At 39.9% G+C, this 138,759-nt stretch overlaps 5 protein-coding genes across 11 annotated transcripts; 2 read left to right on the top strand and 3 right to left on the bottom strand.

Moving 5' to 3' along the window:
* The first annotated feature begins 18,502 nt into the window (after positions 1-18,502).
* Positions 18,503-37,935, top strand: LOC137271632 (probable glutamate receptor). Its single transcript, XM_067804069.1, has 10 exons — positions 18,503-18,569; positions 22,812-22,993; positions 24,122-24,277; positions 24,869-25,030; positions 32,480-32,580; positions 33,084-33,171; positions 34,929-35,292; positions 36,063-36,280; positions 36,389-36,651; positions 37,710-37,935. Exons 1-10 carry the CDS (start codon positions 18,503-18,505, stop codon positions 37,933-37,935), a joined length of 1,827 nt encoding a protein of 608 aa, XP_067660170.1.
* Positions 37,936-41,752: 3,817 nt separating this feature from the next.
* On the bottom strand, positions 41,753-45,354 carry LOC137271630 (O-methyltransferase MdmC-like). The gene is made up of 5 exons (XM_067804068.1): positions 45,033-45,354; positions 44,031-44,240; positions 43,018-43,118; positions 42,629-42,772; positions 41,753-41,821 (listed from the first exon to the last, which is right to left on the bottom strand). The coding sequence occupies exons 1-5, from the start codon at positions 45,352-45,354 to the stop codon at positions 41,753-41,755; spliced, it is 846 nt and encodes a 281-aa protein (XP_067660169.1).
* Positions 45,355-52,732: 7,378 nt separating this feature from the next.
* Positions 52,733-56,331, bottom strand: LOC137273377 (uncharacterized). Of its 2 annotated transcripts, none has more exons than XM_067805999.1 (6): positions 56,219-56,331; positions 55,367-55,679; positions 54,763-54,972; positions 54,069-54,169; positions 53,756-53,899; positions 52,733-52,978 (listed from the first exon to the last, which is right to left on the bottom strand). In XM_067805999.1, exons 2-6 carry the CDS (start codon positions 55,671-55,673, stop codon positions 52,916-52,918), a joined length of 825 nt encoding a protein of 274 aa, XP_067662100.1. In that variant the 5' UTR covers positions 55,674-55,679; positions 56,219-56,331; the 3' UTR covers positions 52,733-52,915. The 2 variants fall into 2 exon arrangements, with proteins under 2 accessions (XP_067662100.1, XP_067662099.1); XM_067805998.1 differs by having other exon boundaries at positions 55,367-55,675; positions 56,219-56,307.
* Positions 56,332-61,951: 5,620 nt separating this feature from the next.
* On the bottom strand, positions 61,952-76,068 carry LOC137273378 (O-methyltransferase MdmC-like). 6 transcript variants are annotated; one of them, XM_067806000.1, is made up of 6 exons: positions 75,962-76,068; positions 65,207-65,517; positions 63,820-64,029; positions 63,404-63,504; positions 63,090-63,233; positions 61,952-62,495 (listed from the first exon to the last, which is right to left on the bottom strand). In XM_067806000.1, exons 1-6 carry the CDS (start codon positions 75,973-75,975, stop codon positions 62,433-62,435), a joined length of 843 nt encoding a protein of 280 aa, XP_067662101.1. In that variant the 5' UTR covers positions 75,976-76,068; the 3' UTR covers positions 61,952-62,432. The 6 variants fall into 6 exon arrangements, with proteins under 6 accessions (XP_067662101.1, XP_067662102.1, XP_067662106.1 ...); XM_067806001.1 differs by having other exon boundaries at positions 75,930-76,018; XM_067806005.1 differs by lacking the exon at positions 75,962-76,068 and adding an exon at positions 75,388-75,701.
* A 25,445-nt stretch (positions 76,069-101,513) lies between these two features.
* Positions 101,514-128,520, top strand: LOC137271629 (uncharacterized). Its single transcript, XM_067804067.1, has 4 exons — positions 101,514-101,801; positions 123,928-124,030; positions 124,883-125,539; positions 128,294-128,520. The coding sequence occupies exons 1-4, from the start codon at positions 101,514-101,516 to the stop codon at positions 128,518-128,520; spliced, it is 1,275 nt and encodes a 424-aa protein (XP_067660168.1).
* The last annotated feature ends 10,239 nt before the right edge of the window (positions 128,521-138,759 follow it).

The following is a 138,759-nucleotide window of genomic DNA, read 5'->3' as shown; positions in this document are numbered from 1 at the left end:
CATACTGATTGTGGAAAATATTTGGTACAAGATGAAACATTCGAGATCAACACCGATTATCAACTGAGCGGGAGTCTTGTCGTTATTGCCACACGTTAGTGGCAAGAATGGTATTCTATTTGATATTTACGTACAGGGAAGCAGTGCATACTCTCGCTATCACATTTATATAGTGTTAAATGGAATCGTATATATAGTAAATCATATGGTTCATTGGTCAAATGTAAGGTTTACTATTGACATCCGTCTGCTCGTGATTATGTTTATGTGCATAACACAAACAATCATGATATAGGCCTTTCTAATTTCCCCTGAGGAGCATCACGACGCAGACTCTATAAAAGGAGTCTTTGGTAATTTCATTGTGTATTGCATACCTGCAATGCCATCATTGGGTATATGACTACATGCACGTGGTAGATTGAAAATGTACATGCTAATATGTAATATAGTTCCTGAATCGTCGTTTGTTAATTATCACGTCAAATAAAAATGCTTCTGTATGTAATATACCCATGGAATATGGGAACGCTTGAAAGTTCAAATGTTCCTTTATTTATTTAATTTCAACACAATAAATGCTTTGTGAAGAAACCTGGAAAAGAATACTTGTACGTTCATGTGTTCCCTTATTCTTTTCCATGATTATACAATCTGGGGCACTCTAGGAAATATTTTCAACATTTATTAAGGGGAATGCACGTTTACAATTGTATACAGGTTATGCCCTGTATATTTGTTAAAATAAGTTCCTTCGTGTGATTTTGACGCAGTGTCCATTCACCGAGCACGATGTAACGTTTGAAAATGTCTGGAAGAGATTTAGCCACTCGTTGAACGTGAATTGAGATTACTTTATGAAAGAAAGGAGTAGATTATAGGTTATCATTATTGTATGTCACCTTTCTGACAAGTAAGTAAGTGAGTTTAGTTTTACGCCGCACTCAGCAATATTCCAGCTATATGGCGGTGGTCTGTAAATAATCGAGTCTGGACCAGAGAATCCAGTGATCAACACAACAGACTAAATATCTCATTCAAGCACAACATAGTTTAGGTATCCAAGCATTTTAAATCACTATTTCAGATTACTGATGACTACTGATGGCAATTGTGCTGCGACAAGGCCATCGCGTATGGCGTTTGTGGTGTTGAACACATGACATTTGTAAATGTTCGGACAAATAAAAGTTGTAAAAATTCTTAAAATGTGTTTTGTCATCTTGTTATCTATAGGTAGCTGTAATATTTCACCACATCAGTATAGGATGAGCTCCAACATTTTAGTGCACAAGTTATACATATACAATGTTAAATGTATTTGTAATTAATAACGCCTGTAATAACGCCTGTTAAATGTGCTTTCACGCTAAATGTATTTGTAAACAATGCTTTTCACAACACCAATGTGTTGGAGCTCCTTGCATACCGCCAACAATGTGAGTGAAAGAAAGACAACACAGCGTTTATTCAATTATATGATCATATGTCAATTTCTAAGATACCACGATACATATCTTCGGTTGGGCTACATTACATAACATCATGGGAGGATATGAGTACGTCTCCTAAATCTTCTTGCTCAGTGTTAGTGTCCAACTCAGAATCAAACTCAGAATCAAAGGTCAGAGGCTGTGCCGAAGAGGTACAACCTGAAGGAAATATAAAACAAAGAACACAAAATAAGCAGCCTGTAGTGCTTACAAGAAATAAACTACATACAAGAAATAAATACATACTTACATACTTGCATAAAAAAAACCCTTAAAACTACATACTTGTATAAAACTAACTCAAACTACATATTTGCACAAACTACATACTTGTATAAAACCGCAAACTACATACTTGTATAAAACTAACTCAAACTACATATCTGCACAAACTACATACTTGTATAAAACTAACTCAAACTACATATTTGCACAAACTACATACTTGTATAAAACTAACTCAAACTACATATTTGCACAAACTACATACTTGTATAAAACCGCAAACTACATACTTGTATAAAACTAACTCAAACTACATATTTGCACAAACTACATACTTGTATAAAACTAACTCAAACTACATATTTGCACAAACTACATACTTGTATAAAACCGCAAACTACATACTTGTATAAAACTAACTCAAACTACATATTTGCACAAACTACATACTTGTATAAAACTAACTCAAACTACATATTTGCACAAACTACATACTTGTATAAAACTAACTCAAACTACATATTTGCACAAACTACATACTTGTATAAAACTAACTCAAACTACATATTTGCACAAACTACATACTTGTATAAAACTAACTCAAACTACATATTTGCACAAACTACATACTTGTATAAAACTAACTCAAACTACGTATTTGCACAAACTACATACTTGTATAAAACCGCAAACTACATACTTGTATAAAACTAACTCAAACTACATACTTGTATAAAACTAACTCAAACTACATATTTGCACAAACTACATACTTGTATAAAACCGCAAACTACATACTTGTATAAAACTAACTCAATTCAATATGATCCTTGTATTCGACATTCATACGTTTATACAGTTGTCTTTTTGATTTCCTAGTTCTTGATTTCCATCTTTCATCATATTACTGATGATGTCCTTCACATCATCACTGATGTCCTCATCGGAATCAATGTGAAACGTAACAGTTTTTGAAGCAGAAGTAGAGGTTGTATGGATCTGAGCTGCTGTTGTTGCGGTAGTTGGATTTCCGGTATCACCCTCGTCACCCTCACCCTTTGTAAATTAAAAAATAAAAAAACAAAAACAATAATCAAGAAAAAAAACCCTGAAATATATGATTATTCTTTTAGTGAACATATGAACTGAGTCAAGTTGCGTTGTACCTACTAACTGTGTCAATCGCTGCAGCTTTAACAGTCTCAACACCATAATCATCATCATCGTCATCATCATCATCATCATCGTCATCATCATCGGTGAGATCACCATCCCTGTTCGTGTGAGAGTGCGTGGGTGGGCCTGTGCACGGACAGGAGAGTGATGGGTTCAGCATCATTTTTCAGGAACGGCATCATATTTTTCAAAAATTGTGTTCTTCTCATCGTCATTAACACGATTGTTATCAATTGGAGCAAGAACGAATTGGGAGGCGATATTTAATTGTGCACTTGATCTTTTTTATAGATTACAATAAGAATACAACACGGAATCAAATATAACAGAATAACAGTAGCAACAACAATACCTGTTATGGTTAGCTTGTCTGTACCCGTTGGCGAGGCAGTGGTTGAGTTAGTGAGTGCGTCGGGGAGAGTGGTGATAGGAACTGGAGTACTTGTTGGCGTACGTGATGTAGCAGGTGACGTAACGGATGAGATAAAAAGTAGTATGTGATGTACTTGTCGTAGTGAGTGACGTTGTCGGTGCGGAAGACGTAGCATGCGTATTTAAAGTATAATGAGTTGAATTAACTGCAAAAAAAAATTGTAAATAAAATAGTTTAGGAACAGAAACAAACATGAAACTAATCATAGTATAATAATGGATTAGGTAACATAACAGGGATAATCATATGAATAAGACATTACAACAAATCATTTGAAATTAAAGCCTCTCTATTCCATGAGATTTTAGCTCTCGGCATTTTGAACAGATTAAGCAAAATATTTGAAGAGGTGTTTCATATCCCTGCAGAAACTATATATTGAGTGTATGCTTCTCCGAGCTGAAACGGGTAATTGCAAAATGAATTTGCACAGACATATTAAGAACAGATACAGAAAAGATCAGTACATGCTTCTTTTAAGAAATAAAAACACATTGGAACACATTGGAACAGGTAAATGATTTTTAAAATGGAAATAAATTTGTACAAACATAATAAGAACAGACACGATGAGTAAAGCTATACCTCTGAACCTAAGCGAGGATAAAATATACAAACCTTGAAAAGACTGACACGTTTTGAATCCATTTAAAATATACAAACCTTGAAAAGATTGACACGGTTTGAATCCGTTTAAAATATACAAACCTTGAAAAGATTGACACGGTTTGAATTCGTTTAAAATATACAAACACTTGTTGAAACCGACACGAGTTGATTCATGAACATTATTAAATTAAACAAGATGTTTCGTTCCTACCGTTAGTATGTAGCTTTACCCGTCATAGATTAAAGCAGAAAGAGAAATGGGAAAGAGGCGTTCGTAAAATACTTACAATAGCACTGTTTTCCGTTCACTATTACGAGACGAGCCGCATTATGTGAGGATGAGAAACTGCCACACGTGGCAAGCCCACCAACAACTTTCCCTTCACTATTCCGAGACGAGCCGCATTATGTGAGGATGTGAGACTGCCACACGTGGCAAGCCCACCAACAACTTTCCCTTCACTATTCCGAGACGAGCCGCATTATGTGAGGATGTGAGACTGCCACACGTGACAAGCCCACCAACAACTTTCCCTTCACTATTACGAGACGAGCCGCATTATGTGAGCATGAGGGACTGTCACACGTGGCAAGCCCACCAACAACTTTCCGTTCACTATTACGAGACGAGCCGCATTATGTGAGGATGTGAGACTGCCACACGTGGCAAGCCCACCAACAACTTTCTGTAAATATAAGCGTTAAAGTTATTCCAATGGAGGGGCTGTGTATTATAGGTATCAACAATCATGGATTTTTTTTAAATGATCTATTGAATTAAGGCTGTATAATTTTAATGATAATGGTCAGCAACAACAAAATTAAAGTGGCGATAGAAACACAATCGGTACAAGAATGAAGAAATAAGTTAATTACCTCAAGAGCGGGAAAATAGTGCAGATCGATGTGTAATCAATTTGCCACTCCTTTTAGCTTGAGGGTATCTGTTGAGTTGTAAATTTTGCCACTGCTGTGATCCAGCAATTGCTTATTTACTGTGGCACATGACAGAGAATGGGTGGTTGCTTTACATTTCGATGAAAAAAGTGGTGCTGCTTCACCTGCACTGCAGGTGAAAGCTTCACACATCAGTATTGCTATAATCATCCTTAGCACATTATAAATTGATTTAATCATCACACATTTATATATACCCCTCCAACCTGACTGACGATATGGTTGAGATATTGCCGATGTGACGTTAAAATATTAACTCACTCACTCACTCACCCCAAACATGATTGACAAATTCGATATTAACCAGTGAAAAAAAGCACACGTATACAGTTTCGTTGTTGTGAGAATCACGTGCTTAAATCAAAGATCAAAGATCAGAAGATCGGCAAAGGTGGGTCAGAGTGTCGGTAAAGTTCAAAGGTGGTTCATAGCGTCGTCCCCTACACGCTCGCGCACCGTGCACGTGCAATGTCTGAGGTAGAGTTCGTCAGACAGGAACTATGTTTCACTGTTTTGTTTCAAAATGACAGGAATGGTCTCATGATATTAAAAATAACTTTGTGAAGTTGACTCTGTAAACACTATATACGTCGCTCATATGAGCAAACAATGAGATTAATTTGACCTCGATCGTTCACCTCTCGTAACACGCTGACAAGATAAATGATAGTATGGCATTAAGCTGGACGACAGAATATGATAACAATTAAACTGAGTGACACAATTCTATTTCGCAAGGTAACAATGAACAAAATTGTAATAACAATTTTAGACATATGAAAAGAAAACCAATATGGGGTTAGAATAGAAACTTTGAACAAACAGAATAAAGATTGGATCGGATGATAAAATTGTATCTGTGATTAAAGTTCACTTACCATAGAAAGTGATTGTTAAACCTTCTGATCTCTGACTCCTCCTCTTCACGAATCCTTGTCTCCACCATGCGCTTTATATCAGTTTTACTAAAAGAAAAGTGTTTACCACTTTTTAAATGCCTAATTAAAAGAACACTAATATCAACGTCGAATCTGAACTCTAATTCACAAAGTTTGCCGTGACAGGTATTTAAATCGTATGATGCTCCAGCAATATTTAAATCTGGAGTTTGAAACTGAACTAAAGTTTTGAGTATTCCTAAAAAATGTACTAATAAGTTTTTGAATTCCCTCTTAACTGTTTCGCAAAGTCGAACTTTTTCTGAAGGGGAATTCGTTAAATGAAAGTCGTAATTAGAATCAATATGAAAGCTGCTAGCCATGGTACAAGTGGTGAATTTTGGTTTGAATTTCTTTATATAGCATTAAGTGAATTTGCAAAATCTATTGTGAACCAGAGCGCGTGAAGATAATTTCAATCAAAATTTACAAGTCGTGCTAACTGCTTTACTGCAATTTCAAAACATTTTGATCAGTCACTGTTTACTGATGTCATTCACTCATATGTTTAAAAAACATCACTAGTCATAGATAAATAAATGTAAAAAGTTTTCGTCCGTCACGTTTTTAGTTGTGTTATTTAAAAATCGTGATATGATATTTTTTACCTGCTTTGAAAAAGTTTAATCAGTCATGTTTTAGTGATAAAAATCGTGATACACTGCTATGAATACTGTTATTCAACCTCAAATATCAAATACATGCATCAACTGAAATAAATTTAGCCATTATTTATGCAAGACTAGGTCAACCAGACTAGGACAACTGAGTATATATAGGTCATGGCAAAGGTGAACGAACTGTATGATATATGTTATGAAAGCATGTGATGACAGCATCGGGTGTGAATGCACTTGGCTGTGTTAAATAAGCACGACTAGGAGTGTAAAACAAACTGAATGATTAAAGCTGAATTCACCTAACTGTTCTAGTAAACAATTCTAAGTATGAGTATGCAAGACAAGACATCCTACATTAGGACTTGAATTCAACTCACTGTTCTAGTACGCTTTGTGTTTGAATTTTATGCACTACTAGGGAGGTAGATTATAACTATAGTGTGTATGAAACGCGAACCGTGATGAGGCGACCTACATTTTATCGTTATGTAAACATGGTGTTCGAGTGTACTCGGGAGAGTTTGTCGCATGTGGTGAATGTACGGTTAACCCTTTAACCGCATAGTCACGTCTCTCTTGTATACATGTAAAACTGTTTTAAAGTGAGCATGATTAAATGGAGTGTAAAACAACTTGAATAGTTTATTTTTACATAAAACAAAGAAAAACAATAATATAAAAACTTTAATATTGTATAGAAGGAATGTGTATTGACTAAATGCCGTATCTATGGAATGTGAGTTAGCGAACCTGTATGCACCTGAGTGCACCTGCAGGAATGTCGGAAGGAATGTGTATTGTCTAAATGTTGCACCTAAGGTGTGTGTTTTGCATGAGTTACCGAACCTGTATGCACTTGTAGGAATGTCTTTTGTTCTGACAAGGAATGTCTTTGTTCTGGTAAGGAATGTCAACAACTCCTATTCATAGCTAATACCAATCTATTGTTGTGTGTGAGTGGGTAATTTCTCCCTACTGCCAGAAACCTTAACTCACTCACTCACTATGGCTGTGTGGAAATGTAGAATTTATAATGCTCTTTTTTTCGGGTTCGAACCAGACCATTTACGGTATTTACAGCATACTAGGTATAAAAGCCATCTCACCCCTTCATTTAATGAGCACCTCGACGTACATGTGTACACTGCCCTGTAGACTCTTCTACATGTTATCATATTCATACAGGTTTTACGACCATTTCATCGCATGACTCCGAAGGGATCTTGATTGCGGGATGGTGGATATTTACGACTATTTTCTCTGCTGTCTACTGCGGGCCGAGGATGGCGGCATTCGCTGTAAAGGCTGAAGATCCGCCATTTCCTGGCATGGCGGAATTGGTGTCGCGAGGGGATATTGCAATAGGATATGATTCATCTAGCATTACAGAAAACATCATTCAGGTGAAAATAAAAGCCTAAAATTTTGCTTTACATCATGCTGATGCAATGAGTAACTACCAAAAGAAACTTTGTTTTCTGAACTGAATAGCCGTGAATGCATTGTTATTTTCAGAATTCCAATTTATCATATGTAGTGGAAATCACCATTGACGTGAAAAGAATTTTGCTTTACATCATGCTGATGCAATGAGTAACTACACAAAAAAAGCTTTCCTAGTTTGTGAACTAAATTGAATAGCCGTGATTACATTATTTTCAGAATTCCAATTTATCATATGTGGTGGAATTCAAACACCGAATCCGTGACCAAGCCATCAAGCCATCAACGATCCTGACCTTCTCGGCAGCAACATCACCAAGCATTTGCAAAGGGTCCAAGAGGGGATCGGAAATACGCTTTCATCACAGGCATGGCAATTCTGCCTTTGGCGCATTCTATGTGTCACTTAAAAGTGATCGACTCAAACCTTGGCAGTAGTGCCTTTACAGCGTTCCATGTACCAAAGGCGTCTCCTTTCAAAGACGAGCTGCAAAAAGCGTACGTATAAATGTGTACCGTTTAACGATGTCTTGCCTGCATGTGTCATATAACATAACTTTTTATATGTTTAGATTGAGTGAGTTTAGTTTTACGCCACACTCAGCATTGTTCCAGCTATATGTTGGAACGGCGGTTTGTAAATAACCGGGTTTGGACCAGATAATCAGGGATCAACATCATGAGCATCGATCTACGCAATTGGGATACGATAACATGTGTCAACCAAGTCAGCGAACCTGACCACCCGATCCCGTTAGTCGTCGCTTACGGCAAGCATGAGTTACTGAAGATTAATTCCAACTGGGACCTTCACGGATATCTTGTTTTAGACACTTGACGATATTTAATTAGGTACAATACGTATTAATATGAACATTGATACATAATGAAACTGTTTCTTTTATATATACCTACTTCGGGAAGAAATGAGAACTGAATTTTCGATTTGGTTTCGTTTCTTTCTGTAAAGTGATTGACCTTGTACTGTTTTAAATTTGAGCTTAGTTTACAACGCGTAGCGTTCTGATGGTCAGTTGTAAAGGAATGGTAGAACTCTTCAGTTTATCAAACACTTTCGATTTAAAATCATGAACGTTTTTGTCACCAACAGCATGTATCTCCTCCACGACAGTGGGATCCTGCGGCGCACCTTTCAAGAATGCATTCAGTCTATCCCCAAAGAAACATGTCGCACAGAAGAATTTCATAAGGCTGTATCTCTAATCAAGATACACAGTGTTTTCTTTGCTGTGGGCATGGGACTAGGGTGCAGTGCGTTCATACTGATTGTGGAAAATATTTGGTACAAGATGAAACATTCGAGATCAACACCGATTATCAACTGAGCGGGAGTATTGTCGTTATTGCCATACGTTAGTGGCAAGAATGGTATTCTATTTGATATTTACGTACAGGGAAGCAGTGCATACTCTCTCTATCACATTTATATAGTGTTAAAAGGAATCATATATATAGTAAATCATATGGTTCATTGGTCAAATGTAAGGTTTACTATTGACATCCGTCTGCTCGTGATTATGTTTATGTGCATAACACAAACAATCATGATATAGGCCTTTCTAATTTCCCCTGAGGAGCATCACGACGCAGACTCTATAAAAGGAGTCTTTGGCAATTTCATTCTGTATTGCATACCTGCAATGCCATCATTGGGTATATGACTACATGCACTTGGTAGATTGAAAATGTACATGCTAATATGTAATATAGTTCCTGAATCGTCGTTTGTTAATTATCACGTCAAATATAAATGCTTCTTTATGTAATGTACCCATGGAATATTGGAACGCTTGAAAGTTCAAATGTTCCTTTATTTATTTAATTTCAACACAATAAATGCTTTGTGAAGAAACTTGGAAAAGAATACTTGTACGTTCATGTGTTCCCTTATTCTTTTCCATGATTATACAATCTGGGGCACTCTAGGAAATATTTTCAACATTTATTAAGGGGAATGCACGTTTACAATTGTATACAGGTTATGCCCTGTATATTTGTTAAAATAAGTTCCTTCGTGTGATGTTGACGCAGTGTCCATTCACCGAGCACGATGTAACGTTTGAAAATGTCTGGAAGAGATTTAGCTACTCGTTCAACGTGAATTGAGATTACTTTATGAAAGAAAGGATTAGATTATAGGTTATCATTATTGCATGTCACCAGTCTGACAAGTTTTAAGAAGATGAGAAGTAATTGATAGTTTTAATATCATCACATCTTGTCTTTCAGCGATATATCATCTTTAATATTGATGCAACGAAGAATGATTGCTGGTTTGTGAATACATACCTTGCAAAACAGATATCTCTTTTAGTTGCCAACTCGCTACAGCGAACTGAGGCTAGCGAGATATCCTCTGATCATTTGTGTTAACTGACTGACTAGGTGCCATCGAACGCAAGTGTGCAAGCCAAATTACCAGTCAAGCGCAACACATGCACCGCTTCCGCTTTATAATGATATTAATAAATGTCGTTGTAAGAGTTGCATTTTGTTACGGTGGATTAGACACTTATAATATATGTAGGTGAATATAGGTATTCCATAACTGATTCTATTTGTCACTTTTATCTATTTCCCTTGTTGATTGTGTTGTGTTCATCGGTCATGCTAACGTTTCACTTCAAGCAAGACACCCGAGCGTGTTCTCACACATTATACGTACATACAATAATAAGTAAAATTATAATATGTAATCTTAAAAACTTCCGCCCCATCACGTGTTTAAATACTCAATATAAATTATTCACAGGGTGTTTGACAAACCTCCTGTCATCTTACTGCTCGTCCAATGAGATAATTTACAGAGAGCAGAAGGGGGCGAGAAAGGGATGTTGGGGGTGCAAGGATCAACTTCCTGTACAGAAAATGATGAGGCTAAAACATACCACCGCAACCTCTCCATGTGCCGGATAGACTACAAAAAGGCATACGACTCTGTCCCTCACGAATGGATTCTGAAGTCTCTTCAGTGTATTGACCTCCCTGAGCGACTACTTGATTTACTCAAGTCTTTAATGAGTTGCTGGTCGACTCAACTTGAGATGTACTCGCAAGGGCAGGTGCAGACTTCGGAATCTATTCCAATCAGAAGGGGAATTCTCCAGGTGGACTCCTTCAGTCCTTTGCTTTTTTTGTCTGTCTCTAAATCCTTTGAGTTTCCTGCTCAATAGGGAGGAAGGTTACCATCCCGGACCTCCTCAGCACAGATCCCCAACACCTCTTACTCATCTCTTCTGCATGGATGACATCGAGCTCCTTGCCAAATGAGATACCAATTTGAAAGAACAGGTTCTCCTTGTCGAGTCCATCTCTATTGATATTGGCATGACTTTTGGGCTCGACAAATGTAATACTCTTCATTTGAAACGTGGCAAGGTAACTAATTATGGATCAGTCAAATTACAAGGGGGAGGAGTTATTGAGCATCTCGTGGAAGATCAGGCCTACACCTATCTTGGAATGCAAGTTCGAGACAAGCTCCAGTATGCCCAGATTCAAGATAAACTTCGAGCCGAGTATAAATCTCGTTTAAAGAAAATCTGGAGCTCAGAGTTAAATGCTCGAAACAAGATCAAAGCCACCAATACCTTTGCTGTGCCAGTCCTTTCCTATTCCTTTGGAATAGTTGATTGGACAAAACAAGACATCCAGAGTCTTGACCGCCTGACCAGAAGGATCATGTCTGATAACAGAGCACACCACCCTCGTTCCTCTCTTAATCGTTTATACATGCCAATCAATTCTGGAGGTCGAGGTTTGATTAATGTGGTAGCTCTTCATGATGATGATGATCCTCTGGTGATGTACATCAAGACTCATGATGAAAGCAAGGAATTCCACAGCTATTTTAAGCGTGCCAAGGTTGTTGGACACAATCTGAAATTTGAAGTTGATTTTGCTCATGGTGATGTACTGCTGGACGGTACAGTGATGGTAGTAAACCAGGTGAAGTCCTTCACCAAGTCTGCCCAGAGTCGGTCCTTTGTGGAGAAGCTTTCTGAGAAGCCACTGCATCGAGTGTACATGCAGTGTGTGGAACAGAACATCAATCCAAGCGACTCCTTCGCCTGGATGAAGTCGGCTGGTCTCAAATGTGAAACTGAGGGCTTCCTTTTTGCTGCTCAGGACCAGTCACTTCCCACTCGCAATCGTCAGAACGTGATTCTTTAAGAAAATATCAATATGAAATGTCGTCTTTGCAATGAATTTACAGAGACTGTCCAACACCTTGTCAGTGGATGCCCTTCCTTGGCACAAACAGCTTATCTTAAAAGACATGATGGCATGGCTCGCTGCTTTTACTATCGTCTCTGCCATGCCTGTGGCTCTGACCCCGAGGTCCATCCATGGTACGACCCTGAACATGTCCAGGGCGTCCTGGAAAATGATGCTTTGAAACTTCTCTGGAATAGGCCAATATACAGCCCGAGACGAATTCCAGCTAACAAACCTGATCTTGTCCTTTTTGATAAAACCAATGAAATTATTTATATCATTGAATTTTTGACAGCAATGTGATTGGCAAGATTCAGGAAAAGCATGATAAATTTGCGGACCTCGCCTTTGAAATGTCTCGCTTGCATCCCAAGTACACAGTCGTCAGACTCCCCATTGTTCTCGGTGCCCTTGGTTTGGTACCTCCTGATCTCTTGGCGCAGATCAGGAGAGTGCCCGGGTTCTCCAACGGGAGCACAGCCCTTCTGACAATCTGAGTAATGCAGAAGGCTGCAGTGTTGGGGAGCCTCCATATTCTCTGAAAAGTTCTTGGTGGGTTTGACTAGGCAGTGTTTCCTGGGAGAAGTCCCATTCGCTGTCTGGGCTGCGTGTAGAGGGGGTGAGGGCCCTGAGCTGATGATGAGCTTGACCAGCCTGACTGTGCCAGGATCACCCAAACCCTCTCTGCTGCATTTCTATCTTAATCTGTAAATAATAATAATGAGTAATAAAGTAATAATGAGTGAAGACATGCTGTGTCCTCCAGTCTTCTTGCTGTTAAAATATTATCAGTGTGCTGTAAATGCTTTAACAAAGTCATATATAATATCTCATTTAGGACTGTTATTTTTCCTCTCGTGTTGTTACAATATTTTTCATCTGTGGTTGTTGTTTGACTAAGTCATACATAGGTCCGTTAGATTTCACCCCTTGCTTTCTGTGCTGATACAGTATTGCCATTCTGCTGTTCCAGTATATTGTTTCAACGTCAAAGGTATCTCTCTCAGGACTCTTTTGTTGCCACCCTGTTATAACCATATTTTCCTTCCATTGTTGAAACAAAGTGTCATGCATACACACAGGAACGCACGCACGCACATACATACATACATACACATATAGGGTTTGTTCCGTTTATCGCTGTTGTCGTATAATAAGGAAATTGTTGTCCAGAAATACGTCGACATTATGTTGTTTTTGTTTAATTACCAGTTGCCATGTTACGAGTTGAAATGAAAGCATGTTGTCTCAAATATGAATTATAACTTTCATACACCAGTGATCAACATTCCGTCCGTTTAGACGTACTTCCGACACCAGGCTTAGTATACGAGTATATGGATGGTAACGTCTTCTATACTGTTTGTTTGTTTGTATATTGTATGACATACCGTTTGTTGGGTAATTCTTGTCCATCTGTCAGGTGATTAAAGCCAGATGTAGAAAACGCATTTACCAGAGATATAAATACAATCAATCCGTAAGGACATATCATATAGACATTATACAAACAATGGTATTGCGACAAGTTAAAACCAGTTGACACAAACAATGAGGATAAGGAGATAGCGACATACATCTGATTAACTGACAGTAGCTTCTAAACGGCTCTCAGGAATTTCAGGATCACTTGTCTAGGAATCGAACAAAGACGTGGCTAGCTATTCTCGAAACGTTCGTAGCTCTACGAAGTTCTTAAGCCCATTCTTAACACATTGGCTGCGACCAGAGTTAAGATTTCTTAGGGCTACGAACGTTTCGAGAATATAGACCTAGTCAAGTACACGATATGAACCTAATAGATCTCCCAAGAAAGTTAATTTGTGTATACTGTCTCTTTTCTGACACAAGAAGAGGAAAGGAATACAGTAAGAATTCGTTGTCACGTTTGTGTATTCTATCCGATATTGGCCAGTCAAATTAGCAAGGTCGGTAATAACGATAAAGAAATGAAACTTGGCATATCAATTATGTTCTATAAATCTTTTATTCCTCACCCGAGGAAGATAACACTGTTTAATAATGTTACAAAGTTATTACATATTGTGTAATAAGATAGCGTGATGCCATATTTGTGACGTCAAACATGACGTCACAATGCTAATACATGTACCTTTCTCACAATAGTATTAGACTTTGCTGAGTGTCACCACACTCGTTGAATTCTAAGGAAAGGTGCTCGATATTATTATGATGGGTGAGTAATAAATAAAATACTAAACTCTGTCCAGTGTGACACCATATTTATGAAACTAGTGAATAGTATCGGTATTTAACTCGCTTTCGCTCGTTAGATACCTTATTTATGAAACTAGTGAATGGTATCGGTATTTAACTCGCTTTCGCTCGTTAGACACCAGACCATTCACTTGTTTCATAATTATGGTATTACACGAGACATAGTTTAGTATTCTCGGTATACATAACTTACTAAAGGTCCTCTAAAATACCACCTGAGCTAAATCCGTAGTGTACGTGCAAACATGGCTTCCTTGTGCAATCTTTTCCTAACCTAGACCATTTTTGTTTGAAAAAATAGTCAAAACTTCTGTATTTCTGTACATACGTACATAAATGTTTAACACTTGGATGAATATATCTCAACATTGTTGGCTTTTATTTCAGAAAGAAAAAATCTCATTTCGGAGTCGTGGCCCTTTTTATGCTAAAATATATTTGTATATGTTTTTACTCTTTGGTGACACAAAGATTTATAGGTATAACGATAAAGTTAGATATGTCCAAAAACCTTGAAGTGTGTTGTTCAATGTCTTTTTCACCACAATATAACTTAATAAAATCATATTTTTACAAATTTGGCTGAAACTGAAATATAAATGGTCAAACAGTTGCCATAATGTGATTTTTTACTCCCCCAGATTAAACAAGTGGAATTTTATAATTTCATGAAAACACATTTATGTACCCATGTCCATGCATTAAAAAGAGTTATCGTCTTTGGATACTCACACTTTCAAGAAAATATAACTCAGACTGGCAGTGCCTGAAAGTAACTGATACTCAACAGAATACCATGAATATCAAACACTGGTCAGAGATTATGTAACAGGTCATCTTCAAGCACGTATGATTGAAGATCTGCAATGATGATTTACTTTTCCATGTCAGTCTGGAGGAATTTAACGGTTGTGGCTCATCTTCAACTTCCCTCTCGTCAGCGTCGCTGGAAGACAGTTCATGAGATATTTCATCTGATGGTAGTTAATGATCTTCTTCATCCTTCGCTTCAAGGTATACTGTTCAGTTGCTACCGTGACGATAACCCGCCCTATTTTGCAATTGCATATCTGATCATGAAGATCAACGTCTCTGATCCTGGTGGTCAGGGGTTGTTATTGGTTTGAACCGGTCACAAACACTTTGGCATCCCCATTCATTTGGTGGGAGACTTCTACCCAAACCATTGTTGCAAATACCGATCCCAACAGAACAGTGTGTTTTTAATACTGGTTGAAATAAAGTCATTTTTGCTTCAATTAATGAATTTGTTCGGTATTTGAACGAAACACAAGCTAATTCTGGCTTCTCAATAATCCCTTTTCAACAATTAGAGACACAAAAAATTGTATGGAAGGCTTTGTCTTAAGGAAAATTGGATTAATCTATACTATAAACATTACTTCATAAACCGTGATCACAGAACGAAATCAGTGCTAATATTGTCTTCTCAGTAATCCCTGTTAACAATCAGTTAGTCTATAAAATTATTGGGCAATTTAATGAGCCAGTGTACACGATGACTGAGTGAATCAGTCAGTATACACACTGACTGGTTATTTCAGTCCTTGTACACATTGCCGGATTGTAGACATTGACTGTAACATATACACAATCAGCAGGCTTTCCGCTTCCAGTTTTAAGACAGAAGTAAAATCTGGAGCACATTGTTCACATACAGAAAATATATTATGGAACTGACATAGGGTGGTAATAATCTACTGTCCTGTGCTCAAACATACCTGGTTGCACATATCAACAACAACACAGTTGTTGTTGTTAATATATCCTTGACTGAGTCAATTTAAGTACACACAGGTAAGTCCTGATGAGCTGTCTTGTAAACAATGTCCATCTCGAAGGTGGCCATGGGTGGTTTCTGTATGAAAACATAATCTCCATGTTGATAGCTGTGATCAGATCTCTGTGGGAGAGACGCATGGGAGAGTACTTGCTTGATGCGTGGCATCTCGCTGTTTCATACTTAACATGTGGGTTGTCCATTAGATGGTGGTTGCTGTATTCGGTGATGGCGGTGTTGATCAAGAAGCATGCAAATACTTCGGGTAGACGTAGAATTTGGGGAATCATCCTGGATACATAATTGTCAACGGTTGGCAAACAGAGAGGTTTCAGGATCGGGAGTAAGCTAAAAAGTTACTCCGGCCGGATTCTAACACTAATTGTCAGAGTGTTGATGTATCAGGGGAACTAACTCATGATTGAGAAGAACAATACGTTGACAAAGACGAAGGATAGGTTGGGTTCGAACTCCTTTAGTTGGTTCCACAAGACATGACAAACAAGTATACATAAATATGATGAGTGGACTTCCAGCTCAACACCAGGGCGTTTCCTACGAGCAGCATTACCCAGCTCGCGGTTGTCCCTACACAGACAGTGGGAGTACCGGACTCCCGTCTGACAATATAGACGTGAGCATGCATATATTTTTTTGTCAACAATGGACAGGCGATGACTCACCATTGGACAGGTAGAGACACATTAGCACTTCTTCTGCACTTCTGTACAGTTGATGTGGTGACAGACACAGACAAGGGGGTGACCAAATAAGGCTCTAAATGTCGTATGCAGTAATTAATGCATGTCACAATGTGGAATAGTGTGGGTGAGAAGACAATGTACACTGCGGTAGACATTAGGTTTAAAGAATGTAGACATGACTTCGTAATCTAGTTTTTGGTCTTTAGAAACATTTGGACTATGGCTGTCCTGAATAAGCCACTGTGACAGTAAGATGAGGTCCTATAATTTCATTGCAATCAACGTATACTAGTGCAATTTCATTGCAAGCAACGTATACTGGTGCGATAACCTGGGTTTGTAAAATGGAATATATTTTTCTTTTACTGACAGTTTAGTGACTGTCAGCAACAATATATTTTCCCGGTTTAACAACTTTTCTTAACACTACCAGGTTATGGAAATGTCTTTGTAATATCTTGCGTTACGAGAGTCTAGTTTCTGTAAATTGCATTATTGATGAACTGATTATTATTATTGGGTCACAATGTTTAGAGTTTTGAGTTATAGTTATTATCGGTCACATTTCGTAACATAAATGTTCAGTGCTAATAGTATTTTTAGCGGTACATCCTTACGGTAGCACTTTAGAATTATCTCCCTTTGAATGTGTGTTTTGATTAATTGTTGACTTCCGGAGACTACGAGAAGGTTCTAAGTTAATGGCAATGGTCGTATCGTGCTCAAATATTCAAGAATCAGTGATTCTGTATAAAGGGTGGTTGTTGTGTTGACGACACACTCGGATTAACTGGAGCACATCTTTCGGCCAGCGTCAACATGCCTGCCTCTGTTAACTCTTGACTTACATGACCGCTGCCAGACCGCTCGCCGTGTAACACCCAGTTTCTCACTCTCAAAAGCAAGACTTTAATGAGTTGATACTATATTTGTGACCCATTACAATGTGACTGCATTGTACTGGAAACCTTTATTGTGAATCATTGTATCTTGCGCTCTGCTTACTACAAAATATTGAATATTTTAGACCTGTCTGTGTTATGTTTTGCTGGTTCTGATGGGATTTCTTACACCTTTTGTCACGGGAATTTTTAACGTTAACACTTGTATGATAAAATATGTATGATCGGTATTTGAAAGGCATGCCAACAAGCGTGCCGACCAATCAATGTTTGATCAGGAAAATGAGTATTTAAGGAAATACACACTTATTTGATTGACCACGAACATTATTATCTCCACTGTCGGATAAACGTCAAGGACCTTCTAGCGGGCTAGTTCAATGACTGATTCAGCACCATCATGTGCTTAATGATATTGGTTTCAGGCAAAGCATTACCAATTATTTAGATCTAAAATCGACCCAGAATACACCATTAGCGAGTTTTGTGTATTGCATAACACGGTCCCGACAGACGTAAATCACTTGCAATTAGCTGAATCTGTGAAGAATAAGTGCATGACAGCAAAACAAACTTATTTCCGAATGTCAGCGTTGACTCAGGGCAAATGCAGTTTCCTATCTGAGTATCTTCATCAATATGCACAAAACTATGTAAAACTACCCTGCTGTCCAAATCGTTTAACATACACGCCTAAAGTCAGTGCCATTATCGCCAGAACGCTATGTTGGTTCAACTTCTGCTTTCTCTCAACTGGCAGTCGGTTTTTGTACTCCACACACGGGAGCTAGGTAAGTCATTTAGGTAACCATTAATTTGTAATTTGCATTTTGCGGGAATGTCGGGATTAAAACGTGAAATATCTATAGGGGTGGTCTTGAATCCTTATGTCACGACTTCTTTGAGTGGCATTTAGATGTTGATATGATGAACAGGAAGTATCTTCATGGATACGGGGCTTCATTGCATTGGGTTTCCGTTATTGAAATAGAGTATTATTGCAACATCATCACCACCACCACCACCACCATCATCATCATCATGGTTCTGGTTATGCATAATGAAACAAGCTGGTCAAAGTCATTACAGGAAATACATTCCTTGTTGGTGCTTTTTGTAAGTTGTTAAACGCCAGCTCTAAGGTCTGTAAATATGAAAGTCGCGACTAGACAATCCAGAGAGGGAGATCATGAGCATTGTTCTACACCGCTGAGATGCGATGATATGTACTTGCTGAATGACGTAACTGTGCATGACGTAACATTGCATAAAATAAACGTTACTTGAAAAGGTTCAGCAATTAAACATGTAGCAAACCACTCTGCATGGCATCTATCTCTGGTGACATACACCTTGTGCACAATGAACTTTTTGCAGGCTGACATCTGAAATTCACACACACGATATGCAATTGTGGAGAACAGTTGATTATTCTGTAGCCTCTTTATGTGGTGCAAAACACGACAAGTTCAGCTAAAACGGCAGATGTGCCTCGGATTGACCTTCTATGCATGACGACACGTCAGCAAGACAGTCCCATTCGACTGACCCATTTAAGGCAGCGATTCCAGACTGCCAGTGCGACTGCTCGGATTATACATGGCTTACACCCAATCAGTTCCAGGACCCGGTTTCACAAAGCTCTCGTAGCGCTATGACTATCTTAAGTCATCAGTTACAGTGTAGGAGGCACGAATGCAACGAAAACGTTAGGAAATCTTACACTTACAAGAGCTTCGTGAAACGTGGCCCTGGATTGTGTGGACACGACTAAGGGAGCACAACGTTCGGTCCTGACGCATGCAACCGGCTTTCAAAACAATCGCAGACCCGGAAGAGCAGTGCCAGTTGTTATTGTATCGGGCTGGCGATTTCAAATATTTACAGGTCCTTGTGTCCTTCAGTGAATTACCTGTCATTTTTTTCAACTAGAATCTTTCCCTTATTTTTTATTAACGTTCGATATTCATCCAAAATTCATGAATGTCCACACCAGTCTTTACTAAGATATAACTTCATTCAAGGATAGACACGTAACTCCAGGAAGATATAATGCCCGTCCACATGCTATTCACTCTTCCTGATTTCCTGAGACAACATACCGTTCCGGTATCTCCCCTCGTCAGCTGTTTCTCCGGCCTATCGCCTGTTGCCTATCAAGCAAGCTTGTGATGGGTGACGTATATGTCAAGCCGAGGATCTGACACTGACGTTAGCTGAAATGTTGCGTCAGACATGGAGACACACGATACTGAATTTGTGAACTGACTTTTGACACCACATTCTCTTCAAGGGCCTGTCACGATGCCTACGATAAAATCACACAGATTTCGATTTTATCCTTTCAATAATTAAACCGTGATTAAACATCAAGTAATGCACAGTTACATCCAGTAAAATAACCTGTGAAGATCCGAGTTAGAATCGATCTTCAGTCACCCATGCTTTTCGTAATCTGGTCAGACTCGCTGTCTTGGTTGACACATGTCATCCTGTCCCAGTTGCGTAGGTCGATATTTATGCTGGATTGTCTGGTCCAGATCCGATTAATTACTGACCAGTGCCATACAGCTGAAACATTGCTGACTGCGGATAAACACTAAACTCACTCGCTCATTCCAGAATTATACATGGAACGAGTCAACAAACTTAACCGCCCGATCTTGTTAGTCACCTCTTAAGACATGCATGGTTACCGAAGGCTACCCAGATAGCATTCATAGTTAGTCGAAATCGCGATGGCCATGCGGGCTAGGTGGCTGACTGTGTGTCCTGATTAGGTGGTTGACTCTGAGGGTGTGGGTTCAAATCTCGGATAGGACTCAACACTAAGAAATTGTAATCCCAAACATATCTTATATTACAGTTGACCACTTTCTAAATGACATCGTGTAATCATAGCGTTCGGCCGTGGGAGTCGTGTCAATTTACACTATCAGTTGTCCGACTTCCTTTTAGCGGAAGTTAAGAAAGTATAATCCAGAATATAACATATGTTACATTTGACCACTTTCTAAATTACATCGTGTAATAATAAATATCATACTTTTCAGCAAATATGTCATGTTTTCCATGTTTTCTTTTTCATTTAATTCTCCTGAGAGTCAGTCTCACAAGATATGGTAGGATGGCGTGTGGTCCTATACACAGAGTTAGGATCACATATTAGTTGCATTTAAGAAACACTGGGCACGGACATTGCGGCTGGGTGACCGTGTTTGACAATTTGACTACTGAGAGTTTCTAGGACGTCGTTAATGCCCCACAATGAAGCACATGTGATGCATATGGTCTCACCCTAGGCAAGTGAGTTTGGTCAAAATTGCCTCAGTTCACCTAGCAGAAAGTGGGTACCCGGTGGGATAGGTCATGTGACTAGTAACCTTCTAGCGCCTCACAGGTAACTTGGGCCATCTAGGGTAATATTTCGATCGCGCTTTCAGCATGCGTATCTATGTGTGAAAGCGCGTTATAAATTGAGTGAGTGAGTAGCTATTCATTGGCAGTATATAAGCCATATCGTAACGAGAACAATCTACTATGGATCAGTGAAGTTAGAAATTTAAAAACCCGTTGACGAATTAAGTTAAATGTATGTTTGCTATGGTTAATGATAACATACTGATATTATGACAAATGTATTTTTTACATACTAAAAACGCATGACGACGAGTTTTAGAATTCAGGATCCAAAAGATGCAGGTGGTCAGATACACTGACTTGCTTGAAATGTCTCTCGTATCCCAATTATGCAGATCGGTGCTCTTGATGTCAATCAGTGGCTTTTCTGGCCAAGACTCGATATTTACAGACCGGCACCACATAACTGGAATACTGCTTAACAACGAACCAACTTTTTTACTACGTCATATATATTGCTACCTGCTGTATATTATAGCTTAGACTTATATCGTTTCGCCGTTTTCTTTCAAAATATAAACAAATTTTCACCATTACTGTTTGTCTCTAAGTGATGAATCATTGAATTTCAACTACCTTCAATTATTTCCTATTTGGATAACTATTTCATTCACTTCTTTCAGATCTGGAACTTTGGTCATTCTTTTGAAAGGCTTTTCAATCTGTAACATTTTATATTTCATCTGTAATCTGCTGCATTTAATAACTTTTTTCACTTCTTAAAGAAACGAAATGATGTTCCTCTTATTTTCTTTAAGAATGTTTCCAAAATAGATTATCTCTAATAGTTAAAACTGGAGCTAGATTATGTTTTGCCTGTATATATTCGGAGCCATACCTCAGATCCGTATAGTCTATTTTGATTTCTTCTTGTAGGTCTGTTACTGACTTAGTACACGCATAGTTTCGGTGTATTGATGTGTTACATTTCCAATACCCTGGCCCTCTCTCTTTGTACAGAACATTTGAACATTGAACATATTCAGTTGAGTTCTTTTATATCTTGACTGATGAACTAACAGTCCGATTTGAAGTGTCTTCAACACATATTATTTTGGGATTATTGGTTACTCTTGGAATTACAATTTCTGTTTGGGATTACAGTTTCTGTTTGGGATTACAGTTTCTATTTGGGATTACAGTTTCTATTTGGGATTACAGTAAAGTGCAGATTCTAGTTACTGTACTATTGTTGGGTTGAGTCCCCATCCAGGACTGACGCTCGACAGCAATGACAAAGCTAACCCGAGCCGTCTAACCCTCTTTGCCTTCTGCCGAGGTGCCTGACTCCGAGAGTGAGGATGTGACTCAACCAAACAGAAGTACAGAACCCTGGACAATGAAGATCATACTGTCTCAGTCTGCAAATCCGTTCATGTGAAGTACGCGATCGATATACACGCTATTTTAAGACACACGTTGAGATTCATCATGTGGATGCTTGAACATGTACATTTCTTGCCAAAATATTATGATGGTATCAGTTGATTCATTTACATTACTTTTGTGCATCACACTGTACAGTGTCATACCTGAGAAATTAGTGACTGTTTCATCTAACAGCACTACACCATCCCTTGGGACATCTATCTACACATGATAATATGTTTCAGACCGACCCTTCCTGTTTTCCTTGGAAGCATCAGGAATATCGTATGTGGACTATGAAATCAGCTCCTCAACAGGGGAACACGTGTCCACAATTGTGAGGGATGTGGAGAAGGTGCTCAAGCCCCACCTGCATTTGCTTCTCATCTGTGATGCCACGACCACGGCTTCTGTCTTACGTCACTTGGTTAGCCAGGCAATAATTACATATACAAGGATATAAAAGGAAACCTAAGTGTAACCCAGTAGGCAAACGATGTCGGATCTACGTTGAAACGTCATCTTTCAACACTGAAATGACGTTGAAGTTTGCTTAAGCATAAATATACAATCAGTTATTCAGTTAGGACGTTGATTCAGCGTTCAAACTTAACTTCGATTCACTGCAATCGTTCGATGAATTTAGACTCTGGCATTAAATGTTTCATTTAATGCATTTGTTCCATGCTGAACACCCATAGTCATGACACCTAGCTGATAGTCCCCTGCTTATTAAATCAGATGTCCAGTGATGTTGGGAAACGATAAAGCGTAGGAGTTGTCATGACCAAAATATCTGCTATGACCATGCCGTAAGCATTACTCTAACATTGCTTTCCAAGGGTAATTATTTGACTTCTGGTTTGGCCACTCAAACATAAAAAATGAAAATGTCCATGAGTGAGAATGTCTTTAAAACAGGCGCAAAGTCGTTGGTTAATTTCTCACTACATCTCAAGCATATAATTTTGTTATTCTGAACCTGCTAGTTAAAACATTTAAAACATTTACTCTGAGAGACAGAAACAGAAAGGTATTTATCTTTTCATGAAGTATTCAAATCATGATAACAACATGATGTGCACTAAACCGTGAGTATTTTTAAGAGAAACGGTATTTGCTGGAACGCGGAATATGTGAAATCAAACGGAAAACCAAATACATCATGCAAACAGTCGATCTAAACGGTTTGGGTGAACGAGCACGTCAACGAAATACATCCGCCTTTGGTCGGGTACCTCTGAAAAACATAATGAAGACCTAAACAAACATAGAATTGTTTTCGATCACAATTATTTATCAAACAACAGACTATAAACGGTATGAGGATGTGGAAGGTTTGCAATAATTGCATCATTACACAGAACCTTCAGCGCTAAAGGCAATAATTGCAAAATATACGTCTGTGTCCCATATTCCACTTACCTGATCTATTTCAATTAACAATTAGACATGAATATTTTAAGGACGAAAATATGGATGGATAATTATTTACACCCGTTTTACATGACCACCCAGAACAAAATTTAATTTTGAGGACCAACTTTCCTACCAGTCAGGACTCTGCAGAACAGGATCGAACTCGTCAGTCGACTGGTGCCACATCTCTCGGGTGTTAGTTGTTGGGACTGCAGATGACCTACCTGTATTCCTGGATGTTGACATTCAGGTGGAGAACGTGGCGCTGTTGGAACTGCCAGAAAAACAGGTGGTTTGTGTGTTCCCCATCTCCAGCAGAATCACTATTTCAAATGCATTGAGGTGTGTCTCTTAACGTTTAAGGGTCTACCCTGAGAAAAACTATCAATGTTTTCGGGTCATTATTTAGATATGTATGTATGGTCAAGTATTAACAGTATTCCAAATGTATCATGGCTTACACGTCAATATCCTCATGATACAAACGTATTTAATTGTTCATCATTTTTACTGGAAACAAGAAAAAAACAAAATAAAACAAAAAAACCCCGATTTACATCATAATTTAAAGAAACGCTAATCTGTGAAGATATGGTTAAGAATAGATCTCAAGTAACCCATGCTTGTCGTTAAAATCGACTAATGGGATTTTTGGTGAGGCTCGCTGACTTGGTAGACGCATGTTATCTCGTAACCCAATTGCGTAGATCGATGCTCACGAATGCTTTTGATCACTAAATTACCAGACTCGTCTGGTCGCCATACACATATATATTGCTGAGAGCAGCGTAATACTAACCGAACTCACTCATACACTTTCATTACCTTTGCCATATACCAACCTTGTTGAAGGCTTGAAAAATTCATGTTTATTTTAAAATAGGACAGTAACACAAAGCCAAGGATGTGGACCCTGATGTTCCGTCCAACTGGACGTGCTTTCACTGATGTTACTCTCTCTGATAAAACAACCACAAATCTTACAGAAGTCTTTCCCAATGTGAAGTATGGCTACAACGGTAGACGGTTTACTCTCGTCATGAAGGTAACTCATGTCGTTATATATTTTGGTAATTTCACTCTAACTGAGCTGGGTTTCAGCGGCTGTTTTCACTAATTTGTTCGATATTTTTACTGAATCCCTACGGTGAGTTCAACCTTTGACATTGTCTTTATTTCCCTTTGTCGTTGCATGTACAGATTCAACTCCAATACCAGAAACATATTTCATCAATAGCAATATCAACGTAAGGTTGAAACGAACCTTTTGGCAAATACTTTCAGTGTTTACAAACACTTATCAGCCGGCCATCAGGGCCTGCTGCTACATGCAGGCTTTAAAATCTGCAGGCCCTGATTGAAATCTGTAGGCCCATTTGGATAAAGTCTAACCAACAAAACCAAAAATAGACTACACTGAGAAAAATATTTTCATGAGAAATATATTCGATCCGAAGCGAGGGAAGTACACAGCGAACCTTTGCTCGCTTCGGTCGCATATATGAAGACTTGTCATATTCTCTATGCATGCGCAACCCCATTTGCGGTACAGTTTGCCTGTGGCTTACGGCACACTGAGTAGTTAATATTAGTTAAACTGGTGTTGACATTCTAAGGCGCTGAAATACCAGGAAGTGAAACTGTAAGTTATCGTAAAATGATGGATCGTAGATGATTCCCGAACGATGATTCCCATTGTGTAGAAATAAAGGAGAAATGGGGAAACATTTGAAAAATAACTAAATTTACTGAGGGCCACAAGGGCCTGCACATATTTGAAAATGCCACCCCGATACACTAACAACCGGCGCTGTGCCTCCAGGCCGTCGATTATTTCAAACAATTTTTTTATTTATTACAAGGAGAACGACGTTTCCTGGGAACTACTAACTCTGCTATCTAGCAAGGGATGTTGCACAAGCAGTTATACCATCTAAACCTAACGTCTTACTAACTGGAATAAAGACGTTATATATCCACTGACTGTAGTATTTCATTGTATATGCTCAACTAAGGGATAAGAGTGTGTTAACATATCAGTATCAACCAGCAATCTTACCAGGTGCCTACAAGGCTGACTCTGTACTTCACCAGTGTTCCCCAACCCATACAACATATTGTACAAGTTAACTAAGAGAATTATTTATCAATTAAGTTTCTGTCGATTTTACACATATTTATTTAGAATTGTAAGAATTAACCATGGTCAGCTGTTGAGTGAGAATAATATGACGACGTTATATGAAATCTTTTTTTTAAAAAAAAACAACAACCAAAAAACATACTTGATAGTACTTAAAACATTGCAGACAACAAAAGTTGGAGAATATTGCTCTGTATATAGAAGGAAGAGTAAGATAAGGAATGGGCAACATGTTGCAGTGAGAGATGTGTGATGTAGATGGGAATAATATATTTTTCAATGATGAGAGACGTTTCGGTATGAATTTCAACACCGTTATGGACCTAAAATGCGACAACACCATCACTACCGGTCACTGGCAAAGCCGCTGACCCGCTGACACAAGTATACCTTGAGACCAACCCAGCAATCGCGATATACACCTACATCAATTTCTCCTACCTCCCCTGAGATCATATCTATTCGCAAACCCGCTGACGGCCCATGGGGCCTCAACAATAACCTATATTCCACGAGACCTTAAAAACCATTTAAATACAAAAAGTACTGGAACCCCACTCCCCATCCATAACAACCTTCTGATGGTTCCCAATAATAGATGACGCATTTGTAACCCTACAATCCAACGACCACAAAACAAACCCTTCCCCCCCCTCAACAAACTCAAGTCCCAAATTCTAATATGTGGAAGATGAAAAGTACTACCCATAGTGATGTGCTGGCACAGAAAGATGACAAGATGAAAGATAATGTTATCTTATCTTCTGTGTGTATATTTCATTGTATATAGCCTTACCTTTCATGTTTCCAACTTTCTCATTATCTGTACCAAATCTGTTTTCCCTCCTCAGTATCCTTACTCCATCATAGTATCTAAGCACAGTTTCAGATCTGCATTGCCCTTCATGCGTATGTCACACTTATACATGTATGTATCCCCTATTGATGACACCCGGTCCGCCAGTCACACTGTGGCCACATTCTATGTATCAGTCTGTTTAAACAATGGGAAGTAACGTAATGCAACATCGTCTGGCGATCGGTGTCTTCAATTGTGTCCGATTTTGCAAACTACTGCGTACAAAAGTAAAACATGAGTTTTTCAACATGAGTGGTAAATCGTTCACAAAAGTTTTTCTCGCTACCTCATGTAAATCAAGCTGTGTGTTACTTGTTCTTTGTCAGTTGCAGTCACAAGTTGTCAATATCAATGTAGTATTACATCTGCTATTGTTAATTCAGCTTGCAGGAGACGTAGAGTTAAATCCAGGGCCATGTTCACGTGCAGACTATGACACATCGCTTTCAATCTTCCATGTCAATGTGAGAAGTGTTCGCAACAAACTGAATTATCTGTCTGAATACTTATGTGAATATGACATTATTTGCTTAACAGAAACCCATCTGGATTCCGATGTTAATACTGATACGCTCAAATGGGTGAATTTTCACGATCCCATACGGAAAGATAGAAATGCTTTCGGGGGTGGGGTTATGATGTATATTAATCACGCTCTCGGCTTTACGAGATTACGTCATCTTGAAAACAACTGTGACGAATCCATATGGGTCAAATTATTTATCCCACAAAAACGCTAGTGTTATGTGTCACTTACAGACCACAGCACCAAGATTTAGAATTTTGGAATCGGCTTGATAGTAGCATTGAGACGGCATTAGATATCTCGGATAAAGTTACCATTGTTGGCGATCTCAATGCAAACCTTTTGTCGAATAATAACACGTATCTGCACGATCTAATTACCAGGAAATATCTCAAAAATCTTATTAAAGAGCCAACGAGAGTAACTAAAACAACGAGCACACTGCTTGATCCCATTATTATATCTGAAGATGTTGATGTTTTAGAGAGTGGTGTTATAGATTTATGTCAAAGTATCAGTGATCACAAAGGTACATATATCACTGTTGATGCTCATGTAAATACCAAGTTAGCCTATAAGAGAAAAGTATTATGTTATGAAAGAGGTGACTATGAGCAACTCAATGCTATGATTAATGGGACAAATTGGAAATACATATTTAGTTGCTGCATGAATGTTAATGAAGCCTGTGCACAATTTTACAAACATCTCAACCGCTTTATTTCATTGTGCATTCCTTCTAAAACGGTCACCATTCGACCAAACGACAAACCCTGGTTTAATTCAGAAATTCGAAGGGAATGTAGAAAAAGAAATAGAATGAGAAAAAAGGCTAAGAAATCAAACCGTCCAGTAGATATCTTGGCTTACAAGAAACAAAGAAACAAAGTATATAATATGAAATGTTATGCAAAGGATTCATTTTATGTCAGTCTTACAAACGATTTTTTGCTTGATTTGTACTGCAGTAATAACAATTCCTACTGGAAATTACTTCGGTTCTTGATTAAAGATTCAGGATCCGTCACTTGTATTCCGCCTTTGAAACAATATGATGCAGATGAAAATCCAACTTTATTCACTGATATGCAGAAAGCAGAGAAACGTAATCAGTATTTTCAGTCTATATCGAGTATTAACGAAGTAAACACTGATACGCCATTCTTCCACAAACGCACTGATTCTATTCTAGATTGTGTAACCATTTATGTAAATGAAGTGTCTGATATAATCCAATGTTTACATCTCAAAAAAGCTTCTGGCCCGGACAGAATCAGTCATAAGTTTCTTAAAAATGTAGCACATTCAATAAGTATCCCACTATGCATGTTATTCAATCAATCATTAAAGGCTAGTATATATCCAAGTATGTGGAAAGAAGCACATGTAATGCCCTTATTTAAAAAGGGCGACCGCTCAATGGTCTCTAACTATCGACCTATATCCCTGATCAGTTGTGTGGGCAAGGTGTTTGAGAGAGTGATGTTCAAACATCCGTACAACTATTTTCATGCAAATCAATTATTATATAAGTACCAATCAGGATTTCAGTCTGGTCATTCAACTGTCCATCAATTAATTGAAATTTATGACCAAATATGTGAGGCCTTAGATGATAAAAACACTATTGTATGGTTTTTTGTGATGTCTCTAAAGCTTTTGATCGTGTGTGGCATAAAGGTTTATTGTTGAAATTAGAAAAGAACGGAATTCATGGTTCATTGTTAAATTGGCTAGCTGATAACATAAGTAATCGCTCACAAAGCGTCTTTATAAATGGAGCCCTATCCAAGCCGAGATATTTACAAGCTGGTGTCCCACAAGGGTCAGTCCTCGGTCCTTTCTTATTTCTTGTTTATGTCAATGACATTGCTGATGACTTAGACTGTTTGACACGATTATTTGCTGACGATTCGTCGCTAGGCTTATCTTCTCATGATCATCTATTCATTGAAAGAGAACTGAATTCAAACTTGGAAAGCCTGCGGGCTTGGTCAAAGCGGTGGCTTATAACATATAATCCTGATAAAACTGAGGCAATTATTTTCACCTTACATAAGAATATTGAGGCACTCAATCTCTACTTTAACGGGGTACGGGTCAAAACCGTTGAAAATTATAAACATTTGGGATTAACGTTTTCAAAAGATTTCAAATGGTCTGATCACATTGATAATATTGTAAAAACAACTTCAAAAATGATTTCTTCTCTACGTAAACTCAAATTATTATTACCGCGCTGTGTATTGAATAGAATTTATGTAATGTTCATAAGACCCCATTTCGAATATGCGTGTGAGGTATGGGATGGGTGTGCTCAATACCAAGCAAATAGATTAGAACAACTGCAATTAGAAGCAGCGAGAATTGTAACAGGTTTACCCAAATATACACATCATGAACATCTGTATTACGAAACTGGTTGGGAATCTTTAGCAGAGCGTAGGAGAAAGCGAAAACTTTGTCTTTTCTACAACATACAGCATAATATGGCACCATCGTACCTTAATGATCTTGTTCCCGGGAAGGTAGCGTCAAAAAGTAGCTATAATCTTCGTAACTCTGACGATATCTCGCTTCCCTTCTCCCGTTTGAAGTTTTCTTATAATTCGTATTTTCCATCCACAATTAGAATGTGGAATGAATTTCCAGTTGAAGTTAGAAAAAGCGTGTCACTGAATTCTTTTAAATCAAATATTGTTGTAACACATAACACAGCTCCCAAATACTATGATTTTGGACCAAGAATCACTAATATCACCCTTACAAAACTACGTTACAAGTGTAGTCAACTGAATTACGATCTATTCCGTGCTGGCATTATAGATAAACCTAAATGTTCTTGTGGATATATTTGTGAAAACTCTTGTCATTACCTATTTGACTGTCAACTATATACTCAACAGAGATCTGCCATGATGGCTAATTTACGCAGTGTTACCAATGTTACTATAAACTCTGATTTACTGTTACGTGGCATTGCAGATCTGACTGATCATGCAAATCAAAACATATTTAAAATTGTTCAAACATACATTTGTCAATCAAAAAGATTTTCTTAATTATTGCAATTGCCCCAATCTTTCTCATCTTTCTGTTCTTGTCTGTCCATCTTGTATAATGAATGTAAATAATATTATGTAAATACTACGGAGAAGGTGTTCTAAGTTGTATAACTTGTACCCAATCCTTTTCTCATGAATAAAATATGTTTAAAACAAAACAAGAAGTTCAAGACAACTGTATATTGCAAACCATCTCACAGATTAGCACCTCCATCCATGTACCTCAACTCAGTAAAGGACCAATTTCAGCTCTTGCACAACATCTGCCTTTCTATGCAATACCTCATCACAGTACTCGCAAAGTATAACCAATCCCCTGGCCAACTTTTGAAACAGACAATAGTGAACAGCATGAAGAACAGAGGACGAAAATAACATTAAAGCAACAGACAAGCCAGTGTCCTTTCTAGTTAATTTCTGGATCTTTTAGGAACAGTGTACCATCTCCCGGTAGTTGTGATCATACTTAAATTAGTGAAACGTTCAGACCCCTCCAAACCCGAACTGAGAAACATCTAAGTTCAGTGTCAAAACTCAATTCGAAATTATGATGTACATGGAAGCAATTTACACCAATGAAAACGGCCTAAATTCTCAAGCAGTGACCAAGACTGGAGAATCCGATCAGGCAATCAGCTACCCCTAAAACCAAGAGGCCAAGCCAGTGAAAGAGAGACCAACGCTTTCACAGACATTCGATTGTCTATTTGCTCCCTGTTTGTTGAACCGTAGCATCCAGTGTGAAAAAAGAACAATATTCACATTCCCTATTACTGTATGTTTCTTATCAGTCAACACTAAGCCATGTTTGCAAAGACACTGGTTTTTAATCCTCACATTTATTTCCCCCCTCAGCATTTGCTATGACACAAATGCTTACTTTATTAGTTCTGATTCAAAAGAAAATTATTATAACAGTTGACGAATCAGAATATCCTGAAAGTGTGTGACACTATATCTCAACTTCATCGTAAAATATACTCACACAGTATGTGGAAATCTTACTAAGGGTTATTATCGAAGGGTGAAACAGGTTTCTTTCCTACAGACTTGCAGGACACGACAGCCTAATTTTCCAGGATACTCTGCCAGACACTTTTATTAAAAACTAGTAATGAGGATTTGGCGAATTCAATGACATTAAGATATAATATGAATTCACATACAGTTGTCCAGGGTGTGTGCCTGATGTCGTTAGGTCTTATTCGCATTTTTTGAATCCTGCAACGTATTCATATGGTAAATTGTGTCAAACAGAAGTAACCGTTGTGTGTCACATGATGTTATTGGAGAGCAATCGTGTTTTCTTTGGCTTAAACAAGTCCACCCGATTAGTATACATGCAAGTGTTTGCCGTCATGATGTTGGAATACACACTTTAGACGTATTCATTATTTTGTCAAAACAGCTTGTAAAACAATAAATTATTTGCCCTTGCCCTCTGTTGTGATGGGTATTTCTTGATTTGATCTTTTGTCATTTTGGGGACTTATTACACGTACACGTTACTACTATATGTATAACGCAATGAAGATTTTTCGTTTTCACTAGCTGACTGTTAAAGAGAACGATAAGGATTTGTCACTTCTATTTGTCGCATCTATATTTCCTTATTATATCCATTATCCGCTTATAAGGAGGTTAACAATGGCCAAGGGTTTTGGAGTCAAGACCATTACAACTTACCAATATTGCTTTTATTTATTATTATTATTACTCATAATGCATTGCCTTTATATCCATAACACTGAGTTAAGGCTGTGTCTGTGTAAAAACAATAGAAGATTTCATGCAATATGTGAGATTTCACGTACAAGATAGCAGTTGATGAAATATAAGTGGCTTATATGATAAGAATTCTGTACAATATAATTATGTTGACCTTTTCATGGTGTCTTCAGCATAACAGCTATGGATTTGGTTTTGAGACCGTGAATGGGCGACGAGTGTTCAGCTATCCATTTCGTATCATGAAGATTCTTGCCCACTATATGAATTTCAGGTGAGACTGCTTTTTACAATCATAAGTTTACTGACGGAATGTAACGAGAGTAGGCTGAAAATACTACATAGCAGTGTCAGTTCAACACAAAATACAGCTATAACAATCCTTAAGAAATGAATTAAATCTTTTTGGAAGGCAAATTCGCTGGGTAAATATTTCGCTGGTTGACCAATGGAACTCCATGATGTTACCAGGAAAGGGTGTGCGTGTCTCTCGGAATCCAAAATATCATCACCAAGAGTTTTGTTGCTGTTGCCTAAAGCATAGTTTGCAAGAGACTTTGAGCGACAAACATTAGTAAATGATACATTCAATCCCTTTTGAATGACAGGCGATGAAATTGGCACTGTCGGTGAGAGCTACAAGAATACTGCCTTGTCGTTTTGAAGAATACTTGAGTCTAATTCTATGTTTTTAAAGTCTAAATCAGGCTTCATTATACATGGAACGACTGCCTTCCCCACGAACACTGTAACATTACAGAATGCTTGTATTCAAAGTTACACAGTTATACCACCACGAGAAGATGCATGGGGCAAAGACGTTAATGGCTCTTGGACAGGAGTGTTAGGGACGCTGCAGAGACGGGTAAGGTGTTATTTCAATGTTCTCCAAAAGGGAGTACACGAACTCATACCTAACTATATACTATGCATCAAACGTTTAGACTCACTTGTGTATGTGTAGTCACTTACTTTGTTCAAAGGTACAATTTACATATGAACTGATGTACTGCTAAACAAATTCGTAACGTTGAAACGTTCGTTGTTTTGAGTTCAATAAATGATGAAACTCCAAAATAGGCGAATTCTTAACAAACGTTTGCACCAACGCAACTGTTCACTTGAAAGATATTTGCATATGCTATGCATCACATTGAAGCATGATTCATGTGTGATTTATCTGCATAAGGTTTGCTGTAGATCCTCTAAGTTAGTGACGGAGCTCATCTTGGATGTAACTAATCTTATATGTATATATATATATAAATATAGTGAGTGTTTTAAGTGAGTCTACACTTCTGCTGAGTAATATAGAATAATACTGGATTTATACAGCCGCTGTTGATTAAACATGACTTACTCGATTAGGTATATTCAGGACGTATTTCTCTCAACACATCTTATTTTAAGAGAGTTAGCGTTCCGCATGACTTGGTTTGTCAAGGAGGAGGAGTGGTATCCGATTTTTGGTGTTGTGGAATTTATGGCAGCTGGCTGCTTTCAGTTCTCAGACAGACCTAAAGGGACGACCTACACGAATCTGTTCGTTCATGTAGGCAGGGGTCTTGCTCATTTAATGCTGTCGTGTGTTAGAAAAAGGATCTTGAAGATTAACCGTTGTTGGGCAGTTAACCAGTGCAACTGTCTGAGAATGGGTGTTTTGTAGTCTCGGGTTTTGCCGCTTTCACCCCGTGCACATTTATCTCTTCCGGAGCCTCACTTTAAAAGCATTCAAAATGTCTTCACCACACTTGATACATATATAGATAGATCTGGTGGTGCACCGATACCTTTTGGTAGTTTGGTCAAGAAGTTTGTCTTCGGCTAAAATTGGTGGTAGTGCTCTTTTCCAAAACAAAACTCTCAAACCGTTCACTATTTCTTCACATGATACATAGATTTGGCCTAGTGGTGTACTGGTGCCTTTTGTTAGTTGGGTATTCTGAATAAAATATTTTCAACGTGTCGATGGAAACAAGTTTGACTTCGACTGAAATTGATGGTAATGCTCTTTTTCAAAACAGAACTCTTAAACCGTTCACTATTTCTTCACCTAACTTGGTACATACCTTGGTATGCTGTTGTACTTGTGCCTTTTGGTAGTTTTGGAATTCTGCATTAACTATTTCTGGCGTTTCCATGGCAACAAGTTTGAAGAACGGTTAAAACCTTTCATTACTCCTTCCACTTTTCTATATACACACACCAAAACATTTGGCAGAATCATAACTTTGAGAAATATCTCAGGGGGATATGCCGTTGCGGGGAAAACTGATGACTGTCTTCTTGTTACGATTCTATCAGCGCGATGTTTGGACCTGTTTTGGACTGTGAATACTACTAGATTAGTTCACTACATGGTTGCAACAGTCCATCAGTAACAACTTCGCGATCCAGTGTCAAACAACCGCGTAGTTATCGTAGCAGCCCTGCACATTCTGAACCCTTGCTAATCATATCTAGGGTACCTTGTTCAACTGCTGCGTTGCATTGAGGAACATGTATGCTGTCTTGCTGTCATCTAACTTCATGACATTCACTATGAATATATTTTCTTTTGCACAAGTTGATGACACAGGTAATAATCTGTTAAGACACAGACATATGCTGTTATAATTGTAGGAGGCAGATTTTGCATCGGACATGCTAACTATCCACTATGATCGCGCTGTAGCCTTTGATTACATCCTGCTTCCTATTGCTGAAAGCAAACGCTTTATCCTGTACAAGAAAGAGGAGGACGCCGATGGGGATCATCTTCTTCTCTTCCTCCGGGCGTTTCAACCAACTGTCCTGTTAATGTTTGGATTGTCGCTGCTCTTAGAATTTGTATTGCTGTCTTCAGTAAGATTAATTGGAAAAAAGATTGGTCTCCAGACAAATTCAGAAAACAATAAACTTGAGGGAAATGTGCGGTTAAAAAACACAAGTGCACAGAATGTTCTGCAAACAGGCTTTGAAGTTTATGGAGCAACTATTAAACAAGGTAAGTAAACTTCTATTCCGTAATAATATCAGTTTTATTGTTCCCCTCCGCAACGCTGCACGGGGGACGATATATTTAGCAGCATCTGTACGTCCTTCCGTCCCGATTCTTATTAACACATCTCATGAACTCTTGTACTAAACGTCTTCAAATTTGGTGACATCCCACATTAGGACACCATCTGATTTGGGTGACCCTGACCTTTCCTTCCAGGTCACCACGACACTTTGACCACTTTCTAAGCTTTTGTGAACACGATAACTCATGAATTGTTGTACCAATGTCTTCAAATTTGGTGACAGCATACTTAGGGAATTACGCAAATACCAGTTGCTTTAGGTGACTTTGACCTTGTCTCTAAGGACTTTGACCATCTTTCAAACTTATGTAAACGCGATATTTCATGAAATATTGCACCCACTGTCTTCGGTATTTTGACAGCCTACATTGGGTACCATTCATTTCAGGCATATTGTATATGGCCACAAAATTGAAAGTAGTAACCTTGTTATTAATATTTCGTTATTCCTTAACGACGGTGGCCATTGCCATATTAATGGCAAGCACTTGTTTTAATCATATATCCATCAACCTAAACAAAACAATTTCATTTGCATGTGTTACAGTGTCATAAAATCAACTTGTACATGAAGTAGTCTAACGAGGAATCACCGTTGTATATTCCAAAATTCGCTTCGACTTTACATATCTTGTCTCCTTCATTTAACATGTCTTCAGAGAATTATGATGTGTCACGAATATTATTACAGGATCCACAAGAACTTCATCAACTGACTCAGAGAGGATTCTAACTGCGGGATGGTGGATGTTTACAATTGTTTTCTCTGCTGTGTACTGTGGGACTATCATGGCAACCCTAGCAGTGAAAGTTGAAACACCGCCATTTTCCAATATGGCCGAGTTAGTTTCCAGAACAGATTATAAAATCGGATATGATTCATCAAGCATCACTGAAAGCATCATTCAGGTACAAACAGTTATATGTCTGCAATATCCTAGAGAACACGCTGCCCATAGTAACCATCAGAAGGAAGTGTGTTCACTGACTAGGCTTTCATTGTGATATTTGTTTCAGAATTCCAATCTATCATATATGGTGGCATTCAACAAGCGAATAAAAGACCAATCTATCAAAGATACTGGTCTACTCAGCAACAACATCACCACACATTTGCAGAGGGTACATGAAGGGAAATACGCTTTCATCACCAGCCTGGTCATTCTACCCTTGGCTCGTGCGAAGTGCCAGCTAGAAGCCATTGACTCCAGACTTAGCAGTACTTATACAGCCTTCTATCTACCAAAGTCATCACCTTTAAAACCCGAGCTACAGAAGGCGTATGTACATTTAGCATATTGACGATGTTCAAGTAAATTCAACAGCTTGACATCGATATACGGATATATCTGTTTACCATCAATTATATCTTTGTTCTTGCTGCTGTACTTAACTGGTGACTGTGTCTTTGGTTGCGATTTCACACTGATATTTTACGTGGTAGACTACACGAATAACATACCCAAAGGCAAAGGTGATTGTGATGAACACATCTCTGTCATCCATTTTATATTTTGTTACAATACATATCTTCCATAACTCAAACAGGGCCATTTTGGTAGTACATGTAGTTTGTTTTCCATGCGTTTTTCAAGAAGTCATAAGAAGTCATGGCTCTAGATCTCGAATCGTCGTCACCCAAATCACTGGTGAGGCGTAGACAAGTGCGAGAAACACAAATTTGGGAGATTCTGCTTGCATTGCTCTATGCCGTGGCTAACTGAAAATGAGGAGAATACAAATCCCGCAGTCACGATTCAGGAGCTCCGCCAGGTGCTTCTATAGAGATGTAATGGCATTCCACAAATCCTTTTTCGCGCTATGAGGTGCAGGTGTCAAATGCTGATCAATGCTAATGGTGGAAATACACGTTATTGGCCGTGTTAATTACCTTTTGACCATTCTCTCACTGTGACCTCTCTAAATTGTGCCATTTGGAATGCTATTGTAGAATGACTTTCTTGCAATATTATTAAAAGTCTCATCGTGAAAATACCATTTGTTAATTCACATATCTAACTTATCAAATCAATCACAATAACTATTGCCTTTGAGTATTTTCTTGTCTTTTGGATTTTAGTGTGTTATGGAGTTTAAACAATTACTCAGGATCACTATATTCAACGTTGTCACTGCCGCCATATGATCGACACATGCTGCCTAGAATTATTACACTTCGTGGTCAGATTTGGAATACCTCGCGGCATGACAATTTTGTATGGGCCTCATTGACATTACCTTCCAATAGAATTGATTCTGATTGACAAAACCTTGATGATTCGGTGTTCGGCAAAGCTATAACAGATCTTAAAAATGTGTAAATGTTTGCAAACCACAGCATGTACCGCCTGAACGACAATGGCATCCTGCAGCGAACCTTTCAAGAATGGCTTGAATCCGTCCCAAAAGAGACATGCCATGTAGAGGATTTCCCCAAGGTCGTGTCGCTGATCAAGACTCAGAGTATCTTCTTCGCTGTCGGAATTGGAGTGGGGAGCAGTAGCCTGATACTGATAGCGGAGACTGTTTGGTATAGAACAAAACATCAAATCTGTCACAGATGATGGACTTCATTCCAACACTCTCCAAACCTCTTCATTCCAACACTCCTTGACTAGAACTGGAATACATTCATGATTTACAATGATTTCTATCCGATGTCACTGTTCTGGTTTTGGCCCTACGAACTCAGGATTTAATTACATTACCAGTAGTCTTTGCTTTAATTACTGTTTCCAGAGTTCCTTTATTTGAAAAAGCACGAGATAATCAACACCATAGATTCATTTGACTGTTTTATTTAAATCGATTTTGATCATATAGTGATTGCTACATCTGAAACACAGAACCCCAGAAAATCACGCAAATGTTAAAACATTTAAACCTGAATAGTACAACGTGTGGGTGTACTGCTTCGCTTGGGATAGGAAGATTACTTAGAATCCTTTCCTTAAGAAAACGTGAAATATATTTCGGATAAAGTTAATGCCACGGACACATTTTTACAGTACTGATATGACAAAGTAGTGTCAGTTTTGTGTTCCAATAAATGGAGTCAGAGTTCATTATTATTGTTCTGTAGTTGTAGTGATGGTTTGTCATGATTGTGAACTGTCTAGTGCATCCACCTTCCGCTCCTTTTCATTGTTGACAAATATGGACACCTTCGTCATTCGAGTAATTTGGCGATGGAACAGTGTTACGACTTTTAAACTGAAGTTATACAATGATAATTCACGACATAGTGTGACACAGAATTCTTATACAATGACAATGTGGATGTAAAGTACATCAGAGATAATACATGTATTTCATTTTAAGATGTAGGGGATGTTGAATTTACAAGAGTGATAAAATGCACATGATGAAGGTAAAGAGGACACTGATGATGAAGAGAAATTAAGAGGAAAAGCAACAATTTATACAGTGACAGCAATATTAGTCTAGCAGCAACAAGTGTCTAGTCTCTTGAATATGCCCAGGTTGAAAACAGAGCTTCACACAGATCTGATATTAATATAACGTGGGATCAGAGCAAAAGGAGCTTGCTCACTTGCACAGTCTAAAGACCGTCTGGTTTTAGTCATACTAAGCTTGATTCGATGGCAAAGATAAACTGTAACATGTCTTCAAATGCGTCCAAGTATAGTAATTTCCATAACCATGTTTATGTCAGGGTAGAAATTGCGATCTGGTAGAATCGGAGATTCTACTAGTAGAGATTGCGATCGGAGTCTCTTCCAGTAGAGATTGCGGTTGGAGTCTCTACTGGTAGAATCTCCGATCCTACTAGTAGACATTGCAATCATAGTCTCTACTGGTAGAGACTCATATAAAAGAGCCTATACAATCACAATCCCTACCAGTAGAAGCTCAAATCTGTCAGGGTTCAGATTGCAGTCCTACACTTATGCAAGCCAGTGAATATTTAGAAACACAAAATTTATTTTCATATATGTAAACATAATGTAAACATAAAACAATATGTCACACCTTCCTTACATGCAGCGGTTGGTTGTAGAAAAAAACTCAGTTTTTTAGGTTGCTATTTGATCTTTCGTTGCCAGGAAAAATTTAGTGATTTACTTATTTTCCTACTGTTTACAGTGAGATGTTAAGTACATGCTGTCTTTAATCCCACCGCAACTCCTACTTCTCAAAGTCATAGTTAAAAGTAGGAAGTTTGAATTCATACCGATGTAAGTCTCAACTAATGATCAGTAATCATTATAAAAACACTGCTTTTCAAAGAGGTGGGGAAATGACCAGGCAATAATATTCTCAGGTGGGTAATGACCAAGCAGTTAATTGCCCTGCACCCCTCCTCCCAGAATGCCCACACGCCACCTACACCTTGTAACAACAAACCAATTCGGTATTTCCTGGAACAGTGTTAGAAAAAGCAAACATTTTTCTTTTTCACCAATTCAGGTTTCTCTAGAAATATAATATGTTTGGAAAAAACAACCTTAAGTTAATTAATATAATTGTTTACTCAGTTCCAGTCAATCTTAATCTGTTAATCCAGCTTTCATCATTACTTGGTTCTTCCTTTACTCTCATGGATTAATTGGTCTTTAGGACTCTTCCATTATAAGGAGGTGAAATCTTTTTGTGGTTTTAACTAAATGTAGATATACTGGGCTCTAGGTATGTCAGATGTCAGAGGTGTTACACTGTTTATGGGTATATAAGGGGAATAGATTGAGCATGAACCAGTTATCAGCTGCAGCCAAGTTGAAAAGTACCTCTTTCAATGAAGGGGACACTGTTGGAGTACGAATTCACGAAGTGGATCGCACTAACACAGATCCTCGACTTCTGCCATGCAAGGTCTTACCAGTTCAAGGTGTTGAGAAAGATGCAACATACAAGCTATATACAGCACATGGTCGTCTGAGAAACACCTTTGGTGCAGAGCAGCTGGATGACATCCGTAGTGTTTGCTTTCCATCATTACAACATGTGGATGTCATCAGTCTAGAAGAAATATCAATCATCCAGGCTTCAAGAATTAACACAGGCTGGACAACAAGGACCAAGTGTATGTGCTTGTAAGGGCAGCTGCATGACTAACAGATGCCGTTGTTAAAAGGAGTAAAATGTTCTACAAAGTGTCACGCAACCACAACTAACGTGTGTCAAAATACAGTTTAGTGCTATCTTCATGAATGAATGAATGAATACTTGCATACTTTTGATCAGTCTCTATCTTCATTGTTAATTTATTTGAAAGAAAGATGTGTAAAAGTAGCAATAAATGTATCTGTAACTGGAAACAGTCCATACCTGAGTAAAATGCATATTATTGTTCAGCAAGTGTCTTTGTTGTTGTCCCACAGATAAATCAGTATTTCTACCAGCTGAATAGGAAACTGACAATTCAGTGGAGATTACAACTGCAATTTCTACTAGTAGGATCGGAGACTTAACCAGTAGAGACTACAATCGCAATCTCTACTGGTAGAGACTCCGATCGCAATCTCTCCGATTCTACCAGATCGCAATCTCTACCCTGACATTTATATCATTATCAATACATTCCCGACGGCTATATAGTGTTGTAACACAACATTTTGAGCATCTACAGAATCTGAACTATTGAAAATACAATAATAAATAATATAAAATTCTGAATATGAATGCAAATACAAAACTGTTTGACAAGACATTCTACTGCACTATCAGATTCTCTAAATCTAACTGCACCTCCCCTGTTTACACAGTGTACTTTTGAATAACTGTCAGAACACATCATCCATCAGAAAACGCCAGGTTCTGGGTATTAGTGACACATAATGTGTAGCCTTTCACATATTGCTGCTGTCACAGATTAACCCATTGTATTCAACTGCCGACTATCACGACCACGATAAAGATGTTTAAAGACATCTTCAGTTATAATTTACTATTTATTCATGGATCTTGTGTCGTCATTTACTAGTTTCACAATATAGTTCTGTGTGTATCAATAGTTCAGACAATTATGGTGTTTTTTTTCAATTGGATTTTATGACGCACTCCAGCTATATATTCCAGCTATATGGCTGCGGTGTGTAAATACACGAGTCTAGACCAGACAATCCAGTGATCGACGCATCGATCCACGCAAATGGGATACGATGACATGTGAGTAAGTCGCCTTTTACGTCAAGCATGGGTTACTGAAGGTCATATTTCCCCAACATAACGATAGCTGGTGCCATAATATTATGACGTAGGAACGCTCCACTGAGGAATAGTTCTGACTGTGGAACCGGAGATGATAGTGGTTTCGGTGACTAGCGTTGTTGAGCCACGTGGACGTGAACTTTCCGCAAAATTTGGAGAATACAACTGACAGGCACCTGCGTGAAAGCGTGAAACTGGATACATCTGGTCTTAGCGTGGTCCTGTAACGTCCTTCACTCGGCGGACTAGCAATATGCCATCTCGTATTGGTAACAGTACCTAATAAATAGCACATGCATTGTTTGGAATAGTTGTATACAAACTGTGTCATGCAGCTACACACCTTTTACGTGCGCTTCTTTCAACTTACAAGAATTATCGCAATGAATTTTAACGTCTGTTCTTGTTGCGTGAATTAACTCCCTTGCTTTTTCAATTTCCGTTTCTTTTTACACGTTTTCTGTCAGTCATTACATCTGCCTTCATACTTATCTCGCCGGCGTAAACTAATACTTGCAAAGTTTGTTTTTTTTAAACATTTTTGAAACACTAAATGAAAACGCAAAGCTGGGAAGTAAAGCGATTAACATGACAGACGTCATTTATATTGATTCACTATATACTACATTACAGGACAGAGTTTATTCGGTTCATATTAAAGAAGCTTTAATTATGGGAGCTTCATTCCAATCATAAAGCTAACTTCATACACCCAAAATCAAATTAATTTTGTCTTCTCATATTCTCTCATTTACCCATTGCCCGCACATATCCTAATTACTAGACACAAAAGACATCTGTCCGTAGTTCAGATTGGAATGATGGGAAATGAAGACCACCATATGTAAACTTCAGCGTTTCACTCATCTCATAAAGTAAATATATGTAACGTATATTTGCCAAAGTATCACAACGATTGCAAATAATACTAAATTCTGGACTTTACATTCGATACATGTACATGCTAACTGGAAGCAGAATCACATGATTATACGGAAACAGAATGTTTACTGCTCTAACATTAACATCCCTATCAGTTTCTTAGCTTAAATAGATAAAATGCATTTTGTTCTAATCTATCCTTACCCTTCTGACCCTCGAGTCATTATCAACGAGTCTGTTCAGGTCATCAGCAGGGATGCCAGTATCGAGATAGGTAAGGCCACTAAGAAGAGCGTTGTCGAAGGCGACTGTCCCGTTAGGCGCCAGAAGGTCGTGATCCATGATGGTCTGACGAAAACAGCATATACATGTCAACGGATTAACAGGGGAGTATACTTATACATACGTAGGTTGTCAGAGGCGACCAGATGTATCAATTTGTCAGGCTCGGTTGAATGAGTTTCTTGGTTCCTGTGGGACGATTTTCAGCAGGGTCCTACCAGTCAAACACCAATGAAGGAAAATTACCGACCGCCCTGACAAAGCAACACAGTGCCATCGATGCTCACGTTGCATGTGTCATCGTTACTCACGTTGTAATAAGTTACATAGTTGTCTTTGTCTGCGTCCACGAAGATGAAGTCAAATGTTTGTCCTTCCTTTGCCATATTCAGCATCGTATCGTTGGCGTTACCTGGAACATTAGACCCGGGAAGATCAGGGTTAGAAATGATCTTCAGTAACCGATACTTGTCGTAAGAGAGGACTAACGTGGTCGGGTGGTAAGGCTCGCTTACCTGGCTGACACATGTCATCGTAACCCAGTTGCGTAGGTTAATGTGCATGAAACAATATTTCTAATATTTTTTTCCTATATTAACACAGTTTGCCGCCAAGTATGAGGCAATACTTGGACGTCCAGTTAGAAATTGCAGAAAGACGTTGGTTTGTAAGTTTCTCTTGTTAGAATTGCCTGGTTTGATCAATTACTCCATCTGTGTATCTTGAAAGTGTTATAATAAAGCACCCACGTAATACACGGTTCAAAGTCCGCTCCGTTGTCCATATAACCCATTAACTAACTGAATAATGGTACAGAGATAATTGTTCAAAGACACTAACTAATATATGTTCTAGTACAGATTCTGTATCCACTATGTATTTGACAAATACTTTTCGCGCATATACGTATTGCGTATTCATCCTATACTGGTAAAAGTGTATATATGGTGATTGCTAGACATGATTGATCAATTTACATGTAATTAGCCCCACTGATTAATAAAGAGATTACTTAATACGCATTGATTAATGTGGGAAAGTGTGCCATTACATACAGGAAAAAACAACAACATTATATACATATATATTATATATAGGTTATGAGTTGCTATCAAATAGTGATTATTCTAAGTGTTCACTAAACGAAATGTATGTGTGTTGCGTCGTAATTATGAATTTGTTGCGAAACAATGTCCTGTGACAAAAACATATTTCAGGCTAAAGGGCAGCTTTGATAGAACCTCCAAAGGCTGACGTGAATATAGACACCAAAGAAATCCCTAGTTGTCCTGAAATAATGAATTATATTCAAAAGCAAACTCACCTATTCTAATGTCAATCTTATTTCCGTGAGGAGATTTGTCGAACGTCATTCGACTGATTTTCTCAAGGAAGTGCTCAATATCGCAGGTGACCACCACCCCGTCTGGGGGCAACGCTTCCGCCATTGCCAAGGCGCTATATCCGGTAAACATGCCAATGTCAAGGACACGCTTTGCCTGTTGCATGCTCACAAGAAACTTGAGGAATTCACCTTAAATAGAGCAGTCAGTCAAGCCCACACATAATACTTTGCCTGATTGTTAAGGCCGGAAGAGGGGACGTACCAAGAACAACCCAACGGTCCACAACATGATCAAAGCAAATATAATAACGTATTAACATATTCAGATGGCGATCCGTCTGCGGCAGGTGTTATGAATAAGGATACCTACATATGCAAGGAAAATGATACGTTCCATAAAAGCACAATTCGATACATGATGATCAATGTAAAATGGTCGTACACTTTTCCACCAGATTATACCAAGCAGCTGAATAAAGGGAAAGTAATATCAAGCTGACTAATAAATAGGAAGTCAACTGTAAAATTCGAGATTCCTGTCACAGGAAATCTAGGCCAGTTGTGCCTCATGGGCAAACACTAGCTTTATATCAGAAGTGTGTGTTCTGGTCACATCCATGACGGAATAGCATGTTTGGTACAGATCTTTGGGACGGTCTCTGTAACCTGCGCGCGGGTAAACACCATAATGACAAAGGATGTGTGAGTAAGTGTAGTTTTACACCACTTTCAACAGTATTCCAGCTATATAGAGGCTGTCTGTAAATGATCAAGCCTGGGCCAGTGACAAACTAATAAAACGTTTTAAACTATTTAAAGGCTACCAATGACCGGGTCATCTAAATCGACGCAATGCACTCTGTAAAGTTAATATCTAACGGGGGCTAGAATCGATTTAATCCGAGATTTTCGTGTTACTCCTGCTTTTCTCCGAGAGGAGAACTGAGTCGACATGACTAGGTCAGTTAGTCACATCCTTACCTTCAGATTTGCCTGTGAGCATGCCATTTCCCTTTGGCTTTTCTAGTTGATGGCTTTCTTTGGCCGTGGTCCAGTCACACGCCTCTGTATACAATCGGATCTCCTCAAGGGTAGCGCTCTCGGGAGAACAATGGGTATTCAGATAATCCTCCCGAGCTTTCATGACAGCTACTATCCTATTGATTCTTTCTACAATGCTATCAAGCGAGTTTTTGTCTTCCGGAAGGTCCAGGATGTCACGTAACTTCCGGTAAACAGGGTCCCGGAACATAGGACCATATTTGTCAGAGAAATCGGCACAGCCACAGAAATAAGGACACATCATATACTGAAATAAAAAATCTTGTTAAAAACGCAAAATGTTCAACATGTTCATACACTGATGGAAAATGACTTACTGTTTCGACATTTACTGGTTGTGGGTCGTATGTAAGACCTAATTTGAAAACGGGGCCAATCATAATCATCTCTGCAGTATATGTTATTTAATATCAAGGGGCGATGGGTAGCTTAGTGCTTGATGCTCTCCCTCGTCACACTGAAGTCCGTGGTTCGATTATCCACTTGGGTACAATGTGTGAAACTCATACCCATTTCTGGTATCCCCCGCCGTGATATTGCTGAAATTCCGCTGTAAGCGCCGTAAAATTAAAATCACCCATTAAATATAGTACAAACGAAATACACCTGTGATCTATGAACCGGGAAGTCCTGCTAGACAATTGTGAAATACGGCTGTTGTGTGGATGTATAGAATTTCAAAGTGAAAAACGTTGGGGAAATAGGTTCGCTTCATTACCATGTATCGATCGGATAATTAGTATCAAATGAATATATCTGTTATCCCTAGTGCAACGATAGGCGACGTGAAACTGATTATTCTTTTCTGCACTAGTCAGCACACCACTAGACAAGTTTCATTCATTTAAAACAGCTCTTCCATTTGTTAATCTATTCATGGAATCTGTTTGTCTTTGTTCACGATCGTGATGCACTGACAGGGGTTCAGGTCCTTCGTTCATTCTCGCGGTCATATATATAATGATGAACGCAATCTGGAACTATAGAAGTTTTACTGAACGGAATATGCTGATTCTCCTACAGTTTAAGTAAAATCCGGTGACAATAAACAACGGCGTCACTCCACGTGATGATATTCTACCCCACGTGTGATATTTCAGGCCATGTTTTAAGCGTTGGTAGACAGGTTTCACGATATCTTTTGTTCAACGTTTTGCACAGTTCGGAAAATACCGAACTTTCATCAGAAAATAAAACATTATCTCAATCTTAATTTTAGTGAGCCCTACACCAGCTTAAACGTCTTCGTCTTTCCTTTTGTGCATCTGTCATCAATAGTGATGGAATGCCGCAATTTGTTCACCCTGTTAAGTCTTTGAAATCTTTTTAAGGCTTTCACTACATACCCTCTATCAATCATCTTATTTGTGATATTCTCGACGCGTTCAAGTTTCCCCTAATTACAACCTGCCCAAATCGCCGGCGACCCATTGTACTGAATTCCCATGACCTCCCTGTCCCTGTTTTGCGCTCAATCCCAACTCCTGACTGAATATTCTTCGACGTTCTGTATACAGTAGACAGAGGAGTGCTATGTCTACTGGCCAGCTATTTTGCATTACTCACACCGCTGTCAAAATCATGAAGAACCGACTCCTCTCTTCGGCTGTCAAAGCAGCCATGTCAACAAAGGATGCCGTTTGTGACACCAGGGAAAGATAACTCTTGACGTAGTAAGGTTCAATCTTAAGCCTACACGAGTTGCCTCCCATTTTGAGTACCTTACTACACAATGGAACACCTGCTTTATACTCCATTATCAGTGTTAGGAAACAGATTTTCTCAGCATTTTCTGGGAATACTATAACATGCCGAAGAACTGAGTGAGGGAGAGTGACTGAGTGAGTATGGTTTTGCACCTCTTTAGGCATATTCTACGAAATCCATACTCCTGAAATTGGTTTCACACACTGTCACGTGTGTGGAAGCAAACATAGATCTTCGCTATGATCAGCATAAGCCCTAACCTCTGAGTTATCCCGCCCGCCCAGAAATAGGCAGACATGGCTTGAAAAAAATAGCATTAACGTATTTTACCACTGCCAAACATTAACCAAGTACAATTTACGTATTGTACCCGGGAGACGAGCAAATGCTTTCAACACTAAGCTACCCGGTCGCCCCATAAACAGATAAATAGGTGAGGTGAGGTGAGGTGAGGTGAGGTGAGGTGAGGTGAGGCGGGGTTTAGCGTCGTATTTGAGAATATTTCGCTCATATGACGAGGTGCATGCGTGTGTGTGTGGCTGTTTGTACTAACCAGACTTCAACTAGTTTCATATTGCTAGCTCAATGAATATCCATCTCATTATACTGCCTCCGAGCCCATAAGTCCTAGTTGTACCAATTAAAAGCCGAACGGCAAACAGCGACAACAAATACCATATTCTAGCGTCTTCAGGTAAGACCCGGCTGACCTTCCACTCTTTTGGCGGACGTTCTGACCACTGCATCAGGGAGGCGGTCCAAACACAGAAGAAATAAATGTGTATAAACATCAGTCAAGCATTGACAAATGTACTTATGTACGAGGGGGAAATGTAAATACGAAGAATCTAACATAAGTAGACAGTAACAGAAGGTACTGACTGTTTACTGTATGTGTTAAGGGCTACTTACCAATGCTGAGGCACCAAACAAATCCTGCACAAAGACTAATTTGTCACCAGGAGCATCGAGTCAAATGCTGAGCCACCATAGTCCATAGGTCTCTTCAATACGTACAGCTGCGTACGAGGAGGTCTCATTGATTAGTTACCCCTCTCACGTGTTCCACCTTCATGCTTTTAACAAACGATGGAATTCATTATATGTGCTGAGGGGTCATCTTTATACATTCAATTATATATCTATCAGTTTCCAGTATTTTCAGGTTATAATGACACGTCGGTTCTTTTTGTTTTTCATTCTGTTGCATTTCAGCCGAGACTGATATATGTGAATACAGACTGAAATACAAGTACCAGCTGGTCACTTCGTGACAGCTACGCTAATATGATTATCGTTGTCTGCCATACGCAAACATTAGCTATTTATTGTGCGGATACCTGGTAACATTATCATTCCATATTTTGGTACTAACGTCTCAAAAACATTGCAGACGCGTCACGTGCCATTGTAAATGTAGACTGGAATGTAGACATGATATTGGTCCTTTGGTTCTTTCTTGGTAAAGTGCAAATTCTAGTACATCCAAATTCTAGTACTGACTTTGTGTGCTGGTGACTGTGACTGTGTGGGTTCGAATCCCGGATTGGACTCAACTAAAAAGTAGTAAAATTTGTACTTTACCAAGAAAGTGTAATCCCAAATATAACCTGTGTTATATATGGTTGCGGTCTGTAAATTACGGGGAATACAATGACAAGTGTCAACGAAGTCAGTAAGCCTGACCACCCGACCACGTTAGTCACCTCTTACGCCAAGCATGGATTATTGAAGATCCGGATATACCGGGGTCGAATGTGCCAGGTAACGTCAACGATACGATGCTGCATATGGTACAGGAAGGACAAATATTTGACTTCATCTTTGTGGACGCATCTTCTCGAGTTGTAAACATTATGTAAAAGCGTTTCTATTTAATCAAATACTAATGAAGGAAATAGACTTGTTAATGATCAGTCCGAGGTACAATATAACTCATTTTGAGGCTATGTAACCCCCGGTATACATCCCAAATTCGCACTACACAGTAAAGTTATCCTCTAAGCTATTAAACAGAAACCCCTTTAGCCATATCGGTCCACGCGAAGGAAGAATACCTAATGAGTGTTGGCCTGAAAGAATGAAGATGAGGTCAAGATACACGTATTTAAAGTCTCATGAAAATGACTTTGGCAACCCGACTCAAGCTAGTGTTACGGTTAATAATTTGCCGTGACAAAAGGTATAAGAAATCCTCTCAGAACCAGCAAAATATAACACAGACAAGTCCAAAATATCCAATATTTTGTATTTAGCAAACAAAGGCAAGATATAAAGATTCACATTAGAGATTTCTAGTACAAGCAACTGAGTCAAGTCTAAAGTAATGGGTCACATATATAACATCAACTCACCAAAGTCTTGGTTTGAGAGTGAAAAACAGTGTTACTGAATGTAACGCAGCGAGTGTACAGGCAGCGGTCATGTAGGTCAAATGTTGACAAAGGGAGGTAGACTGTAGGCCGAATGATGTACAACAGTTATCCGTGTGTGTGTCCGTGTGTGAGTCGTCAACACAATAACAAGTCTTTATATATACAGTCACTGATTCTTGAACATTCGAGCACGATACGACCATCGCCATTAACTTAAAACGTTCTCGTAGTCTCCCGGATGTCAACACTTAATCAAAACACATACTCAAAGGGAGATAATTCTAAAGCGCTACCTTAAAGGCGTGCCGCTATAAAAAGTAATAGCACTGAACATTTATGGAACGAAATGTGACCCATAATAACTATCACTCAAAACTCTAAACATTGTGACCCAATAATAATTACCACTTAATCAGTAATACAATTTACAGAAAATACACTCTCGTAACAGTAGTTTCAACTTCTATGAAGCGAGGTATGAAAGGATACATTTTAAGCGACAAACATTAATTTCACACTAAACGGAAAATGTGTAAATGAGCGCCATGAAAATCAGTACTGTAATTTCATGTAATCCCTTGAAAGTTTAGGAATCACATTCAAATTCAATTTAAACTGATCAGAATCTTTATTTTTGTTATTTCAATTATCGCTAACATTTCGTACAATCGCCAGTAGCTGAAGGGATGGTGTAAATCCAACTAGAATCCATGCTCCGTATTATGGTGACCTACCTTCAGTTGTTGGTGATCTATAGTCTGTTTTTATATTGTAATGTCCATATACTACTGTTAGTTTTACTTTCCACGGTATTTTTAATTCTAATTGTGGTATTCTATTTGTTTCACTGTCGTTCGTCAACAGGTTTTTCTAATATACATATATTACATTTCAATGTCAAATATCTCCTCATCACCACATGGCTGAAATATTGCCTATGTGACGTTAAATATTAACTCACTAGGCATTACGTGAAATGCATGGTTTCACACATTCACTGTAACATAAACATAATGTATACCAAAGACAATTCATTAAAGACATGCGATGGGTATCCGTATCACACCTTCATGGGGAATATAGAAGTTGTTCATCCATAAAGTTTGTCCTCATCTGACTCTCAGACTTCTATATATGCCTCTCAAAGAAGGTAACAGCCCTCTATATTAAAAGATAAAGCAACCCTTTGCACGGCAAGTAACAACTCAACTTTCAGCATAGACTTACTGGGCTACGGAAACGGTTTTGTCGCTTTTATTTCTGAGAGGTCATCTAGTTTCTAGTTAGCAGATCATGTCAGCTGGTATCAGATTCGCCTTGTACTCTCGAACAAGGCATGTTGCATCAATCACATCTACAACTATTTGATGTTTCTCAATGAAAGTTTCATAATAAAACGTTATGCAAAACTGCTTTGACTGTTTTTCTGGTATTAATATGTGACAGAAGTTTCTATAAGACGTCCAATTAATATTACAATTGCATACTTTTAACTAAGAAATACAGTTCGTTCTATCACCATGTCTAGTGTAATAAAGCACACTTTCGTCCTGAACTATTATAGTTAAAGCACGAGGACGCTCGCGTCGATTACGAGGGGGCAGACTGCAGCGACGTCAACTCATTGTGACGTAATGCAAAAAGTGCACATTATCGACTGATAAAGTATTGTCGGCGCCTTTGATCTTTCGCCGAAGCATCTTAGAATTTGGGTTCCGGAATAGTACCTCAAAGATATTAACACAGTTATATGAAGTTACTTTCTAACAGAGACGACCCGTGAAGATCCGGGGTAGTATAGGCCTTCAGCAACCCATGTTTGCCATAACAGGCGAATATGCTTTTCGTAAGAGGCGACTAACGGGATCGGGTGGTCAGGCTCGCTGACTTGGTTGACACATGTCATCGGTTCCCAATTGCGCAGATCGATGCTCGTGTTGTTGATCACTGGATTGTCTGGTCCAGACTCGATTATTTACAGACCGTCGCCATATAGCTGGCATATTTCTGAGCGGCGTAAAACTAAACTCATTCACACATTCAAAGAAGTACATTTGGTCAAGGATTGACGGATCTTTACACACATTTTTGTCCTTCTGGTATTTTTCTAATTGTGTGTCGAAGTCACATAGCTGGAAAGTTGCTGAGTGCGGCGTAAAAATAAACTCACTCACCCGAACTGAGACAGCTGTATATTATTCTTAAATGCTCTTACCATAATTGAAACAACAGCTGTTTGTGATTACTAGAAACTATTTTTGTGACGTGAATATGTTAATATTCATGCGCCATATTGGTATACGACAGTAACACGACTGCACATGCCTACCTTGTAACAATAGTCAAGCTACACTTCGACAACTCCATCTGTTCCACTGCGTTCAATTTACATCCTCAAACGGAGCTTGAGCGTCTGTCGGCTTTTGTCCTTTACGTTTTACCTTTATCGCAAATCAAATCCCTCCCCTGCTAGACTCTTGGTTCACGATATAACCCCGTACAAATAATGACTTTCCTCAAACTGTGTTACTACAGACATGTCCAACAAAACTACCCACAACGAAACGCTCATGAATCCAGATCTATACCTGCAAAGTTACTCTTTCAAAAGTAATAGTATGCAATACACATAGTGCAATGAGAACGCCACAACTGGTTTGCTTATGAGTGTAAACCGATACAATTAACATTACTCTGTGCCAGAAGATGTATGGCTGTGGATTTTACAAAAGGATTTCAACATCACCAGCATAGGGTATCAAGATCAGTATCCAGAGATTCGGACATGTATTGTTTGCTTGTTTATTTGTTAGACTGATGTTTAACGCTGCATTTAGCAACATTGCATCTGTATGTAATCGTATCTTGACCACACAATCCAGTGCCCAACATCCTGAGCCAAAACCCAACGTAAATAGGTATACGATGGAATGAGTCAACCAAGTCATCAGACCTGCACGATCGACCCCGTTATGGTAGAGCGGCTAAACAGAAATTGTGCATTTGCCGATAAAATCATAAAACTTTGCACATTTATTAACTGATGCACAGAGAACATTTTCAGATACGATATGATTTTATTTTGCGAATGCACTGAATGTTTTCCTTGTTGTTAACGCCTCACTCAACCCTATTTCTGCTATATGGAAGCGATCTGTAAATAATCGATGGACCAGATAATCCTGTGATCGACACCATGGGCATCGATCTCGGAAGTTGGGATAGGATGGCAGATGCAAACTAAGCCAGAGAACCTACAAACCACCAGATCCCGTTGATTAACCCGAATCTTCATCTTCTCAAACGAGTCTTCACACATACCATGGTAAGCTTACATTAGATTAGACTGGATTTACCCCGCTTTTACTTGCCAAGTACAACATTTTAATGCATTTGGTATGACGCGGTCGGGGATTTATGTATGAACTAAGGAATTACCTTTAACAATTAGGTATGTACAATAAGGTATGCAACTAATCCTGCCCCTGTTATTTGGACGATTTGTCGGGGCTGAGGTGAAAACAAATACACATTACAGAAACAATTACGATGTTTATTAGGACAGCATTGTCAACATATAACAAACTTAAACTCCTAAAAAAAATCTGTATGAAATCATAAATTTCTTCCGTAGAATATATACGTAAATTCCTCAATCAATAACACATACAATTACAAGAGATGACCATTTTCCCCAAATGGTACTGAGAGCGACGTCCCTTAGACTAGGGTCTCCTCGGTACGGCGTACCAACAGCAAGCCGTCACGGATGGGTACGAGGACCTGCAATCGATGATATAATATTACATACTGGGGGTAAAAGGGTACGTCCTGACGACGTCAGTGGGAGAACACCGAGAGCAACCTGGTCCACACATTTCAGTTTCACTCACAGGAGCATCACACTCTCAAAACTTACATACACTGTCCACCAGACCGACCACTATTCTTTACTCACCAGAAATGGTCATCACACATTATACCCTTAAAAGGAATGATCGAACTCGTAATTTGATCATCGAACGCCTCAATCACTCGGTGGCCCCTACGACCCCTTTTTTACACGGCACTGTTGGGATAAGGACCTCGACTTCACCTCAACATTGGTAAATTCACCCTGGGTGTGAACTCGCGGTGTCAAAACGTGTAGGCTGCTTCGATGTGCCTCTCTTTACTCACGTGGAATGACGACGCTATCAACCATTGGTTATTGTGATTAGACTTGATAACTTAATGGCCATCGTGAAACAACGTAATAATGCCGACTGCCGTGAAGAACCAGTCACTATTACGTGTATTGATATCGTTAGAGGTGCCTCTGGATATACTAATTAATATGTTTATCTATCTGATGCTTTCATTTCTGCCTTATGTTTCAGCAAAATATCTGCGTTATGTTATATATCGAGTCTGGATCATATATATTCGCTTTACATGGCAAACAAGGGTTGGTGAAGTCAAATATCTATTTAGGATCTTCATAGGTATGTGCCTGTCTTACTCTGGTCAGACTGGTAGCTCTTTGAGAAGGAAGATGGTATTAGGTGAGCTGTCACGTACCCTTCTGACCCGTGGATCCTTCTCCACTAGTCTGTTCAGAGCGTCAGTTGGACTACCTTCAGTCAAGTAGGATGTCCCTCCACGAAAAGCGTTGTCAAAGGCTATTGTGCCATTCGCAGCCAGCAAACCTTGATCCATGATGACCTGAGCAAAACCCATACCTATGAATATATTGGCGGTTATGCTGTGTATATCACGTATTCAATCAGTTAGTTATAGGAGTATGTTTAAATAAACATTGCCAGATTTCAGTTATGTCAGCAAGGACATTTTCTCAGGATCGTTAGAGTCATGTAACTCAAAGGTGACTCACGTTGTAGTAGTTAACGTAGGAATCTTTGTCAGCGTCCACAAAAATGAAATCAAACTTTTGTCCCTCATCTGCCAGACTAAGCATCGTGTTTTTGGCATGACCTGCAAGAGTAGCAATACCATTGAGGTTGATGACTCGTTCATAAAACAACAAGTATTCTGATTCTGTGATCACACAATGCCATTTAGAAAGTGTCTTGTGATCATAACCTTCGGCCGTGGGAGTCTTGCCAATTAATGCTTATTAAAGGGGTACACAAAGCCCGCAGTCTAAACTACCAGTTGTCCGACTTTCCCTTTTGTTGAAGCAGTGGTCGCTGAGCACGTTAGGCGGTGGACTTTGTGTGCCTGAGGGTGTGGGTTCGAATCCCGTAAGAGACTCATTTCTAAAAAGTAACAGAATTTGTACTTTACTAAGAAAGTGTAATTCCCAGATATAGCATATGTTACATTCTGATCCTGTTATCATTGCTAAAATTGTCGTATGGGTGATTGATCCCGAAACCACTTTTCATTCAGGGCACATTCCTTAGACATAGACAACTAAGGTCATTTTAAAAATATTCTCCTTTAAACAACAGACATTCTAATGATGATCGTCTCTCCTTTTTCAAACCACCCTATCGTCATTTTGATGACTGAACAAAAATGGCGGAAAACATGAACAACGCCGCAAAGAATGGAAAACCACAAACCTATTCTGATGTCGATCTTCCGCCCATGAGGAGTCTCGTCGAACTTTTCACGGTTGATTTGCTCCAGGTACTGCTCCGTGTCGCACGTGATCACCACGCCCTCTGGTGGAACAGCTTCCGCCATGGCCAAGGCGCTGTACCCGGTAAACATGCCAACATCCAGGATACGCTTAGCCTGTTGCATGCTTACCAGAAATTTGAGGAATTCGCCTGGGAAGAGAAAACAAATTATCTGCAAGATATGGATGGATTTGTTACCCCTTAGGAGCATTCACAGTGTTTTGGAGACAAGATGTTGATTTTGTAATGAGTTCTTTATTGAATTCTGATCAATAAATGCGATAATCTTGAAACCCCATTTTCATCTGGACTAGGGTGGAGAGCTGGCTCTGATATTGGCAAGGGTGAGAGGGTATAGTTCTACGCCCTTGTAAGCAACATTCCCGCAATACCTCGGTTAGTGCCACACACATTGTATCCATGTGGAATCGAACCCGGGTTTTCAGTACAACGAGTGAACACTTTAACCACTAGGCAATCCCACTGGCACTGGTATTGGTCAGATGGCTTTGGAAAAATGCAGAATATATGAAATCAGCTGTACCTTCCACTTTCCCTGTCATCATCCAGGGTCCCATCCTCCCGCATAGTTCCTGTTTCTCAGGCTCTGTCCAGTCCTTCTGCTGTGTGAAAATTCTGATCTCCCGCAACGTATCGCTTTCAATGGAACAGTGCTTGTCAATGTACAGCTCACGTCTTTCGGCTATTCCGATTGTCTCCCCCAGCTCCTTCGTTATAGTTTCATTGATTTTCTTCTCCTTTGCAAGGTCATGTACTTCACGCAGCTTGAGGTATACAGGGTCTACCCCATATAGAGCAACGTCCTTCGGAGGGGAACCCTTGTCAGACATATCTGTCTACACATAAAAGATTAATCAGAAAAGTGATGTGATGATAATGTATAAAGTCAGTACAAATGAACATACAGTCTGGACTATCCTCAGAGACAGTTTCTGTTGGGTATAAAGGGCAAACCTAGCGATAGGAATAAAAGGAATCGATCAAAATAAATCAGATATGATACCTAGTGTTCCCGAACAAGGACACCATGACCTGTTCTACCCATGGCCTCCACCCTTGCAATACTTCACTTGAAAAAGAAAGCTGGCCGGTGAGCAAACGACAGTCTGTAAATAAGCCAGATGAACAAAGTTCTGTCAAGAAATGATATGTTAAACCAAAAAGGGCTTTCGTTATGCGGAGCAACTGCTGGACACAACCAGTTTGATGATGGAAAGTTATCTGAAGCTGTGTCAGTGCCCAAGCGCATCCCGCCTCTGCGTACGGAAACAGAACCTGACTGGGTGAGTGGGTGAGTTGGGTTTCACTCAGCAATATTCCAGCCCTGATCGATTCCGAATGCTACAACAAACTCATTTCAGCGAAGATTACATACCGATGTTCAGTATCCACTCTTTCTCACCCAACATACACCCACCGTCAAGGAAGACCGTAGACCACTACTGGCGTGGACGATAGATATATTTATGTTCATGGAAAGATTATGTTACAGTCACGTGATTACAATCCATACAAATTGAAATATTTTTACTGCAAACCGAATGATATTTATTATAATGCCTGTTGATTACTGCGATACGTGACCTCGGCAGATGTTACCTGGAGTTAGTCTTGTAACATGTATCATACATCCAATGAACTTTTCTGTCAAGCCGTCAAGAACCAAGGCCACTCATGCATATTTATACCCATTATTTATATTGTTATATGGTCAGCTGCTATTACATATTTCCGATAGCGGAATATGTTTTGTTGAAAAATAAGTGAACGTTGCGTTTAAATACTGGCCCACTCCGATATGGTGCGGCAGTTTACATGGAGATATTTAATCCCGACACGGTTCACTGATCAGTCACAGCTGCATCGATTCCATGGTTCTGATTATTATGGCCAGGTTGAAAAACAAGTTTCAGTTTTTAATTTCCTCTTATAGGACACGGCCAGGCACCGAATAACCGACCTTCTGATTTGTAGAGATGAGCGAGTAATCAGACGGCTGGGGAGGTCGTTAACCTAACAGAACATGAACCTGCATTGTCTAACCGTTTTACAACGTATCATTCCGTGTAGAATGGAATCATTTCTACTGAATAGGGCTGTAGGGTCACATGGTACATAACGTGGACTTCATATGCAGATTAATGACCCAAAGCAAGCCAGAATATGCGCGGATTATACAATATGCAGTACTGAGTGAGTGAGTGAGTGAGTGAGTGCGTGTCGTTTTACGCGACATTAGGAATATTCTAGCTCTGTCACGGTGTGGGACAACAGATATGGGCTTCACACATTGAACCAACGTTGGGAATCGAGCCCGAGTCTTCGTTGTGACGAACGAACACCATGACCACCGGGTCACTCCACCGCCCTATTTTCCAGTAGCAAACTCAGTAATAATAGTGTAAGTTTAATGTCTATTTGCATGGTGTCCCAGTTACATCACGATGTACTGGGGGACAAAAACAGTCGCTGTCAACACACATTCAGGAGATTTAGGTCCTACCAATGGTTCTGTCGCCTATGAAGTGTAAGAATAATCTCAATCTTGCACAAACTAAAACAAATTTGGGGAAATCTAATTACCTTTATACTGTAATGAAGGAGAAAGATTTATCTGTGTCCTATTGCAATATTCCAGGAATATCACAGGTACACCTGATACGGGTTTCCCATGTTATAATACAGTTAGGAATGGAATTTTCACCTGTTCCTCCGCATATACTTTCAGTATATCAGGATCTTCAGCTCTGCTTATAGTAACTGTATTGAAGATGAAACGCATGTCCTGTTTGATTGTAAGTTATATAATGATCCTAGAAATCGGTTTAGTACTTCATTTTTGTAAGGTAATGTCAGCAAACAAAACTTTATACTCATACTTAACAGTAAAGACAAATATCATCATAAAGGTTTGTAATTTTCTAAAATATATACATGAAACTAGAGCTGCAACTCTGAAAACATAAATCCTGTCACTTTTAAGTGCGCTCACTTCAACTTATTTATTTTGTATTACGGGCCTTTGGTCTTTATACGGAATAAAATATCTGTCTGTCTGTCTCTTTGCTTATAGTAACACATTTTCGTTTCAACCTGAGGAATGTTATGTCTAACTCTTTTGCAGTGGTCACATCTTACAATATCATCTAGAACCAGCTCTTCTCTCCTGTTAACTCAACCATGTCAACACAGGAGGCCGTCTGCTACACCAGGGGAAGATATAGCAAGGTTAATTCTTTAGCTTACAAGAGTTGTCTTCCATACTGAGTACCAAACTAGATAACGTAACACTTATTTTCAAACGATGTTATCAGTATTACAAAAGACAACTTTTCTCAATCTTTTCTGGGAGAACTATAATACGTCGCCGTGGTCTTAGACCACGTTTAGGCATATTCCCGGAACATGCTACACCTGAAATTGGCTTCACGGAATGAAATTGCGGAATCAAACGCGGGTCTTCGCCATGACGTAATCGCTTTAACCACTGATCTATCCGGCCGTTCCACAAATAGGAAGACATGGCTGAAGACATAACATCAACGTTTGTATTTATAGAACTGTGAAACACTAACCCAGTGTATCTGGTTCTTCGACGTGACGGGGCGAGGGGGTAGCCTAGTGGTTAAAGCGTTCGCTCGTCACGCCGAAGACCCGGGTTCGATTCCCCACATGGGTACAATGTGTGAAGCCCATTTTCTGGTGTCCCACGCCGTGATATTGCTGGAATATTGATAAAAGCGGCGTAAAACTAAACTCACTCACTTCGGCGTGACAAACAAAATATTTCTCCACTAGTCTGCCCCACCGACACACAACTAGAAACATACCAGAAGAAATAAATGCGTGTAAAGATCATTGTTGGAATGAGTGAGTTTAATTTTACGCCAAATTCAGCAATATTCCAGCTATATGGCGGCGGTCTGTAAATAAACGAGTCTGGAACAAGACAATCCAGTGATCAACAGCATGAGCATCGATCTGCGCAATTGGGAACCGATGACATGTGTCAACCACGTCAGCGAGCCTGGCTACCCGATCCCGTTAGTCGCCTCTTGCGACATGTGCATGGGTTGTTGGACCTTCGCGGGTCACTTGTGTGAAGGGCTACTTACCAATGTTGAGGTACCACACACAAAGACTGATTTTTCACCAGCAGCATAAAGCCAAATGCAGGGCTGATCTATCATAGCCCATGTGTCTCCTTAATACTAACAATTGTGTATGACGTCATGTTAAGCTTCTCCATCGTACGGAATTTACACCAATGGAATTCACTGAGGACTCATCCACATGCGTGCAATTTTTCAATATAATCGGCTTCCATGGATATTTTCAGGTTATGGCACGTTTCTTTTTCATTATGTTGCTATTTCAGCCGAGACTGATATATGTAAATACAAACTACCACAGTACCAGCTGGTCCCTTTGGCACAGCCACAGTGAATAGAATTATATTCAAGTATAACCTATTCATTTTACAGATAACTGATAACATTTTCACTCCACATTTTGTTAGTTTGTTTGCTGGTTGATTGTTTAACCCTACACTCAGTGATATTCCAGCTATATGGCTACGATCTCTAAATAATCGAGGGATACGATACCATGTGTCAGCCAGTCAGCGCGCCTGACAACCCAATCCCGTTAGTCGCTTCTCACTCCAAGCATGGGTTACTGAAGATCAGTTCCAACCCGGATCTTCACGGGTTGTAAACATGACGTAAACGCTTTCGTTCGTATTTGATTAAATGCTATTGAAAGAAATAGACCTCTTTATGATCAGTCAGCGGTATGATCTAACTAAAGTTGGAGCTATCTACTCCCCAGCATACGTCCTCAGTTCGTCAAGCACATAACGGTTATCCCCTAATTTATCAAAGAGAGGCCTCTTGAACTACACATCTACGCCCTCAGCAATATTTAGTAAAGAAACACTCATCGGCCCAAAAAGAAAGATACTCTTAATTGTTCACCAAATGAAGAGCGGCTCAAGATACATAAATTTAAACCAGAAGGAAAATGACCTTGGCACCTCGACTCAAAGTAATTATTGTGCAAGAGTTTCATCAGTAAATTGTCAAAGTTTTCAACTTCTATGAACTGAGGAATTAAATGATACTCAACAGTAAAGTGTCAAGGTTTTAAGCTACAAACATTAACTTCACATAGTCACTGATATCCTAACAGGAAATGTATAGAACTGAACACCATGAAAATCAGTAATTTCATGAAATTTGGTAAAAGTTTATGGATTACGTGAATTTCCTGGTTTCACACATTCACTGCCACATATATATATATATATATATATATATATATATATATATATATATATATATATATATATATATATATATATATATATATATATATATATAGTGTATGCCTAAGACAATTCAACCAAGGCTTAAGATCGGCTGTGGCTCGACGGTAGATGCACATCAACCTAATTGGTATGTGTATCACAACTTGATGAGGAATAAAGAAGCTGTTTATCCGTAAATGTTGTCCTCATCTGACCCTCAAACTTAACAATATGCCACCCGCAGAATGTGTCAACCCTGTATAATAAAGGTACTGCGAGTAAGCAGATCTAAAGATTGAACAGAATATACTAACATGGGTAGTTCTAGAGAGAACTACATCTGAGGATCAAATGCACTCACGTGATGAGGGCTCTGAACCCTGAACAGGTGGTGACAGGTAAACAAACTTCAGCAGGAATGGTGTGGTTAAATCGTGTTAATAAAATATTCTATACTATAACTGAGGCACGAAAAGCTTACATCTGGCGCTTTGAAGGAAAAAAACAGTTTTACTTTCTAAAAGTACGTGATGGCAAGCTCCTGACTTACATGAAGCTGAAATGTCTCCGTTGCAATTCACAGTAGTGCTAGTCTGTACTTGAATCACATGGTCCCTAGTCCACTTAAGACGAATATTGTGGCCAACAAGGGGAAGTGGAGTGTCGTCCTAGTTCTGGCAGACTGATGAACACCAAGGACCATGACGATCGAATGCAAATTCGTATCAGTATGATAAACCTTGCCGAGGAATCATTACCATCATACCAACAAGGGGATTCAGAGTTCATTGGTCTCATGAAATTCGCCTTCTTCTACACGTCGTAAAGTATGTTTGCGTCATATCATCAAATGATCCATGCAGCTGAACCCATAAGTGACGGTTTCGTGTGGCTGTTAGTTTGTTGTTTCTATTAATCGATATTTTATGAAGGCAACTGGATGTACTTCTGCAACGGGACGGTAGTTCGAAAAACTGGTCGCAAGTTTGTAGTGGTTTTGTAGTTATTCAAGATTTACAACGATTACCAAGTAAACGTAAACCCCGTGTGATTTTCCTGATGGCGCTGATCCTGCGACTATGATAATCGATGCCTGATAATCAACTAGCATTGTCGATATTGATAGAGACAATTTCACTTGACTGTAGTTATGTACTTAGTGAGGTGAAATGGAGTTTAACGTCGTACGTAAGAATATTTCGCTCATTTGACGATGTGCATGCGTGCTTATGTGCGGCTACTTATGGACTGCCTTATAATAGCTCAGCGTTAAGCTGGTTTGTCTAGTGCTAGCTCACTGAGATATCATGCCATAGTTAAACATGAATACCCCACTCAGACACGTCATACTGTCTCCGAGCCGACCGATCCTTGTGAATGCCGAGCGCCAGGTAGAGACCAAGTGAGTGAGTTTAGTTTTACGCCGCACTCAGCAATATTCCAGCTATATGGGGGTGGTCTGGACAAGACAATCCAGTGATCAAAATATGAGCATCGATCTGCGCAATTGGGAACCGATGACATGTGTCAACCAAGTCGGCGAACCTGACCACCCGATCCCGTTAGTCGCCTCTTACGACAAGCATAGTCGCCTTTTAAGGCAAGCATGGGTTGCTGAAGGTCTATTCTACCCTCCGACCTTCACGGGTCCATAGGGACCAAGACGTACCACATTTTAACGTATTTGGTATGCCAGTGCCGGGGATTCATGTATGTGCTAAGGCTTGGTATTTACAGGAAGATAGATAAGCAATCCTGTTCTTTTGTTATCGAGACTGGCGTGAAGAAATACACAATACAGACAAATACGATGTTTATTAAGACAGCATTTTCAACATATACCGCATAGTCCACCAAAAGAAATTCTGTTTGAAATGATAATTTCTTCCTTGGAAAGCAAAACGTAAATGACGTGATCAGTAAAACATGCAAATAAAATGACCATTTCCCTCAGTTGGTAGAGACAGCGACATCCCCGAGACTAGGCTCTCCTCGGTACGGCGTACCAGCAGCAAGCCGTCACGGATTGGCACAAGGACCTGGAACTAATCCAGGACGATTTATCGGGGCTGACGTGAAAACGAATAAACATTACAGAAATAATTACGCTGTTTATTAGGACAGCGGTTTCAACATATAACAAACTTACACTTCTCCAAAAGAAATTCTGTATGAAATAATAATTTCTTCCTTAGAATATATACGTAAAGGGCTTAATCAATAGAAGATAAAATTACAAGAGATGACCCTTTTCCCCAACTGGTACAAACAGTGGCATCCCTCATACTAGGGTCTCCTCTGCACGGCGTACCAGCAGCAAGCCGTCACGGATGGGCACGAGGACCTGCAATGGATGGTGAAAAGGTTACATCTTGACAACGTCAGTGGGAAAACATCGAGAGCAATCTCGTCTACACATTTCAGTTTCACTCACCAACTTACAAACTGGAGTATAACAGGCTCAGACTTACGTACACTGTCCCCCCAATTGACCACTGTACTTCACTCACCAGAAATGGTCATAACGCATTATACCCTCAAAAGGAACGATCGCACTTCGGCGTGATGAATAACGTTTGTCTGTCTGGTGTTTTTGTCTTATTGCTTAACATTACATTTTGCCTTATATTCCAGCAATATGTCAGCTTTCCATGACTTATTGGACCAGCCGCGACTGTCATCGAGATCCGTAACATTAGCCTAATGTGACAAACATCGGTTGGTGAAGTGTATTCCTGATCAGGATCTCCGTGGGTATGTATCAACCCTATCTGGTAAGTTCAGCAGCTCTTATTCTTAAAAAATAAGAGATCTTCTCCGTAGAACTAGTGAATGTTATTTGGGAGTAGGTTCTTGAGAGGCATGTAGAAGTTAGTATTCAACTTCTTAATTGTTTACACATCGTTTCTGGGTTATTTCATGCCCCTTCAGCACGTACCCTTCTGACCCGTGGATCCTTCTCCACTAGTCTGTTCAGGGCGTCAGTTGGACTACCTTCAGTCAAGTAGGATGTCCCTCCACGAAAAGCGTTGTCAAAGGCGATTGTGCCATTCGCAGCCAGCAAACCTTGATCCATGATGACCTGAGCAAAACCCATACCTATGAATACATTGGCGGTTATGGTGTGTATATCAAGCATTCAATCAATGGGTTATATCAGTATGTTTAGATACATATCGCCAGACTTCAGTTACGTCACCAAGGACATTCTCTCATCGTTAGTGTCATTTAACGCCTCAACTTGTGACTCACGTTGTAGTAGTCAACGTAGGAATCTTTGTTTGCGTCCACAAAAATGAAATCAAACTTTTGTCCCTCATCTGCCAGACTAAGCATCGTGTCCTTGGCATGACCTGCAATTGTAACATCATCGACGTTGATGACTCGTTCATAAAACTTCAAACATTCTGAACCTGTTAATGTTCAAAGCTAATCGTATGGGTGTTAAATTTTACAATGAAACCACATTCAGCGCACATTCCTTTACAGACATCTCAGCTAAAATATCCTCCTCCAAACATCAGACCACCAGCATAAGCTCCATCCAAACCTGAGACATATCACAGTGTATACAAATTCTGATGATGATCGTCTTCCTTTTTCAAAAGCACTGGAGGAAATCACGTACAAACATGCACTGACGCCGCAAAGAATGGAAAACCACAAACCTATTCTGATGTCGATCTTCTGTCCATGAGGAGTCTCGTCGAACTTTTTACGGTTGATTTGCTCCAGGTACTGCTCCGTGTCGCATGTGATCACCACGCCCTCTGGTGGAATAGCTTCCGCCATGGCCAAGGCGCTGTACCCGGTAAACATGCCAACGTCCAGGATACGCTTAGCCTGTTGCATGCTTACCAGAAATTTGAGCAATTCGCCTGGGAAGAGAAAAAATTGAGAATGACTGAAACACCTGCAAAGACAGGAAAACAGACGCCAGTGATCGCACATCCAAACACAAGGTGGTGTAGCGGGTGGGGTGTCACTTGCTACCTCATGATGACGGGTGTCACCTGTGACTAAAATTTACCCTAAAATCTCCCTGACATATTGCTAATAAAGGTGTAATGCCATATATGCATGACGAGACCGCGTCGCCTGTGATAATTTTCATTACACCAATAGAGACGAAGGATAATTGTTTGACCCATCATACTGTCACAGTTTACCTTCTCACCAAATTTCCTTAGGGAAAAACAACCTAAACAAAAACAAATGTCCCTAGAGAAACACTCGCTAGCCCGTACCATAGCCTTCTTTCCACGTCATCGTAATGAACCAAATCACAGTCTAGTGCTAATATTTTGCTCGTGTGAAAACACAACAAAACTTTGCTCTCAAATATACATGAAACAAATTAGGCGAGTTGAATGAAAGTTCTCAATATTTGCCAACACCAATTTGAGGAATAGACAAAGCGCAAAAGAGATGCGTGACGACTGTATCAGAAGCAGCCACAATGTTTTTGGAAAGCAAATGTTGGTTTTATTATGGATTCTCTGACTGAACTTGGATCAATGCACGCGACAGAGTGAGTCAGTTTAGTTTTACGCTGCACTCAGCAATATTCCAGCTATATGGGGGCGGTCTGTAAATAATCGATCTTGGACAAGACAATCCAGTGATCAACAACATAAGCACCGATCTGCGCATTTGGGAACCGATGACATGTGTCAACAACCAAGTCAGCAAGCCTGACCACCCGATCACGTTAGCCGCCTCTTACGACAAGCACAGTCGCCTTTTATGGCAAGCATGGGTTGCTGACGGTTGCGCACGACGGACATAAGACATATTTCTAAAATATAGGCTACAATTTTGAACAGGCTTCAATACTGGCTATAGTGAGTGAGTATGGTTTTACACCATCTTTTTTAATATTCCAGCAATATCATGGCATGGAACACCAGAAATGGGCTTCACAGATTGTGCCCATGTGGGGTGTGACGAGCAAACGCTTAAACCTCGAGGCTACCCCACCAGCACTGATATTGGCTACAATGCTTTGGGAGAATGCAGAGTATTTGATGCAATGTTCATGACAATGAGTCTTACCTTCCACCTTCCCTGTCATCATCCCGGGTGCCAACCTCCCGCATAGTCCCTGTTTCTCAGGCTCTGTCCAGTCCTTCTGCTGTGTAAAAATTCTGATCTCTCGCAATGTATCGCTTTCAACGGAACAGTGCTTGTCAATGTACAGCTCGCGTCTTTCGGCTATTCCGATTGCCTCCCCCAGCTCCTTTGTTATAGTTTCATCGATGTTCTTCTCCTTTGCCAGGTCATATACTTCACGCATCTTCCGATATACAGGATCTCTTCTTTGAGGACCACCCTTCGGAGGGGAACCCTTCTCAGACATCATGAGTCTACACATAAAAGATAAAATCAAAACAGTATATGTGGTGCAATACATAATGTCAGTGCAAATTAACACACAGTCTGGACTATCCTCAGGGACAGTGCCTGTTGCGTATAAAGGGAAAACCTACCTAAAAGTAACTGACCATTGGCCATGACACCTGATGTTCCCGAATAAGGAAACCATAACCTGTTCTACTAACAGTTTCCGCCCTTGAAATATTTTACCAAAAATGGGAGGCCTGTCAATAAACCAGATGAATTCAGTTCTGTCACGAACTGCCATGTTAACTTAAAAGGGCTTCAGACATATGGAGCAACTGCTGGATACAAACATGAATTTAGTAATGGGAAATTACTTGAAGCCGTCCTAGAACATCAGCGAGTGAGTGAGTGAGTGAGTGAGAGTTTAGTTTCACGTCGCATTCAGCAATATTACAGCCATATGGCGCCAATCTGTTAATAATAGAGGACCAGCTTATCCAGTGAAGGACAGCATATGCACCGATTGACGCAACTGGGTTACGATGACATTTGCCAATCAAATCAGCGACCCTGACTACCTGATCCCGCTTGTCGCCTTTAGATGACCTAAAGATATTTACAAAAACCATGACAATTAAATACTATAACATCAATCTTGACAATAAAATACTATAACACTGATCTGGACAATCAAATACTAGAACATTAATCTTGACAATTAAATACTATAACATTAATTTAAATTTTCAAGGTTTACAAAGTGAATATCGTATTCATTTATATTATATAAGTTTCTTTCGTTTATTATTTTGGGTTGGTCAAAGTTATAGATGTATGTGCAACTAACTATAATAAACGAAATGATACACGATAAAATATATTTCCATATATTTGTGAATGGTATATAAGTGTGAGATATATGCAAGAAAGCACAGAAAATATCAAAAATATACTATGAAATATACTTATGTAGCCTTTGTTTTTATTTTGTAGCAACATCCCTTTTAAGTTTGAAATGGACTGGTCCATATGCCCCTTCGTCTAACGAGCAAAAGTCGCTCAACCCTGACTATGCCTGGGTGGTCTAATTGCTACGGTTTACCTGTTTAAAAATTAGACGAAACATGAACGGGTTGATGCCCCACCTACACCGACAATCAGTGTGTGTCTGTATGAACAGTGTTCCGGTTTGGACAGCTTGAATGTCACAGTGCTGTAAATAATTGTGCAGGTACTATGTGACTTAACGCGATTGAAAATGTAAAAATATAAGATTGTAGAACATATTTAAAATTGATAAATACTCGAAGAAAAGTATTATACAAAATTGACCTGATAGTAAGTGAGTGAGTGAGTGAGTTACAATTTAACGTCACATCGGCAATATTTCAGCCATATCGTGACGGGAACGAAACATTAAAATGGAATATATGAGTATTATAAAACCTGTCGACGAAGGACAGTAAAACAACTAGAACATCACAGAAAAGAATGTAAAACTAGTAGCTATGCCTAAAACAATTTATCTATAGAGGACAATACAATATAAAACTGGTCTCTAGATTGCTAACAACTGAAGGTAGATCACCATACTAGGGACCATGGCGACTTACAGTACCTTTGCTACCTGCATGGACCCTAGCTGGATTTACATCATCCCCTCAGCCGTCAGCAAATTGGGAAATCTAGCCATACAATAAAAAAAACCCACTTATACTACGATTAAAAGCCTGGAAATTTAGAATTTACTTTGAATGTTTGTGGACTTACGTACCCTCTCAGGAGGACAATAGTTTTACAGTACTTCAACCCCCTTTGAGGATACAGCCACTAACAATTCTATTTACTAATCTAAACTACCAATTATTAAAATACATATATCTACAGAATCACAGTGCTCAAATTTCAACCATGAGATCAATTTCCTTTAAAAAAACAATGATTAAATGAGAACTAACAGTTGTAAAAAGATCCTTGATAGTTTTGACATTGAAATACTTATCCGTTGTGATGGAGAATATGCTTGACCGTAACTCTCTCATCACAAGGGATACAAAACGGAGGATCCTCATCTTTTAACAGATACTTATGGGTATATCTTATATGACCAATACGACATCGTCGTAGGATTACTTCTTCAAATCTGGACTGACAACCCAAGTGGGTATAACCAATGTAGGGTTTTATTTCATGTACTTTATTGAAACCTACTTGGGTGTCCCACTTCTTCTGCATCAGATCACGGATGTAAGTTCTAATGTTAGCTCTGTGATCAAAGTATGGAATAAGAAGTGGTGTCACAGATTTGTTGAGTGCTGCATTGGCAGCAAAATCGGCTATCATGTTACCAGAAATGCCTACGTGGCTTGGTAACCAACAAAAGACGATGTCGTACTGGCCAGTAGCAAGATCATTATACAGTTCAATAATGTCTATTAAAAGTGGATGTTTATAAGAAATATTTTTAATAGCCTCAAGGCAAGAAAGAGAGTCGGAATAGATTATATATTGTTTATGTTTAGGATGTCTTTGAATATATTTAAGAGCTGTTAGTATGGCGTTAGCTTCAGCTGTAAAAATGGAGCTGTTGTCTGGTAATCTAGAAGATATTGTTCTGGATCCAATGACAGTGGCACAAGCCACTGCGCCACCGTCCTTGGACCCATCTGTGAATAAGGATATATATGTGCTATATTTATGTTTTTATTGATTATATTCTTGTTTGTATTGCAATTCATTAGTTTCTGAATTTTTAAATGTAGTTAATGTTAGGTCAACTTGTGGCCGAACCAACTGCCAAGGAGGAGAAGAAAGAAGACGGGAAGGAGCTATATTTTCCAGCTCAATACTAGAAGCAGCAAGAAATGGCTTAATTCTGAGCCCAAGAGGCGGAACAAGGGAAGACTTTTTGTTATACAAATCCTCATAAAGAGGATTAAAAACACAATTAAATGCAGGATGAGACTCATTAGAAGCTAATTTTGTAATGTACTGTAAAGATAGTTTTATACGGTGATGGTTGAGAGAAGGCTCATCAGCCTCGACGTATAGACTGTCGATAGGAGAAGTTCTAATAGAACCGAGACAAAGTCTTAGGCCTTGGTGGTGCACAGGATCAAGTAGTTTTAGGTTGCTTTGACAAGCTCCACCATAAAGATGACAAGAATTTTTATGGATGATCAACTTCTTTATTGCAGGGTAGCGACGTTTCGGTATAGATTCTTATACCGTTTTCAAGCGTGTGGGGAATGGCAGGGGGAGTACAATATATATACAGCAGAGATGAGCATGTGATGACAATACAACAATAACAGGATTAACAATAACTATTTGAGGTAACAATACATTAGAGAAGTGTTGAGGTAAGCTGATTAAGGACTGAAGCCAGCGGGTGAGTTGACAGAAGCCAGAGTGAGATGAGTGGATTAATTGGTGGAAGCCAGGGTGAGTTGAGTGGATAAATTGAGACTGGGGGCCAGAGTGGGTTGATTAATTAGTGTTAATGATGCAGTTGAATGCCGGAGAGACAAAGACGCCTTGATCCCTGTTGATTGTTGGGTTGTGTCTGCGGATTTGTACTGCTTCAGCAAGTTTGCGTTGTTTGAAGTCATGTTTGTTGCTAGCAAGTGTTGTGACAGTGTCCCAGTTGATTTTGTGGTCAGGAAATTTGGTGATGTGTTCCGAAATGGCTGATTTTGTGTCACCTTTGTTTGTGGAGGTTTTGTGTTCTTTGATGCGTATGTTGAGTGGTCTGGATGTTTCCCCAATGTAGTTGCTGCCGCAGCTGCAGCTGATGTTGTAGATGACGCCTTTAGGGTGTTGTTGTTGTGTACTGTGTTTCCTACCGTTGGCCTTAATGATTGTTTTGATGGGTGTTCCTGTTGTAAAGTAGGTGTCAATGCCTGCTTGTTGCTTGAGTAGGCGACTGATGTGGTGTGATGTTTTGCCGGTGTATGGTAGTGAGATGCGTATGGGAGCGGGATCAGGCTTGGTAGTAGTGGGTTTGGGAGGTGGGTTGACAGTGGAGTTAATGACACGGTTAACAAGTTGGGGAGGGTAGTTGTTTAGTTGAGTGAAGACATGCTTGAGATGGTTTAGTTCTGGTTGAGGAGAGACAGAGGATAGGTTTAGGGCACGGCGGGTGAGGGTAGAGATGATGCCCGTTTTTGTTCGGAGTGAGTGGTTTGAGTCAAAGTGGAGGTATTGGTCAGTGTGAGTGGGTTTACGATAGACAGAGGTTTGGATGGTGTTGTCAGTAGTGCGGGTGACGAGAACGTCAAGGAAGGGGAGTTGTGAGTTGCTTGGTCTTTGTCTCTCCGGCATTCAACTGCATCATTAACACTAATTAATCAACCCACTCTGGCCCCCAGTCTCAATTTATCCACTCAACTCACCCTGGCTTCCACCAATTAATCCACTCATCTCACTCTGGCTTCTGTCAACTCACCCGCTGGCTTCAGTCCTTAATCAGCTTACCTCAACACTTCTCTAATGTATTGTTACCTCAAATAGTTATTGTTAATCCTGTTATTGTTGTATTGTCATCACATGCTCATCTCTGCTGTATATATATTGTACTCCCCCTGCCATTCCCCACACGCTTGAAAACGGTATAAGAATCTATACCGAAACGTCGCTACCCTGCAATAAAGAAGTTGATCATCCATAAAAATTCTTGTCATCTTTATCTCAGCAACTTCTAGAATGCCTCTCAAACAGTTTAAGCTCCACCATATACGATGGAGCCGTAATCAAGTTTCGATCGCACGAGTGATCTATATAAGTGAAGAAGGGTAGTTTGATCCCCTCCCCATTTTGAATTAGAAACAACCTTTAATAAATCGAGAGCCTTCAAGCATTTCGCTTTTAGGGATCTAATATGCGGCAATAAGGTCAAATGTGAATCAAAAATAAGTCCCAAGAACTTAGCCTCCTTGACAACTTTGATAGGAGTGCCACTTAGTAATAGTTCTGGGTCTTTATGCGGTTTATATTTACGGCAGAAGTGTACACAATTGGTTTTTGATTTAGAAAATTTGAAACCATTTTCAAGACACCATTTATCTATTTTGTTTAAACACAGCTGCAGTTGCCGTTCAATAGTATGCATATTTTTTCCACAAGAAATATTAAAATCATCCACAAATAACGATCCATCAATTGAATCGTTTAAAACTTTAGATAAACTGTTGATCTTGATGCTAAAAAGAGTGACAGACAAAATACTGCCTTGTGGAACACCCTGATTCTGATTGTAATGATCAGACAGGGTAGAACCTACACGGACCTGGAATTGTCTGTCATTTAAAAAGTTGGCTATGAGTTCAGGCAAACGATCTCTCAAACCGAAGTCATGTAAATCCCTCAAAATGCCATATTTCCATGTTGTATCATATGCCTTCTCAAGGTCAAAAAAGACAGATACAGCGTGTTGTTTATTGATCAGTGCGTTTTTAACAAATGATTCTCAACGCACTAAGTGATCGACTGTACTTCTGTTTTGACGGAAACCACACTGTATATCTGTTATGAGGTTATTTGTTTCCAAGTACCAAACAAGTCGATTATTTATCATGCGTTCCATGGTTTTGCAAACACAGCTAGTTAATGAAATCGGACGATAATTGGATGGATCCGTATGATCACGTCCAGGTTTAGGTATTGGTACTACTATGGCATCACGCCATGAAGAAGGAAATTTCCCGGTAGTCCAAATATCATCAAAAATTGATAAGAGCGTCTCTAAACAGGATTCTGGTAAGTGCTTCAGGAGTTGATAATGTATGTTATCAGCTCCTGTAGCAGTGTCATGAGCTTGATCAAGAGCAGTATGGAGTTCATGAATAGAAAAAGTTTCATTATAATCTTCCCCATTATCAGAATTGAAATTAATAGTTTTTTTTCTTCCTGTTTTAGATATTGCTGGAATTTTGGTACATAATTTGAAGAGGAAGAGTGTTTAGCAAGGGTTTCACCCAGTTTATTAGCAATATCGGATTTATCAGTAAGCAATTGATCTCCATGTTTAAGATGATGGATAGTAGATTTAGTACCTTTATCTTTTTATTTTCTGAACCATGTTCCACACCTTGGATATGGGTGTCCGAGAATTTATTTTAGATACATAATTTTGCCAAGATTGGCGTTTGTTCTGTTTAAAAGTACGCCGTGCTTTAGCATTTAAAATTTTAAATTTATTTAAATTATGCACCATGGGATGGCGACGGAAATAATGTTCTGCTTTTGTCCTTGCCTTCCTAGCTTGTTTGCAGTCATCGTTGAACCATGGATTTCGAATATGTGGAACTGCAGAGGAATTTGGTATACATTCATCAGCTATGGAGTTCAATTCATCAGAAAAGCACTTAATAGCATCAGGAACGTCACCTGATAGTAAGCTTTTTAGGGGTTATATGTGGTCTTGGATAATAATAATAATAATTATTATTGGATTATTAATTATTACTAATAATTGGACAATCGTAAGAATTTGTTGTCAGGTATTTAACTTGGGACCACAACACCTTCACATAACGAAGAGTGCATCGACTAATGACTAGTCTTTATTCGGTGCATTTAATGAGTCATAATATTATAAACATTAGCCATATTTAAAGCTTGTACAATTAATACATATGAGTGAGTGAGTGAGTTGAGTTTTACGCTGCACTCAGCAATATTCCAGCTATATGGTGGCAGTCTATAAATAATCGAGTCTGGACCAGATAATCCAGTGATCAACAACATGGGCATCGATCTGTGCATTTGGGAACCGATGACATGTGTCAACCAAGTCAGCGAGCCAGACCACCCGATTAATGCATATGAAAATAATCATGTGAATTACTGATTACATAAACATTACTGACAATATAGCTTACAGTAAACAATTGCACGGAAATGAGGACATTTCATATTATTCTAGAAAATAATACACCTGATGCAGCAGCTGAGAAATATAAGAGAATAATGATGTAACTCTGCATAGGACGCGTACTACGTGTGTTTTCAATTGCTAAAATAATCTTAGACTATGTTTCGTAAAGCTGATGGGTAGGGGTTAGTTGGGTGTTGGGGAGAGGGTGATTGGTCCCGTAAGTTAGACAATGCTTCCTATTTTAACAAGTTCTTAAGCTCGTGATTCTTGGTTCGGTTATGTTCTAGATCTATGAGCCATGCAGGTAAAACAAGTAACATTCTAGCTTATATAAAGGCAGCTATCAACTTTTTATATGTATTATTTATCAATCACGTACAGAAATCATGACTAGAAATTATTGTAGAGGTTAAAAACATCGTCGACTCATTGAACTCGTTTATAGTCCGCAGATTGTTTACATAGCGCTGCAGCGCTGAATTTAACTTGATACTGTTCAAACTGTATGAAAAAAAGAAGAAAAAAACAACATTACTTGCGTTAACAGAAACAATATTGAATTCTGAATGATTAATGGGTGTCTTGGCTGCCCGCATTAATTCAATGTATGACGAAAATATGACGAAAATAGGATACACAAACCCACGTGCCTGACAAGACGAAACCGAAATTATTGCAAACTAATATAAATTCACCTAAGGTAGCACACTTTATGACCCTATCAAAATGCTCATCTATATAATCAATATTTACCGACTACTTACAAATATTCTTGCCCCTTGTATCCCCATCAAGACTAGGCAGACTGTGCTCTTGTCGACCTCAATCTCCCAGTCCCAGATAAAAACTACCAACCACTTAAAATCCGGACCACTATCAATGGGGCCGAAAACAATTCCCGGATCAGTATACCGGTAAAAACCAAATTAAATATTATTCTTAGAAATTACTGCCCTAAAGAATGCACATAAGAAAATGCCATTTTACAGCATGATCCTTGATCAGGTATTTTCCGGTGAACATTAGCATTAGCAGTAACTGCAGTTGTGGAATCACTGACGGCCTATTGTCTGGAACTAGGCGACCTAAACAACATGCCCCTCCAAACCGACCAGTTTGTTTTCACACCCATCAAAAGGTGGAACTTACGGGACCAAACTGATCAAGATTATTTCGCAATCAAGGCGAGCGCATATCGACACAGACGGATTATGGACTTGGGACGGACCATTAGAAAATCTGAAAACCCACACTGCATGCTTTGATACTCTATTACAATCAAACAAGAACTACCGGGGATATTTTCAAATAACTGCACGTGATGGGCATCCACCCTCCTTAATGTAGCACTGTTTAGATTGAAGAAATTAACCGTAATCGTGATGAACGAGGCTGATCATTGTTTTCACCATCGCTAGCATCTGGCTCAAGCAAATAAGGTATAGGGACACCAAGTGAAAGTGATTTTGACAGAATCGCCCATAAAGACAATTTGTAACTTGGAAACTAGGCAAAGCAGGAGACAAAACTAAATGGTAATAGATTGTGCAAACATATATCTTTCATTTTTCACAACAGCTGTCGCGATTTTAGGTTTGTATAAACCTGTACACGAAATATTTTACCCCTGAAATGTAATTGAATTCTACATCGGCCCTTATATCTACATCTCATATTACGTCATGGAGATGCGCCGCTCTGATTGCTTGAAATTTCGTTCGCGGCTGAGAATTGTGCACACTTGTCAAAAGGGTCGATTTAAGGTAATTAATTAAAGATCGAAATGAGTAGTGTTAATGCTAATTATCTTACAACTTGGAACATGGAGATCAGCTCTAGCTGAGACTGCGTTTAGTATGCTCGTTATTGAGTAAAATATACAAACTGTGGTATTTAGTTCTATTATATAAGCTCAGAATTGTTATTAAAGTCTGAGGACAATATGACGTATTTTAGAACTATGAAAGTATGGTAATTTTGGCACTGTTCTAAGCAACTGTGATACGCTTCCATATTTCACCCAGGTAACATGGTTGCATGACATTTATGACCATATCACAACCTGATATTCATCCTTTGGACAAACAGTGGCAGATGCACTTACAGAGGAATCAAGTACGTGGAATATTCATGAATGCGCGGCTGACATTAAATAGAGCACAGGTATTATAAATGTGTTGGTAGCCTGAAGGCAGTATTTCACATCACATGTTGTCTGAAAAATATATTACATGCACTTCTCTCAATAATGCGATCAGATCTGAGAGAAGCTACCACATAGCCTATTTATTTTAAAGAAAATATGTATTTAGCTGGCAATATTAAATAAAACGTTCGAATGATTTCAGGCAAACCGACTCTCTACCGGTCGAAATCGGTCTGATATACGCCTCTTTGAAAAGATGTCATCCCTTGCCGATCAGCTCGAGTGACACTGCTTCAAAGAAACCTACCTCAGTCCGTATTTCGTTCGAGAAAAGCATACTACTTATATTATCCACACATTATCCTATTCAATGAGGCGGTTGCATAGACATATGTGCAGTGGATTCATGAATAGCGAAAAAGGGGCGTTAGATAGTGAGCAGACTTTGTGCATAGATACGCTGAGTGTGGATTTCACCCATGTATAGGAGTGCAGAAACAAACAGGCCGCAGTGACATATCACGTGACGATCTAGAGAACATCTTTGAAGAGACGATATATGACATGTTTTGTAAAGCGAAGCTCGCTACCCGCCTATGATATAATCACATTCTATAACAACAGAAAATTTGTTGTATCTCACAATACATATCTAAAGCAATGGTTTCTCAACTGACCTTCTCACTGTCCTACATTTAGCCGGTTTGATCACAACAAAACGTGACTGCCATCAACGAGCAAACACCGTGACACGTTACGTGCATGTGTGACATTCTCCCAATATGGTCGCCATAATTAGCAGATTTAAGTCAGATTAGGACTCACAGATACTGATCATTGGCTAATGTACGCTTGGCAGGACATACTCACGGTTTGAAGGTTGGGGCGATAGTCCGTGAGAAGATAAAGATGAGGGGTGGTACAAGGTCAGCTATCTAGCTGAGGCGAACAGGTTGGTATCGGAGAGCAAACACCAATCCCAGTTCACAACAACCCTGTTATGTTATCCATTCTATATGTCTCGTAGACTCGTAAAATACTTGGCCTAGATTTTCGAAGCTCTCTTAGTTAGTCGTAAGTGCTATACATTAACATTAACTTACGACTATCTTAGCGCTAAGAGAGAATCGAAACTCAAGACACAATCCTCGAAGTGAGGAAACATCATATGACTTCCCCCATATGAACTATCTTTCAAAGAATAGGGATGATATCGTCTGTTTTCTTTCACTGAAGTTAAATATACTATTTATTTTAACTCAATATGCCCTTGTGTTCAGTGTTATCTCTCGTACGGAGTCTATGAAAGCCGAGTTCATTTAGTTGGCTTGAATGAGCAGACTGACGACATCCGACTGACACATTCCTTCCTTCCTTCCTTCCTTCATTGTGATTCACATAGATATACTTACTTTGATCGAGTCGATAGCTGCAACAAACTCACCGATATCTACTCATCTAACGTCACCACAATATATTTCGTCGATTACAACCTGGTTCGTCCAATGTTTACACCCTGAGTGTACATTGATAGGCTAACCACGCATGAGTGATTCTCCATGGGCCAGTGTAAGCCGTGGAGTCACTGACCTGTAAAATGTGAAGATGCCTACTAATGAGATTAGGTATTACAGCCTGATAGCGATGAAAATGTTGATATCGTGTGCGTGTATATATTTTATCCGTCTGTCTGTCTCTCTCTCCCTCTCTCCCCTCTCTCTCTCTCTCTCTCTCTCTCTCTCTCTGTGTGTGTGTGTGTGTGTGTGTGTGTGTGTGTGTGATCCAGTATGATAGAGATCTCAAAACATGCAAAACACACATGATGTTTTTGAGTGTTGCATTAAAATGCAGCCACATTTTTGACTCGATATCATGCCAGTCATAAGATGCATGTAACAAACGTCATAAACACAGATGCACATGGGTATAAAAGACCACAATTTCCGAAGTGTTAATGACCATTTAAGTAAAATGCAACCGTGATTGACCATGTCACGTTTGATACCGGAACAATGAGGAAGAGCACTGCATTACTGATTATCCTGGATTAATGTTACCAATAAGTTCCTCTTGAGTTTACAGCTCCCAGTTCAGGACATGTATAATATGACTGGACTTGATGTTAAAATGTCCTGTGAGTGGATCCAATCTCTTGATGAACAACAGTGGTTGAGAGATCTATGAAATGATCGTGGTCAGTCAAATGGAAATAGACTTGATTCCTAGATCCCATCGCAGTATTCTGGCTAAGTTCTCTCCCCTTAGAGATAGAATGTGGAAGATTCACTCGATCGAAAACACCTCTTGAACATCGCCTCTGTAAGCTGTGCCAACATCAGGCAGTGGAAGATGAGATTCATTTTTTGCTTGGCTGCCCATTATATGAGGATCTACGGTATAATTTTCTCAGAGATATGAATTTGCTAAATTCTGTTTTTCCTCTGTTGCCCGTCGCCCAGCAAGCCGTTTGTATTCTACAACAAACGGATATGGTAAAACCCCTGGCAGCAGTGATTTACTGTATGTATCGGATGAGATTGTGTAACTCCTAGGGCGACATGTGCGAATGCATGCTTGTATACTTGTACGTACGTGTGTGAAAGGGTAATACGGTTATCGAGAAACCTGTGTGCAAAATATATTTTATCTGTTTTTGTCAAGCGTGCAACTGTTTTATGTGTCTCGTAGGCCGAAAGGCCGGATGCTATTAATAATTGTTTTTATTGTCACAATGTACCGATATATATAGCATGTGACACTTTAACAAACTATTTCTCTTAAAAGCTGGATGGGTGTCTCGGGAAGTGGCTTAAACATTCAACTGCTATCATTCCTCAATCAGACTCCGCCAAGGCTTGCAGCAGACTGGAAGTACCCGTGACCGCCAACGTCCTTGGCAACCACGTGTCATCACGCCCAGACAAGATCGACACATTGCGTTGTCCCACTTACGGAACAAAACCCAGACTTGCAACACGTACTTCTTTGACAATACAGGGGTGACGTGCAAACATTAGCGAACAAACCGTACTGTAACCAACCACCCCACTTCCTGCTTACCTACACCAAGAACATGTTTAGTGTTAAAGATTTCAACCGATTTATCCATGCAGTGATACAGGCTTATCCTTACTATCAAACAACATACTATCATTAACTCTCCAGGTATATTTGGATATTGTATGAACAAAGACTTCACAGCAAAGAGGGCCTTACTGTCTTTACTAGTGTATGAGTACACTTTGTCCACGATAATCTAGTAGCAAACAGAACATCATGATACTATGCTGACGTCTTAACTGGAATAGTGTTAAAAACACTTCAAATATGAACGATGAAAACCACCCTTACGAAATACTAGCACCTCCGACTTATCCATATTTACGTCTGTACCCCAAGAGCTACAATACTTATGTAATATATCAATCTTCGTCGACTATAACAGTGTCATCAACTAAATTATCATCTGCATACAACAATAACAATAAATCCATATAATCTGAACCATTAAAGGTACCCCTAAGACTTGACGTTCGTAACAGACCTTGAAAATCCGTTATGAACACCGCAAAATGAAATGGACTTAGACTACGACCTTGCCGGACACCATTCGCTGATGATTCGAAGTAATCACAAATCGAAGAATGCCTGAAGCCCAAATCTTACGCGTCACCACTCCAATATGTGTATCATACTTATATCTGCCAAGTTGTTTTGAAAGATAATGAATGGTTTTCAAGTTGTGCTCCAGAAACGAATGAATGAGTGAGTTAAAATTTATCGTCACATCGGCAATATTTCGGGTATACCGTGGCGAGAACAATTAATTTTGTACATAATTAATGGTAAATTGTTAAAAAAAACTGTCAACAAAGGACAGTAGAATAACTAGATCATCACAGATTCTAATTTTAAAACAGTAATTACATATATAGCAGTTTAACTATAGATGGCAATACAATATACAAAAAGGATATACATTGCCAAATGAATGTTCCGCATACGAAGCCCACCACTCTCGTTTGAGAAAGTCCGGAAAGATGGAAACCGTCTGTTTCATATATCTACCAGGATTTGTTGAAAGATATTGAACGGACAAGTCCGAATCCTCTCCTTAGAAACCAAGAAAAATTAAATTGACAAAAATCTCCAAATGGCAAAAGGCACCACTTTAAATAGCTTATATTTGATACATCTACCAAGAGTTGAAAAAGGTATTGAACGGGTTTCGAGTGTTCCGGAAACGAAGATCACCCCTACATTTGAGACTAAATTCAAATCGTTTCCATGGAAACCGGACAGAAATGACAAATATCTGCAAAAAGTTAAAGACACGATTTTGGAATCTACCTCACATATCTGCCAAGTCTTGCTGAAAGATATTGAAAAATGTTTGACTTTGAAACGAAGGTCACCTCTCCCTTTGAGACTAAGTTCAAATCGTTTCCGTGGATACAAAGAAAAGTAAAAATGACAAAAATCTGTAACTACCAAAAGTCGCCTCTTTAGGTTCTGTTTGATACATACACCAATTTTGGTTGAGAGATATTGAACGGTTTGAGTTATGGTCTGGAGAGAAACTGACTACGGACGGACGGACAGACGGACGATGCGACGACTATATCACAACGAATGGTTGCACGGGGAATAAAATCGACCTCCAGCTTTCGAAAGTAGTTTCTGAACCAGACACTGTAAAATAAAAATATTATCTGTCGTAATATAACCTTTACGAAAGCCACAGCTTGAACCTCTGGGATCTTATCACAACAGTCTGCAAAAATTGAAAACGAATAATGATGACAATGCCAATTTATAATTTAGCGAAAACATTCATGAGCGAAATACCACGAACATTATTAACTGTATTTACATTACCCTTCTTGTGTAGGGCCACTATAAATCCTTTCGCCAGTTCCTGTGGATATACACCGAATCTGAGAACAGGATAATGAATCAACACCAAAAGATCTTTTCAGTCTTAATGTCATCCGGTCTTTTATTGCCGCTTCAATCTCCACTGGAGAAATATCACCGTCTACAATGCAGCCAACATCATTATCAAGGGCAATGTCCTTATCAACGTCGACATAATCCAGTCCATCAGTAATGTCAAACAATGTTTTAACATCATCTCATCTTCGATAGCTATATCAGTTACATTACATACACTTGTGAAATAGTCCGTCTGCTGTGTCGAAGTAATGGTGTTAGACTGGCTTTAAGACCCTGTCTGTGACAAGACTTTACTCCAGAAAGTTCTCTTGTCACTTTTAGAGCACAAGCTCACAGCGTCATTATTTTCAATGTTAGTTTTTTTTTCTACGGATAGACATATAGCCATTCCTTTCTATACAGTATTATCTGTAGGTACTGAATTCGCTTAGATTTAACATTTTCTTCTGTTTTAATTGTTTACATTCATCATCATACCACAAGTTGGGTTTTTGGTTTGGATGTCAAGTTGCACTTTGACTGTATGTCAGTGCACAAGATTGAGAAGTTGTCGGTTTGTCTACTGCTGACTCTATGTTTGTATTCAGGCGGTCACAACACTGACCTAAACTGAAAACTCACAAGGAATGTCTCACGCAACCTACAAATGTCTGTCTGTTTTCCTTCTTCAATCTGGGAATGTTGCAAACCTCCCCGTCGTCAACAGTATCACTGCTTAGAGCTACAGAACTTGATATAGTCACACTCAGGGGTAAGTAATCCGATTCGTCTCTAGTGTGCTCATTAAAGTCAACAGTATTACCAAACAAGCTAGTTGAACATAATGTATAATGTACTAAACTACAGCCATTCTCCTTAAAACAGGTAAATGATCCTCATTTATCTCCCAGAAATCTCCCATTCAGCATATGTATACCAAAAGTGCACAACTTCATCATATGTACACCAAACGTACTCAAATTAATGAGACCTTCTCCGAAAGTGTTAGTTATATAATCTCTCGATTTTCTAGGAATGTTGAAAGAGGTGGATGCACAATCCACGTCTTCGATACTTGGAATGTGTCGGTTGTCATCTATGATCTAGTCAAATACATCATCCGTCCACGAGATAGATTTCGGATTAGAAGTATTTTTGTGGGCTAGTAGTTTTCAGGCATAGCAGGTCCGAGTGCCTAAATTTTGGAACCATTTCGGACATTGTATCAATGACCGGACATTCCGGTCTTCCGACAGAGGTCTACCCACTACGTCGCGGTTTTGCGCCATGCGCTTTTTGTAATTCAGCACTGCCATCATGTATGATCTTTATTGGTCACCCCTTGGCTGTGTCTGTTATGATATCAACTGGACAAGGAAGTGCTATTGTTTCTCTGTTTGTCTGTTGTTGAGTCCTTGCCTGCCCATTGTTGTCAAAAACTGCACACCCCACACCCCCACCCCCCCCACACACACTCACAATACACACACACACACACTCACACACATACACACACACACATTTATACATTGATTCGTAGATATATGAGAAGTGCGGCGGAATTCATATTTTAAATGCATGATTTCATTTTGTATCCGCACTGATTATTTTACTCACTGATTCAGGAAATTGAAAATGCCTAATATTCCACTCGTTATTGATTTACGGAAGTCATTTGCAGTCATCACCCATTCATGTGCCCACAAAATGTGACGTCACCTTGTTTCGTGGATTACGTACGACATCCCACAATAGTGACAACAAGGAACGCAAACAACAAGCAGTGAAAAGGTTGGAGCTTTCGGTATCTTTTCTACTTGACAATTTGTCTCAGTAATAGACAATTATATTTAATGTACTTGCGTGTAATGCAACCGAACCTTTTTGTCATTGAGGCGTGACACTGTGTACATCAAAAGTACCGATTCGTGACGTCAGTCGAGACTTTAATACACGAGTGAGTGAGTTAGGGAGTTAATATTTAACGTCACATCGGCTATATTGCAGCCATAGCGTGACGAGAATGAGTAATTATAAAAATACAAATGAATTGATAGCACATGCATTGTAAAACCTTGTCAACGAAGGACAGTAAAACTAACTAGAATACCGCAGAGTAGAAGGAAAAACTAGTGAAGAGACCTAAAACAAAGTATCTATAGAGGACATTACAATATAAAAATGAGCTATAGGTTGCCAACAACTGAAGGTAGATCACCATACTAAGGACCATGGGGACTTACAGTACATTTGCTTCCTGCATGGACCCTAGTTGGATTTACATCATCCCTTCAGGTGTTAGCAATTTAGACAAATCTAGCCATAAAGTAAAAACACACCTATTCTACGATTAAAAAACTGGAACACTGAAATTTATTTGAAATGTTTTTGGACTTAAGTACCCTCTCAGGAGGACAAATATTTTACTCCAACCCCCTTTGAGGTTACTATTTTAATCTTCCAATTTCAAAATATTTATCTATTTACAGTTCAGTTAACAAATCTAATGCCTTTAAAATGCAATAATTAAATGAGGACTAATATTGCGAAAAAGATCCTTCATAAATTGTGAATTAAAATACTGATCCCTTGTGATGGAATACTCAACACAGTCAAGCAAGATATGCTTGACTGTGGTTCTTTCATCACAAGGTATTGCAGAACGGAGGATCTTCACCTTTCAAAAGGTATCCATGAGTATATCTCGTATGGCAAATACGACATCGCCGCAAAATGACCTCCTCAAATCTTGACTGACAACTCAAGTGGGTATAACCAATATAAGGTTTTATTGCATGTATTTTATTGATACCCACTTGGGTGTCCCACTTCTTCTGCATCAGATCACGGATATACGCTCTAATTGCAGCTTTATAATCAGAGTATGGAATAAGAAATGGAGTCACAGATATGCTGCGTGCTGCCTTAGCAGCAAGATCAGCCATTGTGTTGCCAGAAATGCCTACATGGCTTGGTAACCAACAAAAGACGATGTCGTGCTGGCCAGTAGCAAGATTATTATATAATTCAATTATTTCTATTAAAAGTGGATGTTTACATGACACGTTTTTAATTGCCTGGAGGCAAGAAAGAGAATCGGAGTAGATAATATACTGTTTATGTATAGGATGTCTTTCAATATATTTAAGAGCCGTTAGTAGCGTTTGCTTCCGCTGTGAAAATAGAACTATTATCTGGTAATCTAGAAGATATTGTCCTGGATCCAATGACAGTGGCACAAGCCACTGCGCCACCGTCCTTGGACCCATCTGTAAATAAGGATTTATAATTGCTATATTTATTTTTCAATTGATGATATTCTTGTTTGTATTGTAATTCATTAGTTTCTGATTTTTTAAATGCAGTTAATGTTAGGTCAACTTGTGCCCTAACCAACTGCCAAGGAGGAGAAAAAAGAAGTCGGAAAGGAGCTATATTTTCCAACTCAATGCCGGAAGCAGCAAGAAATGGCTTAATTCTGAGACCAAGAGGCGGAACAAGAGAAGACTTTTTGTTACACAAATCCTCATAAAGGGGATTAAAGACACAATTAAATGCGGGATTAGACTCATTGGAAGCTAATTTTGTGATGTATTGTAAAGATAGTTTTACACGGCGTTGGTTGAGAGAAGGCTCATCAGCTTTGACATAAAGACTGTCGATAGGAGAGGTTCTGAAAGAACCAAGACAAAGTCTTAGGCCTTGGTGATGGACAGAATCAAGTATTTTTAGGTTGCTTTGACAGGCTCCACCATATATGATGATCAAGTTTTGATCGCACGAGTGATCTATATAGTGAGTGAGTTTAGTTTTACGCGGCACTCAGCAATATTCCAGCTATATGGCGGCGGTCTGTAAATAATCGAGTCTGGACCAGACAATCCAGTGATCAACAACACGAGCATCGATCTGCGCAATTGGGAACCGATGACATGTGTGAACCAAGTCAGCGAGTCTGACCACCCGATCACGTTAGTCGCCTCTTACGACAAGCATAGTCGCCTTTTATGGCAAGCATGGGTTGCTGAAGGCCTATTCTACCCCGGGACCTTCACTGGTCAGTGATCTATATAAGTGAAGGAGGGTAGTCTGATCTCCTCCCCATTTTGAATTAGACACAACCTTTAGTGCCTTCAGGCATTTGGCTTTTAGGGATTTAATATGGGGCAAAAAGGTCAAATGTGAATCAAAACTAAGTCCCAAGAACTTAGCCTCCTTGACAATTTTGATAGGCGTGCCACTGAGAAATAGTTCTGGGTCTTTATGGGGTTTATATTTACGACAGAAGTGTATCCAATTGGTTTTTGATTTAGAAACTTCGAAGCCATTTTCGAGACACCATTTATCTATTTTGTTTAAACATAGCTGCAGTTGCCGTTCAATGGTATGCATATTTTTCCCACGACAAGAAATATTAAAATCGTCCACAAATAGAGAAACCATCTATTGAATCGTATAAACTGTTGATCTTGACGCTAAAAAGAGTGACAGACAAAATACTGCCTTGTGGAACACCCTGATCCTGATTGTAATGATCAGACAGGGTAGAACCCACGCGGACTTGAAATTGTCTGTTACGTAAAAAAGTTGGATATGAATTCAGGCAAACGACCTCGCAAACCGAAATCATGTAAATCTCTGAAATTGCCTGTCATTTAAAAAGTTGGATATAAATCGAGGCAGGCGGCCTCGTAATCCAAAGTCATGTAAATCGTTTAAAATACCATATTTCCAGGTTGTGTCATATGCTTTCTCAAGATCAAAAAAGATAGACACAGCGTGTTGTCTATTAATTAGAGCGTTTTTGACAAATGATTCCAAACGCACTAAGTGATCAAGAGTACTTCTGTTTCTACGGAAACCACATTGTATATTTGTTATAAGGTTATTGGTTTCCAAGTACCAAACAAGTCGATTATTTATCGACATGCGTTCCATGGTCTTGCAAACATAACTAGTTAGAGATATGGGACTTTATAATTACACGGATCAGTATGATCACGTCCAGGTTTAGGTATGGGTACTACTGTAGCGTCACGACATGAGGGAGGAAATTTACCTGATGTCCAAATATTATCAAAATAGTTAAAAGAGTTTCTAGGCAAGATTCTGGTAAGTGCTTCAGGAGTTGGTAATGTATGTTATCAGGCCCTGTAGCAGTATCGTAGGCTTGATCAAGAGCAGTATGAAGCTCATGAATAGAAAATAGTTCGTTATAGTCTTCCCCGCCATCTGAATGGAAATTAATAGTTTTCTTTTCTTGTTGTCTTTGATACTGTTGGAATTTCGACATATAGTTAGAAGAGGAAGAATGTTTAGCAAGCGTTTTACCCAGTTTATTTGCAATATCTGATTTATCAGTATGTAATTGACCTCCATGTTTAAGATGATGGACACTAGATTTTGTACCCTTACCTTTAAGTTTCTGTACCATGTTCCACACTTTAGACATGGGCGTTCGAGAATTTATTTTGGAGACATAATTTTTCCAAGATTGACGTTTATTCATTTTAAAGGTACGCCTCGCTTTAGCGTTTAAAATTTTTAATTTATTTAAATTATGCACCATGGGATGGCGACGGAAATACTGTTCTGCTTTCTTCCGTGCCTTCCTAGCTTGTTTGCAGTCATCAGTAAACCATGGTTTACGTATGTGTGGATTTGAAGAGGACTTCGAAACACATTCATCAGCTATTTTATGAAGTTCGGTAGAGAAAGAATTTATAGGATCAGGAACGTCAAGAAAAACATCAGGTGTTAGTTTATTAGAACAAAGAATTTCATACCAAGCCCAGTTAGCTTTAGCAAAGTTCCGTCGTTACGATGGCGAGACATCCGATGGCGTCACAGATTTTAATAAAGTGGGATAATGATCACTTCCACAGAGGTCATCGTGAACTGACCATTCGAACTCACTTAGCAGATGAGAATCAACAACAGCTACATCAAGACACGAATACGTTCCAGTTCCTGGATGCAAATATGTAGAAGAGCCATCATTGAATATGCATAAGTCATTGTTTAAGAAAAAATCCTCCAAAACTTTACCTTTCGTATTGCTGTCATTGCTACCCCAAAGTGGGTTATGGTCATTTAAATCTCCCATGATTTTACAGGGTTTCGGGAGTTGGTCATAAAGTGTCTGAAGATCATATTGTTGAAGACAATGTGACGGTGGGATGTATAAAGAACATAAAGTGAACACGACATTCAATGTCGCAACAGCCTGGAGAGAGGTACGAAGAGGGACAATGACACCCTGGGAATGACACCCTGTCTGACCAAAACAGAAGATCCCCAAGTTGCTTTATAGCCTGAGGGAGAAAAGTGATGATATGAGTCATATTGTCTTAAATGAATTTTATCTGTGTTTTTGATGAATGTTTCTTGTAAACAAAGAGCAGAAGGTTTTAAATCTTGGATCAATAACTGACGATAAGATAAATTATTCCGAAGACCTCTACAATTCCACTGTAATAAACTGTCAGGGCGGTTCATGGGGGCATAATAGGAGATCGTGAATGAGGAGGACCTTTATGCTGCAATTTCAGCGATGGAGAGATCTCCATATCTAGAGATTCGAAGATTATGAACCTCCAGAGGAACAGTGAAAGGTAAAGGCACCTCAATATATTTGAGGCCCTTTGATTCTTTTTTCTTAAGCTTTTGTTTTTCCATCTTTGTGAGCAAAGTAGTTCGTTCTATCTCAGGTTCAGACTGACTTTCAGTTTCTGGTATTGTTTCAGCAGACACAGTCGTTTGTGAGGATGATGTGGAACGGGAAGGTGTGACTTCAGCATCTATTTCATAAAGATCCGTCTGTACATCAGATATCCAGTTAATTGACGTTTGACATCCTTGATCAACCTTTAGAAGTCAGGAAGAAACTTCAGCAGAGTAAGACATTGCAGAAGTGGAAGAAGAGGACTCCTTTTCGACTATTTTATGGCCTCAGAGAAAGAAACATCTTTAGAATATTTTATAGTGAGAATTTTTTGTTGTTGCACGTAGCATGGGCATGATTTTGAGAAGGGCATGTGGTCGGCACTGCAGTTTGCACACTTGATTACATCTGTGCAGTCTCTACTGTCATATTTCCCACTGCAACGGGAGCAAACTTGAGAGTTACGGCAAGATTTTGCACCATGTCCAAATTGTTGACATCTGAAACACCGATTTGGGATATACATCAACTCCAATGTTGAAATACCCGGCTTTGATTGATGAAGGTATTTTTGATAGTGCAAACGTGCAAAGGTAAGTGTTTGTTTTGATAACTCTCTCACCATCTTTCCTAGTGAACCGTCTCACATGCGTAACGCCTTGACTCAGCAGCTCTGCTGTAATCTCATCCTCTGACATGTCTGAGAGGCACTTTGCACGGTCACGGACAATACCTCTACACGAATCTAAAGTTTTGTGTATTGAGACAACAATCTCAGTATTTGTAAAATGATGGGCTTTGAGGAGATTCACAGACTGTCGTCTCCGAGCACATTCCACAAGCAATGAACCAGAGCGGAGAAGGGTAACATTCTTTACGTTGCCACATATGCCCTATGCCACTTCGAAATTGCAAAAGGATTGATTTTGAGGGGTTCAGCATCAACACCTGCTACGACTGAAAATCGTGGCCAGTAATCAGTATTGTGTACAGATTCCTCATTCGAAGAAGTAGCAATATCTGCATCAACGTGTCTTCACTTAGTTTTTGACCGAGAACCAGTTAGGTGTGGGGTGGCCATAATGAAGGAAATATATTCAACAGCCCTGCTCCCCACCCACCATGGAGTGTCAACGCGGACGGTGTTGTAGTGGAAGCCAACTACAGACACCAGGGTTACAGGGATGCTATACTCCAGCAAAATGGACACGGGTAGCTATCTTTGCCAAACAAGGTTTAAGTCAGGCTGGTTCTGCCCTAGACAGATCCCTGAAGACAAACAGAACCCGGAGGTCAAGATTGCCAGATTGGCCCATGAGCCACCGCCTTCTGGCATAGGACTCTAGGCAAGTTATTATAAATATAATTTTGCATGGAAAATCGACATGTCCAAGACCCAGTAACAGAAATGTGCACAAAATAATCACCATGCACAGGGCTTGGCGTGACCAGCCGATTGATAGAACCGAGCCAGTTCTACCACCCTTCTAGGGCCTTTAATACACGAGCAAACATAATATGCCCACATATATATTCTCACATCCATATTGAAAAACTGTTCGTAAAGTCCGGTATTCCGACTGTCTTTGTCCTGGCGAACTCAGCAAGATCATGCCGCTAGAAACGCCCTGGGGTTGAGCAGGAACTCCGCTCACCTCATCCGTGTACACGTGTTTGTCATGTCTTGTGTAACCAATAGAAAAGTGTGAAATGTACTATGTCTTCGTCTTCCTTGCCGTATTCGTTCGTCTTAATTATGAGCCAATTCCTCATTCACCATACCCGTCAATGCGCGTTGACAATAGGAACATGCAATATATAGCCGAACGTGATACAAGGTCTCCTCAAAGAAGTAAACGTACTGTGTATCTTAACTAGGACTATTATTGCCTCGACTAATGAGACTAGCATATGCGAGTATTATATTTGACACTAATGACTTTTTGATGGACCCGTAGCAGATTTCTGTAACTACTCAATATAACTCTTGTTTGGCACAACAGAATGGAAGCATTGTGTCCTGCAAGACAATATGACAATTCTTCCAAGTTCCTCACCTTTTGAGTTGGAGAGGTGATAACATGAATATGAGTTAGCACAATCAATGGAAATCGTGATTTGTATTTCAAAGCAATAACTACTGTGAGCACACAGGCGTGTACACAGAACGTGTAGTTGTCTTGGCACTAGAAAAACCAACATCTTCAGCTCACAAATGAGAGATCTTAATGACTGTATTGTATTGCAGGAAGCCCGGAAATCCAATCAGGATGAATTTGTCTCTCAGGTAAAATTTCTCTCTATTGTTTATTCAATGTGATTTTTCAGCCAATGATACTTAGTCTCTTAGCATTCTGGCAGTTCCTTTCATAGCTGTAGGCAATTAGTCCCTAGAGTATCCCCGATTCTAACAATCGGATGATCACGCTATGCCATGTGCATGGAATGTTTATACAAAACTTGGTAAAAAATAACACTTTTGTCTGTGAAAACCAATCAGCTTGGCAGACCCATGCACTGAAGGCGGTGGCTCATGAACCAATCTGGTGATGCTGACCTCTGATATGTGTACATCTCCAATTGATGGTCATAGACCGAACCATCCTGACCTTTAATCTCGTAGACAGCCGCAGCATCTCATGTCAAATTCGCTGATGTATAACATCCACTATCCTCCGTCTTTGCAGCTTGGAGATCCGCTGCAGTATAACATAGTCCTTGTTGACCCTCCATGGTCGGTGGAGAGAGCTCCAAGTCCTGTCATTCCTTCCTCTGTTGTTTTTGCTACCGCTGTGGTGACTAACATGAGGGCAATGACTGTACTGAGGAAGTAAAATGAGTTGGTAACCATATGGCCTTCTCCAAGTTTTGTCCAGTGTGGCAACGTGTGGCAACGCTAATCAGAGATCATAACGATAAACATGTCTCCTTTCATGGAGCTAAGAAGAGGGTTTCAAGTTTAACTGTAAACCCTTCAACCATCACCTACTCTTCTGTCGTTTCCTATCCTTCTAATACTATTGCAACTATCTCAATCTAGACCGATCTGACAAGAGTCATATCTTCTCCGCAAACCTCAACCAGCTTCTCCCCCAAACCAGCAGTCTAAACCTCTGAATCTCAAACAACAGAACCAACACCAGAGCCTGAAACAAAAACTCTCCGCCCAAAAAGGAAAAAAAAGAAACTACAGAAACTAAGGCAGCTTGAGCAACTGCCAAACCCCCAACCAAAGGCCACCTCCCTGTGGATGTCCCCGTCGAGGTTCACAAACATACAAACAACAAGAGAAAGGTCCTTAAAGACTTTCTCACCAATAATGATTTATGCATCTTCAACGATGACTTATCTCCATCCTGCCACTGGAACTTACTCTTGTTCTTGATCTCTGTTCAAATCTACTAAACGACTTTAAATAACCGGTCCTTGGTGCCCTTTGTGGAAGCGATCACTTCCCAACACAATGCCACGATTGTCAAATGTGCAACGTCTTACCCTCACCAAACTCCAAGTCTTTGGTGTTCCAACAGGAACTAGCTACGTTCACAGTATAACATCCACAGATCCATTTTCATAGACGGATCCAAGGACGATTGACAAGCTGCCAGCGCTACAGTCATTGGATCCAAGACTATCTCCTCTAGAATCCCTACAACTGACATCTCCATCTTCACAGCTTTGGCCTATCTTATACACCAGAACCACACGAAAAACATCATCATTTTCAAAGATTCACTATCTTGTTTTCAAACACTTGTGCTACTTCAAGTCACTATATCATCCTAAACAGTTTAGAACTTTACAACATTCTTTCTACTGGCCAATGTTACATCGTCCCCTGTTGGGTGCCAGGTCACGTCGGCATAACAGGTAACGCAAAGGCCGATGCTGCAGCTACAGCAGCACTTGACAGGCCCTTACCTCCACTACAGATCCCGTACAGTGACTTGAAACCCATTACAAAAAGTCATACTCGGGACCTTATGCAAAAAGGGTGGGGCAGACAGGTAGGAAGAAATAAATTCCATGAACGGAGGCCAACAGTCAAGACGTGACTCTTGCGATGGCGTGTTCGCCATCAAGCATATTGTGTTTGACCGTGTGAAATTTTCGACTGCATAGGAACTCCTATCATCAAGCGAGATATCTGAAAGATTTGATTTCCCGTGCTACAGGGCATCTGATGTATATCACCTGAGAGAAGTTGACCTGTAACATAGTTTGCTGTTTTGTAAAGAGAATAACGAATTGCGTGCTTTTGTATTTAAAGGGTAGTGAAAGACAAAATATATGTTTTGAAACAAAACTCTTTTGGACCATGGACATAGAATAATAATAAATGCAAACTTTATCTCGTCACTATATGGCTGGAATAAAGCCCAACTGAACTCAACTCAACTGGTGGAGTGGACTGGTTTCCCAGTATCAGCTCGAGAGGTGTTTTCAATAACAGTCAAGCTTATGTATAAACACCTCGGAGTGCACGTTGTGGCTCGTGGTATATTGCTCCGAAAATTGCCCCGAAAATTGCCCGCAGCTCCAATTTATTGAGTATGCAATTAGTACAGAGTGTTTCCACCTTTGTCCGTAATCACGGCCTTGATTCGTTTACAGAAAACCAATGTTGACTGAATACCAATGGTGTTTGACAAATTCCCAAAGGGACTCGATCGGACTCCTATTCAGTGAATTTCCAGTTCATTCAAGGAGAGGAACGGCCTTCCTTGCCAAAACTGTGCTCGTACTCTTGGAAAAATGGGCTGGAGCCTTGTGTTGAAAAATATAATTATATTTTGTCTTGGCAAACAACACATTCGGATCGTTCCCTGAAGTCGTTCATGATGTCAGTCTGATAACGGTCAGAATTCAAAGCTCCGGACACTTTTTCTTTCAGAATTCCTGCACCATTGGCTGTCAACAGACCTCAAACGTGAACATGGGTTGGGTGCTTGACAGTCGCTTGGATACAATGATTACGGCATTTTTCATAGGAATATCGAATCACCCTCATTCGTCCACGATTGTTAAGACATCTGAATATTGGCTCGTCTGAAAACAGCTCCCGGTTCCAATCTTGCACCGCGAAATGTGTGTATGCCTTTGTCCATTCGTTCTTCTGTTTTAACTGACTTTAGTTCAGAATAGTTTTCTGCATGGGACATAACATTTAAGACCGAATGCTCTCAGTCGACGTGAGACTGTCATGTGACTTACTTTCATCCCTATTGTTATTCTACTTCGACCCCACAGAATGTTCAGTGCTGCAAATTATTAAGACTCGATCCTCTTATGAAACGGTCATCTCAACTGGAAGAATATTTTGGCCTGCCAGACTTTTAGCATTAAGTATGCTTCCCGTGACTGTATCATGCCATGGGTTGTGTGAGTGAGTGAGTTAATATTTAACGTCACATCGGCAATATTTCAGCCACATCGTGACGAGAATATTCTTGACATGGAAAAAGGATATGTGTTTATTATTTTTAAAAATACTGCCGACGAAGGACAGTGAAACCACCAGAATATCACAATTAGAATTTTAAAAAAGCGTGGAAAGTGAAAACGAATAGCACTATTTGGACAGTACATTATCTTTATACTGCATATTTAGCTTCAATTATGAAAATGGTTAAAATTAGTAAAGAACATTTTAATGCCTTTGTTTTAAAATAAATGGTTGTGGATAAATTACCTGTGTTTATTATACTTTTATTTTTTTATTTATTTATTTTGGACTATTAATATTATAGAAGCCAACTAACTGAAACCGGGACTTCATAAGGGCAAAAGCTCTTTCCGTCGTGTTCACCTTCGCGCTGAGTTGAACCTCTTTTCTCCCTGTGTCTTGGGGTTGTACAGGAGGTGACAATCCATGGACTGCAGTCATATCTTTTAATTTTTGTAAACATTTTAAATATCATTTGCAGAGCCCTATAATTCATTACAAAACCAGTTTAAACGGGATGAATACTTACTCTCAATAAATGGAATTATCAATTACCTACGAATCCTATACTCTGTTTATGAAACTGTACTCTTTTTATGGTATGTTGTTCTATGTTTTCCAATCCAGCTTATGGTCCATGCAGGTAGCAAACGTACTGCAATTCCCCATGGTCTTTATTATGGTGATCTACCCTCGGTTCGTGGTGTTCTGTAGCCCGGTTATTATATTGTATTGTCCTATATTGTAATAAATGTCTTACGGTTGCAATATTGCCGATGTGACTCAACTCTCTCACTCACTCTGTTTTGCAAAATGATAATCAAATTTACCCTAAATCTCCAGTTTACCCTTCCTCCAGTCTCTTCGATAGTAGCCGCCGCGTGAAGGTCCCGGGGTAGAATAGGCCTTCAGCAACCCATGCTTGCCATAAAAGGCGACTATGCTTGTCGTAAGAGGCGACTAACGGGATCGGGTGGTCAGACTCGCTGACTTGGTTGGCACATGTCATCGGTTCCCAATTGCTCAGATCGATGCCCATGTTGCTGATCACTGGATTGTCTAGTCCAGACTCGATTATTTACAGACCGCCGCCATATAGCTGGAATATTGCTGAGTGCGGCGTAAAACTAAACTCACTCACTCACTCACACTCGATAGTAGCCAGTAGATGAAGCTAAACAAAGAGGAGGTAACTCATCAGCCTTCTCTCAACATGTGAAAATACAAAGCAGCTTATTCATAACAGGTGAAAATACATAGCCTAAGTTCAAGGTGTGAGTTCAAATCCACATTCACAAACTGTTGTGACCCGTAGCAAAAGAAGATGTATTAATGTGACATTATAATTAATATTATTTATAACAAATCCTAAACCAACAGCACGTCTCCTCAAGGATGTCATGATGTATAGTGTCAAATCATACAGATTCCAACATTATGCTGTCAGAAGTAAACATCCCAAATCTGTTTTATTACAAATGGGCATGAGATAAAATAATACAGTATTCAAGTAGTATATATGTGTTCCAGCATTGTCATAAATGACGACTGGCCTAATGCAAACAAAATTGTCCTCAAAATGATGTGCGTATACAGCATGTCAGTCATGTAACTTTGAAACGTTGAAACACGATGATGTGGAAACACTAATTTGCCAACACGCCACTTGACATGAACGGTGAACAAACAGCTAGAAGCACGTTTTATGCAACTGTACCGGTGCCTGCTTCCCCAATAATCTGGAATGGATACCCATTAGCATTGGCACTTGTTGAACCATTGCATTGGCACGTGTTTAACTGATTAGTTTTGCTAGTGCCATGTGATATGCCGGAACATGAAGGAAATCTGTTTTGTTAGTGCTACTTAACGGTCAAATGTGTTTAATAGAAACGTTGGACGAGAGCAAAGATGTACTTTGGTATCTTCCATCCCTTGACGAGAATAAGGGCAGTTTCTATAGTGTCTTTGTTTGCCAGTTGGTAATGAAAGTTCGTTCAAGTATTGTACTTAAACTGGCCTTGCATTGAGTTCAGGAATAAGAAGCACAAACAATAACTGATCGACCTTAGGCAGTATGCTGTGTCAAAGTGGAATATAATTGTTAAGCGAAGAAACAAATCTTACGTGAAGCAACCATTATTGGATATTTCTCGTTAACTTACAGTTAGATACTTAGATACTATGCTTATATGTATTTTGATTTTTCTTCGAATACCTATCATGAAAACTCATGTTATAAGTTATACGGATTACAAAAACCTAATAGTGCCAGTTTAAACTCCCCTTGAGCTTTATTTCATTAGCTGAATTTGCTACTTGTTACTAGTATTATATACTATTTATTTCGATTACGTTCCCTTTATTTAAATCTTGTCTGGAAAACGCGAAGTTTAGAATTCTTTCTCTCAGCTAATTAAACTAAATTAACTGTCACTGTCCAATCCTTTCGAAACATTACCTCACTCTGTCGAGTCCAACACAATGAGCACCTTTAGACATACTCCTTATATAAGCATATCCTCTTTATGTACAGCGATTGTGTGGATCCTCTGGGTCGTTTCCAGCTGTTATTTCGTGGAACCCATGATCCACTCACCGACGGAATACTGAAACCTTTTCCAGATGTATTCCTTTGGGACGAGATTTGAAACACTTCTACCAAATGTCACCACACGCAGAAAACCTAATATATTCACAGTTTAGACAGCCTCTAAATATATTTCACACAATTCTATTGCTGTATACGGTTCTCTCGTCACATTATGGCTGAGAATATGGCTGAATTATTGTAAGGATAAGTTTTAATTCATAAGTAGATAAGGATATTAGAAATTAGAAACGACTTGTTTAGAAAGGCAGAAACGATGATCCAAACTACCGACATATAAGGAGTTTGGGCCTTCCTGACAGGTTTTTGGTTTATGTCCACTGTTTGGTAAATCTCTTTTCTATTCACAACGCAGCACGGCCAGCCTGATACCAAGCGCCGCTGCGCTAGAAGTTATGGGGAAAGGGGTCCACTCTTTAGACATAAGACGATCTCGTTTGTTCATTACTGGACTGCAGAAGTACTGTCTCGAAGCAAGTGCCGTGGCCTATGTTTCATTGATGGGTTTGGTATGCCTCTCACATAATTGTAGAACCGTGATGGTCCGGGGTAAACTATGCCTTCAACAACCAACGCTTGCCATAAAAGGCGTCTATGCTTGTCGTAAGACTAAGGGGATCGGGTGGTCGCTGACTGGTTCCCAACTGCGCAGATTCATGCTAATGTTGCTGATCACTGGATTGTCCGGTACAGACTCGCGCCGCCATATAGCTGGCATATTGCTGAGTGCGGCGTAAAACTAAACTCACTCACATAATGACACCCCCAAATATTATCTAAATAGACAATGATATTACACTGACATGCGAGAAATGGTTGTAGTACACTATTTCTATAAAATGTTGGGAACATAGAGACTGTCTCCATAAACGAGAATAGCGCACATGGAGCTTGTTAATTCATGAGAGGTGAGTCACAAGAGGCTGCCTTGAGTTCTGATCTCAATCCCATAAAGCATGCTTAGGAAATTATGGATCCCAAAATACACAAATCCCGATCTATCGTCACAGTCATCCACCACGAATGGAACAGATTACCTCAACTTCATTGTCTGAAACAATGAAACTTGTGGCCTAACCAACTGCCAAGGAGGAGAAGAAAGGAGACGGGAGGGAGCTATGTTTTCCAGCTCAATTCCGGCCAAAGAAAGAAAGGGTTTAATTCTGTGTCCTAGAGGTGGAACAAGAGAAGAGAATTTTTATAAAGCGGATTGAACACACAGTCATAGGCTGGGTTAGATTTATTAGAATATAGTTTAGTAATGTATTGTAAAGACAGTTTTATACGGCGTTGTGAAAGAGATGATTCATCAGCCTCAACATAGAGACTGTCAACAGGTGAGGTTCTAAAAGATCCAAGACCTTAGACCTTGGTGATGGACAGAATCTAATAGTTTGAGGTTGCTTTTACAGGCTCCACCATACACAATGGAGCCATAATCAAGTTTAGATCGTACCAATGGTCTGTATAAGTGAAGGAGGGTAACTTGATCCCCTCCCCACTTTGAATTTGAAACAACCTTTAACAAATCTAGTGCCTTCAGACATTTAGCTTTAAGGGATTTAATGTGTGGCAAGAAGGTTAAATGAGAATCGAAAATTAAACCCAGGAACTTGGCCTCCTTTACAACCTTGATGGGAGTGCCATTTAAAGATAGTTCAGGGTCCTTATGCTGCTTATATTTTCTACAAAAATGTATGCAATTAGTTTTGGATTTAGAAAATTTGAAGCCATTTTCAAGACACCATTTATTTATTTTGTTCAAACATAACTGCAGTTGTCTTTCAATAGTGTGCATATTTTTACCACGACAAGAAATATTAAAATCATCCACACATAATGATCCATCAATTGAATCATTTAAAACCTTGGATAAACTGTTGATCTTAATACTAAACAAAGTGACAGACAAAATACTACCTTGAGGGACACCCTGATCCTGATTGTAATGATCAGACAGGGTAGAACCTACTCGGACTTGAAATTGCCTGTCTTTTAAAAACTCTGATATAAAAAGAGGCAAACGACCTCTCAGTCCAAATTCATGTAAATCCCTCAAAATACCATGCTTCCAGGTCGTATGATAAGCTTTCTCAAGATCAAAGAAAATTGATACAGCATGTTGTTTATTTACTATTGCATTTTTCACGAAGGATTCTAAGCGTACCAAATGATCAATGGTACTGTGATTTTTCCTGAAACCACACTGAATATTTGTAATGAAATTATTGGTTTCAAGATACCAAACTAATGTATTATTCACCATACGTTCCATGGTTTTACAGACACAGCTAGTGAGAGATATCGGTCTGTAATTTGACGGATCTGTATGATCCCTGCCAGGGTTTGGTATTGGGACTACAATGGCATTACGCCACGAAGGAGGAAATGCTCCAGACGTCCATATTTGGTCAAATATATCTAAAAGTGTGACCAGACATGGTTCAGGCAAATGTTTCAGTAGCTGATAATGAATATTGTCATCACCTGCTGCAGTGTCATGAGCTTGGTGAAGAGCTGTATATAACTCATGTAATGAGAAAACTTCATTATAATCTTCACCATTATTTGATTCGAAATTAAGTTTTTTCTTTTCCTGTTGTTTCTGATATCTCTGAAACTCAGGGACATAATTTGCCGATGAAGAATTTTTGGCAAGTGTTTCGCCAATTTTATTTGCAATATGAGACTTGTCAGTAATTAAATTATCACCATCTTTGAGATGGTGAACTGAAGATTTAGAACCTTTACCTTTAATTCTTTGAACCATGTTCCATACCTTGGACATTGGCGTGTACGAATTAATCCTGGAAACGTAGTTCCTCCAAGATTGCCGTTTCTTTTGTTTGAAGGTACGACGGGCTTTCGCATTGAGGATTTTAAACTTATTCAAGTTGTGGACAGTTGGATGATAGCGGAAATAATTTGCCGCCTTTTTCCTCGCTTTTCTGGCTTGCCTACAATCGGAATTGAACCATGGTTTCAGTACATGTGGAGCAGTAGAAGGCCTTGGTATACACTCATCAGCTATTTCATTTAAAGTGTCAGAAAAAAGCCGAATAGGATCAGTTACTTCACTGAAACACTGCGGCCGTAGTTTAGATGTGCATAACGTTTTAAATAACGACCAGTCTGCCTTGGAAAAATTCCATTTTGTATAAGATGGAGAATCAGATGGATTAGTTGCTGTTAAGATAGTTGGAAAGTGGTCACTTCCACAGAGGTCATTGTGGACTGACCACTCAAATTCATTTAGTAGAGAAGGGTCTGCAAGAGACAGATCCAGAGAAGAGTAGGTGCCAGTTGCAGGGTGCAGATAAGTGCTTGAATCATCATTGTATATACACAAGTCATTATTGGCTATAAAATCTTCCAGTATTTTACCTTTAGAGTTTGTATTTGCACCACCCCAAATCGGGTTATGTCCATTGAGATCACCCATTAAAATACAAGGTTTAGGAAGTTGGTCATAGAGAGCTTGAAGATCAGACTGCTGGAGTGCTGAAGAAGGTGAAATATATAAAGAGCATAGTGTAAAGGTAACGTGAAGAGTTAGTCTCACTGCAACAGCTTGGAGACTAGTTGTGAGTGTTACAGGACTATGGATAACATCCTGTTTTACAAGAATTGAAGACCCTCCAGTGGCCCTATCACCTGGAGGTGAAAAACAATTATATGAAGTGAACTGACGTAGATCAAAAGCGTCTGTCTCCTTCAGATAGGTTTCCTGGAGACAGAAAGCGGATGGTGCAAAATCCTGGACAAGTAGCTGTAACTCGTTGAAATTGGTCCTTAGGCCTCTACAGTTCCACTGTACAATATTTTTGGAATGGATTATCGTTTGGGTGGGTTGATTGGGGATCTACCCCGTACTTTTTTTGAGGGCGACAAGCTGTGCGCCCTTGATTGGACGTTTTCGGACACGTCCATGTCCTCAAGTGATCCGTATTTATTATAAAGCTTAATTCTGTTTTCAGACCCTTTTGGGGCTCTGCCACTTTGCTTTTTTGAAGAATCAGGCATAGGTTTAGTTTTTCCTTTAGGAATTTGTTGGACATTTGACAAAGATTGAGACCTTGCAGGTGGCTGTGATGATGAATCATGATCCGAAGCTGGCCCTGATTGACTTTGCGACATGCGAGGAAGTAGCTCAGCAGTCTGAGTGGAAATAGCGGGTGAAAAAATCTCTGGGGAATCAGTGTGCACCCAAGTCAAGTTTGTTTGAGCAGCTGAAGAAAACTTAGAAGCCTTAGAGGATGGTTCAGATGATGGTTTTGTTTTAGAATCATATGTTTCTTGTGGATCGCATCTTTGAACAAGTTGTTTCGCTTCGGCAAAGCTGATATTTTGAGTAAATTTTAGTTTGTTTATTTCCATCTGGTACTTCCAAATCGGACACTCTTTTGAGAAAGACGAATGGTCTCCTGAACAATTGGTGCATTTCTTGTAATTACTGTCACAATCTTCTGTTGTGTGGGTCTTCTCACCGCAGTGAGCACACACAACAGACAATGCGCAGGAATTTACACCGTGACCATACTTTTGACACTTGAAACATCTGAGTGGATTAGGAATAAAAGCTTCCACTTTGATGTGACAGTAGCCAGCCTTTATTGATTTTGGAGCCGTTGGAGTGGAAAATGAAAGTAAATAGGTGTTGGTTTGTTGGATCTGGTTGTTTCTTCGGGTTGTGAAACGCTTGACAAATAACACACCTTGGTCCTTCATCTCTGCAGCAATGTCAATTTCCAACATATCAGCAAATAGTCTATCACGGTTTCTCACAATACCCTTACTAGTGTTAAGAGTACGGTGAGGAGAGACTGATACTGGAATGCCTACAAATGATTTTGTTGAAAGGATATTGGTTGCCTGTTGCCTCCTATTGCACTCAACAAGCAAAGAACCTGTTCGTAAACGTCTAACGTTTCTAACATCACCTGCAAAGCCCAGTATGCCTTTTGATACCGCAAAAGGGTTCAGCTTTAACGGAGTGTTGTCAGTGGTCTCAATTACAATAAACCGTGGCCAGTAGTCAATGGATGTTGGTCTTCAACATCAGGATCAGTAGTATCAAGAGGACGCTTTGTTTTTTTGAGGGGAGTTTCGTAAGCCATGGTAAGTTTATATTGTTTCATCATCCGAGCTCCCCACCCGCCACGGAGTATCACAAGGACAATGCCAAAAGCAGGCGGGTTTCCTGCCTGCAGCACCAAGGATACCCGGATGATATACTCAAGCAGAATAATACAAAAGTAATTATTCCACTTGATTGGCCCATGAGCCACTGCCTTCTGGACATAGGACTCTAGGCAAGTTACGAAATTTGAATTGTACAATCGAAATACAAATGCATCATCATGAAACCAAGACAAAAAATTAAATATTTTCTCAAATTTGTGAACAACATTTACATGTACAGGGCTTAGCATGACCAGCCGATTGGTTGAACCGGGCCCATTCAACCACCCGTCTAGGTGAAGTCAGGGCCAAAGTGGTGTGTTGAGCAATAGGAGCAATAGTCCTGCTCCCATGCTCTCAACCACCAGGATCCCTTCCTCCACCGACACAGGGCCGCAACCCACGGCAAACGGGTTGGTGGACCAAATATTCCCCCGGGTCCACAACGGGGGTGTAGGCGAGCTCTTGGCGTTACCCAGCACCCACCACGAGGAGGTGGCTCGCCACGGGTGCCAGATCAGTCAGAGGTAATATGTGACAGTATGCAAGCATTCATCGTCATGACAACTATGCCAGTTCTAAGGGTCAGCTCACCATTGTCTACCTGACTGTTTCAAGCTTACATACACCCACTTTAGGTAAACTTACAAGCAAAGGACAACAACCACCACACACCATCAATCCATCCATCCGTTACCTCTTACATGAACACTGCATTGCTAAAGTAACTGAACTGAGTTAATATTTAGCGTCGCATATGCAGTATTTGCGCCATATCGTGACGAGAACAATATATTAATATGTCTGTAACGTATACTGAACGTAAAACACAATCATGAGCGAACACTGAAGGTCAAGTATATCACACACACACACACACACACACACACACACACACACACATCTGAGACCGATGGAAATGTCAGAAAGACCAAAGCAAAAAACTGCAAACGACGTTCATTCGTTCATTTTTTAGAATCATAAAATGAACTGTACACGTGTAGATGAATGGCCATCTCAGTGTGAGGCATCAGTCTTACACGTGTAGATGCACGAGAGAAGGTATGTGTGGGACGCGTGTAAATGAGCGACTATCTGAGGGTAAGATATCTGTCTTACACGTGTCGATGGACGACTAGCTGAGGGTAAGGTATCAGTCCGACACGTGTCGATGAACGCCTATCTGAGGGTAAGGTATCTGTCTTACACGTGTCGATGAATGATTATCTGAGGGTAAGGTATCTGTCTTACACGTGTCGATGAACGATTATCTGAGGGTAAGGTATCTGTCTTACACGTGTCGATGAACGACTATCTGAGAGTAAGGTATATGTCTTACACGTGTCGATGGACGACTATCTGAGGGTAAGGTATCTGTCCTACACGTGTCGATGAACGACTATCTGAGGGTGAGAAATATGTCCAACACGTACTATGAACTACTATCTGAGAATACATTTTCTGCCATACACATGCAGATGAACGACTATCTGAGAGAAAGGTATGTGTCTGACGCGTGTGGATGAACGACTATCATAAAATAAACTGTACACGGGTAGATGAATGGCTACCTCAGTGTGAGGCATCTGTCTTACACGTGTAGATGCACGAAAGAAGGTATGTGCGGGACGCGTGTAGATGAGCGACTATCTGAGTGTAAGGTATGTGTCTGACGCGTGTGGATGAACGACTATCTGAGAGTAAGGTATCTGTCTTAAACGTGTAGGTGAAGGACTATCCGATTGCAAGGTATCTGTCCTACACGTGTAAATGCACGACTGAGTGGCAAGTGCCCGTCTAACACGTGTAGATGAATGACTGTCTGAGAGTAAGATATTCGTTTTACACCTTCGAGTAGATGAACGACTGAGTGCGAGGTAATTTCTATGCAGTTTTATTTCAACGATCTGGATGTGAGATTTCTATCTCTACTTTTATGTACTCAGGTGTTTCTTTCGCCTTTATCAACAGTCGACCATGCCATCAACTAATCAATGGAACGCTGCGTGTTAGCCGTCGCTTCACTACTCGACATGCTCAGACGGACTGTGAACAAAGACTGTCTTCATGCAAAGACGTTCATGTCTGCATTTCAGTTTGAAGGTTGAATACTACGGCTATTTGTATCCTAAGGAAATATGTACGATATGAAACTCAGTATGTCTCTGCAGGGAATATTATCAAGTACCCTACTCCTCTCCACAATCTGCTTTGGAGTCTCCGCAGAAGTTTTAACAAAAGAGTTCACAAGAATTACGACATGTGACGACATCACCGCTACAACGTCAGTGACGGTGATGACGCAGAGAGAGTGTGCCGTGGCATGTGCCGGACAGGACTGGTGTAAATCATTTTCAGTAACGACAACAGCGCCACGATTCTGCTACCTGCACAATGAGTACCTGAAAGCCGGCGTGTGTGAAGGACAATACAAGCACTATAATGACGTAAGTTTTTCTGACTTTCCAAAATACGGGCGGTAGGGTAGCCTCGTGGTAAAGCGTTCGCTCGTGACACTGAAAACCCGCCTTCAATTCCTCACATGGGTACAATGTGTGAAGCCCATTTCCGGAGTCCCCCTCCATGATATTGCTGGAATATTGCTAAAAGTGATATAAAACCATACTCACTCACCCACTTCACGATTTAGTGAGTACGTGCTTGAGTATCGTCTAAGGTCACTTTATATAATATTGCGGTTATATCACGGTCTGATTAATATGGGACGAATGCCTGCAAAACATCTTTTTCACATCCTTAAGATATCGCTGCCAAGATCTTCATTGAAGATTTCAGTATGTCAAGTTGCGTGTTAGGTTTGTCAGCAAGATACCTCAAGAGCTCTTTACTGGACTTTCTAAATATTCGACATCTAGTTTTATCCCTTTTAAGGCGCAGAACCCAGTCGATGTTGGTGACCTTCACATAATTTTCTATGTCATGGCGACACTTTGAAGGTTTCAGTGTGTTAAGCTTGTCAGCGAGATACCCCAAGAACCATGTACTGGATTTTCTTTATATTCAGATTGAAGCTTTATCTGTGGAAGGCGCAGGGCTTAGCTGATTTTGGTGACCTTCACATATAGTTTTCAAGGTCACGGAGGCATTTGAAGATTTAACCAAGTTAACCTGCATGTTAAGATTGTCAGCGAGATATCTCAAGAACAGTTCATTGAATTTTCTTCATAGACTTTAAAGACTTCCCTTGAATGCTTTTCAGTAAGCAATTACTTTGTTCCTATATGCTACCGACAAAAATACAGGTACTGATGAAATGACAGTGAATGTGAAATTGCTCTGAATGTCCACTAAATAAAGTCTGGGAGTAAAGTTCAATATCTTGCGTGTTACCATGTTGGGCAACACATTCACGACACATTGATGGCATACTGTTGATTAATTTCCGGATGGTTGCACGTGGTATTTGCCCGTCATTACTCTTGTAAAGCTACACCAAGCTGGACCAGGTTGACGGGTGCGGGATCCCTGGAGTGCACCCTTCGACCGAGAATATCCCATAGATCTTCAGTTGGGGACAGGTCCAGGGATTTACAGGGCCAGTCCAATGTCTGTATGCCCTCTCGTTGGAGATAAGCTGTGACAGTTTGGGCCTGTGGTTTGGCATTATCATCTTGGAATTCAAACTTCCTACCGATGATTCTAGCCAGTGGGACCACGATAGGACACAAATCGCTGAACATACAAGGATCCATTAACGATGACGATCTGACACGACCACACCCATATCGATCATGGTCAGTAATAGCCGCTCTGCCATACTGCTGACCGCTACGGCGCCAACAATGTTTTGTGCTATTTGTTATTCTGAAAGAAAACCTTGATTCATTTGAGAACATGGTGTAACGCCAGCGGCACAAAGCCCGTCCCTGATGGTGCCTATCCCATGCCAATCTTTGACGCCCATAGTGAGCTGTGGGGGTAACACCCTTGAAAGGCCACCTTGCTTGATAGAGCTGGTACCTATCCCATGCCAATCTTTGACGCCCATAGTGAGCTGTGGGGGTAACACCATTGAAAGGCCACCTTGCTTGATAGAGCCGGTATATAACGGTTGAGTGTGAAATTCGTCGCCAATTGAGTTTACGGAATTCCCTACTAATGAGTGCTGGTTTGAACCTATTGCATAGGGTCATTAATGTAACGAGACGAACCTGTCAGGCCGTCGTTGATTTTGGTCTAACACGCCCAGGCCTCCACCTTTTTGACGGTACTTTTTTGACTATTTACACTTTTAGATGTACCTAGTATTCGTGCAACTTGACACTAGGGGTAAGGAATAACCTAGAAACGTTGTGTAAACAATAAAGAAGAATTTTACATCCATAGCATTTTGTCTTATATTAGAAAACCGACTTCTAAATGCCTCTCAAAAACCTAATCTTGTCTTGGTACTAAAGCTTCAGAAAATAAATGTTTAAGGTCGATTTGTGTACAATCTTCTGTTTTGTATAATTTAATATAATACTTTCTTATCTCTTGCATAATTTCACTTTTTGTAACCTTTGTTCCATTCTCTCTTTCTGTGCTTTAAATGCAGGATGTAGTTTGAGGGTTTTTCACCATGTTCGATACATTTGGCTTTAGATCTGAAAAAGGCGCCTCCAGTTCTTATTTTGTGTATAAATTTCTTGTTCTCTTTGAACTGATTTATACTGTTCCATTACATACTCTGCCTCGCTATCAACATGTTGATGTCCTACCGTACTCTCAAGACAGTTTAGTTCATTTTCTAGTACTGCTTCCAAGTCTATGCTTTCTGTTACGTATAGATGAAAAAATGTATCGATGCTTATTTATGTTTAACAGTAACATTCCCATAGCAGCAGATCAGTAATTATTGTAAGCACTCTTTCATCTTCTATAATGCTTTCTCTTTATATTGTCCTAGGGTATCACTTATTACTGCTTTGTATAATTTCGACATATTCCGTATCCCTTATTGAACTTCCAAAAACCCTTCCCTCTTAGTATATCTGAAACTGTAATTGTGAGTGACACTGTCTAGTGATCTGAATTAATATTTGTGTGTGTATTATTTCCTGTACAGAATTGTGAACATTACGGGAAATTAAAAAATATAGTCTAATAGCCTAATTGATGGTGTTGGTTGTCTCCAGGTGAAACTTCTCTCAAAACTATTCAGTTCTCGCCATGCGTCTTTCAGATCCAGGAAATCTATTCTTTGTAACAATTCCTGCCTTGCTTTAGTGTTATCAATGTGTTTATAGTATTAGGTGTCATTATCTCGATTAATCACCAATCACCACACACAACAATATTTTAATTCTTCTGTTCCTCTATTTTCTGTTATGAATTCTGATTTATCATAATTTGGCCCGTATATGTTAATCAAAATATATAACTTATCATTGACAGTCACATCCACCGCTACATAAAGTTGTCAGTCTTTGTAAGTTATTGCTTGAATAATCTTAAACTGAAAATTATTGTGAAATGATATTGCTGTCCCCATTGTACTACTGTTAAAGCGACTTACGTAGCATTCACTTTAGCCCAACGGTTGTGTTATTAGTTGTTCCTGGTCAGCTATAAAATGAACACCTTGAATAGATTTGAGCCTTTTTGTTTCTCAAGAATATGAAACTTTGTTTCCTTCGAAGGTTATCTTTATACAACTACTATTTAATGATCATATATTGAGTCAAAAAAGAAACTTAACATTCTTTCTTCAGGGCATTATAAAATAACAACAGATGGTAAGATGTTTAAATTGTTATTATTTCATTGCTGAGATCTGTGTGATGTACTCGATACACTGAGAGTACCACAATCAGCTCCATTAGGCTACACCGCCGTGGCCGCCCTGAGCATTCACCACTGCCAAACACAGTCTCCTCAGTGACTGCCTGATGCTTGTGAACATGTGGTTGGGGATGCTGGTCCATTGCTCTTGCAAGGCATCGCCAAGTTCCTGCAAATTCTGAGGTTGGTTCCTCCTCCCGAGCGCATCCCAAACGTGCTCTATTGGATTAAGGTCAGGGGACCTCGATGGCCAGTCCATGACGTTGATTCCAGCGTTTTGAAGGAAATTTCGTGTCAACATCGCGGTATGCGGCCGAGCACTATCATGCTGGAACTGTAAACCTGGGCAATGAGCCGCCATGAAAAGAACGAGTTCAGGGGTGAGCACCTGATCGCGCTAAGCAGCAGCTGTGAGGTTTCCACGGATGACCTGAAGTCGGACACCGTTGTGCCCAAAGAAAGCACCCCACACCATGCAACTTCCGCAACCGAATCTGTCGACTTCATGTACACAACACTGGGCATACCATTCACGACGTCGTCTCCAGACTCTATGCCTACCGCCCGCGAATCTGATGGTAAACCTGGATTCATCGCTATAGACGACTCGATTCCAGTCTCTCTGGATCCATCGGAGGTGACGTTGGGCCCACAGCAACCGTTGACGTTGATGAAACGGCGTCAATATTGGTCGACGATACCTTCACACTCTTTCTTCAGGACACTATAAAAGAACCAGGGATGGCAAGATGGTTAAACTGTTATTATTTCATCGCTGCGATCTGTATGATGTACGTACTCGATACACTGACAGTGCCACAAACAGTTCCATTAGGCTACACCGCCGTTCCAAATCATGGGTATACAGAATGTCAAGTCACAAAATGGACGTCGAGAATGGAGATTGGCGACCCGCAGCCGATTTCGAATGGTATGTGAGGACAGTCGACCTCTAAACATCTCAGCCCTGGTTCGTGTAGCCGGCAGAGATCTGTCACGTAGGTGACGTTGGACGATTTGAGGGTCTTCTGCTTGTGACTTCACACGTGGACAACCCAACCTTGGGCGATCAGAAGTGGTGCCAGTTTGTTGTAGACGACCTCGCAAGCCATACACGGTACGACGGCTGCATCCCATTGCTCTTGCGACTTCAATAACTGATAATCTTCCCGCTTGCAACATGCCAACGGCACGTTCACGTTGAACATTTGACAATCGTGGCATTTAAAGTACAGTTAGAAGTGTGCTTTAAAAGTGTGTTTTTTTCTTCAATTCTTGAGGCCAATGGAAACACATGCAAATGAAGAAAACTTTGATGCGAAGATCATGTGATCGACTGCACGTGCAGAACCTGATTTGGCACTAACGTCATTTGCATGACGAATGGATGGGTAGGTTGAGTGGGTTTTGTTAATGTTTTTCTAGAGTCGAAAGAGAGAGATTCAATTTCGGATACATAGATGTATCATCAGGGAAACATAATTCATTATTTTTAAAAATTACATTTTGTGAAGTTTCTTTTTTTGTCTGAGTATATTTTCATTTCCCCCTTGTATCTGTTATTGCAGAATATTCATTTTCTTCGTTGGCATATTGTAAATATAATGGCTGATAGTGAGTGACTCCGTATTCAACGTCACATCGGCAATGTTTCAGTCATATCATGACGAGAACACTTAACACTGAAAAGAAATATATGTCTGCTATAAAAACCAGTCGACGTAGGACAGTATAAGAACTAAAACATCACAATTATCATTAAAACTAGCGTGGAAGGTTAAAATTAATATCACTATCTGGACAAAACGATATACAAACAGGCTATAGATCTCCAACTACCGACGGTAGACCACGATACTAGGGACCATGGGGACTTACAGTACCTTTGCTACCTGCATGGACCTTAGCTCGATTTACATCATCCCTCCTGCCGCTGGAGAATGTATGAAATGCTAGCCAAAATTAAAATAACATGAATACCACGATTAAAAACTTGGTAGACTTAAATTTACATCAAATGTTTTGGGACTTACGTACCCTCTCAGGAGGACAATAATTTTATTTACAATGCTTCAACCCCCTTAGAGTGAGTGAGTGAGTTAATATTTAACGTCACATCGGCAATATTGCAGCCATATCGTGACGAGAACAATATAACAACCCCCTTTGAGGGAACAGCCACTAACAATTCTGGTTACTAAACTAGCAACCATTAAAATACATCTACAGAAACATATTGCTCAAAATTCAACTATGAAATCAATTTCCCTTTAAAAACCAATGGTTACATGACTACTAACAGTGGCAAAATGGTCCTTGACAGTTTTGACATAGAAATATTTATCCCTTGTGATGGAGAATTCAGCACAGTCAAGCAGGATATGCTTGACCCTGACTCTCTCATCACTAGGGATGCAAAACGGAGGATCCTCACCTTTTAACAGGTATGCATGAGTCCATTTTGTATCAGCAATGCGACATCGTCGCAAAATGACCTCAAATTTGGACTGACAACCCAAGTGCGTATAACCAATGTAGGGTTTTATTTCATGGAGTTTATTTATACCTACTTGGGTGTCCCACTTCTTCTGCATCAGATCGCGAGTGTAAGCTCTAATACTAGCTTTGTAGTCAGAATAAGAATATGAAGTGGTGTCACAGATTTGTTGAGTGATGCCTTGCCAGCAAGATCGGCCATTGTATTCCTAGAAATGCCAACGTGGCTGGGTAACCAACAAAAGACGATGTCGAATTGGCCATTATTATACAATTCAATAATTTCTATTAAAAGTGGATGTTTACATGATAAATTTTTAATCGTCTGAAGACAAGAAAAAGAGTCTGAATAGATTATATATTGTTTACGTTTAGGGTGTCTTTGAATATATTTAAGAGCCGTTAGTACGGCGTTTGCTTCAGCTGTAAAAAAATAGATGTTATCTGGCAGTCTTCTGTCTTGGATCTAATGACTGTGGCACAAACTACTGCACTACCGTCCTTGGAACCATCTGTGAAAAAGGGTTTGTAATTGCTATATTTACTTTTTAATTGATTATATTCTTGTTTATATTGTAATTCATTAGTTTCTGCTTTTTAAATGAAGTTAATGTTAGGTCGACTTGTGGTCTAACCAACTGCGAATGAGGAGAAGAAAGAAGACGGAAGGGAGTTATGTTTTCCAGCTCAATGCCGGCGGAAGAAAAAGGTTTAATTCTGTGCCCTAGAGGAACAAGAGGAGATTTCTTGTCGTACAAATCCTCATAAAGTGGATTGAACATACAGTTACGGGTAGGGCTAGATTCATTAGAGCATAATTTAGTAATGTGTTGTAAGGATAGTTTTATATGACGTTGTGTAAGATATGGTTCATCGGCCTCAACGTAAAGACTGTCAATAGGTGAAGTTCTGAAAGACCCAAGACAAAGTCTTAAACCTTGGTGATGGACAGAATCAAGAAATTTAAGGTCGCTCTTACACGCCCCACCATATACGATGGAGCCATAATCGAGTTTCGAACGGACCAGTGATCGATATACGTGTAAGAGGGTAGTTTGATCCCCTCCCCACTTTGAGTTGGAAACCACCTTCAACAAATGTAGTGCCTCCAGGCACTTAGCTTTAATGGATTTAATATAGGTTAAGAAGGTTAAATGAGAATCAAAACTTAAACCCACGAACTTGGCCTCCTTGACAGTTTTGATGGGAGTGCCATTTAAAGATAGTTCAGGGTCCTTGGGCGGCTTATATTTTCTATAAAAATGTATACAATTTGTTTTGGACTTAGAAAATTTAAAGTCGTTTTCAAGACACCATTTCTTTATTTTATTTAAACACAACTGTAATTGCCGTTCAGTAGTACGCATATTTTCACCACGACAGGAAATATTAAAATCATCTATCGACTGAATCATTTAAAACCTTGGATAAACTGTTGATCTTAATGCTAAATTAAGTGACGGACAAAATACTGCCCCGTGGGACATCCTGATCATGATTGTAATGATCAGACAGGGTTGAACCTACTCGGACTTGAAATTGCCTGTCTTTTAAAAACGGTGATATAAAAAGAGGCAAACGGCCTCTCAACCCAAAGTCATGTAAATCCTTTAAAATACCAAGCTTCCAGGTCGTGTCATAAGCTTTCTCGAGATCAAAGAAAATCGACACTGCATGTTGTTTATTTACTTTAGCATTTTTAACGAAGGGTTCTAAACGTAATTTTCCGATGATGAATTTGTGGCGAGAGTTTCACCAAGTTTATTTTCAATCAGGGATTTATCAGTCATTAAATTATCACCATCTTTGAGATGGTGAACTGAAGATTTGGAACTTTTGCCTTTAATTCTTTGAACCATGTTCTATACTTTGGGCATTGGTGTGCGTAAATTAATTTTCCAAGACTGTCGATTGTTTTGTTTGAAGGTTCGCACTGAGCATATTAAATTTACTCAAGTTGTTGACAGCTGGGTGACGACGGAAATAATTTTCTGCCTTTTTCTCGCTTTTCTAGATTGTCTACAACCTGTATTAAACCATGGTTTTCATACATGTGGAGTCGTAGAGGACTTCGGTATACACTCATCAGCTGTTTCATTTAAAACGTCAGCAAAGGTTTGAGTGGGATCAGTTATATCACTGGAACAGCCAGGTCGCAGTTTCGATTTACAAATAGTTTGGAATAAAGACCAGTGAGCCTTCCATCTTGTATGTGATGGAGAGGCAGATGGAGTTAGTTCTGAGAGGATAGTTGGGAAGTGATCACTTCCACAAAGGTTATTATGAACACACCGATCAAATTCATTCTGTAAAATAGCACCTGCAAGAGGCAAATCCAGAGAAGAATAAATTCCACTTGCAAGATGCAGATATGTGCTTGGGTCATTTACTAAACACGCACAGATCATTACTGGAAATAAAATCTTCAAGTATTTTGCCTTTAGTATTAGTGTTAGTGCTGCCCGAAAATGGGTTGTGACCGTTTAGATCACCCGTAACAACACATGGAGTTAATCACAGAGTAATTGAAGATCAGTCTGTTGAAGTGCAGATGAAGGTGGAATATAGAGAGAGCATAATGTGTAAATGCAACGCCGAGAGTAAGTCGCACTGCTACAGCTTGGAGAGGAGTATAACAGGACTGTGAATAACATCCCTCCGTGCAAGTATAGAAGATCCTCCAGAGGGTCTATCACCAACAGGGGAAACCACTGATAGCCTGTAAACTGACGCAAAGTAAATTTTTCCGTCTGTTTTAGATACGTTTCTTACAGACAAAATATCGATGGTGTTAGATCCTGGACTAATAGCTGTAGTTCATTAAAATCAGTCCTAAGACCTCTACCATCCCTCTGTAGAATAGTAGTATGTTGACTTATCTTTCAGGTGGATTGATAGTGGATCTACCCCTCACTTTCTTCGACGGCGACAAGCAATGTGCCCTAGGATAGGAGTTTTCGGACACTTCCCATTCTCTTCCCACAGAGGTTGCTTGTCATATCTTCCTACGAACCTCTGTTCCAATACGGCCATATTTCGCGGTTCTCATAAAATTCCCTAGCGGCAAAAAAAGTGGCAGCATATTTATCTCCCTTTTTTCTGTCCAATTAGAACACGTGTTACATCGACCTACATTCAACTTGACAAATGCAAGCAATGTGGAGAAACAAATATGACATGTCTGAGTTCTGGGAGACACATTTGAGTATCGCGCTTGGGAAGAGGTTCTAGTTTTCACGATGCATCCGGAAATTACCGGGAAATTATCACTTTTGAAACAAGGTCGCTGATTGCAATACTAGATCTGATTGCCTCCAATCACGAGTCTTGAACACTCGCACCATGAAAGGGTCGTATTAGAACAGAGGTTACGTAGGAAGATATGACAAGTAACCACTGTGGGAAGAGAATGGACACTTCCATGTCCTCTGTAGTGAAACGTATTTGTTATGTATCTTGATTGGATTGTCTGAACCCTTTGGAGGTCTGCCACTTTTTTCAATAATTCTGTTCTCGATTTATCAATATTTCGAGCAGTGTTTAGACTTTGGTTCCAGTTTGTTGGGTGGACTGAGATAATGAATGTTCCCCGGATGAAGATGAATCTTGATTAGAAGGCTGTGATGGAATGTCAGGCAGGATAACCACGTTATTTCACAGTCTGAGTAGACTGTTCAGGTGCGAGTGGCCGAGGCCTGTTGGTTTTAACCCACGTCAAGTCGGTCTGACAATGTATCGAAGAGGTGGGTACTGATACGGTGTTTACCTTAGGGTTGGTGTCCGAAGAAGTCCTGGCACCTGATGCATATGGACCACTTGGTGCTGTTGATGCAACGATTTTTTGGCATCTACAAAGCTAATATACTGTTCAAAATAAGTAGGGGATATTCGGAAAAAAATGAAGTAACCAAAATTGTGGCGAGTATATGTTATTACTATTAGTATTACTATTAGGTCGGGACCAGTAATAGACAAATCTAGAACTAGATGACACGGTAAATAGCGGTCTCATGTACGCGCCATTTCCACAAACGGTATGAAGGGGTGAGAAGGGTCCATAAACTGAATTTGACGTTTTTTACAGTTAAGTCAATAACATGTGAAACCTCCGCGATTGGCCAAACAAGAATGAATCGTCCTTGGCATACTCCTTATCAGCCGACCAAGCATGAATTGGGGTATGGCATTCCATTCCTCTTGCAGCGCTGCGCCCAGTTCTTGAACCGTAGCTGGTTGACGTTGACGCTATCTCACATGTCTCCCGAACATGTCCCAAACGTGTTCTATGGGGGAAAGGTCGGGGCTGTGAGCCGACCAGGGCAGGGTAACGACGTTTTGCCTCTGCATGTAGTCGGTGACTATTCTGGCACAATGTGCTCGGGCGTTGTCAGCTTGGCGCGCAAAGGGGATAACAATGGCGTCAAGGATGTTGTCACGATACTGGCCTGTGACTCTCCTTTGGACGATGTGAAGTGTTGATCTGCCATTCACAGTGATTCCACCACACCATAACAGAACCATCACCAAATCGGTCATGTTGAGGAACGTTGGGTTTAGCATAACGCTCATCCTGTCAGCGCCAGACCTGAGAACGCCTATCCTGGAAGTCTATAGTGAACCTCGACTCATCAGAGAACATAACCCTTGCCCATCGACGATTTCCCCAGTGGCGATGTCGTTCACACCATTGACGTCTGTCTCTGATGTGTCTGGCCGTCAATACTGTCGTAACGTGCGGTCGACGAGCCCTAGTCCCAGGTGCATGTAATCTGTTTCGAATCGTCTGACCCGAGACTCGAATTCCAGCTGCAGTTTCAAGATGGGAGGCGATCTGACGAGCTGTTTTGGTTCGATTCCGAAGAGCACAAGTTCTGACAAGTCTGTCTTGTGCCACAGTTGTTGACCTTGGGCGACCGGAACGAGGAAGATCATCGACATTTTGGGTTCGACGATACCGTGCCCACAATCTACTGATGACAGATTGGGAAACATTTAGAGTTTGGGCGACTCTTCTCTGTTTTGTTCCGATCTGTAACATGCCAACGGCCCTTAGACGTTCCGCCCGCTGCAGACGTCGCATTGTGTCGCAAAATATAAACAAAGACAATAATGTGTTGTAAAGACGACAAACAATCGTTTAAAGTCATCGGATATTTTCTTGGGGTCACATTACTCAAGTAATGCATACTAATGTAAAGTGTAAAATCACCAGTTGCACCCCTACCACGTGCAACACACTGTCATGTGACCTGCACAGGTGATATGAGCTGAAATGAATGGGTATGTGGGCTTAAAACATCAGCACACAAAATAAAGATGAAACTTCATATTTGTCACCATTTTCCACGATGTTATTCAAAATCATATTTCAACATCCCCTACTTATTTTCAACAGTATATTTTGGGTAAATTTGATTTTAGTAATTTACATTTGTTTTTTTTTCCAAATGGGGCAGTCTTTTGAGAAGGAAGAATGATTTCCTGTACAGTTTGTGCTCTTCTTAATGTTACTAGTACTTGTACTAGTCTCCTGTAACATGGGTAGTTTCACTACAGTGGCCACATGTTATTGGTTTTGTACAGTTTTTAACACCGTGTCCATATTTTAGACATCTAAAACATCTTAGAGGATTTGGAATATAGATGTCAATGGACATATTGCTGTAACCAGCCTTGACTGACTTTGGGGGAGTCGGTGAAGAGAAAGCAAAGAGGTAGGTATTTGTCTGAATGGTTTCATTATTTCTTCGGGTAGTGAAACGCTTGACAAATATTACTCCCTGATCTTTCATTTCAGAAGCAATGTCTAAGTCAGACATATCAGCCAACAATCGATCCCTGTCTCTGGGTATACCTTTACTGGTATTTTTTGTTCTATGGGCAGAGACTATCACAGGAACTCCAACAAACATATCCGTAAATAAAAGGTTGGTAGTTAGCTGTTTTCTGTTACATTCAATTAGAACGGATCTCCAGCCTGCAGCACCAAGGATACCCAGGTGATATACTCCAGCAGAAAAATTAAGAGATTAATGATTCTACCAGATTGCCCCATGAGCCACCGACCTCTGGGCATAGGACTCTAGGCAAAATTCATTATAAACATATCAAAGTCAAGTCATATCTTGTTCTATGAATAAGGGTGCCAAGACTATAAGTTCAACAATTCCAAATAAAAGTTTTGTGCGTTTGTATAACATCCCTGCACAGGGCTTGGCATGACCAGCCGATTGGTTGAATCGGGCTCATTCAACCACCCGTCTGGGTGAAGTAAGGGCCAAAGTGGTGTGTTAGCAAACGGAACATGGTTAAAGGCCCAGTTGCCCTTAACCACCAGGATCCTCCACCTCCACCGACACGGGACGCAACCCATGGCAAACGGGTTGTCCAATTCGGACGCTCCTTGCGACCAGCAATATTGGGGTGCTATCGACCTTGCTGACCACACGGGGGTTGGCGAGCTCTTAGCGTTACCCAGCACCCACCACAAGGTGGTGGCTCGCCAAGGGTGCCTAATGGCTGATAGCACGCTGGTTTTGTCCAATGGAAAATGGTAGTTGATATCAAATGAGAACAAGCAAAACTAAAGGAACTACGGAACATGAATGCTTCTGTTTGTTCCAGATCGAAACCGCCCTCATTAATCAATGTATTTTTATAAAACACAGTGCCGAATGTTCAGATGTCAAGTACATACCGGGACACTCATCATCTTGCTCAATCATTGTCAAACTATATTTTGCCATAATGTTTACATCATGTCTTATAATATAAAAGCCAATCACACAGAATATTACTTACATATTCACAGTCCATAAGTAACGTTTAGCTGCCTAAAGCGTCACTTCAGTACAAAAACAAAAAACAAAAAGGGTCGCCTCCACCTTAACACAAAAACATCCATGTTTTACGGTCACGGGTGTTTTACTTACAAACCAGCCCATATGGTCAGTGGGAAAGGAAATGTTCACGGTGTCTCTCTTCAGCCGGAATCTTACTGTAAATGAGTATCTGATCGACGAATAATGGGACAGGGTTAGACCTTGGTATGTTGGGCAATAAACTAACACGTTCAGTTTGTCTATATACTGCAGTAGCGTTGTAAATCCGAGTGAAATGCGAGCACATTCAGGTTCAAAAAGAAATGCACACACTAACCAATTTTGATTACAAATGAATGTTATCGTCAAGTCCGATAGTTTCCATGGAAAGTTAATGTCCTTTCTATATTCAAGTCTCACGTGAATTCCTGTGTCATAAATTCGGGTTTGAACCTGGTGTTCAGTTCGGAGCTTGGAGGGACTGGAAGATCAGTGCGGATTGTTTTTTAACCTATTGTAACAGTGCAGTATTTGTAAAACACACTTAACCATGTCTGTCTGACATGTGTATGTATATAATCACTATAGGTTTGGGTGAATTCTTGGTACGTTCATTTGTGTTGTGTTGTGGTTGGCGGTGAATGTTGACAACATCCAGTGAACTGTGTCGGCCCACATAGTTGGACAGATTTTTACCAGCTGCTTCGGTTTGCTCATCATCAAGAATACCGTACACTTACAAAGTCTGGTTCACGGGGTTCATGGTTCTAGCGTTAACAGCAATGTTTCCATCTCATGCTTAAAGTCGGCGAACTCCTGTCGAAATCATGTCGAAGTTTTTAATAAAACTGTCAGTCAAGTCTCGATTTTTTGCTAGTTCATAACTGATTGTATCCATCTTATGTGTCAGCAATGGCGTTTGAGTCATTGAGACATCATGATAAGCACACCCGCCTACCTCCATATCAGTTGTCATCGTTATCTGCTTTGTGATGTGACGGTTTCGTTCGATTTTTAAAGATATTCATCCTTCTTGCCCGTTGGTGTTGTTTCTTTGTTATCTGTCATCGGTCCTACCCCTTCTCGTCCATTTTCGTTGCCCTGACATTGTGATTGTTAATGATTTTGGCGGATTTCGAGAGATGATAGATTTACCTATCTGTCGCCATTCGAGTTGAACCGGAAGTCTTCTTATGAATCCAGATTGGTTGGTTGCTCCTTAATACGGTATATGTGTTTTAAGAGGTTTTGAAAGAGGTGCTTATAATCCAGGTACACATAACTCATCATTTGATGCTTTACAGGCTGCTTCACACTTACCGAAAACAAATCTTTGTGAAGGTGGATGTTTCAAGTACATTTATCGAAAAATAAACATACGTTAATGGATTGTCCTGACATTGTGTTTCATTATAAGATAGGAATGGGTATTTCACTTTGTATCAAAGTGCCTCAGTTTCATGTGATGCTGTTTACCAATGTTTAAACGCAATAATTTTGTCATTTTGTCAGTTGAAATTTCAGCTAAACTTCATACAGTCGCAAGCTGAAGCGGTGGTGTAAATCAAGTTGGGTCCTAGTTGTTTTACTCTCCTTAGACAGCAAATTAAACGCATTACTAATCGTACTAATATGGCTGTTATATTCGACCACCTTCTACAGGCTCTTTGTTGTTTCCTTTTTTCCTTTCTGTTTTTTTTGTTGTTTTTTTATTCTTGCTGATTTGTTCTGAAACTTCGGCTTAGAAACGGTAATACTTGTTCTCCAATCCGGACAAATGAATCGATGCTAGGCCATTCCGTAATAGACTGATTTCATTGTATATCAAATACTCCTTTGACAAAAACTGGCAACAATGAAGACAGTTGTTTCACGACTATGGGGTTTCCAGAATTAGATTGTGACGTGTTGTTTGTACAGTTTGGAAAGTTTAATGTCTATAAAACTTGTGCGTGCGTCCACGGACAAGATATTCATTGTTAAAGTATACTCATTGCATAAGGACTTACATATGCATCTCTCCTTTTGCATATTGATGCTATATTTCAAGATCTTTAAGGTTTTAAAGTCCTAGACCCCTCTATATACGCATATTGGATTCTTCAAAGGCATTGTAGATGCATAGTATCTAACTATAAGCATCCTTTGTGGAACTAATCCAGAGCGTTCCAACTCATCCTAGTCTATCCAAGTGATCTGAGTGTTGGAGGATAGGCCACTGAACAAACATAAAGAAACGGAAATGATGTTTCTTTGCCACAACCTTTAGACCCTGAAGCACGTTTGTTGTTTACTCAATCGCGGTCTCTCAATTTAAAATCTTCTTCTACATCATTTTAGGAGTTGGGAAGTACAATATGGAATTTACTGTATGGATAAGAGTACCATTCTCAATACCATATTCCTTACAACTGGTTCAGAAGAAGGGTATTGTAAACATCACAGCGTGTCCTTTCCCCGACTTGTCAAACAATATATGATGACGGCTGTTATGGTTGACAACAAATAATACATACTTGTCTACATTTAAAGTGTTTCATATTTCAAGATTTACAAGCGTTCTTCGGCGCGTGGTGCGTGCAATGTGATTTGCCTACGCTCACCATCTTGAATAGTTAGAGCCGCAATATAACACATCAAAATCAAAGTAGTCTATATTGATGTATTTAAAGTATGACTAAGGCCATCGCCCATTTTACCAAGCCGAATACATGTCTGGATACATGTATATAAGTTAGTATAATGTTAAGTGGCTTTTCAACACATGTACAACTCAACCATAAATCCACTTCAGACACAATGCCCATCCTTCAATGCATTATTCGTGTTCCCATAATGACAACAAAAGGACAATACAGCGAGACATTTTCGACGTCTACTTTTACATGTTATTTGGTATTTTGGAGTGATCTCTATGCCACATGGGTATCTTCAAGTGATGGGCAAAGACAAGTCATAGTCTTTCCGTGGATGGGGTGTGTTGGTGGCGGCGTCTGGTGGTGTCTGATGTTTGTCGAAACAAGTAATTTTCTAAATAATTCTTTTGAAACATGGTACAGTAACTTCAAACTGATGAAAAAGAAAACTTGACAACGTACTTATGTAAATTAAACAAACCCACCAAAACAAACAAAAGTACATATAATGTCTCAATGAAACTCATACCAAAAAACAAAGTAACGATTTGTTCTGAATATTCCTACAAGAACTGGAGATCTCGTAACGTGACACATAGCAGCAATTAACAGAAAAACGACCGTAACTGGCATTGCGTTATATGTCGCAGAATCGGACTATTACTATGTAGGCGTATGCAGTATAAAATAGTATACAGCAGAGAGGGTTCTGGTGATCCTGACACAGCCAGACTGGTAAGGCTCATATCAGCTCAGGGCCCTTGCCCCATCTACACGCAGCCCTAACATGGCACTTCTTCCAGGAAACGCTGCCCAGTCGATCCAGTGAGCAACAGCGTGAGCATCAACTAACACAATTGCGTAGATCGGTGTTCGTGCTGTTGACCACTGGAATCTGGTCCAGACTCGACTATTTACAAACCGCCGCCTTATGGGTGGAATATTGCTGATTGCGGCGTAAAACTAAAGGCGGCTTGGAAAATATGACATGTTTATCTTGAAAAAAGGATAACTAAATCGATTATTTTGAAGTACATTTGGGAAGCATAACAACGTTGACAACATGCCCATTAGGGTATTGCTAGGTGCGATGATAATTAGGCGACAGGTATGTTTAGGCATGTGAGAGGCTGATTCGACAAGTCTTCGAAAACGAACCCAAGACGGTACATATATAAATGGCTCAAGGCAAGATTCCTATGTATAAATTTTGAAACCTGGCAATGCACACACTTTTGTTTGAGCTTTGACTGAGAATCAGATTACACATCAATATTTCCAAGTTTCTGTTGGCGATGAGCGGTTTTAGAAGTTTTGGAAATATCCTTACTGCCCCTGTCAAACCATCGGAATGTAGGTAAACTGAAATATTTGTCTAGTCCATGTAAACTGGAGATACTTCCCACTTTTTTCATACACATATACCGAGTAATATGCATTAGTCAAGTCAATTGTGGTTTGAACACATTTAAGACTGTCCGCAAACTTTCCATCTCAAAATCCTGTTACTCAATGAACACATTGAAGTTTTCGAGATTTAGAATGATTCTGTTGTTTTCTCTTTGTCTCACAGGTATATTTGAAGGAAACTAACCTTTGCATTCACTTGGACATATCAATTACCACTTTTAAATGTTGTCTTGAGTGATGATAGCTTTCTCTAAAATGTTGATTTCTGTACAGTTTTTGATTCTGTAAGTTGAGTCAATAAAGTCATTATACATTCAAATTGTTTTATGTGAAGTGATATCAGTCACCAGCAGTGAAATCTGTTATGTCTGTTTAATGCTTAGGATCATATTGCTGAGACTTGTCCTTCGCTTGTGCTTGTGTTTACTTGGGGGTATAAAGCTGCTTTCCTCAACCTTCTTTTCTCGACCTCTCTGTGTACCTGCGATTGCTTTCCCTCTGCTTGAAACTGGTAGGCACAGCAGGTTTGGTTTTATTAGCTCTCCTCAAAAAACATTTCTCGGTTGGCATGAGACGACATCGTCGAAGCGTCGCCTGAGATTGTGCACTAGGTCCTGATGCAGTTTAGTGGACACATAAAGATTCTTATTCAAACGTGAAACTAGGGTATTGCCTGTGTACGTAGCCGTCTTGATATTCGCACTTGGGTTATCTGTTGTTCCCAGTAAACATTTCACTTTGGCTGCATAAAATGAAAAAAGAGTTTGCTGTTTTTCTTTTCAAAAGTTATGAGGCCGATAGGACTTTTAAATTCTTGATTTAAAAAATAGTGACGAGGGAGGAACACATTTTCATTTTTTTCTCTCAGATATACAGCTTGGGTAGTTCAGCACGTGTTAATAAGTTGTGGATTCAGTCACTCTCGTTCTTACAGACGCTCATTCGTATATTGGACAAATGCATGATGGGGTCAAAATCTTTTTTTCAAATGTGAATAAAACTTGTTACGTGCACTTTTTTTGGGTAGCCTTACATTAGAAGTTTTGTCCACCTTAACCGGAGAGAGCTCCATCTATTCTTTATCAAATGGCTTCAGCAACTGCCATCTTTAACAAGGTCCGATAGTGCCCTGCCAATTATTGGGATTCTTCCTCTTATTTCAACCATACATCTGAGTGAGTGAGTGAGTTAATATTTTTCGTCACATCGGGAATACTGCAGCCATATCGTGACGAGAACAAGTAATAATGACATTGTAGAATGAATGAATATAAGAAACTAAAACCCTGTTGACGAAGAACAGTAAAACCACTAGTAATTACCATAGAAGTCGATTTATGACTCATAATTGAATCGAAAAACAGTTTACCTATAGAGGACAATAAAATATAAAAATGGGCCATAGATTGTCAACAACTGAAGGTAGATCACCATACTAAGGATCATGGAACCATACATCTGAGAAAGATAAACCACGGGATTGTTAGAACGAATAAACTTGTTGTTTGTATGCACTCTTCTAATCATTACATATGAATGACTGGTAGCAAAACACCAAATTCATTCTTTTAAAAAAATTTTTTTAAAGTTGCCCAAAAGACGCCTGCTTCCCTCTCGCCCGCCAACGAAACCACAGGATGGTTACGTAACTCTGTCGCCAGAGCCCTTCGGCGAACCGGAAGTGACGTAATATGGCGAAGGGTTTTCAGTTAGTTGTATATAAAGTGTGTCAAACACACTATCTGTTATGTCCAGTTTAATGCACGAGTAATTCGTTCTGGGCGACACTGAACAGCAAATAAAACCAACAAGTTTCGGAAAAATGAATTTCGCTTAAAAGTATGCGTTCATATTTATATCTTCTATTTAACTCTGTGAAACTTTTATAGAAATAGCAAATGCTAAATGCAGGTTTTGGTCTTGCATTAACTCTTCATCACAAACGGAAAAGACGACAGCTAGAAAGTTAAATTTGTCCGTCTTAAATTGGTCTGTATCTTGCAGTCTTGTTAAAGGACATGACCTCTGACATATACATGAATCTGAGGTTGAAAAAAGACCTAAGGTGGAGTTTAATAAATACCACCTTTTGCCTCTTGCAATACGTGCATATATATGCACGACGAATATCTTTCCAAACACAAGTCAGTGTAAACAAAGGATATTTTACCCTTATTGAAAGATATAATCACATTCATACTAGTATACCCCAATCTTAAGTAACCCCCAATACCTTATTTCGACTTTCCTAATTACAGCACCAAAGCTGTCGCGTATGAATACAGTAAACAGTAAGGATGGTGGGGCATAACTGACTTGAATTACATATCCCCAAGTTTTAAAATAAACGTTGCCTGCAGTATCCCATGAGATGGCTTTTCAGTACATATTAAAGCATAGATAGTATTTGCTGTCTTTTTTAACAGACTACTATTTATCCTGACAGAGAACAACATGACTTCATTTGACTTTTTGTGTCCATTACGGATTCAGTAAACAACAGCATTGTATTCAGATAGATATGGAAACGGCAAAATCAGTCTGACATTAAAACGTCTATGTTGACATTGTTCTTGCAGGGTTTGGATTAATAATGTTCAAAGCTACACGTGACACAAAGGCAAATATATGCCCTGATGAACAAAAGCATGCCCTATTTACATCAAAGACATAACGGTAATTACATTTTTTACCCACGTCGGTCTTTTCAAAATACATAAAACGCAAGAGGACTAGTGTTCCTGTATGATGAAATTTACATTAATTTCGAAAATGTTTTAGCATTGCATCTAAAACAACAACCCAGAAAAACAGAAACCTGAGTCGCTTTACTCGTTATATATCCATGGAAATTGTCTCTTGGTTTCGTAAGGACGGATGTAACTATTGTCCGTCAAACTGACTTTTTGAAAACGGTTTTTGCAAGTTACGTTTCAAAAACTAAAGGTATCCAGCTTCAATTGACTCAGTCAACAGTGATAAATGACGACCTTTTAAAGTGTTAAATGTCAAAAACGTATGTCAACTATTGAAGATTTTACTTAAGAAACTATCATATAAAGTTTCTGAAAACAAAACCATCTTCCCTAGGAAGTACTGGCTAGTACTGGAATAGCCACAAATGCCACAATGTGTGTGGCACGTGCAGGTTGGGTATCGTCATGATTGTATAAGGACATGTTGAGAATTGACTGTATCACCAAACTATTTTTTATTTTAGGCAGACGTTTTAAATTATTCATTTTATTTACTTGAAAAAGTAAAGTCAAGTACTTACGGTGGTCATCAAACATCACAACACTGCAAATGTGAGGAAGTACAGACTTGCCATGTTAAGAGAACATATCAATCTTCATATTGAGACTTATTATTCAAAAAGTATAATTATATAGTGCACATATGCATGCAACTGTTAGTTGCTTATGGCACTGGTATTTGTTTCCCTCGATCATTGGACGCCCGTCTCAACGTCACATCGTGTAATCAATCTCAACTCCCTGGGTAGTATACAACTCTTGAGGCCACAAGGCGCAGCTAGTTTATTGTGACTCTCTCATCCTCACGAGGTACCCAATTCACAGCTGGTAGGACTGGGACAGATAGTCACAGTACTTTGTCCAAGTTCACTACATGTTGCTGTACCCGCCGCTAGGTATATGGACGTGTTCATGTGGCCACCATCTGGTCATATACCAACGGATTCGTGGGTTCTTTTAAGGTTTGTGTACTGTGCACCACTGGTTGTGACAACACGGAAAGAGTCTAAACACAAAGGTGACTTTTTTACACCCGGTCACAGCTGTGCTCGATCCAGAATCTCACCCTCGCTGGATCACTAGCCTAGCGCTTTAGCCGGGTCACCCACCTCGCCCACAACTTCATTGGTAGATTTATGACCAATGGGGTGACAGTTTCAGTTTGCAAATCATTCTTTTGCCAGTATTGGTCTTCCACTTGCAAAAACGTGATCAACACAATCTTTCCCCAATTAAGCTGGGACGTTACAAATTTCGTGGATCATATTACGTTTTACGACGGCTAAGAAAATCGAGTTGTTCTTTTGTGCATAAACAGATAGCTGATTTTGTGTAAGAATAATCCTGTACAGCTGTGCTATTGTTGATTTGCATAGATGTTCGATGCCATGTTTGTCAAGTCAAGCAATATATATCCCCTTCTGGGAGCAGAGTTTGGACACTTATCCTTGGGGTCAATGCAGCTGATAACGTCATCACAGAATGGTCAACCAGTGCTGGAATCAGTTGTCCAGTCACATATTCAGTGAACACTGCAGAGCTTAGTTCACTGTGGTATTCCCGTTTATACTTGGATTTGGCTCTGAAAACGACATCACGTCCAGGAAGATACACCAAGTGAGAGCCAGCATGAATAGTTAGAGTATCTCTCCTTCTCCAAGAGGTATTCTTCTAGTGTTTCTGCATCTGGGTGCTGCCACCGATAAGAACATAGTATTTACCCACGCTTCATCAAGCCACACGATTTCATGTCCTTCTACTGTCATCTTCCTCAGATACCGAGCTCTCATTTTTGTATTATCGCCTCTTTTACACAGTGTCAAGTTTTGGTTTATCAGTTACTTGAAGCGATATCCATATTTAAACAATAACGCGCATGGTATGTACTTGGGGACATGGATATCGTGGTCATCTTCTTCAGTTTTCTGGAAGGTACAGCCTCACCAGATTTGTGAGAACACCGAATCATAACCCTCACTACACTGCTATCAAAATCATTAAGTTAATTTCCTTAGGATGGTTTTAGATGTGAGCTATGATATATATAGCACTGAACACTGTCACAAACAATATAGTGCCACACATACCATTTACAAATACATACTCTTGGATTTTCTTTCCTTTGGGTAGCCTAGTGGTTAAGGCTTCCGCTCGTCACACTACACTGAAGACCCGTTTTCGATTCCTCAAATGGGCACAAGTATGAAACCCATTTCTGGGTGTTCCCTCCGTGATATTGCCAAAGGCGGTGTACAACTAATCTCACGCCTTTGACGGGTACGTGATGTCAAACCCAAAGATGCCCACTGATTCTTAGATTCAGCGTTTCTTGGAGACGTTGCTCTGTCAATATCTTAATAGATCGTAATGTAATTCTTCGGTGGCGTTGCAGTACATAGTTTTGAGTGAGTAAGTTTAGTTTTACACCAGACCAGACAATCCAGTGATCAACAACATGAACATCGATCTGCGCAATTGGGAACCGATGACATGTGTCAACCAAGTCAGCGAACCTGACCACCCGATCCCGTTAGTCGCCTCCTCCGACAAGCTTAGTCGCCTTTCATGGCAAGCATGGGTTGCTGAAGGTCTGTTCTACCCCGGACCTTCACGTGTCACATAGTTTTGACCTTCAAACATCGAATATTAAAGGTGTTTTGTCATTCACAGATGAACAACCCTTGTTTTCACGGTGGTGACTATGATGTTTCAAGGAGGACCTGCATCTGTTACGGTGGCTACGTCGGTGATTATTGCGAGAGACTCATGCAAGGTATGTCGAAGGTCAAGTCAAACTGGGTCAAGCTTCAAGACAGTCTTCCTCTAGCATATGCGCTGTGAGTCAGTTAAAATTTAATATCACACTGGCAATACTTCAGCCATATAGTGAATAAAACAAGTTTTAAGACATCATTAATACATAAATATTATACAGCCTGTCAACAAAAAACAGTAAAACAGCTGGATTAGCACAGATTCGGATTTAAAACTGGCAATGAGGTCTAAAACAATTACCTATTGATGACATGGTCATTAGTATGGTGATCTGCCTTGAGTTGTTGGTGATCTATTGTCCGTACTTTATTTTGTTTTGACCAAATACTGCTACTTGTTTTAACTTTCCATACAAGATATATTCGTAACTGTGATATCCTAGTTGTTTTACTGTCCTTTGACGACAGGTGTTGTAAAATATACACATATTTCTTTTCAACATGAAACATGTTCTCGCCACGATATGGCTGAAATATTGCCGATGTGACGTTAAATAGTAACTCACTCGCTCACCTATGTATGACAAAGGAAGGCAAAAACAAGCTATATATTATTGCCGACAACTGAAGGTAGATCACCATACCAAAGACCATGGGGACTTACAGTACACTTGCTTCCTGCATGGACACTAGCGGGATATACACCATCGCTTTAGCCGTTAACAATTTAGGAAATCTAGCCATATATTACAAGAGGCGTATTCTACGGTTAAAAACGTGGAAAGTTTTCCCAAACAATCTGAGGATGATGCGTTGTGAACACACAGCAGCGGGAGGAGCAGTAGAAGCAGCAGTTGGAGCAGCAGTAGAAGTGTCTGTTATACCAACACTCTTTACTTTGTATGTTGCAGACTGCACCGAGGGGAATTTCTACAGTTACTATGTGAACCAAAACGCTAACTTCCTTTGCCAACCGAACGGTGCCCCCAAACCGATCAAGGTCCATTGTGATATGCAATATGGGGGAAGGACGTTACTCATGAAGCAGTCTTCAGGAACAGAGAACTTCACCAGAACGTGGCAGGACTACAAAACAGGTTTCGGCAGTCTCTCGGGTGACCACTGGCTGGGTAATGACAATGTACATTATATAACTAGTGGCAGACGACAAGACCTTGTTGCTGAACTTTGGACACCAGGCATTGACATATTTAATAAACTCGCACAACGGTTCTACATTGACTTCCTTGTTGGGCCGGAAGTAGACGACTACAAGATGACCTTTTCATACAGTGTCCCTAACACACAATGGGTGCAACTTCCAGCAGGATGTCTTGCGAACGCCACGCTCTTCAGTACCCTAGATGTGGACCACTCATCCGGAGCAGTTGGGTTGACAAAGTCTGGCTTCTGGCACGCCAACCCCCCAAAGTGCAATCCAACCGGACACCTGAAGCCAACTGACACATTATGGGGAGGGGACAAAACTGATGTGTTCTGGCAGGATGGTATTGATGGAGAAGCTGTCACCAAAATCTATCTCTTTCTCCTCAGTGGTCTTCCAGGTGGTTAGTGATCTTCTTAAAGGCTACCGTCCTACCTGGATTTATACTTTCATTCTGTTCTTTGCGAATTCATGTTTACATTGTAGGCACGTGCATTTAATAAAGTTAATCATTCTTTAAAGTATTCATCCGTGTGCTAACTTTAATGTCTCCCTGGTTATAATGATTCACATGAGTCAGTACAGAGAAACTGTTCAACTCCAGATGATGTTCTTTCAACGCGACATAAGCTGCACAGTGTACCATTGCGTCATAACGCTGTTCCAACCACAACCTTATCTGCAATCGTCTGTAAACACGCCATTTTGAATCACTTTTTACATTTATACTTTCCACACTCAGTCTTTCGAATTTGATTTCACACGTGAGTATGTGAACTTAAATATCTGCCTACGAAGATCCGGGTTAGAACTGATCTTCAGTAACCCATGCTTGTCATAAGAGGCAAGTAACAGGAAAGGATGCTCAGTCTTGCTCACGTGGTTGAAATATGCCATCGTAGCCGAATTGCGTAGATCGATGATCACATCTTAACTCACTGGATTATCTGATCCAGACTTGACAGTGGTGAGCGCGGAGTAAAACAAGAAACCACTATCCAACCAATATAAATGTCATATTAAAATATGTACGTTGATTATCGAGGGATGTCAACAGGAACGAACGTGGATACGTGCAAATTGTGTCCAATAATCGTTTCCATATGATTATGTACTGATTCGTAACTCATGACAAATATAAATTATTCAATAAACCATCAGCAATGTAATTGGAAGACGTCTACCGTAGAATACAGGTGGCATCTGTACACATGCATAATGAACTTCTTATCTCTCACTGATAACTACTCTAGTCTAGATCCTACCGCCGCAAGCACGATTTGATATGCATTGTCAAGCACGACATTCTGCACCAAATCTAGGCCCCGATCGTCCACTGATACTGGTACTCACAACTGAAGAACTACGCAAGACATACAGTGACGTCAAGCATTCGCTTCTGGTAAATGAACCCATGAAAATTAATAGCACCGCAACCATGACTGAGTCTGTGTTTGGCCATATCCAATTATATGTATTGCTACTTTTTTCAAAAGCATTGTTTAATCCGATTCTGCGACATTTTATCTCACGCCATTCGATTCTCTGTTCATTATGTAACCTTACAAAACCTCCACGATGTAAACATCCGCTTTTAACAATATAATGATCTTGCTATTGGCCAGTTCGACATCGTCTTTTGATGACTGCCCAGCCACCCTGGCATTTCAGGTAACACAGTGGCCGATTTTCCTGCCAAGGCAGCACACGACATCTCTGTAACACCACTTATCATTCCACATTCAGATTATAAAGCTACAACTAGTTCCTATACCCGTACGCGTGCTCTGATGTAGAAAAAGGAGGACAAACAAGTAGGTATTAATAATAAATATAAACCTGACGTGAGCTTCTCACTATATATTAGATCATCTCTTCTTTTCCCAGAATAGCCACAATTGAAGTTTTTTTTTTGTTTTGGAGGGACAAGTTTTACTTTTCGTTAGTAAGACCGCTTCCCAGTTTTTACTTTTTCTAACATTTAATGAACATCAACATTCAAATGATACATGAGTATTTGAAATCAACTGAAAATTATCGCTCAAGTTTAAACTCACTACAGAAATGTTCATTCTAAGCGAGACTGGAACCGTAAATCACAGCTCAGAAGGCAGACGCTCTATCGGACGGCCACCAGGCCGACGAAGGTGAAGGGGTTACATGTAACTACTTATAGTTACTGTCATTAAATTGATTTTACGCGCGCTTCAGTTATTTTTATGTAGCTTCATTCAATGATCATCTACGAGTAGTTTGTATTTCTGATCTTCAGTGGTGAAATCAAGACGATATGAAAACAGCGGCGCTTAACTTTCGTGCATGTGTACATGGTTTGTAAGTAGATAAAGTTATGGTAGTTCAGATAATCAAGATAGATTGTTAGTGGTTGTTTAAAGTATTGTAAATTATTGTCCTCCTGAGAGGGTAAGTAAGTCCCCACAACTCAGGGTCAGTTAAGCGCTATCATACTTTTAATCGTAGCATATTTGTTGTTATGATGTTGGCTTAAACGCAGCACAATCACCTGCAGCTGCGAGGATGATGTTAATTCAGATTGGGTCCATGAAGGTAGCAAAAGTAATGCAAGTCCCCATGGTTTACTGTTGACCAAGTTTCTTCCATTTGAACTAATGCTCTTTTTCATGCTGTTTTGCTGGTTAGTGGTTGGATCTCTTTTCGGTCCATCTGCGTTTGACGTATTTACACTTCCTCTTTCTTTCATGCATGGATTTCTTGACTGTGGTGTACCTTTAATGCAGAGGATTTAGGCCACATAAGCCTATACTGCAGTCGTTTTGAGGAGATATCTTCTTCAGATTTACACGTCTTCATCCTCTCATGATTCACAGACTTGTCCCTATCTGATCGCATCAGTCCCTTTACTTTGCCGATGCATTTGAACATATCTTTGTGGGATTACCTACTTGACTTGCCGGTCCATATTTGAGGAGGTCATTATGCCTCGATGTCCCATTGCCCATACAAGATATACAAATGAATACTTATCAAAAGTGGTGGCAACAGTTTACAAACCCGAGGCCGGATAAGGAGCAGCACTAGGAGCAACACCCAAGTTAGAAGTTGCTTGCGAACCCACAGCCGTCCACACTTTAGACGTGAGTGAAGGAGTCGCAGAAGAACTACCGGGACAAACCAGAGTCGAGGAGTTACAGAGGAGTGACCAGAACAGACAAGAGTAAAGGAGCTACAGAGGAACTACCAGGACAGACCAGAGTGGAGAACCTACCGGAGCAGACCAGAGCGGAGGAGCTACAGAGGAGCTACCGGGACAGACCAGGGCGGATGAGTGGAGAAGAGGAGGAATTACTGAGACAGATCTCAGTGGAAGAGCTACAGAAGAGCTGCTGGGACAGACCAGGATGAAAGTGTAACAGAGGAGCTACCAGGACACACCAGAGAGGAGGAGTTACAGAGGAGCTACCGGGACAAACGGGAGTAGAGAGACTTCGGAGGAGCTGTCGGGATGGACCAGAGTGAAGGAGCTACCGGGACAGACCAAAGTGGATGAGTTACAGAGGAGCTACCTGGACAGACAAGAGGATGTGCAGGGACAGAACAGAGTTGAGGAATTGGGACAGACCAGGGTAGAGGAGCTACCGGGACAGCAAGTGTGGAGGAGCTACCGAGACAGGCCAGAGTGAAAGACCTACAAGGGAGCTACCGAGACAGACCTGAGTGGATGAGTTACAGTGGAGTGAGGAAGTTAATTTTATAGTCACAGCGGCAGTATCTCAGACATATCGTGACAAAAAATAGTTATATATTCGTCATAAACGCGCAAATTTTCATAACCTGTAGACTGTAAAACTAACTAGTACAGCACAGTAACAAGAACAAGAACTATCATATGGTTTAACATCACACAACCAACAAAATCAGTTATCTATCAAGCTGTTGTATATTTATCTCCTGAAAGCAGCAGGTGCCATGCCAGTGAACCTATATTTGACATTTTGCTAAGATTGCTCAATTCCAGATCAGAAACTCCGGATTGCGATATTATAGTCCAAGGGGATCTAAATGCACGTACTGGTAAGGGTAATTTCTGTGAGCATATCGCGGATTATGACTCCTGTTACGTAGCAACAGATCAAGAGCTGAACTATGTTAAGGACTCGTATCTCCCTCGTGTTTCAATGGATAAATATATTAATAAATGTGGTTACGATCTGCTAGAACAGGTCTCCGCATCTGTAATGGGCGTGCTGGGGAAGACATGAATCTAGCTAGGCCGGTTTGTATGTTTCGCAAATAATGGCATTGTTCATTATATCTTGTGTCTAGAAAACACAATGAATTTGTTCCACAGTTTTGGAATTGGTAATGAAGCTGAGAGCACCCATGCTCCAGTGACCCACTCTCTGCAGTTGACAGATCGCGGAGTCACTCAAAAGGTGACATTCCAGCTCGACCTAGATACGTGTGGGATGAAAGTGCACGCCAGCAATACGATGAGAAGTGGGCCAGCTCATCATAACTAGAAGATCAATCCAAGGACTGTATATCAAAGTGTAAAGTATGTGTAGCATACGATTGTTTTAATAAGTGGATTAAATCTTGTGCCAATACTTAAAAAAGTCTCCGACAAATAAACGTGCTTCCAGCAAGGGAGAAAACTGGTATGATAGTGAAAGTTGACATGCACGTGCTGCCGCGAGACGGTAACTCTGTGTGTATCATGACTCAAACAGTGAGGTAAATAGACGGGACTATTCAGTTGCATAGAAATATTACAGAATTATATGTAAACAAAAAACTGATATGTTTTAATTGTTTATGTGATAGACTTTAATAGCTTCTAAAGAGCATAATAACATTACGTTTTGGTCTTGAGTAAACAGGCGAAACTCAACATTGAACTCTGTATGTACAGTGTAAGTAAACTTAGCCTCAGTACTTTTCGTTACACTCCACTACTGAGTCTATCAAAACCTTATGGCAGGTCGCGTCAGGTAACCTTGAGACTGACTTATCAGAACACAGATCACCTAATCGCGACATTGGCACATACTTGTTAACTTTTTATCTCGAAAAGGTTCGTATCCGAACGATTCCGAATGCTATTTAGCGTACGCTCGCTACCAGGTGATTCACACGGCGTACGTTACAACCATGACAACGGTGAGTAAACAGTCCCTGAAAATAGTGTTGTGTGCAATATTCAAGAATGTCAGCTTGCGGAAATATTAGCTAATGGTAACCATGCCAACAGAAACCCCAAATACTACAGGTCAAATAAATGTGTTATGTGCGAATTTTTGTTTGTGGAGAGATCTGTGTCAGTGATCTGAATATTTTGTAAGCCCCTCCGATCCCTAAGTAGTAGCTGTTGTCTGACAGGTTTAATCTATCTAACCGCGTTTGATTGGATGATCATAGGCCGCTCAAAGGTTACCTGACGCGACCTTCTGCTAGGGTTTGTTAGACTCAGTGGTGGGATGTAACGAATAACACTGAGACTAAGTTTACTTAGACTGTCTGTATGTATTACAAAATATCAGTGGACTCAACATTTCTTGGAATTATCCCAGGGAACGAACTATGTACAAGCAGAAAAGAAATTTCACGATTCTGTATCCAGAAGTTTTGAATGTTGGCATGTTGTTTTACCACATCACCGCCCAAACACCAAATGATGCCGAAGCGTAACGTCCTCACGTCACGCTTTACGATTAGCCAAAACACAGCCATAGCAAATTGCATGTGCATCATGCATCTTCATGAACAATCATGAAGATGTCCCTGCCAATAAGGTTTAAAAGGGCAGACCAAAGACTGCTGTCACACACTTCAGAAATCCACAGTGCAACCATCAACATGCCCCGTCTAACAGAACAACAACGGAACAACGCCATTGGACATCTACAAGCAGGCCATACTCAGCAGCAGCAAGTGGCAAGGGCTATGTGTGTGACAAGGTTAACCATCACTAACCTGTGGAGACGGCACAACACCGGTAATGTCCGTGACAGACCCAGGTCAGGACGACCTAGAGTAACGACACTTGCTCAGGATCGGCACATCCGGGTACGACACCTACGGGGTCGCTTCACTACAGCAACGTCAACAGCCTTACAGATTCCGGGTATGCGCTATACAGATTACAGAATCTCTGATCAGACTGTCCGTAATCGTCTGCGGGCAGCCGGTATTTTCGCCAGCAGACCTGTTCAACGTAACGTCCTTACGCCACGTCACATCCAGCAACGTCTTCAGTGTTGTCGTCAAAGAATCAGGTGGCCTCTGGCAAGATGGAGACGTGTCTGATTCACCGACGAGTCGAGGTTCCTGCTGAGACAAGCTGATGGACGTGCCCGAGTGTATCGACGTCGGAACGAACGTTACGCCAGAAACTATTCAACTGATCCTTTCGGTGGTGAAGTGTCATGGTGTGGGGAGGAATTCAACATGGTGGTAGGACAGTACTCGTTCGCGTGGCAGGAGCTTTAACTGGCGTACGTTACCGAGACGAGATCTTGCAGCCACACGTTGTCCCATTCATCAATGTCAATAGTGGTGAGTTCCAGCATCACAACGCTCGGTCACATGTCGCACGAGGGTGTACGGACCTTTTGCAGCAAAATAATGTGCCTATTCTACCCTGGCCTGCACGTTCGCCGGATTTATCCCCAATCGAGCACTTCTGGGATAAGCTTGACCGTCAGCAACAGCCACCACCTCAGACACTCCAGGCACTCTCCTTGTCGCTTCTACAAGAGCGGCAGAACATTTCCCAGGTTGTGATTCGGACCCTCATTGCATCTATGGGCAGGCAATGTCATACTGTCATCACCGCTCATGGTGGTCATACCCGCTATTGACTTTTTACTGACCCCAGGCATCAATATGTGACTGCATAACGTGTGTTTCTTTGACGTTAACGTTGGTTTTGTTTGCTGTGTATTATGCTGACATGACCTTGCTGTCATATATTCTTCATTTTGTTGACCTAACATTTACTCACTTTCATTAAATCCATCTGAACTTCCAATGTATAGTTTCTTTTTTTTGAAGAGTGTATATGACCCAGAAAACTCTTGCTCAACAAGGTGTCAAAGTCTTGCAGTGTTTGAAGTCTAAGATCGCCCACTTTGGTAAACTACCATTTGATCTTTCATTTTATATTTTTGAAAAATATTTTGAAAGGTCAATCACTAGCAAAGATTATTAAGTATTGGGTTAGACTACTCTATCTAGATAATAAGGTTATTCTACATCATGTTTATCAGAATGAAAATTAAAAGTGTATAGCGAACAAGGGTTTTGATTGTTGGGTCTTTCGAGTTAAAACTCTGGTCTTTGAATATGGATTTGTGTCGACTTGAACCGATCAAGGGTCAACAACATCCCTTCTTTCATTTAGTCGTTCAGACAGAGGTGTGTTGATATTGACAACAAGTTAGTATTTTTTATAACTTCCTTTTGGTAATTTGAAATCCTTCTTGGCATTGTTGGTTTATCTGTTGACAGATTTTTGTGTAATGTACATTTTCAGAAACTTGCACAGCGCGTGAAAAGCTTGGAAACCATCGATTGGCCAGGTAGAAGAAAAGAAAAGGTTGCAACTATCCTCACAATGGAAATGACGTCACCAGTTGTGAGTGATGAAGAAGATGCTGACTTATTACTCTCAATCAGCAACCCATGCTTGCCACAAAAGGCGACTATGCTTGTCGTAAGAGGCGACTAACGGGATCGGGTGGTCAGGCTCGCTGACTTGGTTGACGCATGTTATCGGTTCCCAATTGCGCAGATCGATGCTCATGTTGTTGATCACTGGATTGTCTGTTCCAGACTCGATTATTTACAGACCGCCGCCATATAGCTGGAATATTGCTGAGTGCGGCGTAAAACTAAACTCACTCACTCACTCAATCCCCATTACTTGGGAATCCAGCAAACTCCGGACCTACAAGTCGACACTGGACTCGGCCACAATTTACAACGCTACCACCCGAGCTAAGGCCAACATGAAGACCAGAATGAGGCATCCAACCAGAACGACAGATGGATTTCCACCCAAGGATGCACCTGGGTGGGCCATTAAATAGCTAACTGATCACTCTTTTATCTATGTTCGATTCCGTCTAATTTACTTTCAATTTAAAACTTAATTTTGATGTTAAGAATATTTTAATTTCATTTCAATTAATACAATTTTATTCAAATACACCTATAAATATTTTCCAATACAGTTTTATTTATTTTCAATGTAATCTAAGTTCTTTAATGCATTTTATTTTATGATTGTTTTGCATTGCAAGTTGTGTTTTGTATGTTAGTGACTGACTGGGGTGTGTTTGTCTGTCAGAGAGTGTGAGGATCACTGTCAAGGGGTGCAATCGAGCGTTAGCTATAGCATGGTTTTAGAAATAAATGTTATATGTTATAAATGTAAAATGTTTTGATCTGTTATTTAGTGCTTTTTTATCTTTTTAATAATCATATGTGTCATATATACTTGTGAATCGTCTTGAATCTTTTGTGTTTATTTATGTATACGTAATGATTGCAAAAAAACTCCTTATATTGTCTTTTCCAAAAGTAGCATACAATGACACACAGTCTCCGAATAACTGAAATGCTGTGGAAAGTTTTCTGGTAACAGAAACTATGTAAGTCAGTTGCTAACTTAAACTCTGCGGAAACCTGTTGGAGTCTTAGTAACTGAAACTCAACGGAGACCTGTTGGAGCATGGGTAACGGATACCGTGCGGAAACCCTTAGAATGTGGGTAATTGCACGTTCCCGTGACTGCGGAAACTCAGTGTAAAAGAACGGAAATTCACTGGATTCTAGGTGGAAACTTAAGTTTCAGTCCACTTTCCACCAGGTTTCCGCGCTGCGGAAACCAAGTTATTTTTGCTGTGATATTTATCAACAGATAATAACCAAATAACAGTTTTTGTGTTTTGTTTCAAGATATCAGATAAAACTGTGTCTTTCGGTACGCTAAAGGATTTGGTGGTAAATTAACAAGTGAATGCTATTTTGTCATATAATACCTGGGCTGCATGCCAAGATAAGAGAAGCCAATCATCTTTGCTGCAAAAGGATTGACCACACTGTGATAGGTTTCGATTTTGGATGCCTGGAGAGAGTTCCTGTGCATCACGAAGAAGACGAGGTTACTCAAGGAGATGACTGAGCTTTTCACAAGCCTTGGTTCCTGTGAAATACGCTTTTTTTATCCATTAACAACACTGATAACATAATAGAATAAAACAGAATGGAAGATCCATTCTAAATGACAACTCTTCCAAATTGAATATCAAAGTTATTTAGTGAACTATCAACTGTCAAAATGATCTTGGCCTAGATGCAGGCAGCTGGGGAAGTGTTTCCCGTGGCCATGATGAATATTCTGTACGTGGTTTACTACCGACAACCATTTGTCTCTGATCACATCCCCATTCCAATCAGAAGTGGATGCTGCGGCCAAATAGAGGTGATTGCAGATACTGCGGACCCATCTGCCAACTATGCAGCAGTCTTTTTCTTTCGCAAAGGCCTCTATCTTCTTCTTCCAAACCTATTTCTTTTTAAAAAACTGGCTCATCAGTTTGATAATTGAACATTAAAGAAATACTAGTATTTTCTATGAAAGTAAAGTGCAGATGGTAAGTAATTATTACAAATTACAAGAAAACCTGGTGAATAATGATCCATGAAAGTCATAAACCACAAGCTAACTTTGCTTTGTTAATAATTTCAATGTACCTTTAGCCACATGCCAGACAGCATAGCGGTGTACAGTGTCAGGCATCTCTTCTTGAATCCACTTCTGAATTTGGAGGTGTCGGTCTGTCACCATTGTGTTTACGTGCATCTCCTCTGAGAAAGCGAACACTACGAGCCACGCCTTCTTTTTCCCCTCATTGCTCTGAAGAAAGAATTAAAGATCTTGTATAGATATTACCTACATGATACATGTTTAACCCATATTGCACTACTCACTTTTGAACGTTATAAATGAATGTCCTTATTGTTTGTCACTTTCTTTATTCATCTTTACACTGATAGTTTATTCTAGGGTATAAATCCACTTCATTCAGTTTCCACCACAATATAATTATTTTCTGACCCAATGTGCAAGCATGTATCTTTCACACTATGCTTCACTCAAGATTAAATTCCCAATGATACATATTTGTAATTACTTTTCTTTTGTGCAAGAACAATAAAAAACGACATAAGATATACCTGCACTAGTTCTACATGTACAACTTTACTGGTACCCAATTTCATCTGGGTGTAAGAGCTAAACTTAGCATTGTGGTCTAGAGCGTCTGCCCTTCCATCTCCAACCAGGACGAGAGGTTCCTCTGTGAATCGAATTTTGTCTAAAAGCATCCTCTAGAATGCTTGTTGTATTGTCACCACCACCACTTCTCTCTAACAAACTGCATCCATTTTTCTCGGAGCACTAGATCGGACGGAAACCGGTGCAAACTAACAGTGTCAGTTTCAAATAATCCTCTGTACTTGGACGAACAACAGTTTGCAGCCACTCAGTAGTTCGCCATCTCTGTATTTGTTGATTGAATTGAATGCAAATGCAGAAAAAAATGAGCGTGTGTTTACAAAATCCATATTCTATATATACGCACACAGCTGAGGGTCAGCCAATCACAGCTCTCCGTTACACTTGAGTGCCGGTCTGACTGGGTTCGGTATCGCAGCTGCTTCGTTTCCAGAGTGGTAGACATGAGCACAAAATATTGCACGTTTATAATGTTGTTTATCTGATTTTTCTTGACTGGTTTTGCATTTTATTCATCATGAATAAGTGAAAATTGTGCTTTATTTATGTTTGATATTTTGGTTGCATGTGACATGCAAGATATCTCAAGAAAGTAGGTCAACCAGAACATTTTGGCCCAAGCCACTTCCGAAATATTGTTGGTGTTGGAGGTGAAACTCATCCTGTTTTAGGAACTGTTAATCTCTCAGTCACTGATGCTTCTCACAAACCTTTCGTGTCTTTTCATCCTTGCACCACCCCCTTATACTTGGCACAGATTTTCTCACCAAACACGATGTTAACATTGACTTTCCCACTCGCTCTGTCACTTTCAAAAAATGGCTTCAGGCACTTGCCAAATTGCCACCCTGCTAACCACGAGTGTGACATTCTTGTTACTCTTTCACGAACTAACCCCACAGGTGTCTATTTGTTAGGTACCGTTCAATCCCAGTGAGACAGGAGTGCGCGGAAAAGACTGATGCCATCACCTTTCCAGCTGAAGGAACAGACTTGGCTTTCTTCGGAGCTGGTGAATCAGGATGCTTCCACTGTTTTGACTGTAGTTTTGTTTCTGGTTGAAAGTGATGTATCCAGGTCTCATCCATGGTTACAAATCGTGCCACAAAATCATCGGGATCTGCTTCAAAACGACGCAAATTGTCAAGGGACGTCTGGAACCTGACACGTTTCTGTTCTGCTGTCAAGAGCTTTGGCACCCATCTTGCAGAAACTTTCGTCATTCCTAATTCGTTGGTGATAATATGCTCAACCCTCTAATGAGAGATGCCCACTACACTAGCAATATGTCGAGTAGTCAATCGTCGATCATCCATCAACATATCGAGGACTCGCGTGATGTTTTCTGGAGTGGTTGGTGTTGAAGGCCTTCCTGAGCGTGGGTCATCATCAAGGCTTTGTCTGTCACGCTTAAATTCTGCAGCCAAATGAAAAATGAAGGAGCATCATCCCCTAGAGTGGAGACCATGTCAGCATGTATCTGTGTTGGGGACATCCCTTTCTTTTGCAAGTACTTGATGACTGCCCTGTATTCAGTTTTGGTCATTTCTGATAATTTCAGAGGGTAGGTTTACCAAAAGAGCTGTAGTTGAGATAAAACTATTAGTACGTTTGTAGTTCTTGTGTCTATGATTCACTAAATGATTGTCCTCATTGGTGGCAAACACCTGTCTCTACCTGGTGGGGAAAAACCACTCAGGCTGAGAACTTTTCAGCCAATCCTCGTATAATCCAGCCCAGTGACTCACAGTGGAGGTCTCCTGTACTTTAGGTAAGAAAAGGCTCCCATGAACGGCCACCTCCTCGTGGTGGGTGCTGGGTAACGCTGAGAGCCGTTCACCCCCGTTGTGGACCCGTGTGGATATTTGGTCCACCAACCCGTTTGCCGTGTGTTGCGGCCCTGAGTCTGCGGAGGAAGGGATCCTGGTGGTTGACGACAGTAGGGGCCTGCAACTGTGTTCCTGTTGCTCAACACACCACTTTGGCCCTGACTTCGCCTAGGTGGGTGGTCGAATGGGCCTGGTTCGACCAATCGGCTGGTCATTCAAAGCCCTGTGCATAGATTATTCATGTAAGTGCACAAAATTGACTTTGAATTGTTTCAATTTTGGTCTTGGCTTTTCACTCATATAACACTTTTAGATTTGAAAACTGATGTTATGAACTTTGCCTAGAGTCTTATGCCCAGAAGGCGGTGGCTCATGAGTCAATGTGGTGGAACTTTCTATTATTAACCATGGCTCAACCCAAAAAACATAAACGAGCACTAGATGAGTGTTTGTCCACAAACAGGACAGTACCACAAACAGATATCCAGATACATGGAGTAGAGTTTTGGTTGTATCTTCTACTGACGGTGAACCACCAAAACTAAATCCATTTGCGATATCAAAAGCAATTTATGGACTTGTTGGTGATGTCCAAACTGTTTGAAAAATTAGATCAGGGTTTCTCCTCACAGAGTGTAAAACGGCAAAACGATCTGCTACCCTCATAGCCACAAACAGCTTGCAAAGACTGAAGTTTCAGTTTCTCCGCACAAGTCTCTGAACAGTATCAAAGGCATCTTGACAGACAGATCGCTAGTTTGCCCACATGAGTGAAAAGGAAATCGTTACTGAACTGCAAAATCAAGGAGTCATTGATGTTAAACGTTTCACGTTTGAGATAAATGGAGAAACTTTATATACCAACACATACGTAATTTCTTTTTCACAACCCCAACACCCAAAGTACATAAAAGCTGGATATTGTAACATCGAAGAGGAACAGTATATTCCAAACCGACTTCGTTGTTACAAGTGTTTGGTCACGGTGCCTAATCCTGCAGGAATCGTGCAACATGCTATAAATGTGGTAAAGATGATCATGAAGGTTCTGACTGTTTGTCTTCTCCAAAATGTGTCATTTGTCTTGGAGATCACATGTCTTCGTCAAAGTCGGGCAAAACGTTTAATAAATGTTGCCTCTCCTCAGTCATCAGGTGTACCATATTCTGCAGTTGTTGCTCGCCCCTATACTAAATCTGTTCTCTCAGTTGCTTGTCACCTGGCTTAAAAGCTGACAAACACAACTTTAATTACATCAGATTCTACTGATGATAAGCACCATGCAAAATCAGTTTGACTGCATGTTCCTTGCATGTAAATACGGCGTTTCAACACATCATCTTCACTTTTGAGTGAGTGAGTGAGTGAGTTAATAGTTAACGTCAAATCGGCAATATTTCAGCCATATCGTGACGGGAATATAACATTGAAATGGAATATACGTGTGTTATAAAAAACTGTCAACAAAGAACAGTAAAACAACTACACTATCACAGAAAAGAATGTAAA

This window comes from Haliotis asinina, chromosome 2, assembly GCF_037392515.1.
Source record: "Haliotis asinina isolate JCU_RB_2024 chromosome 2, JCU_Hal_asi_v2, whole genome shotgun sequence".
Taxonomy (NCBI): domain Eukaryota; kingdom Metazoa; phylum Mollusca; class Gastropoda; order Lepetellida; family Haliotidae; genus Haliotis; species Haliotis asinina.
Note: the sequence above shows the minus strand (reverse complement) of the source record. Positions and strands in the feature narration are given on the sequence as shown.

What these genes read in the sequence shown, in the direction of transcription:
- LOC137271632 (XM_067804069.1), top strand. Translation starts at nt 18,503, where the DNA reads ATGTTGGTTCAACTTCTGCTTTCTCTCAACTGGCAGTCGGTTTTTGTA. An exon ending in ACTCCACACACGGGAGCTAG is followed by an intron (nt 18,570 to 22,811) that starts GTAAGTCATTTA and finishes AATATGTTTCAG; the next exon opens with ACCGACCCTTCCTGTTTTCC. An exon ending in AACTGCCAGAAAAACAGGTG is followed by an intron (nt 24,278 to 24,868) that starts GTTTGTGTGTTC and finishes ATTTTAAAATAG; the next exon opens with GACAGTAACACAAAGCCAAG.
- LOC137271630 (XM_067804068.1), bottom strand. Translation starts at nt 45,354, where the DNA reads ATGTGTCCTTATTTCTGTGGCTGTGCCGATTTCTCTGACAAATATGGT. An exon ending in GCTCACAGGCAAATCTGAAG is followed by an intron (nt 44,241 to 45,032) that starts GTAAGGATGTGA and finishes GCTCTATTTAAG; the next exon opens with GTGAATTCCTCAAGTTTCTT. An exon ending in ATGACTCGAGGGTCAGAAGG is followed by an intron (nt 41,822 to 42,628) that starts GTAAGGATAGAT and finishes GCTATTTATTAG; the next exon opens with GTACTGTTACCAATACGAGA.
- LOC137273377 (XM_067805998.1), bottom strand. Translation starts at nt 56,252, where the DNA reads ATGTTGGGTGAGAAAGAGTGGATACTGAACATCG. An exon ending in GATGACAGGGAAAGTGGAAG is followed by an intron (nt 54,973 to 55,366) that starts GTACAGCTGATT and finishes TTCTCTTCCCAG; the next exon opens with GCGAATTCCTCAAATTTCTG. An exon ending in AGGATCCACGGGTCAGAAGG is followed by an intron (nt 52,979 to 53,755) that starts GTACGTGACAGC and finishes CATCGATTGCAG; the next exon opens with GTCCTCGTACCCATCCGTGA.
- LOC137273378 (XM_067806000.1), bottom strand. An exon ending in CCTACGTTGACTACTACAAC is followed by an intron (nt 63,234 to 63,403) that starts GTGAGTCACAAG and finishes GGTTTTGCTCAG; the next exon opens with GTCATCATGGATCAAGGTTT. An exon ending in AGGATCCACGGGTCAGAAGG is followed by an intron (nt 62,496 to 63,089) that starts GTACGTGCTGAA and finishes CATCCATTGCAG; the next exon opens with GTCCTCGTGCCCATCCGTGA.
- LOC137271629 (XM_067804067.1), top strand. Translation starts at nt 101,514, where the DNA reads ATGTCTCTGCAGGGAATATTATCAAGTACCCTACTCCTCTCCACAATC. An exon ending in AATACAAGCACTATAATGAC is followed by an intron (nt 101,802 to 123,927) that starts GTAAGTTTTTCT and finishes TGTCATTCACAG; the next exon opens with ATGAACAACCCTTGTTTTCA. An exon ending in CCTCAGTGGTCTTCCAGGTG is followed by an intron (nt 125,540 to 128,293) that starts GTTAGTGATCTT and finishes GGGACAAACCAG; the next exon opens with AGTCGAGGAGTTACAGAGGA.